At 35.6% G+C, this 136845-nt stretch overlaps 1 protein-coding gene across 1 annotated transcript; it reads left to right on the top strand.

The window, feature by feature from the left end:
* Positions 1-2164: 2164 nt before the first annotated feature.
* On the top strand, positions 2165-118852 carry LOC150086309 (protein DENND6B). The gene is made up of 20 exons (XM_090373825.1): positions 2165-2463; positions 15118-15156; positions 30683-30835; positions 36100-36180; positions 38861-38966; positions 41164-41243; positions 49833-49895; positions 53486-53538; positions 56274-56334; positions 57085-57146; positions 59488-59583; positions 69592-69686; positions 73886-73951; positions 83519-83583; positions 97623-97712; positions 99483-99536; positions 103913-104022; positions 114069-114171; positions 115644-115718; positions 118614-118852. The coding sequence occupies exons 1-20, from the start codon at positions 2341-2343 to the stop codon at positions 118728-118730; spliced, it is 1692 nt and encodes a 563-aa protein (XP_090229951.1). The 5' UTR covers positions 2165-2340; the 3' UTR covers positions 118731-118852.
* Positions 118853-136845: the final 17993 nt, after the last annotated feature.

Consider the following 136845-nt stretch of genomic DNA (forward strand, 5'->3'; position numbering starts at 1 on the left):
TCTTGGTACGAGTACCCTCTTGTTCACTTCACCAATCTCGTTGTTCTTTTCTGCACCTGCTCCAGTAGATCTACATCCTAAAATGCAGCCTCCAGACTTGTATTCAGTACTTAATACGTGGCCTAACCATTGTCCTGGTTAATGGGACAATCACCTCCGTATCATTTCTTATAAAGTTCTTGTATATCATTGATAAAACGCCATGACACAGCTCATCGTCATTTAGAGAACTTCATATCTGACTGCACATTACCTCAGGATTTTTTTTATTTTCCACTACTCTGAGTGTAGTATCACACTGTTGGTACGTTAACTGTGATTACTGCTACTCATATGCACTACTCTGTACATGTCAGTGTTAAACTTCAATTCCCATTTGTCAGTCCATCAGCCTAATTTTTATAGCTCATGTTGCAATCCATACCTGGATTACTGTCATTAACCACTCTGCCAATCTTTGTACCATCTGCAAACTTAGACACGAAGCCTGATATCCCTTTATCATCAATGAATGCAGACAGCAACAGTGGACGAAGAGCAGTGTCCATTAATAAACACTCTCTGTCGTGTGATCTTGTTGTGAATATCAACCATCCCTCTATCCATAACAGTAACTTGCCTTTAATGTCATACTGCCCCAATTTTAGTACATCAACAGTATTAAAAGCTTCATTGAACTCCACGTATGTGATCCAAAATTATTCTTTCAAATCAGGTCCTTTGTTACTGTGTCATAGTGTCCAGTCAGCTTGGTCAGATCACCTTAATTCCACCGTCTGCAAACCCAATGGCAATTACGTTTTCAATCACAAAGAACTTGACCGTTCTTTCAACTTACTTGAAGATGTTTGGGTTAAACCTTAACCCTCAAAATCTGCAATAATGATTTACTCATTGAAACAGCAACCAACAGTAATTCAACTATCAGTGTTGGGTACTCTCATCCCAGTGGTTACCTAACATAAGGACCTCGGTGTCTATTTTGATCTGAAGCTGAAATTTAATGTTCACACAGAATACCCCCGGAAGCGATTTAACACCCTACGCTGGAGAGCGAAGCAACACTTACTTCATTGCAACGATGCCGCAATCACTACCAGATATTTTCGAGCCATCGTTTATCCGGTTATTTTATACGCTGCTGAAATTTGGGCATCTACGTTGTCCTCACTTCAAAAACCGGTGTTCTCGTGTGAATACTGGACCCTGAAATGGGCCACAAATAAGCATCGCTGCCTCCTATGTGCATTAAAAATGTACATAGGAGTCATAAACGCCCCAAACATCTAGGATTTCTGTCAGTGGCACAATCCTCTGCCATCCTTGAGGTCAGCCCCACACTAATCCTCAAATACAACCGATTGAAACTGTATAGTGCCTGGGCAGGTTCCTACCTGCCCAGGCACTCCCCAAAATTCAGGCATTGCTCCGTCTTGGAGTAAACCTACAGAAAATGGCTACCGACCACAAATATCGTCACATACTCCTCGAGTGGACTGCATCTGTTGAACTGGGATAAATCCCTCCAAACTGGGTTACGACGTTCAATTCCTCTTTATATTTTCCTATTAATATAATTTCATTTTTACATGTTTAATTTTGTGTAACTCAATTTCCCATGTAACTGTAATTTTTTACCAATTTAATCACATATATAATGTAAAACTCCTGGCCATGTCGCCGTGATGAGAATTATTGTTCCTAGTACATGTACCGTATTTAGCAGCAATAAAGAAGTTTATTTTAAGATCGCCCCTTAACAATCCGCTTTGTAACTGCATTCCTGTCTAGATGGTCCTGCATTATAAACCGATCGACAGTATGAACAGTGGATCATTATAATTTTTTAATGACGAACAATTGAATCGTTAGGTCAGTAACACAATGGTATTAACTTAGTATGGGTTTGAATTGAATTCTTTAACATGTCCTTCGCTACAATAAAAAAAAAAGTTGTACTATTTCTTTTAAATTGGAACTATGTCGCGCTCTCTAGTCCATTTTATTGTTATTTTTAATAAAGACTGTCCATGAGCTATACAAATTCACTCATCCGTTGGAGGAGTAATTCTTTTATTAGTAATGTTTCTCTTCGCCATCTAGTGGATAGATGTGGAAGTCATTGAATATTGTTTTCTGTCATACGTGCGTGGGAAATGGGACGACTTCTCACCTATATTGATGTTGGGATAACATGAATTTGCTTGGCGATATGGTTGTGTTTATATTCCTCTTTAGAGGAAAATCCCCCCAAAGCACTTTTTCTGTATTGAGGTTCTCTTAAGTATGAAAACCGCAATGAAGTTATAGCTGGTGAAAAGTTAATCTCATTAGTAGACGATGCATTCACCTACATGTTCCAAGGCATTGACACCTTCGGTTTTGCCATGGGATAATTTTTCTCAGTGGGTTTATTGCATTTGTGTAGTAACGTTTGATTTAGAACTTGGACAGGCAATAGAGGTAAGAATATAAACTTATAAAGGTGCCCTCTTTCTAGGCCTGATACATATATTTAAAACGCAATCGGGAATATTTTATTGTCTGAGCTTGTGGCTATAATTGGAGTGGTATTAGTTGAATGTAATAAAAAATAAAAAAAACAAGAAATAAAAAGAGTGACTTTCGTTGTATAGGGAAACAGTTATGTTATTTTTTAATTTAAATTTTATTTTAATAGATTAATTTTAGTAAGTAAGTGTTTACCCTAAATATTGTAAATCAACGTGTAAATGTATGTTCAGTGAAGAATGAATGAATGCTCGAGGCCAGTCGTATCGTCAAGGCCGTTTTGTTATCTGTGAAGGAAAAGTGAGGAATTAGGTTTGGTGTTTACCCCCCACCAACATACATCACCACAAAAAAAAAGTTACTCTTCTTTATCTGTATTTACAGTTGACTGGAAAATGCAAACTATTTGGCCTTGAGTTTTTTACGTTAATTATGAATGTACGAAAGAAGAAAATAAGCGTTAACTTTTTTTTTTTGATTTTTAGGGTTAGTAATAGTTTTAGTCAAAAGTTTGTAGCAGTGGTAATTTTACTGATGAGAGTTTGCTGCCAAGTTAAAAATGAAAAGCAAGTATTCAAGACACTGTATTGCAGTGTAATTCACGTGATACCAGGCCAGATGGCATTACATGTTTTGTTTAAATTTAACATGTGGCTGTGAGACTTTTAATACGTAATCACATCCACCTGTATAGTTCGGGATTTCCTTGTTATCTTTTATCTCAAAGATAAACTTTTGAATCTGATTAACAGTTTTCAGTTAAAAACGGTTTGGTGCCTCATAAGAACACATGAAACTTAAATTGCACATAACTTTGAAGGTTCACTTGTAATTAGAGACTGGAGGATTCCTCCATGGAACTCTTGAGCGGATGCCTTTTCAGACCTAATAATATTAGCTCAGCCATTTTTGATTAGCTAGTTGAGAGACTAGTCTTCATTTAATGTTGTTATATGTGTATATTTCACCTCAAAGAAAAAATTTAGAAATTTAAAAAAGATTCTCAAAGAAGTCCTGTGCATCAAAAAAAAAAAAAAAAAAAACTAGGCTTTCTCTTTCATTCACAGCAGTAATTTTCTCCCAAACAACTGCTAACTGTTTAGAAGAAAATAACTGTGTGCAAATCACAAATCTATCCTATTGTGGAATATTGTTCCCATATCTTGGTTAGTACTACTAGAACTGCACTGAGACTCTCAGATGTTATTCAAAAAAAGAAAGAGAGCAATCACGTGAATTAATGAGTCTTCTTTTGCAAACTTTCTCTGCTCCCTATCACATAGATATTCAATTTTTGCTGCATACCTTTTCTACAGATATTTTCACATTCTTCTGAATTAGTATCTGTAATTCCACCTCTTTCTTCTAAACCAGTTGGAACATCTATTGGACTCTAAATGGGTGTTGACACTCTGACAGCATATATTCACAGTTGAGCTCCATATTGCCGACCGGGCTAGCCGAGTGGGTAAAGTACCTGCCCGGCAACCCAAAGGTCGCGGGTTCGATTCCCGCCTCGGGCTTGGATCAAAGTACTGCAAAAACCTTGGGAGGTGCAATATGGCCACAGAAGCCGATACGCCAACAACTACCAAATCAAAAAAAAAAAAAAAAAAAAAAGCCCCATATTTGCCAAACTAACCTTTATTAAGTAAAAATTCATATGTATTACCTGCATTAAATATTTCCCAAGTATACATCATTATACCTTGGGCTTAGTTCAACTTAGAAACAAATACCATTATCCAAGGTTCTGCCTAAGCTGATAATTTCTTTCTAAATTGCATAGCATCACCTGAAAAGATTAACCCGCTATACATTTAAAACTCGAAGATGCTATTAGAACAACTTCTGAAGCTGACTGGCTTCTCGTCAGATGAAACGTGCTTGTTTTGAAGCCTACTGACTTTTCATCAGCCAGTGGATGGCCTCTGTTAACAAATGTGTGCTGAACTGTGAATAATGTATTTATTTCTTGATTGAACATAAGATCAAATACTTGGCCTTGGTCTTCAGCAGGAACAGACTGTCTCCATGACTGAAATGAAATGCAGCTAACACATACAGTTTTGATTTTATTTCAATTACTGCATTGAAATGCCCTTGCAGCCTATAGCATTGTACTAACCTTTATCTTTATTCTGTTATCTCTCATACTTCTGGTTTTTCAGAGAAACTTTCCTTCCATATGTATTTCCTGAATATTACAATTTATGAAATTCAAGTCAGCCATCAACAAGTATTTTCTGTTCTTAACCCTCAATCCATGTATGGTGCTGTACATTATGACAACGCTTTGTTTGGCATTACCAACACACACCCGCACACACACTGTGATTCAAACAAAGAATTAAACAGTTTCAAAAAATAACAGACATGAAAATTGGCATTTGTTATTGTTGGTTACATTACATACACAAATTGACAGAGAATCTGAGGTTCCTAAGAATCCTGCAGGCTCTCAATATAAGTCCATGAGTCATCCAGCAGATATCAGTTCTGTATCCCATTATTTCTCAAACCTTTGCCAATATGCCAGGGGTAACTGATTATAATTAAACATGCATTTCCTATAAAAAAAAAAAAAAAAAATCTTGATTTCTAGGATCAGTCTCCTAAATTGAGAGGAAACATGACAATATGTAGTTCCTTTGGTACAGAGGAGTGGTCTTACCAAGAAAGGCTTCACTTCTGCAAATTGCAGATCTGGTGACTAGCCACCTGAAAAGTAATCTGATTGAGGTGTTTAAGGCTTTGAATGGTTTGAGCAAGCTCAATGGTGGGATTCTTCCTCTTACTCAGATTATACGCATGAGGGGACGTAAATTCAAGTTGAGAAAGAATGGTTGAAGAACAGGTCTGCAGAAGTTTGCCTTTAGCTGGAGCAAACTTCCATCTGTTTTTGTGGAAGTTGATAGCTTAAATAAATTCAAGGAAGAACTAGACAAAGTATTGGAGGCAATGGGTAGATGAAATTGAAAATTTTTTGGCTGTATAAGCTTGCTTTCTTCCATCATATGCCACTGCTAATGTTCTGTTTCTTTAGTAAACCGTATGGAAGCAGTAATTAATTAGAAAGGTTATGTTTTTGAATTCTGTTGTAAAGAGTAGGCCAAGTGAATGCTAAATAAATATAATTACCATTATTGCTCACCTGCAGATTATTGTTAACCCAAACAGAGATTAAAAAAAATAATAAAAGGAAAATAAAAACACAATATTAAAATGAATACAAGAAAAACAAAAGTTATTAAAATAAAACTTACCACTTTCAACTGAAGGAATCAAAAGTACCATGTTTCCATATGTAGCATTAGACAGAAATGAGCATATCAGAGGGACATTAGCAACATCAACTCAAGGAGAGACTTCTTCTTTACTGTCCCTCTGGTATATGACAATGTCTCATAGATATACAGTAGACGTTGAAATAATGGCACCCAAAATAACGGAACATTCGAGCTAATGTTCCATTATTTTGGGTTCCGTTATCCCCATCTCTTCCATCTCTACCAGACATCTGCAAGGCAATCTGATTGAGGTGTTTAAGGCTTTGAATGGACTTAGTAAGCTCGGTGCTGATGGCATTCTTCCTTTTGCTAACACCACACACTTGATAGGGCATAAATTCAAGTTAGCATTAGCAGTGGCAAATATACAGCATCAGCCAAAAAAAAAAAAAGGAAAATAAATGACACCTTCCATTTCACCTATTCATTTCCTCCAATAGTTTGTCCAGTTCTTCCTTGAATTTATTTAAGCTATCAACTTCCACAACAGATAGAAATTTGTTCCAGCCAATTTGCCTTTAACCCACTGGTTAAAGGCAAACTTCTGCACATCTGTTCTGCAACTATCCTTCCTCAATTTGAATTTGTGATCTCTCATGTGTGTGGTCTGAGCAAGAGGAAGAATCCCATCAGCATTGAGCTTGCTCAATCCATTCAAAGCCTTAAACACCTCAATCAGATCACCTCACAGGTTCTTAGTCTCCAGATGCTACAGTTTGCAGAACTGAGTTGCCTTTCTTGTTAAGAATACTCCTTTGTTCCACTCACCACTCTTGTTGCCCTTCTCTGTACTCTTTCCAGCATCTCTACATCCTTCCTAAAGTGTGATCTGAATATTGCCTTATACAAAGGGATAATCATCTCCTTATCCTGGGTGGGCAGGAGCAACAGTGTGTAGCACACGCTTCTTGATTAGACCGTGGTTCGAGCCCGCGACCACCAAATACGGAGGATGCAGAAAGGTCAGGGAATGACCACCGTATATCCCCGGAGCAATATGGCCTTAGTTGCTAATGCTCCTAAAAACCAAATAACAAAATAACCTTAACCCTACTAGCAAAATTCCTGTATATCATTGACAAAACCCCATGCGCTATCCTGGCAGCCTGTCTGCATTGCTCAGAAAACTTCATATCTGACTGCACAATTACCCCGAGGTATTTTTTATTTACTACTTTCCTGAGTGTTGTAAAAACAGTTGGTATGTTACTCTGGGGTTACTTCTACCATATGCAATAATTTGTATTTATTGATGTTAAATTTCAATTTCCATTTCTCAGCCCATTTGCCTAACTTTTCTAGATCCTGTTACAGTAGCATACTGTCATTAACCACCCTGCCAACCTTTGTATCATCTGCAAAGTTGGACATTAAGCCTGTTATACCTTGATCAATATCATTGATAAATATAGAAAACAACAGTGGGCCCAACACTGAATTCTAGGGGAATCCACTAATAACATTAGAAGAACAATGTCCATTGATTACCACTCTCTGTCTTCTCCCACTCAACCAGCCCTTTATCCACAGCAGGAACTTGCCTTTAAAACCACACTGATCCAATTTGTACAGCAGTCTTTTATGTGCAACAGTATCAAAAGCTTTCCTGAAAATCCAAGTATAAGATATCAAAATTATTTGTTGCATCCAGTTTCCTTGTGACCACATTGTAGTATCCAATCAAATTGGTAAAACAAGATTTCCTCTTAACAAACCCATGCTGTTTCTGAAGTATAATTGCAGCCTTGTATTGATTCTGCATTACTTAATTTACCAGTGACCCCATTATTTTTCCAGGAACAAAAGTTAAACTAACAGGTGTGTAATTATTTGTGTGACCATTAAATCTCCCTTTGTGAATTGGAGATACATTTGGACATTCCAGTTCACAGGGACCTCCCCTGAATCCAAGGATGCTCTTATGATTGTGTTTGAGGGTTGGCTTACTTCCTTTACTGCCTCCGTTAATATAATTGGATAGATCCTATCCACCCCAGGTGCCTTTCTTATAACTTCTTCCATCCCTGGAACAGACTTCCATCCCTTGTCGTGGAAGTTGATAGCCTAAATAAGTTTAAGGCTCAGCTGGACAGGTATTTCAAATGAACAGAGGGGTGAAGTGGAAGTGGTTTTTTTTTTTTTTTGGCTGATGCTGCATAAGCTTGCTTTCTTGCATCAAATGCCTCTACTAATGCTAATGCTAACTTCAAAAATTTCTCTTCCACTTTCCTCTCAGTTATTACAAAATTGTTTAGTTCAATGTTAGAGTTTGATATACTTCAAGCATCCTCTTTCCTAAAGAATTCCTCATGTGTGAATGTACTTGCAAAATACTCATTCAGTTTTTCAGAAACCTGAGCTGGATCATCAACAGCCAAACTATTGGTAATTTAGGAAGGGTGCAGGATTGCTGTGTGGAGGTTTGCCTTCAGCCAGTGGGTGGTTGATTGTTGAATCAAATTTCCAGCAGTTGTTATGGATGCTTGTATTTCGAATAAATTCAAGGAAGAACTAGAAAATTATTGGAGGGGATGGAGACAGGTGATGTTGGAGGTGTTTTTTTTTGGTTGATGCTTTTAAGCTTGCTTTCATGCATCATATGCTACTTATAATAATAATTATTTAAATTGAGTAATGTAACATTGAGCAAGATCTGTACTGTAGTTTTTATTTATACTTGTGATCAAGTAAAATGTTTTGCCTCACATTGTCCATTGTTTTTCAGAAGTATCTATGAATGTAAATTGGATAGTTGCTGTCTATCCATGATAAATTAATATTCAAAAATCAGAGTTGTTAGTGGAATCAGTTTGGCAGCCAAATAAGAAAATCAATTTATTTGGACATTAAAAAAGGGGGAAAAAATTAAGAAATCAAAATTAACCAAACTGTTCAATCCCCATTTTTTTAGATAATTGTTGTACATTGATATAGGACAATTGTTTTACATATATGACAATGATATTGGTTATGTATCAGTACTAGAAAGATTAAAGTTTTATCAGAAAATAATACTTTAAAATATTATGCAAAAAAAAAGAAGAAAAAAAAAAGATGTATTTATTTGAACTGTGGAATGGCCACACAGTGCACCTCTTTTATATATGCAGTGAGGAGAACCTAATAATTTTAATTTGGGGATCAATGATCAAGATATGGTGCTTTATTCAGTATAATACTGAAAACTATCAAAAAATATGAGTGGAAAATAATTTTTTTTTCACAAGTTCATTTTTTAGAATAAAAAAATGCTACTTTTTCTTCTACTATTTAAAAAAAATAATGATATAAGTTTGTATATTTCTATTTAACTAGAATCCTAAATATTGAAAGAAAAAAATTCCAGTGGAAAACTTATTCAAAAACTGCACTCTTATTTCCATAAATTTACATGTGTTATCCATTGTTGCATGCCTGAGTGGCAAATTCATGTAGTACGCCAAGGTGACTTTATATCAGTACAATGGCCTGCATTTGATGTGTTATTGCTTAGTCTCACATTGATCTCATTCAGTGAAAACAGGTTTTTAAATTATCTCCCCCCTGCTTTCTTCAGTTAAGAAATACAATTTCTCAAGTAAGTGGTTAATATTTCTGACTGTCTGTATATACTCTACTACTTTCTATTAAGAAGGCACAGTAGTGTATGTACCTTAAATGTTTGTTGTTATTCTTAGATTGGTAAATGTGTATAAGTTAATAGCATCTGTCATATTATAAGTGTTATAATGCATAAAATGTAATAAGTGAATTTTACACTTTTCATAGCTGATTTCATATCTTCTAATTATGATTTTTAATTTTTTTTTTGTTTGTATACATTTTTTTCTCCTTACAGAAAAATCAAGTGATGCTTATTTATAACAATCATCAATAAATATTTTTTAACATTATATAATGACGTAGTTGACATTTCTTGTTTATGTCATGATATTGCTATAATCTGTTCTAGATATTCATGGAAACAAATGGCTGGTATTTGGCATAATTCTATACAGTTTGAGACATTTTATTGATATTTGTTTTCCCCTACTTCCTTCCAACGGTATAGCATATATGTAGTGAACCGATGCAACACTGGATGCCAAACCAGAGGGGTATCCCCCAACATTTTTATCTTGAACTCATTAAAGAGCACAGACAAAAGTGGGATGCTTCATTTGTCATACTTTCAGAAGGCCCCACTCTGTTTACAACATGCCTTAAGATTCAATTGATTGCTTCAAGTGGGTTTCCCAATATTACTTCACTGTTTGTGTTCCTTATAATCACATTTCTCAGAAAGTCTGTGACTTTGTTTTTTTTTTCCTGGACTACAGAGTTGAAAATTTCATTTGATGGTCTCACAAATGGTTATGAATCTGAAGCCCAGTACAAAACTTGATTTTACACTGGAGCTATGTTACTATGGTTTAGCTGTGCTACTGTTTACCCCCATGTTGTAATTTGTTCTTAAGGATAAAAAGTTTAATATACATGTTATATTTAATCTGCAAAAAGTTCAATCCTTAAAAAAAATTTCTTCAGGTTGGACATCAAACCAGGCTTCCAACAGTTGCCTTTGTCATCTTTAAAATGAGTTCCATGAAGATGAGACTTTGGGTTTCTGAACAAATTGTAGTCACTTGGGAGCCATATCTGGACTCAGTGGGGGTGGCCTTAATTTTTGAAATTCACATTCATGAAGCCTGTTCTTCCTGAGCTTTGTGCACAGGTGCAATGTCATGGAGAAGCAAAACCCAATGACCCAACTTTCCTCATCTTTTTTCCTGAATTGCTGCTTTTAAATTTGGTGTAAAGTTGGCATATTATTTCCCTCTTACTGTAGTTTTAGGTGCAAGGTAATTAATTAACAACACTTCAGGTGATGGTTGGGTTTAAAACTTTTTCGAGGTTGGAGATCCCTTGTGCTTCCACTGCATGCTTTCTAATTTAGATTTAGGATCATAAATATGTAGCCAAGTTTCATCGCCTGTTACTAAATGGGATAAAAATCTATTTGGATTAACAACAATAACTATATTTAACAATATTTAAAACTTTAAGGTTCATTTTATGTATATTTAAGAAGTTTCTGACCACAAAATTCTTCTGTTTTGTATGTATAACTTCATTTTTCTTGTTTTTGCTGCTGCTGATTAAACTGAGGTTTTGGAATTGTTTTTGTATTTTTAGAACTGCACCTAGGCTGGGGGGTGATCTGCTATGGTGGAATCATCTTATTGTTATTACAGATTATCTTAAGATTAAGTAACGTGTTTTAAGTTTATCAAAGTTCATTATATACATATATAGATATAACTGATATTAAGTATAAAATTAAAACATATGCCAATAGTATGGCAAACTGTTCAGTGAAAATTTAAACATAATAGTTAAATTGACATAAAGGTTAAATCAACAGGGAGGGGAAAGCAAAAATAACAAGACTAAAATTGTAGCCAAAAATCTCCGAATAATTTAGAAATTCAATTAAAAATAATTCCATTTAAAATTAAAGCCAATTATATAGAATTTAGTGGTGCCCCCCTGTAAGGTGCCAGTTACAAAATACATGAAATATCACCAATAGAGATTAAACAAACTATGAAAATAAAACAAAGTAACAAAAATAGACTGACCATTATGCCCCATATCAACAGAGGACCACGAGGCCAATAATGGTCATGGAATCGCTGCATTTCAATTGATAGACAAATCAAATCGTCACAAAGGCGAACCGATCGAAGAACCAAACCACCCTTCTATCCTCCATTCGAACCGCCAATGCAGAGGATTTCAATACCAGTGGTCCTTATGCAGCGAAAAATAAACTCCAGAGCAGAGCCACACCACTGACATAACGTAAGCTTAACCAGCTTATATAGACAGAAAAGTAAAAGGATAAAAGGATATAGATGGCGGTATAGGTGCAGCATTAGCACGTCAAACTCACTACTACCACCTGATATACATATATTTGAATAATGACAGTTAAAAAAATTTTATTTTCCTAATTATGTCTTTATTTTCATAATTTTCCTAACTGTGTCATTATTCAGGCACACAAACACGCACACTGGTGTTCAAAGAAAGTGCATCACCTAGGAATTTCACATTTCTAACCCTTTTTTGTGATGGTATATTATATTAATGACTAGCATCACAAATAAACAAAAGATATTTACCTTATTTATTAATAGATAAGGCAAAGTAATAGTTAAGTGCTAAGTAAAATTTGACAGGTGCTCTCAAAATATTCCTCCAAAATGAGCATTTGCAACCTTTTATACAACAGTTTTGACAAACACGACAATTATGGCTGAAATATTATCAAAAGCCCTCAATTTGCTTCAGTTTGAAACAAAATGAAAAGTTCACCAGGTGCAAACTAATATTTAGTTGAACCGCCTCTGGCCCTGATCACGGCAGCACACTATCGAGGCATTGACAAGATCAATTTCTGAAAATAATCAACTGATAGTTCGTGGTTCCAAACATGAATTATGAAGTTCACGAAGGGTCTTTGGTTTCTTAATGGCAACTGCAGATTCCACACGATGCCAACAGTTCTCTATAGAATTCAGGTCTAGGCTGTTTCCTGGCCAGCTAACAGTTGTAATGGACCATTCGTCCAACCATTTTTTCACCTGTAACAAATGTAAACACATTACTATCAAAACTCTAATGCAGAAATGAAGTTAAAGTAACTACAGAAGTGCCTACTTACACTTTTTGCCTGATGACAAGGAGCAGAGTCATCCTGAAAGATGCAGTTACTTGGCAGGTTGAATGATCTCTAATGGTTGGCAGCAATTTGCCTTCTAATATAGCCAGGTATCCATTGGCATTTACGGAACCTTTTATAAACTGCAGGTGACCTACTCCACGATACGAAATGCATCCCCATATCATTTGGCTGGTAGGGGATTGGGGATTTCTTTCTTTTTTTTTTTTTTTTTTTTTATGTAAACCCCAAACACAAAAGGTATTAGAACCTATAGTACTTAGTACTGTGCTTGGGTTGGAGGTTGAGAAGACGACAGAAGATATTTGTTGACATTGGACTTGAACTTCTATAGACTAATTTTCAGGAAATATGTATGAAGGAAGGTTGTTCCAGAAAACGGCAGTTGAATGAATAAATGAGGAAGATGAAAAGTTGGTTCTGTGAGTTTGGAGTTGGACAGTAAATGGATGCTGGCTGGTGGTGGCACGTGTTCGGACTGTAGACACTATTTCACTGTAGACACTATACAGTCTGGATGGTATTCTTTGGAGTTGGACAGTAAATGGATGCTGGCTGGTGGTGGCACGTGTTTGGACTGTAGACACTGTTTTGACACTGTAGAAATTCAACCTGCATGGAGAGCCATGCAGGTTGGATTTCTTCTCATCTGAGAAAATAGCTGACTTCCACTGCTTGGGAATCCATTTGGCATGCTCCTTACACCAAATTAATTGGGCCTTTTTCATATTTTGTGTGGAGGGTCTTCTTCTTAGGATGACGGGCTACAAGTTCATTTCTGAAGAGGCATCTTCTGACTGTTACTGCACTTGCTACCATTCCTGTTTGTTTTTCCCATTCTCTTTTCAGCTCGGACGAAGAAGCTTTACAGTTTTTAAGGCATAAGTGCTTCAAAATGAGGTCCTGTTTTGGTGTAGAGATTTATTTGCATTCAGTTCCCTTTTTCCTATCAGCAGAACCAGTATTCTTCACTTTGAAAAGAAATATACTTACTGTCGACTGATTACAAGACACTCTATAAGCAATATAATGGGAAGACCATCCTTCCTCACGTAAAGCAACAATAGCACTATCTTCGTGGCATCAACTGCATGTAACTAGCCATCCTGCCACAAGCAAGGAATGGGCATCTCCATAGCCAGGTGGGAAGGAGCAGCAGTGCGTAGCGCACGCTTCTTGATTAGACCAGGGTTCGAGCCCGTCACCACCAAATATGGAGGATGCGGAAAGGTCAGGGAATGACTACCGCATATCCCGAAGCAATATGGCCTTAGTTGCTAATGCTCCTAAAAATCAAATAACAAACAAACAAACAAGCAAGCAAGCAAGGAATGAATGACTGGAACTCTTGCAGAGCATGCTTATTTAGCTGAAAGTAACAGTTGATGCAATATTACGTCATCACCTACGCGTGTCAATCTTATCTGATGCAATCTGTTAGAAATATTGCTATATACTTATGTTATTCGGATGAAAATTGCAATTTTAAAGGGTGATGCACTTTCTTTGAACGCCAATGTATATTAGCGGAAAAATATGAGAGAGCTGAATTTTATTATGAGTATAATCAGCAAAACATTTGACCATCACGTATGGGCACGTTAGATTTATTTGACCTGAATTTGCACGTAAATGAAATTGTTAACATTCCTTTTGCCGTGTTGATATGAAAGTATAGTGAGTTTGCGACTTGCTACCCTTTTGGAGAGAAGTTTTGGTTTGAATTCCATTTGAGGCTGGAGGAATTCTTAAAATAGCTCATCATTCTTAAAATAAGGCTGTAGTTAGCTGATCGCAGGTGGAAGGAGCATATTTATCCCACCTCTCCTATGAGTTATTCCAGGTTTTTTAAGCTCACACAACTTGCAAATTATCCTGTGAATGTACATTTATACAAACAATACCAAACACATTTCCTTATTCAATGCACCAAGAAACTTCAACCAACCACAAATCACCATTTTGGCCTTTGGCTGTTACTGAATATAAATAGCAATTAACAGGGGGAAAAACAATTGGAAAGTGTTTTGTTAATGCTGTAATGAGGATTACAGCATCCATCCTTATATTCAGCTAGTGGAAGTGCATTAACCATTATAATGTGGTCTCTTGTTTCCTAAATATGACAGTAATTATGTTATTATTCATAATGACATCTAAAAGTGTATGCATATTGTTATTTAGTTCATAATAAATATAAATAATTTGCATTCTTGATTTCTATTAAGCCCAATAATTTAGCATACTATTAATTTTTAAATAAATGATCTAAAATTAGTATTCTTCTCTTCCTCATTTATTCCTTCAGTTTTTGTTCTTTGGAACAACCTTTCACATGTATTTCTTGTAAATTACAAGCTTATCTACTGGAATTCAAGCAAGCATCTTCTGTCTTCACAATCCTCAACCCATACATGGGTTGAAAGTTGAGATGGAAGATGCCTGTTCATAAAAAAGTGTGTAAAATCTGTATATAAATTTTTAAGGAAAAATTTAATTTTAAAAAAATTGTTACTTATTGCTTAAATTATTCATTTAAAATTGTGTAATTTACAGATATATAGTTTTGTTTTTTCTTTATTTTAATAGATGGTTTATCCTGGTCACATAAGATTGACAGAGAAAGAGGTAAGTTAAAGAAATATGAAATCTAGCAGTATAATTCTTATGATTGTGTAAAAGTACAATATAAAAAAATAATAATAATACTATAAAGTAGATTGCAGATTCTTTTTCCTTGATGTTTATATGAATAATTCAACTAGTTTGTTATGAGCTTGCAAGCTGTATTTTGAACAGACTTAGTCTATCATTTTTGCATAAACAATTTATTTGTTAAATGTCAGATTTTAAAATAAATAAATTTTCTGTTTATACTCTGGGTTTCAGTTTATGCTCCAACCACACAGTCATAGGAGTTCACAAGATCGAAAGAATATGAGAAACAGCACTGTATTTTTATAATATTTAGTTATCAGTTTATTTAATCCATAATTCTTTTCCCTGGAATACCTTTCTCATTTATACAGTATCCATAATATTCTCACTTTATTTCATAATCACTTTTTTTTTGTTTGTTTTTTTATCCTTTTTTGAGTAAAAATTAAGATAAAAACCTTTAAATTCACAGTTGGATTTTATCTCATATCAGGGGCTAGCAACCTTTTGGCACAAAATAAAAAATGCATAGGTATATTTATTATATAGATATAATTGTTACATTTTATTTATCTTGTGATATCAGTTTTATAATTATTTTATTTGTACATGAATGTTGATAGCCATAATATATTTTAGAGACTAGACAGAAAAAAAAAAAAAAAAAAAAAAATGTTGCACTATATTATTAGGAAATGTGTAAATGTGATAAAATCCATTCTGATTCTCAGTTTATTTTTCAAAGGAAAAAAAAACTAATTTCATTCATTTGTATTATTTGATTCTCTGTGTTTTTGCATTTTTGGTTTATCAAAATTCCTAGATGGGTTGCATTTTATCTTATCAGTCAAACACTGTACAGACTACACACAGGCTGCCAGTTGCTGATGCCTGCCATGCTCAAGTGCATCAGTAATATCACGAGCATCATTAAATTCATCTTTGCAATGTGTCATAGTTTATTTCTAAACTGATTGAAACACTCAGTGAGATATATTGCCATCTCATCATATGCATACAAAATTCAAAGTTGGCTAAACTGTTTAAATTAAAAATTTATTTATTTAATGTTGCTTAACATCATGACCTTTGTTTCTTATGAAGCCTTTCAGTTAGATGTCAAGTCCTTTTATAAGATAAGAAAGGTTTTGGTAATGCATAATGGGTTGTATCGTGAATTGTGAGATCTGCCGTTCTGAATATTCATAGAAATCATATGATTTCTTAATTTAGCATTATAAATATTGATTAGGCATATGAAGAATCTGTGAAGTATTGTTTTTTGTTGTTGTCTGCTTAGTTGAGAACTACATAATTAAATTTATGATGAAGGAACTCCAAGGTTTGAAGTATTTTATGCATAGTTGAATATTTAAATTGGAACTTAAGAGAAGAAAACTAAAAATAACATGGAATTTACCTAATGAAACTAAAAATGACTAGTCTGGAGAATAAGTATAGATGTTTGAACCAGATGTCTGGGGAAAAAAATAAAAGAATTTTTTAAAAAAAAAAGCATAAAATCAGTCCAGATGTCAGTCGCATTCATTGTTTTTTATTTTTAACCAGGCAGGAGAAAAAACCTTTAAAGTGTTTCTGTATCATAACAGTAAATAAAGAATATCTCATATTTTTCATGTATTTTGATGGCTATGTTACATACTTTGGATTTTTAAATAAAGATTAATCTTTTAATTCTTACTTTTTTTGTGAGCAGCAGTGCTTTTTTTGGGACAGTACTCAACGGTATGGCGTACCGGCAACTTTATTAACAGTGACGTGTGACATTTGGATGCAATGCACTTCGAAATTTGTAATATTCTGTAAATTTTTTTCACATGTTTACCTACTATTCAAATAAGCTTAAAATTATTTAACTACATTTGCATTTTTTACTGTCTATTTTTAAGATATTTTCTATATAAAACCGTATAGCCATTTTTATAATTCTAAATTACTCAGCCAGGCCTCTGTTTAACGAAAAGTCCTTTTATAGCGAATTATTTTAAATTCCCCTTGGAAGTTACATTTAAAATAGTTTCCATTGAGCGAAGAAAATTTTCGCATTTCTGGCATAAATGCGAAAATTTCGGCCATATTCAAAAAAATTCAAAGTTAGATTTCTTTAGTGTGTTGCATTTCTGTGCTGCTGCACAAATTAAGAGAGCTAAAGCATTGTACAACTTAGTGGTACCTGGTAAAACCTATACGAGCACTTGTCCACATATGGAGGAGTTGCTTTAGTCAAGAGTGAGCAGATCAAGGTGTATTCCCAGTGGGCTCTGGCCCACCTTCCTTCTACTGCAGTGGTGTCCAACGTTTTCCTGTACAGGGGTCATATTCAAAAAAATTCAAAGTTAGATTTCTTTAGTGTGTTACATTTTCCATATCTTGTTGTATGTGAAAGTAAAATTGAAAATATTCAAACTTTTATTAAGTACAATACATGATTACATCTACTGAACAAAACATTTAATGAGAAAATTTTTTTGATAATTAATAAAATTTAAAATGCTGTTTTAGTTCACTTTCCTCGCGGAAAGTGAACTAAAACAACTAAAACTAAAAGTGAACCTTTCAAGAATTAGAAAAGTGATTTTCTTTCTTTACCCCGTCAAATAATCATCTGTTGTTTCGCGGAAGTGCGTTATCCACATTTTTCCGTAAATTTTCCCCATCTCTGTTTACATGGTCACAGTACCTGATTATCCGAATGACACCGATATTTTGGACAATTTCAAAAGAAAAGAAAAAATTCAAATTTTAGAACTAGTGACAATACCGATGATGAGAGAAGGAAAACGAGAACAACGCAGGTATTAATCCTTCTAAATACGAATGTTGGCATTTGGCAAAAGTGAAGTTAGAAAATTAGAATGAAAGACATGCAATTCATGGATTTCAGGGATACCTAATTGATAAGGTTTCGGAAGAATTGAAGCATTTGATGAACGGTTTGAGTACGATACCAATTTCATAAAATGAATGTGAACGAGGGTTTTCACAAATGAATCTGATCACCAGCCCAACCAGTGCTTCATTGATAACAAAAACAGTTTCTTCAGTACTGTTTCTTAAAATTGTAGACCCACTGCTGATCTGCTTCGATCCAGCAAAATATGTTGATTCGTGGCTGCTTCAAAAACATTATTCAGTAACCCAAAGAGGAAGAAAAGAAGTCGGCATAGGACAGAGGTCGGAAACTTATGGCTCGCGAGCCGCATGCAGCTCTTTTAACGTGTAGCTGTAGTTTAACTTTATAGCTCACATGAAGCCAATTTGAAATGGAGTTAGAGGACTTAAAAATCAAGGACATGTGGAGTGCAAGACTAAAATGCCTTAAAACTGAAATTGAGGATTTGGAGAGGCAAAAGGCTGCCCTTGCAATTCTACACAAATGGACAGCGATGGATGAGTTTAAAATACAAGACCAAATTGTGTTCGATGCATGGAGTAGCTTACTGGACACACAAATTTGAAAATATTTGTGTTTGGACTTCTCTCAGTTTTTGGTTCGATGTATTTCTGCAAGCAAATATTTTTGAACATTCACTATGTTAAAAATAAATCAAGAAACTGTCGTCTGAACAATGCAAGCATGTTTAATTACTACATACTGCATGATGTTGAGAGACTCACTCAAGAAGTTCATCAGCAAAAGTCACATTAATTTGTACTTAATTGGATGTTTGTTACGTTTTTTCGGTATTAATAAATAATATTTCAATATATATATATATATATATATATTTTTTTTTTTAAATAAACACCTACCCACTCTATTCCATTTCTTAAAAACTCTTTCCCCCCCCCCAGCTTGAGCTGAGGTGTGGCTCTTTGGATTCTCTCTCTCTTTTTTTAATTAGATCAAAAATGGCTCTTTACTCAAAAAAGGTTGTCCACTTCTGGCATAATGTGTCGGATGAGAACTTAATAAAAATTTGGAAAATTCTACAAAAACTTTATTATGAAATTATTTTTACTTATGTTATTATTTTTTACTTATTTTACTCACATTTTACTTATTTTTTTATATACTTGAATAATAAATTATGCTTAATAAACTGTGTGTTAATATACTTAATTTGTCTAAAAACATTACTACTAAAATAACAATATCAGGGAAAAAAAATTTTCAGGGTACTTTTCATATCCTTTTAAATTTTTCCTGATAGCAAAGAATGAGTACCAGCACCTATTTCTTTACAAAAAAAGCACTGGTGAGCAGTATTAATTAATTTTGCTATTTTTACAAGCTAAACATATGAAATTTTTTCTCCATACCCATAATGAAAAAAAAGTGTCAGAATGCCAAACTTTTCAGTATATAAATAAAAAATACATACATAAATAAATAAGTAAACAGTTTTTAAAATATTGTTTATTATATTTTGTAATTTCATTTTGATGCCTTTTGGTTGGAAGATAGATCTGTGTTGTTTTCTGGATTCTGAAAATTGGCAAGTATGTGGTTATTTGTGTTTTGTGGATGAAATGCTAATCAAACAGGACAGAATTGTAGTACACCTTTAAAATAGAACAAAATATAGTTGAACCAAATCCAGCAGTACATTATTTAGCACCATCTATTTTCTGGCAGTGTTTAAGAAAATAGGTGTCCAGCAAACCACCTGAAAATTAGCAGATTTATTTCTCAGATTTACCAAATTTTTGCAAATTATAGCTGATTGTACAGTGGAGATTTCATCTCATAGCAATAGTTTTTACTGCACTCCAATGATGTTGAAAAATTTGTTAAGAGTTGTCTAATTGCTATTCATGCAGAAGATTAGCAATTTATTGATAATAAGTGATGGATTACTCAATTTATGGGTTTTACGATTCACACACATAGCATTAGACTGAAGCAGCAATATTTACTGTTTGGGGAATGTTTTTAGAACTTCTGTTTTGTTGTTTGTAACCAGTACCAACATAGCAACTTTTATCCATTTGCAGTTGCCACCTCAGAGAAAATTGTGGCCCAGAGAACTGTAGTTTTTCAAAAAGCATACACAAGCCACTATCTATTATGGAAATAATAGATAGTGGATATTTGGAAATAATAGATAATGTATATTGTCAAAAATGCACAGCACTAGGTTTCCAGTGAAGTGCTTGTGGAAAAGTTTTCACTTTTCTTTCCAGAGTATTGTGCACAGTACTGTATATTTTAGCAAAAGCAACATTCATCAACTATGCATGTTGCTTTTGTCTTGAAAAACAGGCTACACATTGTACAAAGTTGCAGTACAAAAATGTAATATTGTTTTCTAGCTTTTTTTTAGTGATTGTAATATGACTATCTGAAATTTGGAAAATTACAAGATCTGGCAGGGATTGAGTCCTGAGGTTGCCAGATTTGAGAGGTCTGATTGCTAATATTGATTTTTTTTTTTTTTTAAATCTCAACATTTTCTGGGTCCTCCCTTTACAAATGTTGAGATTTAAAAAAAAAAAAAAAAAATAGGATATGTTGTATACAAAAAGCTCTCGTAAAGGTATGCAAAAATCTGCCCTGGCAGGTTTTTGCATACCCTGCTATGAATCAAAAATTTTACCCTTAAACTCTGTTTTTAAGTCTTTTGCTATACACTGTTTCAAATAATTTTGAGCCTTCCATAGTATGCTAAGCTATGTGTATGCAACAGATATAATGTGAACATTCCATTGGAAAAATACAAAGAGGTTTACTTTTTAATTTCATTGCTTAATTTAATTGCTTAAAGTAGCATTAATTAATTTTTGACTATTTTACAAACTAAACATACACTGCCCTACCATTAATATCTGAACACCCCCCCTCCTCCATGGATGGGGAAACAGGTCCTAGGCATGCAACACATCACAGAACCTGCTATAAATATGCACACTGGGCTTCGAACAGACAATTGCAAAAGTGGGCATGCAAGATGACATGTTCAACAGAATTAACAGACTTCCAACATGGAATGATAATAGGATGCCACATAAGCAAGTGTACTGTATGAGACATTGCAGTCACTCTGGGGATCCCTAGATCAACGGTTAGTGTAGTCATATCATATGCAAATGGAAGAGAAATGGGACTGAATCTACTAAAAAATGGCCTGGTAAACCCCAAAAACTAACTGAATGGGATGAGAATTCTGCAAAGAACTATACATGCAAATCATAATTTGCCATTGTCTCAAATCACTCAAACCCTCTTTGAGAGTATTGGGACTAATGTCAGCAATAGTACAATATGAAGGACACTCCATGATGTGGGTTACAATGGTTGTGCAGCTGTTCAAAAGCCATTGATCACCTCAACAAATGCTAAACAGCAATTAACATGGTGTAAGGAGCTCAAATCCTGGACTTTAGAGCAGTGGAAAATAGTCTTATAGACAGAGGAGTCGAGGTTTGCACTCTACCAGTCTGATGGCTATCCTGGGTGTGGCGAATGCCAGGGGAACAGTTCCTTCCTTCCTGATTGTATCCTCCCAATAATGAAGTTTGGTGGAGGCAGTGACATGGTATGGAGCTGCTTTTCATGGTTTGGCTTGGGCCCATTAGTCGTTATCGACAAAACCACGAATGCTGTGCAATACCAGGACATCCTGGATTATGCACTTCCAACATTATAGCAATCCTTCAGGGAGAGCCTATACCTGTATCAGCAAGACAACATGCCATGCCATACTGTTCGAGTAATAACAGAGTGGTTTGAGGACATGGGTGTGAAAAGTTGGATTGACCAGCCCAGAGTGTTGATCTAAACCCTATCGAGCATCTTTAGGATGCATTAGATCGTCAGGTAACTGCATGTTGAGATCACCCAAAGAACAAGGCTGAACTGGTGGCTGCATTAAAGGTGGCTGCATACACCTGACATTTATAAAAAGCTGGTTGAGAGTATGCCGCAAAGATTGAAAGCCATCATAAAAGCAAAAGATTTCAGCACGAAATATTAAATGACAGAATAAAAGCTCTTTTTTTTTTTTTTTTTGTCTAAAGGCAGGTGTTCGTATATGAAAAGTAGAACAATGTATGACTGTTGTTTTCTCCAGACCCCAACCCAAAACAAAAAAAAAAGTCTCAGAATGCAATTTACAGTGTATTAAGTTTATGCATTTGGGAGGTTTGAGTTTAGTATTAATTTTTTCTCAACATTCTCATTCTCTATTTCACATGCATACCTACCAGCTGTTCCAATTTAGTCGGAAGTTTTCCGATAATCAAGTGTGCCTTTTGATTTTCTTATAAGTTTACTCTTCTTTTGGTCAGGCTTCTTATTTCAAATATATATATATATATATATATATTTTTTTTTTTTTTTTTATTATTACAACCCTACCAAATCTAATGATATACACCCTAAAGCAGGCATTGTTAGATTACATAGCTCTGCTCATGTTTAGCTTAAGTGTAGTGACTGTGCCAGTCTGAAAAATAGACTGGCACAGTCACTACACAAACAGAAAAACTTGTGCCAGTCTGAAAAACACGGGCTGAAAAACTTGGAATAATTCTGGGAGCTGGGGAAGAACCATACTCCCTCCACATGAGATCAACTAAATATACGTAGTCCCAATTGATGAAACCTTTCGAAATTCCTCTAGTCATCAACCAGATTTTTCCAAATGAGTGACAAGTGGCAAAACCACTATACACTCTTGGAGGACAGCATTAGGTGAAAAAATATATCTGGACTTTGATATCATTTGTTTTGACACATTTGATTTTTGAAATAGAGTTAACTTTTACTATTGTAATTTGGGCCTCCGTAGCCGAGTGGGCAGGAGCGGGAGTGCAGTAGCACACGCCCTTTGAGTAGACCGGGGTTCAAGCCCCGACTGCTGAATACGGTCGATCTGCCAACCCGCATTGGACCAGCGTGGCAGATTATGGTCCATTTCCCTCAGCATGAATTGTTGAGGAGGCTTCCATCCTGCAGTGGGTTGATAATGGCTGCACTTTACTTTTACTTATTGTAATTTGAATACTTTATTATTATTATTCTTTTTTGTAAGTTGTATTAATGACTGAGGTGGAATTTAGTTGCCATCATTATTACATTGTTGGGTAAAGTGACGTATTGTAGTTGTATTTCCCAGATTAGTTATTTTACTTCTCTAAGTTCCATGTTATTGTAGTTTTATTAAATCAAATTAACTAAAATTTTCTGATAAAAGGATTCTGATAAAAGGAGAAATGAACCCAGAAAACCCTAAAATAATTCCAACCCTATAATTTAAATAAAAATTAACCAATTTTTAGATAAAAACCCTTCCAACTCAAGGAGATCAGCTTAGCAGTTGTCTTTAGACCTTACCTTGCTGCTCTGCTCTGCTCTGCTTGAATTAGAAATAAATTATTGAATAACAGGTGCTTCTTTTTGACATATAGGTCAAATAATAATAAACTAAAATAACAAAACATACAGTAATCCCTGTACCCCTTGCTTTTTCCTATTTTTCTTTTGGGTGTTTATTTTAGTTTATTGTTATTTGGCAAAAATGTATATATATATATATATATTGTAGGAATTGCCTTAAAAGGTACCTTTTAAGGTACTTTGTTAATTCCCACAATAAGCAGTTAGATAACATTGCCATTTATTATTTTGACTACACTTAAATTAACATGAAATAGACAAGAAAAAAATTCTATAAACTAGTAATAGGCATTTATTTATATGCATGTATGGGTGGGGGGGAATACTAGTCAGTGAGCCTCATGAGGTAAGTTTCATAGGAGAAAATTAACATAATTTATTTCATAAAAACAAACTAAATTTGTTATTAAATATGACACTGCACTGCATAAAGCAAAAATATTTTTCTGGTGCATTCAGGATTACTGCACATGGTGGCCCTCTTTGTGTGTCTACCACATAGCATGTAAAGTAAGTAAACTAAATTTAAGATGATAGATGCTAGGACAAATGTTAAATTAAATATATATGTTAAAAAAATTACTGAACGGATGGAAGAATGAATCTGATGGAATGATTCATGGCATTTTGAGGAAAATAATTCAAGGATATTTCACTAATCAGCATAATTTGCTAATGAAAGGGCACTTTGAACAGTGACCCTCCCAACTCAAGAGATCTGCTTAGCAATTGTCCTTAGAAAACCAAACTGCCTCTGAACTGTTAGTGATTAACTAAGAATGAAATACAGAACACTCTTCTTTTTCTTCTTTATCTTCGCCTTCTTCCCATGCTTATATGGGGTTGGCATTTCCATCCTTAATTCTTTTCCTCCATTCCTCTCTATCCTGGGCTTCCTCTCTCCTCCATCCTCTCTCTTTTAAATCCTCTGCTACATTGTCCTTCCATCTCAGCTTAGGTCTACTCCCTCTTCCTCTTCCCTGTCACCTCCAACTTTTCACACCTCATCCCCCACATACTTCTCAATTCTTCGTTCCACATGTCCAAGCCACCTCAACCTAGATTCTTGCATTTTTTTACTCAGAGGCCCCACCTTAACTGTATCTCTGATGTAGTCATTTCTTATCCTGTCCTTCCTTGTCACACCACACATCCATCTTAACATCCTCATCTCTGCCATTTCCATTTTGTTCTCCTGGGCCCTTGTAATTGCCTATGTCTCAGCACCATACATCAATGCGGGTCTAACCACAGTTTTATACACTCTTCCCTTCATTCTACAATTTACTTTCTTATCAATTTAATTTCTTACCACTCATCTTTCTCCAGTTCAACCATCCACATTGCACTCTATGCTGTATTTCTGCACTCAATCCTCCATCCCTCTCTATGTTCGATCCCAGATACTTAAATTTCGAAACTGATTGTAGCTTTTCCTCCTGCAGTTTTATAGAACTCTCATCTTCTCCATTCAATACCATATATTCTGTCTTTGTTCTACTTATCCTCATGCCTCTCTCTTCCAACGCTTTCCTCCATTCCTCCAGTATCTTCTCTACCTTTCCTTGGGATGGTTTGCACAGTACGATGTCATCTGTGAACAGCATACTCCATGGTGCTCTACTCTTCACTTCTCTCACCAGCACATCCATTACCAGATCAAACAGATATGGGCTCAGAGCTGATCCCTGGTGCAGTCCAGCTTCTATAGTACTCTTAACCTGAGTCACAGCTCCCTTGTACATTTCCTTCACAAGCCTTACATACTTTTCTGATGCACCCTTCTTCCTCATGCATTTCCATACCTCTTGTCTGGGCACTCTATCATATGCTTTTTACAGATCTATGAACACCATGTGCAACTCTACTTGTATCTTCCTATATCTTTCCATCATATGCCTTAAAGCAAAGACCGCATCTGTTGTTCCTCTTCCCAGCATGAAACCAAACTGTTCCTCTCCTATTTCCATCTCCCGCCTTATCCTTCCTTCCACAATTCTTTCCCAAATCTTCATCGAATGAGACAAATAATTTTATTCCCCTGTAGTTCCCACATTCCCGCACATCACCCTTTCCTTTATACTGTAGATTGGCACAAGTATACTTTCTCTCCACTCATCAGGTATCCTCTCCTGCTGCCACAGTTTTTCCATATAAAGTCCCATAGAATATCGATCCCTTCTTCGCCCAGACTTCTCCATACCTCTACTGGTATCTGATCAACACCTACTGCTTTCCTCCTCTTCATTTTTCTGAGTGTGCTTTCCACTTCTTTCCTGCTTATTCCTTTCACTACTCTTTCAATCGTCTCTCCATCCTCACATAATGCTCTTGGGTTTTCCTCATTTAATAACTTCTTAAAATAGTCTTTCCACCTTTCCTTAACCTTCTTTTTGTCCTGTATAACCACTCTCCTCTCATCTTTTATCTGTTTTATTGATAAGTCCTTTGATGCCTTATCTCTCGCTTTTGGCTATTCTCATCAATTACCTATCTCCATCTTTCCTTTCCAGTTCCCCCTAGCCCTCATCCACTGCCCTTGCTATTGCCACAGCCCTTTTTGCCTCCTTATTTGCTAATTTATATGCTTCTTTATCTTCCTGGCCACCTGTTAAATCCCATCTTTTCTTCATCTCCTTTTGTTTTATCACCGATTACACTTCCTCATTCCACCACCAAGCCTCTTTTCCCTCATGCACCCCCTTTCCTAATGTTTTCCCCAACAACTCTTCTCCAACTTTCCTTATGATACAACTATTTAGCTTCCACCACTCTTGCACATCTTCCGGTAACTTTATTCCTTTTAGCACCTTTTCCCTAAACTCCTTCCTCTTTCAATCTCCACCATTTTATCCTTTTCTTCCTGTCTTGAATATTTTCTGCTTTTGCCTGCTGCAGCCTCCCAATCAACCACAAACAATCTAGTTGTGCAGACACACTTTCTCTGTTTATCACCTTGCTGTTCCTCATTTCCTTTAGATGCCTCCTACGGCACATGATATGGTCAATGTGGCTTGTCCTTTCCCCACTCTTGTATCAGCTGGCTTTCTTTCTTTTCGAAGTAGGTGTTAACTATCGCCAGGTTGAATGCCACTGCGTGTTCTACTGTCCTCTCCCCTTCTCTATTTCTTTCCCCAATACTCCACCTTCCATACACTCTTCCTTCCTCTCTTTTGCTTCTTCCTAAATGTCCATTTAAATCGCCCCCAACAATCAACCTCTCTTTCTCAGGTATTGCCATGACCCCTTGATCCATTTCCATCCAAAAAAACTGACCTTTTCTTCTTTCCCGCATCGTACTTGCGGGGCATACACACATACTATTGTGGTCAAGTGTCTACCCACTTCCAGTTTGATGCTCATAATCCTATCACTCCTGTTAACCTCACACACTCCATCTTTTAACTCCTTATCAACTACAATACCTACTCCATTTCTTCCTCTCTCATCTGCTCCCCTAAAGAACAACTTGTACCCTTCACCGAGCTCTTTTGCTTTATTTCCCTTCCACCTTGTCTCTTGTAGGCATAGGATCTTCACTCTTCTTCTTTGCATCAAATCCACAATCTGTCTACTCTTTCCATTCATCGTCCCAATGTTCCTATTCTAACACTTTTCATCCTCTTCTTCTTCTCTAACTGGACTAACTTCTTTAACCGAACCCGTCCTTTGTTTGGTAGCCCTGACCCTTTTCCCACAGTTTCCGGGTGACGTGACTGCGTGTCACTTATGGGTACGCCCTAGCCATTCCACATCTATTTTCCGTCATTCTATCATTTTATTTTTTTAAAGGTATAGTTTTTTATGGCTGGATGCCCTTCCTGATGCCAACCCTCACCATTTATCCGGGCTTGGGACCGGCACCTGCTGAGACTGGCTTGCCCCCCTCGGTGGCTGGCTTAAATATAGAACACTGCTCTCCTTGAATTATAGATAAAATATTGAATAACAGGTGTAACTGGCGCCTCCGTAGCCAGGTGGGAAGGAGCAGCAGTGCTTAGCACACGCTTCTTGATTAGACCAGGGTTCGAGCCTGTCACCACCAAATACGGAGGATGCAGAAAGGTTAGGGAATGACCACCGCATATCCCGGAGCAATATGGCCTTAGCATTAGCATTTAGCATTAGTAGAGGCATTTGATGCAAGAAAGCAAGCTTATGCAGCATCAGCCAAAAAAAAAAAAAAAAAAAAAAAACCACTTCCACTTCACCCCTCTGTTCGTTCAAAATACCTGTCCAGCTGAGCCTTAAACTTATTTAGGCTGTCAACCTCCACCACAAGGGATGGGAGTCTGTTCCACCAACCAACCACCCGCTGGCTAAAGACAAATTTCCGCACATCTATCCTACATCTGTCTTTCCTCAATTTGAATTTATGCCCTCTCAGGTGATTTTTCTGAGCTAGAGGAAGAATCCCATCAGCATTGAGCATGCTTAAACCATTCAAGGCTTTATACACCTCTATCAGATCACCTCGCTGGTGCCTAGTCTCCAGACACTGTAATTTGCAAAACTTAAGCCTTTTTTCGTAAGAGCACCCCTTTGTTCCATTCACTAATCTTGTTGCCCTTCTCTGTACAACAAGATTAGTTGCCTTAGTTGCTAATGCTCCTAAAAACCAAATAACAAACAAACAAACAAACAACAGGTGTAACGTTTTGACATATAGATGAAATAATAATAAACTAAAATAACAAAACATACAGTTATCTCTGTTCCCCTTGCTTTTTGCTTTCTATTTTGGGCGTTTATTTTAGTTTACTGTTATTTGGCCAAAACAAATTAAAGATAAATTTATTTATTCTTAATTTGTATTGCATTTTTATATTAATCACAAGTTTTAATAGTTTTATGAAAGAACTATTATCTTTACATGTTCATTATTTCAGTATTTGATATATAAAAAAAAAGCAGTTGTTTATGCATGGGTAATGCACTTCCATCATTTCTACTACTCATGTAGTATGCATGCATCATTTAATTATATCTCATATTGTGAATATCTTCAAAATGAGTGGCTGGGGTATTGCACTGCTTTGAATAAGTAACACTTCACCAGTGGAGAAGACTAATGTTACTTATTCTTGGCAGATAGCAACACCAAGACGGTACCGTTTCGAAGCTTTTTGGCTTGCTCATCGATGGATGGACAGGTACCCTGTTGAAATAGTGACAACCTGGTTATGAAGTATAGCTCCACAATATGAGAGATGCTTGATTGTGTATGTGGTTTAATCTAAAAATATTTCTTGACTGAATATCTAAGAGTATGAAAAAGATATGAATATATGTTGAATGATTTTGTTTGCGAAAAGATCATTTAGAAAGTAACTATCAAGGTTTTTTTTTTTTTTTTTTTTTGAGAATATTTAATCCAAAACACAGATTTGTTACACAACTATGTCTAGTAACATTGACATTTCCACATAATTGTCATAATTTAATGTTCCTCTCAAAGAACTCTTGTTTCTGTCCCATAAGGGTTTTGTTTTATGTGCATGACTTTGGCATTCCTTGTAAAATAAAATGTTTCGTGGATATCATTTAAAAGAAATGAATAGATCTGAAAATGCAAGATCTGTTCTATATGAGTTATATTCCAAAATTTCCCATCTGTTTTTCTGGATCCACTCAAGTGATACATAGTTGCCTGCAACTGTGTGTGAAGTCATTTTGGCACACATCAGAATGACACTATCTGTCCAAAGTCCATGGTGTTTTTGGCAAATTGCAGCCTTCCGAGCAACTGTGTGTGAAGTCATTTTGGCATACATCAGAATGACACTATCTGTCCAAAGTCCATGGTGTTTTTGGCAAATTGCAGCCTTCCGATTCTCCAGTGTTTGGCAGTATTGTTCTGTATTAATGGTGGTTCCTTGGTCCACAAAAGCATTCTGATACCATACTGATCCCAAAAAAAAAAAAAAAAAAATGGCCATCATTTGGCTTATTGAAGTAAATAAACATTTTTTTTTTTTTTTTTTTTTTTTGTTTCAGGGAAGTCAGCTGTTTTTACATCATTGATCTGATGCAACCAAGTTTCATTCCTTGTCACATTCTATTCAGCAGTTGGTCACCATCTTCACTTTGGAGTTGGTGTTACTGGCATAATCCCATGCACATTCCCTTGTGATTGTGTAACACCTGTCATAGAATAAAGTTGTAATGTTGCAATTGTTCTGCAATTTCACAAATATTAACACATTTGTTTTCAAATATTCTTTAAAAAAATTTTTTTCAATAAATAATTCTTTGCTTCAGTTTTGCTTGTGCCAATTTTTGCAGCCCTCTTGTTTATCAGCAATGATATTCTGACCATTCCCAAACTCCTGGCACCAAAAAAATCTTGCTGATGTAATCATTTCTTCATGTACTTTTGCAAATGCTGTATTTCAGTGTTTGCCTCATAAAAATTGAATAACAGGGTTCTTCAGTGTTGTATGTCCAACTTTTAGTAGCCATTTTAAGTTGTGTAGTCATTCTGAATGTACATAAATGAATGCAGTACTATTTGTTGTTATTTTATGAACTGTGGATGCATACCTGCATTTGTATAACATTCTTTTCTGAATTCAATCTTTTTTTAGAAAAAAAAAAAAAACTTGAAAGTTACTTTGCCAGATGCCCCTTGTATAATAAAATTATAATTTTAAAAAAGTATATAAAACGTATATATATAAAGTATATGAAGTATATAAAGTATATAAAAAGTACATATATATATAAAGTATGTGAAGAGAGAAATGTCTTACGCTCATCAAGAATATAACCCAGGCTTTTCTGTTATTTTCTATGGAGAACATTATTTCCAATTATTTCCACACTGTATTAATCATGTAACTTGAGGGAGACCTGTGTAATATATTCTTACTAATTAAAAGTATCATCTGTGATGAGTGCAAAGTTATAGTATAGTATTAAAGTAATTTAGAAATGTAGAAGAAATGGTGCTTAAAATTTAAATAATTTTTTATTTAAATTTTAACATACTCAGATTGCTTAAAATAGGTCTCTCTCTCTCTCTCTCTCTCTCTCTCTCTCTCTCTCTCTCTCTCTCTCTCTCTCTCTCACACTCACACTCACAGAATGATTTATAACTAAACTGAATGTTTTCTGTTATTTTTGTCATTACAGAAAACTAGCATTTGTTATTTAGCCTTTCCTGATTCAAATTCAGGATGTATGGGAGATACTCAGTTCCATTTTCGAATCCGTCAGTGTCCAGTGAGAAGATCTTTGTGGCCCATTCATGAAGATTATAATAGGCTGTGTCCTTCTCCTTTGCAAGTATGTAAAAGTAAATAAATAAATAAATTAAAAACACTCCCCCCCACACACACACAGTAAACTCCCATCATAACATTGTTTATAGCACTATTCCATACTTTTAACACCCTTTTCTTCTGGTCTCATGGAGGTTCTCTCACACACACACACACACACACACACACACGCTTGCACGTATGTGCATAGGGAGTTATAAAATTTTGACCTTGTTGGGTTGATAATAGTTTTTCTTTTTCAGATTTGAGTTATATTTCAAAGATCAATGATGCATGTACTCCTCAAGAGAAGGTTGAATTAGTGTTGCTATGTATAGCTGGAATGAGCCATAGAGATTTCTGCCAAATTTCAGAATATATTCAGAAATATCTGTGCTTGACTGAAATTCTTTTGGTAAAATACTAAGCGACTGAAAGAAATTGGTTCTGTTGCAGATCGGAAGTACACTAGTTGATCTGGACTAGTACGGATGATAGCAAGGCTGTCAGCATTCTTACCAACCACACAGCAAATTCTGGTTTTTCCTTATTAAAAGTTGCAGTAGAAATATATTTGGTGTTCCTATATTTGGAAGTTACTATCAGATGACACTTAGAGTCATATTTGATCTGATATTTTTTCATAATATGAACTATTTATGACTAGCCATGTGCCTTTATATTTCCTGCACATGCTGCTCATTGCATTCATGCCAATGGTTTACCATCCCTGGTACGTATAATCAAAAAATATATATACAAACTATGATATTACACATACAGTATATATACGCTCAGTAATCACTGAATTATAATCACCTACCTAATACTGTTATCCATGTCCAACACAGTATTAGGTAGGTGGCCATAATTCAGTGATCACTGAGCATATATATATGTATATACACTATATGTGTAATATCATACTTTGTACGTATATTTTTTGATTATATGTACCGGGGGATGCTAAACCATTGGTATGAATCCATGAGCATCATGCACAGGAAAATATATGGGCATGGCCACCCATAAATAGTTCGTATTAGGAAAAAAATTTTTATTTGAAGACATTTGTTTTACAGTGTTAGCTACATCTGCCATTGAAAAACAACTATAATTATGTGCAGAATTATACAGTAAAGAGTTCTTATTAGAAACTTTCTAAGTTTTATTATCTTTTTTATAATAATAATAAAAATTAGTTATTAATTTTAGTCATTTTTTTTCTATGACATGCGAAAAATTGTTACATTTTTGTTTTGACTTATTTTTGGCATACATAGTGGAAAAGTTTTTTGTTATTGCTGTTATATACAATTAAAGGATGTATTGTAATAGCCACAAGTATAGAATTCATATCTGTGGCTTCTGTATTTGCTGTTCTGTTTATTCCCAGCAACTTCACTTATTTTATATGTTTCATAATCATGGAGTGAATATTTTTGTTTTGTAATCAAGTAGCCATCATGTATCCACAGGTTTTTTACTTACAGCAAATTCTTACTAGCAGGGTTGGATTCTGAATATAGAAATTATAAATTACTTAAATTAATTCTCTTCATAATGAAAATGGGAATTTTTTTTTTTTTACCAATAACTGGTATTTTATTATTTAAAAAAATATTCTCACCAAAATTTATGTACTTGTCAATATATACACCCAATTTTTATACCCCCCCCCCCTTATAAGTCTTTTGGTTGCTCTTGGCACAGTTGATTGGGCCATATGGTCATTCACTGACTGTTTAGAATTGCCTTTCCAGATCATTTTTTCAGTGCTCCAAGAACATTAAAATTACAATGCACCAAGTCCAGATTGTACAAAGAATTTCCAGTCACATTTTCAGTAGTTTCTGGATGGCTGCCATAGCGTGTTGAGGTGTGTGGTTATGCATTTTTGTGTAACAAAATATCAAACATTCAAATGTAAACATCTGGGTTTCATGTTTTTGCTGGCGTGCTGTAGATCAACTTTAAGGATTAGTGCATCATCTTGTAAGTTGATTTTCACCTATATACATAAAATAGCACAGCAAAAGCAGCTCCTGTGCAGAGGTGAAAATTAACTCAGAAATCATTCATTCCCATGGTGAAGAAATTCAAAACTTTCTCACTGCTTTTGAAATTATTCAGTTTACTCAGTTATGGAATGACTGATCTTTTCACTGCATGCTGCCCTGCTTGTTCTCTGGTTTAACATGCCTGCACCATGTCACATCCAGTTACTGTTCAATCCAAGAAGTAGTTCCTTTTTTCTTCATATTGCATTATGTATTGCATACAGTTCCATTTGCAAACATTTTTGTTTATTATTGGGACACTTTTGAATTTGCACTGCACTTGTACTGCAATCTATTATTGATAATGGTGTAGGCAGACCTATTGGGGAGGGTCATCCTTAGCAGTTTCTCTTCCTTTACAGAAACAATTTGCCCATTCATGCAGCCATGAGTATGACATTTGGTTATTGATGTACACCTTTTCCATATGCTGGTAAATTTCTACTAGAAAGACATGTTCTGCTCTAAGAAACTGAGTAGCACTGCATTGGGTTAATTTGGGAAATTTTTCTCATCACTCTTAATTCTATAGTGCTTCTGCTGATACACATCACACCCCACTCATACAGGACATCCAATGTCATTAGGGTAAGGGAATAGCGTGTCTTGCTTGCTTCACTGCTGCTTTTAATGCTTCTGTAGAATGTACTTTGTTCAGTAGAGGCATTTGTACCAATTCCCAAATTTATACCCATGCCAGTGCATTGGCAAGATCCAAAAATTTTTTGCAACGTGATCACTGAGTAACAATTTGTACTAGCTGATGAATTCAACATAAGCTGTTAAGTGACTTTGCCATTGTTCTGTTTCATTTTGACTCTTGCGTATATATTATGTGTGCATGTCATTCTGTATAGGGGACAATATTTTGCATATCTTGTATATCAAGTCACAAAGGAGGTTAGGCAGGCGAAGGCAGATTACAAGAAATCTTTGGCAAAGGATGCAAAGAAAAGCAGCAGAGTTCTTTACTTATGTAAACTCTAAAAGGAAAGGGATGAATCAGATTGGTCCACTTAACATAGATGGTTTGACTATTGATGATCATGCTCAGGTAGCTGATAAACTTAATGAGTATTTTGCATCTACATTCACACCAGGAGTTATTCAAGGAGGGGAATGCTAGAAGTTTATCTAACTCCAACAGGGAACTAAGTGATTTTGTAATAACTGAGAGCAATGTGGAGGAGAAATTGTTGAAGTTAAATATAAGGAAGGCACCTGGGGTGGATGGGATCTATCCAGTTATATTAAAGGAGGCAGCAAAGGAAGTAAACAAATTCTTGGCCATAATTATGAGAGCTTTCTTAGATTCAAGGGAGGTCCCCATGGACTGGAGGTGTGCAAATGTATCCCTAATTCACAAAGGGGGTTCAAAAGGTGACACAAGTAACTATAGACTGTTAGTTTAGCTTGTGTTCCAGGGGAAAATAATGGAGTCATTGGTTAAAGAAGCATTACAGGATCATCTAGACAAGACTGCAGTAGCAGTTAAGATACAGCATGGATTTGTTAAAGCGAGGTCTTGTCTCACCAATTTGATTAGATACTATGATGTGGTCACAAAGGAACTGGATGCAAAAAATAATTTTGATATCATATACTTGGATTTCAGAAAAGCTTTTGATACTGTTGCACGTGGAAGGCTGCTGTACAAATTGGAGTGCTATGGCATTAAGGGCAAGTTGCTACAATAGATAAAAGGATGGTTGAGTGGAGATGACAGAGAGTGGTAATCAGTGGACTAATGTTATTAGTGGAGTTCCCCAGGGTTCGGTGCTGGGTCCATCGTTGTTTTGTGTATTCATCAACGATATTGATGAGGATATATCAGGCTTAATGTCCAAGTTTGCAGATGATACAAAGGTTGGCAGGGTTGTTAAAGACAGTATGCTACTGCAAATGGATCTAGATAAGTTGGGCAAATGGGTTGAGAAGTGGCAATTGAAGTTTAACATTGACAAATGCAAAGTACTGCAAATGGGTAGCAGTAACCCCAGAGAAACGTACCAACTGTGTGGTACTACACTCAGGGAAGTGGAGAGTGAAAAAGACCTGGGGATAATTGTGAAGTTTGCTGAGCAATGTGCTGAAAGGCTGCCAGAGCAGGTCATGGAGTCTTGTCAGAGGTCAGGCCACACCTTTAATGCTGTGTACAGGTCTGGAGGCCTCAATTTAGGAAGGATGTAGAGTTGCTAGAACAAGTACAAAGAAGGGCAGCAAGATTGCTGAGGGGAACAAACGGGTGCTCTTACCAAGATAGACTGAAGTTCTGCAAATTGCAATGACTAGGCACCTGCGAAGTGATCTTATTGAGGTGTATAAAGACTTTTACGGGTTGAAAAAGCTCAATGCTGATGGGATTCTTCTTCTTGCTCAGATTAAGAACCTGAGAGGGCATAGATTCAAACTGGGTAAAGACAGTTGTAGAATAGATGTGTGGAAATTTGCTTTTAGCCAGTGGTAGTTTTTTTTTTTTTTTTTTTATGAAAACCCCAAACACGAAAGGTATCAAAACCTATAGTACTTAGTACCGTGCATGGGTTGAAGGAGAAGTATGGGGGGGAGGGGGATGCCAGAAACTTTGCTCTAGAGACTAAACATGGGTTTCACCACTTCAAGCCTCCAATAAGGAAAGTGGTGGTATTTCACCGGTTGATGAAAGTCATCTACCAGATTGCTGGAACAGACTTCCATCTCTTGTTGTGGAAGTTCATAGCTTAAATAAATTTAAGGCTGAGCTGGATAAGCATTTGGAGTGAATAGATTAGTGAAATGGGATGGGTTTTTTTTTTTTTTTTTTTTTTTTGGCTGATGCTGCATAAGCTTACTTTCTTGCATTGTATGCCTCTGCTAATTATATGGTGGTAAGTAGGTTGGTGCAGAGCAAATCCAACAATGTGGGCATATGCAATTTCTCCTGTATAGGAAATGTTTGCTGAATGAAATTTTTGTCTGCCTGGTGAACTAGGCTAACATTTTTTTTGATCCCTGGGTATGTTACTTTTCTCTTTATGTAGGATAAAATTTACATACTAATGAAGCTACACTATTTTTTATTTACTTGCAGTATGCATAACTATAATAATATGACCAATAAATCTGACAAATTCCAATATGTAAGAAGGATCAATTTGCAAGATTGCCAGTTTAAAGAAATTTAACTGTAATAAGTATATATATGTGGATTACTATACAAATATGAATAATATAATTTTTTTATATACAGATAGATGGTGCTTACTTTCATGGCTTTGTATACTTCAGGCAAGTGAGAGACAGGTCAGTAAGAAGGGGATATTTTCAAAAGGTAGGTTTATTTAATTTTTTTTAAATGAAAAGCTCTTTTTGTTCATTTTATATAATATTATAGATATTGTCTTGTGAAAGCAACTGTTCAGTTTTATTAGGTTCCCAATGTTCATCTTAGGCACTAGTTGGAATGAAATAGCCTGAAATGAAATAGGTTAGAATCTAAAATACTTCTAGACTATTAAAATATTTGAAGTTAAACTATTTTAAATGATATATCAAACATACTCCTATCCTCATAGAATTTATTTGATTATGTAAAAATTTTCTCAACTTTACAGTTTCTCTGAAATTTTTTGTGTGGTTTTTTTTTTTTTATTGGTTTTGAAATCACAAATAAACTACAAGAAAAATTATCTGCAAAAGTTCCTCCATTTTAGTAACTACCTGTCGGGAGATTAGAATTCAAGGTAAATATGACCATAGAACAAAAGAATTGGAAGCAGGGCAAAAAGAGATGGAGATTATTGTTATTCTTATTTTATAATAACTGTTCTTGTGTAATTATTTTTTTAGTTTCATGCTTCTGGCAGTTTTGCTGTAAGGAGTATTTCAGGCTGTTCTTTGTATTTAATTTCTCATTACTCTTTGAAAGTACAGTAAACCTCCACTATTCGTAGGAGTTACGTTCCTGAGAAATGTCGCGAATACCGAAAACACGAATACTGAGTTATGGCTCCCATAGTAATAAAGGGGTTCCGTTCCAAAGTATGAAATATATAAGAAAAACTAGTCTAAAATTTTGTCTATGTACATAGACAGTACATTGTGAAATGCAAGCATATGGCATCGAAATGAAAATAAGAAACAATTTAATATTAAATGTAATATTTATTAGAAATTTCAAACAAATCTTTCAAACCAGTGCCTTTGCTAGCGAAAAAAACTGATCCCGCCAGTGCTATCACCAGTTTCGCTAAAGTGTTGATAAAGGAGTTTTGCCTTTTCATGAATGATGAGTGAACTTAACGGAATTTTATTTTGAGTTCGGTCTTCTATCCACAGATTTAAAGCTTTTTCCATTTTTTCTAATTTAACATCACGAGTTACAGAGCAAATTTTTGAAGCAATTAGCGCGTTTTCACGGACACTAATGGCAGATTTTTTCTTCCAATTTTTTGATTGATTGTACCGTTGACTCATTGATTTTATAATGTTTTGCCACTGAGGAGACACTTTCACCATTAGAAATTTTGTCTAATAACTCAATTTTATTCGCTAATGTCATCACCTTCTTTGATATTTTCACATTTCTCTTGTTATTTGTAGCCATATGTTTGTACGGGTTAGAAAGAACTTGTCCACAATAAAGTCACTTTATTCCGTTAACATGCTCGAAAAAGTCTGTTTTACATTGCAAAACAGTAGATTTATCACTTTTGTAAGCGTATCAATTTATAAATTGATAAATTTATTCAATTTATAAGCATATAAATTAAAAGCAAACGACGAAACCTTCCATGACAAGCGCATAACACATACTGAACAAGGATTAGCGAGAAACATCCACGCTCGCGATTTTGTCACCCCTCTCCCCCCCACCCACTGAGTGCTATTTTGACCGGGAAAGATAATTTTAGCCACGCCCATGTTTTTTTATGGCGAAAAATATTCACGGCGCTTTAAAATTCACATTTTTTTAGGTTTCATTTTATATTAAATCAGCTATCGCGAAACCGCAAATACAGATACCGTTAATAGCGGGGGTTTACTGTAAATAAATTTTAAATTAGAATTTTTATTATTAGTTTCCTTGGTTGATTTAATCCATCAAAAGTTGTGCGAGTAGGAAACCAATCTTTGGGGTGTGGGGGACCCACTGTTGTGCTTCTGTGCTCTCCTATATCTTTCAAGGACATCCTGAAGGATAGGTCAATAGTAGTAAACTTCATTTAGTCTGGACTGAATCATGGTCCACATGATCTCTAAGTAGTTCCGAACCCCATGCTTTTTCTTATGTAATTATTTTGGAAATGAGTTTAGCCATACCATAGTGAAGTAGACTACAGTAATGTGAATCACCTGGAATGGTGAAATGCTCATAAAACCAGAAATTTCACATCTGAATGCAAGAGTAAAGTACTCCTAAACTTTGCTATTAGCAAAATTTTGCTTATGTAATTATTTTGGAAATGAGTTTAGCCATACCATAGTGAAGTAGACTACAGTAATGTGAATCACCTGGAATGGTGAAATGCTCATAAAACCAGAAATTTCACATCTGAATGCAAGAGTAAAGTACTCCTAAACTTTGCTATTAGCAAAATTTATTTTTATCTTGATTTTTGTTAATAGTTAAATTTATTTTTGTCTTCATTTTTGTTAATAGTTAAATTTATTTTTGTCTTCATTTTTGTTTAGTATGTATTTTAGCCATGTATTTATTAAACATTATTGTTTTAGGAAAGTAATATGAGTTAGAAATGACATATACTAGATACCAAAAAGGAAAGGTTTTTTTTCAAAAAGTTACCTATTGTAACTTACTGTGAGCATAAAAATTTATTTTTAAAGTAGTCATAATATTAATAACTACAGAAAATGTAATTTGTTCAGGAATATTCACATGTAGCAGTGTTATAAGTTATAATGTTACAAGCATTTACTTTAGTACTTATCATTTTGCTTAGTTATTTTGTGTTGCATATGTATTTGTATTGAAATTATTTTTTTCACAGTCTGTAGTGTTGCTGACCCGGCTTCCCTTTACTAGTTTGTTTAATGAAGTGTTATCAGTACTGGCACCCCAGTTTTTTGAAAATGGTGAACCATCAGTTGAATCAGGTAATGCATTTTTGGATATATTTTTATGTAGTTTTAGTTAAAGTAACTTCAGCAAGTTGGATGCTCTGCAATAGTAGCAAGGCATACATACATTAAATCTGTTTTGCTTTCTAATTGCAGTGACTGGTAATCTATTCACAGACATTAAATAATTGTCCACTTGACAAAGCGACATTCTTTCACTTTATTTTATTTTCATTTCAACTTTCTAATTAAGCTATACAGTTAAGCGGTGAGTACCATACATATATATACCGGGTGTCCGTAAATGATGTTTCCGAGTTTGATATTTTTTTTATTCAGAATTACTTCAAGCTACACTCATGAAACACGTACCAGCTGAAAGATCAATTGAATTGAATAAGTTTTATGAAGGTACATAAAGTCATTGGTAAAGTTTAATGTGGGCACCATGAGTAAATCAAATGATATCATAGCAATATTCAATCTCCTGCCACACACTGTGCTTCATTTCACGATCAATTTTACCAAAGGCCTCTGTGATCTGTACGTGCCTTCAGCTCCTGCAATGTCGTCGGTAGTGGAGGGATGCGCACATTGTCCTTCACATAACCCCACGAAAAGAAATCCAGATTTTGTTGCATGAAATGCTAACAAACAGAACGCTTTCTCCGGCCCTTTTGCCATTCTGGTGAATGTATCAGTATGTAGTGGGTATAATGCAAAACTGGCAGTTGAGTGCCAATTTAAAAATTATTGAATTGACCTTTCAGCAGATATGTGTTTCATAAGTCTATCTAGAAGTAATTCTGAATTAAAAAATATCAAAATTGGAAACATCATTTACGGACACCCTGTATATATAGAAGCATTTACTGATTTCATATTTCTATTGATATAATTTGCATTTGCTGTTGTAATTCTTTGTGACTGAAACCCATGCTAGTTAACTGCTTTTGAATCTTGGGCAGGTTATTTACTTATTAAATTTGCAATTCATCATCTTGTTTATCACTTTGCATATGGAATGAGCTAGTCAGATTTCTTGAAAAAAAGATGAGAAGATAAGAAAACATTCAGATATTTTAAAATATATTTTTTAAAAATCTAAAAAAAATTCAAATAAATTTTAAAATTTATTTAAAATTTTATTTTATTTTTTACGGTAATCTTGCACTAATGTTTGGCTATAAAGTCAAAATAGGACAAAAATTAATATTTAAAAGAATTTATGTACACGATATTTCAATTTTTACAAACTTCCAAATTCCTTGAAAAAAATTAACTCTAGGTGGGATGCGTGCAGTCCAGAAACCCACCTGTGAAAGTGGGTTTCTGGAATGTATAATATAATAAAATAGTAGAAATAATATTAACATATTCTACTTATTATGGAAGTTATTATTAACATGAATTTGTATTGAAATTCATGCTAATAATAGCAGAGATTGACCAAGGAAACATGCTTATTATAAAAATAAATAAAAGTAGGCTTCTGTTTTTTATTTTATTTTTTTTAAATAAAACCACTTTATTGATCTTTTATCAATTCAAGGGCTTCTTGCTAAATTCTCAGACCACAGGATAAAAAAAGCAGTTCCAGAGTGCCTACCCAAATGAATTTGATGCCATTACTATAACTGATATTAAGGAATTAGTCCTGAACAAAAGGCATCAGTATCACTGAAAAAAAGGACGGTGCATTCAAAGTCTCAGTAGTCTGCATCCAATAAGATTAGGGTTTTAGCCATCACTACCCATCATTTGTTGGAGGTCATGAGAAAATTCAGTAGGTCTCTACAAATCCATGGGATTATTTGAGAATAGTACCACAAGGATATTCGTGTCTACTGCAAGTTCAGGTTTAGCAAATATAAAGCTTACTTGATATTGATTTTCATGCTGGATGCAGATAATTAATATTTAATAAAAAAAATTACTTTTCTTCATTACTTATTCACACAATCCTCAGAATATTTTGGATGATTATAAACTATTTTATTATCAAAATATTTTAAATGCGGAGAGAAGTTTCAGTAAATTGAGAGTATTGGATCAACTTTGTCCTTTCTATTATATTCTAACTAAACTAAAATTTTGATATCAGCACTTGTGTTAAGTGTCTCCCTATTTAAATTAATTTGAACATTTCCCCGTAGTGTCCTTTAGTAATTATTTTTTAATATCATAAAAAATAAATTCAAAAATTAAGCAGATTGGTTATTTTTATTTATAGCTTGTCACAATATTGACCAATGGCCTTCTCCAATGCCTGGTGCAACACTTAGTCTTCCGCTTCTAGGTACAGTGTTTCAGGTAAGTTTATACTCTGGTTTCATTCATTTTGTGTGTATTTAACTGTTTGCGATATATTCTTTTAGTAAAGTGGTGCTTTGGTTGTTTTGGATTTAAGACAAATTAAAAGTATGAATCTATATGTGGTCTGATCAACTAATGATTAATCAAATTCAATTAACACTTCATATTTTTTTACTATATGTAAATTTTCTGCAAACTGCAACAAGTTATGACTGTTGAGGTGCTATGCTGCCTACAAACAAGTTATAATTTTAAAAAAAATAAAATAATGCAAAAAGGAAATTTTTGTATACAGATACTCACCAAAAGAAGCATAGCAGAATACAATCCTGCATCCAATCACAGCTCTCTAACTCAAATGCTAACACCCACTCCAAGATGAAAAACAACACAAAATAAAGTTTGGGAGCCACTTTTTTTTTATTATTATTATTTTTTTTTTTTTATTGTGGAGTATTGGGGAAAGAAACAGAGAAGGGGAGAGGATAGCAGAACACGCAGTGGCATTCGACCTGGCGATAGTTAACACCTACTTCGAAAAGAAAGAAAGCCAGCTGATAACATACAGGAGTGAGGAAAGGACAAGCCAGATTGAATATATCATGTGCCGTAGGGGCATCTAAAGGAAATGAGGAACAGCAAGGTGATAGGCGCCTCCGTAGCCAGGTGGGAAGGAGGAGCAGTGCGTAGCACATGCTTCTTGATTAGACCGGGGTTCGAGCCCATCACCACTAAATACGGAGGATGCGGAAAGGTCAGGGAATGACCACCGCATATCCCGGAGCAATATGTCCTTAGTTGCTAATGCTCCTAAAAACCAAATAACTAACTAACTAGCAAGGTGATAAATGGAGAAAGCATATCTGCACAACATAGATTGCTTGTGGCCGATTGGGAGGTTGCAGTGGACAAAAGTAGGAAATATTCAGGACAGAGGGAGAAAAGAATAAAGTGGTGGAGATTGAAAGAGGAGGGAGTTCAGGGAAAAGGTGCTAAAAGGAATAAAGTTACCGGAAGACGCGCAAGAGTGGTGGAAAACAAATAGTTGTTTCTTAAGGAAAGTTGAAGAGTTGTTGGGGAAAACATCAGGAAAGGGGACGCCGGAGGGAAAGGAGGCTTGGTGGTGGAATGAGGAAATGCAATCAGTGATAAAGCAAAAGATGGGATGTAACAGTTAGCCAGGAAAGATAAAGAAGCATTATACAATAGCAAATAACGAGGCAAAAAGGGCTGTGGCAATAGCAAAGGCAAGGGCAGTGGACGAGGCTTATGGGGAACTGGAAAGGAAAGAGGGAGATAGGTAACTGATGAGAATAGCCAAAGCGAGAGATAAGGCATCGAAGGTATTCTCATCAATAAAACAGATAAAAGATGAGAGGGGAGTGGTTATACAGGACCCAGAGAAGGTTAAGGAAAGGTGGAAAGACTATTTTAAGAAGCTATTAAATGAGGAAAACCCAAGGGCACTATGCGAGGATGGAGAGATGAATGTGAGAGTAGTGGAAGGCATAAGCAGGAAAGAAGTGGAAAGCGCACTCAGAAAAATGAAGAGAGGGAAAGCAGCAGGTGCTGATCAGATACCAGTAGAGGTATGGAGTAGTCTGGAAGAAGAAGGGATCGATATCCTATGGGACTTGATGGAAAAACTGTAGCGGCAGGAGAGGATACCTGATGAGTGGAGGGAAAGTATACTTGTGCCAATCTTTAAAGGAAAGGGTGATGTGCAGGAATGTGGGAACTACAGGGGAATAAAGTTAATGTCTCATTCGATAAAGATCTGGGAAAGAATTGTGGCAGGAGACGGATATAGGAGAGGAACAGTTTGGTTTCATGCCGGGAAGAGGAGCAACAGATGCGGTCTTTGCTTTAAGGCAGGTGATGGAAAGATACAGGGAGATGCAAGTAGAGTTGCACATGGTGTTTATAGACCTGGAAAAAGCATATGATAGAGTGCCCAGACAAGAGGTATGGAGATGTATGGGGGAGAAGGGTACATTGGAAAAGTACGTAAGGTTTGTGAAAGATATGTACGAGGGAGCAGTGACTCAAGTTAAGAGCAGTGTAGGTATGACTGAGGGGTTCTCTGTAGAAGTTGGACAGCACCAGGGATCAGCTCTCAGCCCATATCTGTTTGATCTGGTAATGGATGTGTTGGTGAGAGAAGTGAAGAGTAGAGCACCATGGAGTATGCTGTTCGTGGATGATATTGTACTGTGCGAAACATCCCAAGGAAAGGCAGAGAAGAAATTGGAGGAATGGAGGAAAGCGTTGGAAGAGAGAGGCATGAGGATAAGTAGAACAAAGACAGACTATATGGTATTGAATGGAGAAGTTGAGGGTTCTATAAAATTGCAGGAGGAAAGGCTACCATCTGTTTCGAAATTTAAGTATCTGGGATCGTACGTTGAGAGGGATGGAGGATTGAATGCAGAAATACAGCACAGAGTGCAATGTGGATGGCTGAACTGGAGAAAGATGAGTGGGGTGCTGTGTGATAAGAAAGTTAATTGCAGAATGAAGGGAAGAGTGTATAAAACTGTGGTTAGATCCGCATTGATGTACGGTGCTGAGACATTGGTGATTACAAGGGCTCAGGAGAAGGAGATGGAAGTGGTGGAGATGAGGATGCTAAGATGGATGTGTGGTGTGACGAGGAAGGACAGGTTAAGAAATGACTACATTAGAGGTACAGTTAAGGTGGGCCTCTGAGTAAAAAAATACAGGAATCTAGGTTGAGGTGGCTTGGTCATGTGGAATGAAGAAGTGAGGGGTATGTAGGGAAGAGGTGTGAAAAGCTGGAGGTGATAGGGAAGAGGAAGAGGGGGAGACCTAAGCTGAGGTGGAAGGACAAGGTGGCAGAGGATTTGAAAGAGAGAGGATGGAGGAGAGAGGAAGTCCTGGTTAGAAAAGAATGGAGGAAGAGAATTAAGGAAGGGAATACTGACCTCATGAACGTGGGAAGAAGATTATTTTTTTATTATATTAGGTATTCTCTACCAAAAACTAGCATCCCCCATCATATTATACAATGCAATACTTAAAAATGTAGATACATGAATCCACCTATACAATAAATAAATACATAATATACATGTTCACATAAATACATAAATCGATATATTTAGTACACAGATTCACTTAGTCTGGTCCAGTAGGTAATGTAACCAATGATATTCCAATGAGTCTCAGAGACACTTAGAAACTACAACCCAATTAGATAATGATATTAGTCCATCAGTAATAAAAAAAGTGCACATTGATAAAGTATAGACTTAACGAAGATGCCACCAGAAAGAGGAATCCATGTTAGTTGACTTAAATCAGTGAAGTACAAATGAAGTGTTTGGTTTGGGAACCCAACACTTTAAAAGTGAGGCATCAGCCTGATTTTACAAAGCAGGACATGTACATCAATACAACTGTTTGGGAATTCACAGTAGCCGATGCCTCCCTGTCAAAGTGGTTACAGTGAAGCAGAAGAGAATACAGCATGGCCAGTAGAAGCAGTATCTAACTAAATTTTTGGAGTATCAAACTCCTTCAGTACATACAGAGATGCAAACATGATATAAATCATTAGAAATGGAATAAATCATACTAAATATGCTGTACGTGATCAGATGACTGGAAGAGCACGTGCATGAGTGTGAGTGATCAGTCATTCACTAGGCTAGATCAGGCAATTGTTAGTGTGTGGCGCGCATATGCAGTTTCTGTCAGCATTTGTTGTGTTTCAACACTACTGACTACAAAATTGTGATTTAAAACTTTGTGACACCTGGATATATTTAGGGACTCTAACCACACCAGTGTCGAGATTCATCGATCACCTCACTCTCGTGCCTGGGATTGTCATGATGAGTTGAACAAAAATGTTCTGTGATTGCAGTGTGTCTTCAGAGTCACCCAGGCGGATGGATCTGGCATGTTCCGCAAAGCGGTCTTGAAGACATCTGGAGCTTTCCCCTACATAGCAGCTGCCACAATCGTGGCAAGTAATCCGGTACACAATACTGCTGTGCAGTGGGGGGGCAGTGGGCATTTTTAATCTCGAGACCAGAGATCGTAGATTCCTCCCAGGAAGTTGTGTGCATTTCATGTGGTACTCGTGCAGAATCTTAGAAATCTGGTCTGAGATGCCCAGGTAATACAGAATATAAGCAGTAGGTCCTTGAGGTTGTCACAGACATTCTCACAGATAATCCAGATAAGCTCTACTTGCTACCTGGGAGTCTAAAACACTGATGGAACTGATATTCGGATGACACTCAAGTCAAGTGGACCCAATTTCGGTGAAGTCCAGATGGTCTATGACAGCCAAATCTTCTGCATACACCTTCACGATGGTGGGGCTGTTAGTAATCTTGGGTATAACTGCCATGTGTAAGCACACTGTGGGTTACCACCCAGGTGTGAACCAACGTAAGCAGGGGTCGAGGTGTGGTGCCCACACCACATGGAGGAATGCCGCCCCCTTGTGTTACCAGGCAAATCTAGGTGGTAGGTGACTGATCAACTGGTGCAATTCCACCACTTTGCTTATTGGAGTCTTGAAGTTGTCGAGCCCATGTTTGGTCTCCAGAGTTCTGATCAACCCTTCCCCATTTCTTCCATCATGCAGTATGACTGATGACTTTTGAGGTTATTATGGACATCATGGCGAGATCCAATCTTCCTTACATTTCGGGTTACAGCTCTAAAACTGTGTTTTTTCAGGCTGGCTGCTAGTTAGTACACTGGACCAAACCTATTGGTAACTCTCTAGGATTCTTCCGGATCAGCTAGCATATAATCTTGCTACCTCTACTCTGCCAGATAGTGACTGGAGGGAGTCAGAGTAGTGTGTATGCGGGGAGCATTGTCGAGGCCACGTTATATCAAGGATTTGGGATATATTCTTACCATGTCTACGCTGGCACATTATAGCCTTAGTCACTGATGCGCCAATAAAACACAAAACAACCAACCAACCATGTGTACGCCATATCCAAAAATTTCATTACTTCATATAGCATGTCACCCCACCCACTTTTTCTTACTATCGAATACACCATGAATTGTCAAACTAATAGAGTAAGCTGATCTGCGAAAAGATCTAAACCGCCCAAACACTTCCTAGTTCATTTCACAAATATACGTGGTTTCATTTCTAATCCAAACTATGTCCATTTCCACTTGCAGTCTGCCAAACCCCATGTACTTTTTCTGACAGAATCTCAGTTATCGGGCGATTCAACTACTGCTCATCTCAGTTGCCCAAATTATTCACTGTATGATTCCTTTGGCCTCAAAGGTGGTACTTGTGCATATACCCTGTTAGAGACTTGGTAATTTGGAATGTCCTGTTTTCGATCTTCTCTGGCTTAAAATCTCTATCTCATTCTGTCAAATTCATCTGTTGTCTCTACTGTTCTCCCAACTCCACTAATCACTTTTAGCTCTTTGACTTCCTCTCTTTGCAACTTGACTTTCTCCAGTCCAACTTTCCTAACAGTGAGGTAATTTTCCTTGGTGATTTTAATGTTCACAACTCCAGCTGGCTTCTGTTTTCTAGTCGCACCAACCCAGCTGGTCGAGATGCTGAGGCTTTTGCAATTACTAATGACTTTGCACAGATTGTTCATTTACCTACCAGAATACCAGAAGTCCTAACCATACAGCCAACATGCTTGATCTTTTTCTCACAAACAACCCTTCTAAGTACACGGCTAACGTGAGTGCTCCTTCAGGAACCTCAGATCACAGCTTGGTGATTGTCTCTTCTCCAATGGAGCCTTTATCTCATGGCTTTTCCCAACCTCATATTGTTTGGCATTACAAGGATGCAAAATGGGATGGCCTACAAGATTTCTTTTCTTCTTTTCCTTGGTTGGATTACTGTTTCAAAACGTCTGATGTCAACGTTTGCTCAGATCGTGTCAGTGAAATTATTCTTGTAGGAATGGAATCCTACAAGATTTATTCCACACTCCACTTTAAAATTTCATCATTTATCTAAACCTTCGTTTTCCAATAAATGTGCTAAGGCTGTTCAAGAAAAGAATGTTGCATATTGTAATTGGCTTGTTTCCAATTCTTCAGTTTCATTTTCTATCTACCTCAAAGCTCGCAACAATTGTAAAGCAGTTGTTAATCAGTGCAAACTAGATTTTGAACAGGCTAAGAGTAGAAAACTTGCTTCTTGCCCTAATGGTAGCCAAGCATTCTGGTCTTTTGCCACAACTTTTGCCCATCTCTGCCCCCACCTCTGTCAAAACCAGATGACAGAGTGACTTGTCACTTCAGCCAAGGATAAAGCTGACCTGCTAGAATCCCATTTTCTTCCAACTCATGTATTAATGATCTTGATAAAACATCTCCCACCATTCCAAACAAGCTCCATTCAATGCCTCCTGTGGTCTTCCATCAAAAGGATGTCAGAACAATTTTGATGAATCTTTATGCTAAGATTGCTCCAGGTCCTGATGGTATTTCTCCACTTGTTCTCAAAACCTGTGCTCCTGAACTTACTCCTATTCTTTGCCGCTTTTTTCACTTTCTTATTCGAAAGGTGTTTTTCCTTCTGCTTGGAAATTTGCTCATATCCAGCCAGTTTCTAAAAAGGGTGACAAAATTGCAGGAGTATTTGCAGGCCGTAAAATTGCTGGAGCTGGCAGCCCATAGCATGCAACTGCCAATGGGTCGATGTTGAGATCTTCCTCAATTTGAACCACTCATAAACCAACTTTTTAACCTTTGACTCTTAGTCGCCCCAAGACCTTGATGGGTTGGGTCATGTACAGGTTCGTAGACATTATGGTCAAGCAGGAGGGTGAGAGACTTGTTCAAATATTCTGAATGATCCAATACAACCGTGCGGTGTCCCTTGTCTGCAGAAGGATGACGATGGTGTTGTCTTTCTTAACCTGTGTTTGTCAAGCAGTGTCATCACATTTGGCAGTTCTCTCTACAAACAGATATATGGTTAGGCTATGGGTACCCCTGTCAGCTCTGTCATTGCCAACATTGCAATGGAGGAGTTAGAGGAACACATATTCCTGAACCTGCTGGTGCCAATTCCGGATCAGCAATATTTTCACCGTCATCCCCAAGGTTCAGATGTGCCACTGTTAGACTACCTCAACTCCCTATCGCCCTTCATACAGTTCACTTTGGAATTGGAAGAGAACGGGACACTTCCTTTCCTAGATGTTTTGGTGAGACGAGTGGGCTCTCATCTGGAAACCTCAGTGTACCGGAAACCAATGTGCTCTGGGCAATTCAGGAACTACATGGTCAGCCCATGCCCCTTGTCATCTAAACAGCATGACACACTCTGCTTTCTTGAGCTTGGAGCCATTTCAGCTCAGAGGAAGCCAGGTGCACTGAGGTTTCTAGAGCAAAAGCTGACCTCACCAATTGTGGATACCCAGCCCATGTTAGAAAGGTGCTTACTACAAGCACAAAAGCTTGCAACTCATCCGAGGCCCTTGTCTCCTCGCGACAGTGTACCTACTGCTTATATTCCATATTACCTGGACACCTCAGACCAGATTTCTGAGATCCTGCATGAGTACCACATGAAATGCATACAACTTCCTGGCAGTCTACGACCTCTGGTCTCGAGATTAAAAACGCCCATTGCTCCCCTTTACGCAGAGTTATTGTATACCGGATTACCTGCCACGATTGTGGCAGCTGCTGTGTAGGGGAAAGCTCCAGACGTCTTTAAGACCACTTCAGGGAACATGACAGATCCATCCGCCTGGGTGATTCTGAACATACTGCAATCGCAGAACATTTTTGTTCAACTCATCATGACTTCAACCCCCATGTGCGATAGTGAGGTGATCGATCAATCTCGACACTACTGTCATCGCCTGTGATTAGAGTCCCTAAATATTTCCAGCTGTCACAAAGTTTTAAATCGCAGTAGAGGTACAAGACTACACCCAATTTTGGAGTCAGTAGTATTGAAACATGACAAAACGCTGACAGCAATCCCATATGCACACTGTGCACCAACGACAATCGCCTGATCTGGCCTAGTGAATGACCGATCACTCGTGCTGATATACGTGCTTTTCCATTTCTAATGATTTATATCATGTTTGCATTTCTGTATGTACTTGCTGAAGGAGTTCGTTACTCCGAAAGCTACTCGTTGTATTAAAACTTATTGAATTTAGTTAGTTACTGCTTCTACTGGCCCTGCTGTATTCTCTTCTAAACCATGGAAACCAGTGCCACAGGCCCATTCTCTTTTATTGGTTACAGTGATTCCCCCCAAATTTTTGTCTATGTTATTTTTCATCTTGGAATGAGTGTCTGTATTTGCTTTAAGGATTTGTATTGAGTATGGAATTGGAATTCTTGCATCATTGTGGCTGCCGTTGCACGTGTTTTTGCATTTGTGGTTCTCTGTGTCAGTATTGGCTCTTGCTGGTTAATTTAATTTCCTTTTTTTATTGTGTAGTTTATTAAATTACAGCTTGATTGTATCAGCAGTGTTTAACACACATAATTTGTTGCAGTTAGCAGCAAATTTGCATGTGGCAAAAAAAATGTTAATTTAATTTGGTTAATCATTTTGAATTTGTTCTTCAGGTGTGGATACCTAGCAGAGCAGACAAACTAAATGGATCTTTAAGTGATTTGCCCATAGTTCAGGTAAAGTAAACACATTTATTATTAGAGTTTTAAGTAGTAGATGTGTGAGGAAATTCTATTTGCTTTGATCATTTTTTTTTTTTTTTTTTTAAATCTATAAAACTGCATGTGAACATAGAAATGAGAGTATTATTGTAATCTCTCTCTCTCTCTCTCTTTTTTCTGCTTTAGAGCTATGTAATGTTTAATAACATAACTGATGCAATACGAGCATTTATATGGATAGTATAGGGTGTCCCAAAAAGGTGTAACCAGTTTTAAATGTTTGTAACAAATGTAATTTTAATGATAGAAACACAAAACCTGCACTAAATGTGAGAAAGGTTTTTACTGACATTCAACATGTGCACCACTTGTCACACGAACAATATCTAATCGGTAATAAAGTTCATCCCATGTTTTTTCAAGGATGTCACACTTAATCATGGTAATTGCATTTGTAATCCTGAGCTTTAAGTCTGCGATGTCTGCAACAGGGGTATTGTAGACTGTCTTTGATGAATCCCCATAAGAAGAAATCACAAGGGGGTAAATCTGGTGAACGTGGTGGCCACGCAATGGGACCATCACGCCAAATCCAACGGCCAGGAAACTTGTCATCAAGAGACCTCCTCACACTCAAAGCCCAATGTGGTGGCACTCCATCCTGTGGAAAATAACCCTGTTTGGCAGTTCATCCAATTGAGGATACACATAAAGCTCAAGCATGTCCTGGTAATTATCCGCTCATACAGTCGCTTCTTGGAAGAAAAAGGGTCCAATAACACAATCAGCCATGATGCCACACCACACATTCACCTTTGGGCTATCTCGCTGATACTCCTGCATGCAGTGTGGGTTTTCAGTCCCCCAAATTCTGCCAATCTGCTTATTCACCTTTCCCAAAACATGAAACATGCACTTGTCCGTGAAACAAATCCGTGTCATTACACGTTCATCTTGTTCCATTTTCTCCAACATGTTTGTATTGCTCATTTAAAATTGGTTACACCTTTTTTTCGTGTGACAAGTGGTGCACATGTTGAATGTCAGTAAAAACTTCAACTGTTTTTCTCACATTTAGTGCAGGTTTTGTGTTTCTATCATTAAAATTACATTTGCTACAAACATTTAAAATTGGTTACACCTTTTTGGGACACTGTATAGATACAGTGTTTTGCATGGTCTTAAAGTATAGCATGAAACATTATTCACGAATATGATGCATTAGGAATGCAGATTCCTGTATAAGTGCTATATATACTGCATTTACAAGTGGACGCTGTTTACCATTTGTGGAAACAGCAACCTTAGTATAAGTTAAGGGCATAATGCTTAACTTTAAATTCTATCAGTCTTTTAGTATATCGATAGGATTTACTTATGGCATGTTTAAGAACTTTCATTCATTAAGTTATTAGATTCCTTACTGAAATGTGTACAATTAATATTTAAATAGCAACAAGTTATTCTTCTGTGTATTAATCACTTCCAATAACTTTTACTAAGATTGCTTTTACTACTTAAAGCTGCAATGTATTAGTAATGACTTATTTTATATTTCTAACATTTGTCATCTTGAATAAAATAAAATATTTTATTTATATATATTTATGTATTATAATGTTGGATTGCAATTGTCAGGATGAGTTTAATTTTAAATATAAGCTGACACTAATTTCAGTGGGGCTGCCACATTTTGACCTCTCCTTGTGGGTTCTCTTTAACTATTATTACAGGTACAGGTTCATCAAGGAATGATGATCAAGTTTAAATGTCTTTTTTTTTTTTTGCTGGAATTGATGAGTTTGTCATTATATATAATTTTTTTTTTTTTTTTTTTACTGTTTAGTAATGCATACTGGCAGGAACATTCTGTAAACAAGATGGTATGTACTACTGAATAGCATATTTTTTTGTGAAAAAGATTTTATCATATTGACAGCTTTGTTATAATGCAGCATGAGTTTAAAGTAAGATTTGGTTGCAGAAAATATCCAGAGAGAGATCAAAAGTTCAAAGTTAATAAAGAAGTTTGAACAGTATGGTTCATTAATAGAATAATGAGAATAAAGTTCAATAAGATGCATGTTGTTGACAAAAGAAGTTCATAAAAATGCTTGAAAATATTGCCATGTATAATAGGGAACAATTATTTGTAGTTCAGGGAAATCTGTGAAATTGTTATAACAGCCTGAGTTACTAAGAGCAAAAACAGGGATGCATATACTTGCATAGAGCAAAAACGGGCATGCATATACTTGCATTGTATAATGCTAACTTTAGGAGCATAGTAAGTAAATTTGATGAATTTGAAGCATTTGTTAAGGTCAAATGCAGACATAGAGACACCAGAACCTGGTGCCACTTGATGTAGGGAATGCAGAACTTTAATATGGTGGTTTTAAAGAATATATAGGACAGAAAGAGGGGAGGGAAGGAATCATGCTTATTTGCTAAGAAGTATAGACTCTAGGTCAGTACACACAATTAACATGGCTTGGTAGTGTAATGTTGAGTCAGATTTTATAAGTACTGGTTAATTATACATATTAATAATTCTTAATGTTGAGTCAGTTTAGTATGACATAAGTATTGGGAAAACAAAAGTGAGAGTAAGGGTGCATTATAGGCCAAATGACTATGATAAGAAAAATAAATAAATTGGAAAAGTAAATCAAAATGTCTTATCATGGGGATTTTAAATTTTCAGATTTTGACTGGCAGCTACAGGTCACTCACACAGCAGAAGATTTCTGGATTTACTACTGACTGTTTTCTGTACCAGCATGTTTAGTTTTAAATTCTTTTAAGTAGGACCAACTGATGTCATTTTCAAATGCTAAATTAAAAGTTTTTGGGTGTAATTTTCAAGACTACTAAGCTTTTTATACCAACCAAGAGATATTGTTCATGGTTTAGACCTGATTGGATATCAGATGAACTGAAACTAGTTGCAAAGAAGAAAAATGCATAAGGTTGATGTACAAATTATCAGGGGTCACTGAAGCCTAAATTAAGTATAAACTATTTTGCAATCAAGTTTTAATAATTATTCATGCTAGAAGTTTATGCTAAAGCTTTAGCTAAGAACATAAAGGGGCAAAAAGTAGCAAAGAATTCTTTGCTAATGTCAACACTACAAGGAGAGGGATTAACCACATTGGTCTACTTGATATGATTGGTATAACTATTAATAATCCCTGTTCAAGTTGGTGACAAACTGAATAAATATTTTGTGTATGCATTCATGTACAAAGAAAGTTTTATATATTGAGATACCAGTAGTGGTATCTCCATCTAGGTTAATTTCACATTGATTTGTGAAAGAACCTTTTTTTTCTTGAACTTTTTCCAGATTTATGACATTCTACTGTATTTATAGGTACTAAACTTACTCCTTTCCTAAATGATATGAATATTTATTTTCATTTGTCTTTATCACAAGACAAATGAAAGAATTAATCAGAATTATGAAATAATTATGCAGAAATTGAGTAAACTATGTGACTGCCTAAATTTGTAGTTAGGATAATTAATTAGCAATTTTAAATATTTTCTCTCCTCCTCTTAAGCCTCTTTGACACTAAAGTAAGTGTTTATTTTTGCAGCCTGATGTACAGAATCTCATTCTTCCTTCCGTACATGAAATTGATATGTTCAAGTAAGTTGTATCTTAAATTTTGCTTATTAAATCAGATCACACAAACTTCAATACTTACTAATGCTTTTCTGATGTAGTTTCTGAGGGATATAAAATTTATTAAATCAAGTTATTAAATAAACAAACTTGTTACATTAAGACAGAAGCACTATTTAATAATGCAATGACATGCCATTTAGCTAGAGAAAATGTGCTTTGTGAAAGAGGAGGAAAAGTCGTTTACATGGGGTTTATCACTTCATAAAGAATGGGAAATTATTAATATTTCCAAATAGATGCTTCATTTGTGTTTTTTTTTTTTTTTTTATATATTGAATACCAAGGCTGCTAAGACTATGAGACTGAGAGATCACTATAGTATATTTGTAAATTGTATGCATTCGGTGATCAGTTTGCCTGTTTCACAGGATGAAAACCAGAGGTTCTTGGATGAGAAACCATGCAACCTTTAGATTAACCTCACTTTAGATTAACTAGATCTCCTCCTATCCAGTTGGAGTTCAAACTCAGTCATGCATACATGAATGTTTGTGCAGAATTTTAAAGGATTCTTCCTAAACTATTTCAACTCTATCCCATAGAGTTGTATGATTTTAATTAGCTTCAATAAACTTTACGACTAATCTTTAGTCAGCGGGTGGTTAATTGCTGGAACAAACTTCCATCTGTCGTGGAAGTTGATAGGTTGAATAAATTTAAGGAGGAACTGGACAGGCATTTGGAGGGAATGGTGTGATTTTTTTTTTTTTTTGGCTGATTCTGCATAAGCTCATACATTTGCTTTCTTGCCTCACATGCCACTACTACTACTACTAATGATGCATAAGAACTGAATACGTAGAGCTTATCATACTCTTTAATGCAAAACTTATAATTCTGTGTAAAATAAACATATGTTTAGGACTTTCAAAATAATTTGCTTGTTTTTAATTTGTAAATATACATATGTATCCTCATGTGTATATATTATTATAAATTGTTTACTGTACAGAAAGATTAATTTATCACTTTCCCCTGCACATGTCTCTATGAAGAATACACAATAGAGATAGAGAAATATAAATAAATAAATTTTCTGTTTATACTCTTGGTCAGCCACATAGGGTCAGAGGGGTTACAAGAGAGAGAGAGAGAGAGAGAGAGAGAGAGAGAGAGAGAGAGAGAGAGAGAGAGAGAGAGAGAGAGAGAATACAAGAACACATTACTTTATTTAGTGGACTAGAACCACAACAACTCAAAAACGTATATGCTAAACCCTCATGGCTGTGGTTGCTATTGCTAAGGTCCCAAAAATCACCTGCTTTTTTGTATCTTAGGAAATGCAACTAAGGTGCTTCAGAAGAGGAAGAAATCATGCCTGTTGGCTGTTGCTGTTCAATTTAGATATACAAAAGCTAAAATTATCTGTAATTCAGATTTAAAAATTGATGAACTTTTATTAAATAAAAAATAAATAGACACAGAGAATATTAATGCAGTAAAATAGTAAAGTGATAATAACCAAAAGGGTTTTTTTTTTTACAAATTTTAAAAAATTTCTGATTTGATTTATTTGGCAATAATTTCACTATATAATATTGGAGAATTAGGTAAATATGAGAAAAAAATATTTAAAAGCAGTTTTTTAAATATTTAAAAACCCCTCTACTATTGAAAATTCACTATCAGGGACCCATGCACATGCATTAAACTTATATGTGAAAGGGTTAAAGAAAACTAAACATCAACAGTGATGTTCATAATGTGTCTAGATAAATGGAATACACTACTTACAGCATGTCAAGTGTGGGAGATGGTGAACTGCATGTTATAATTGTAGGAAGTCTGATAGTATCTATTGTCTTTATGAGAGCTTTGGAAGAGGGTGGAGTCTAGACCAAGCATGAGATTGAAATTTATGTAGGTTACTTGTTAATTTCATCTTTCAGTGATGTCATAAATCATTAGATGGGTGTTACAATAATACAACTTATTAAAAACATACCATCAATACTGCAAAAACTAAGGATTTATTAATTAATTATACAGAATATTATAATGATGTCAAATTAATTTGTTTTTAATAAGCCTCCTAGAAGACTGCAATTCTGGTATTACTGTTGAAGAAGTTTCCGAAACAAAAACTGTACAAAGCCAGATGCTGGGTCTAATACAAGAAGGATATTAATGCTGTGATAGATTAACTTTCAAGGACTGGCTTAAGATCTTAATTTAGAGACCTTGAGATCTTGATTTAGAGACCTTGAGTTTTTATTTACAGCTTATATTCAAAAGCCTTTGATGACATCTGAGGGGTCTATCCCTTCTCTCCAATATGAACTTAGTATCATCAAGTTCTCTGATAAATTTCCTCTTCACTACAACCATGACTGCAATATCATTTCAGGTAAATAATAATCATACTTACCATTTTTGTATCTCTCTTTTGGGAGGCTTTATTTGTAATTATTTTCATGTCTAAAATAATATGAGAAATGTTAATTTTATTATTTTTTATGTGCATGTATATAAATGCAATAATTATTAAAATAATAAAATTCAAGTGAATGGAAGATCACGATTCCTACCTCTGTTAAAAATATATCCTTTAACAATCATACCAAAGATACTGATACAACAGTGTTCCTATATGCTAATTGTTTCAAATGATTTTCAATAAATTTACTTGCTGGTAAGTGTGTTACTGGATGTATTTCTTCTTCTTTTCATTTTTCTTTATTTATCTATCTTTTCAGATGCTTTTTGCCTGTCCTTTCTCATGTGCAGTTATTGTGGGAACTAGTAGTTACAAATGAGGTGAGATTTTTTTCTCTTTCAGTTTATTAAAGATGACATTTGACTTGAAATAGCTATATAAGATATATTTTTAAAGAAATACCTCAGAGCATTAGTAACAGAAACTATTTTATTTTATTAAATGCATTTATTTTTAAGATATTTGTAAATCTGTTTCTTCAGTAAATAATAGATATACGAGGTGCTACCCAAAAGTTCCCGAAATGTGTTTATAAAATAAATTAGACTCACCCGTGTCTTATTCGCCACTGTCACCTTCGAAGTAGTCCCCTTGAGAGCATAAACACTGATCCCAGTGCTTCTTCCATAATTTGAATGCGCCCTGAAAGCCCTCCATCATAGTGTTCAGCACTGCCTGTGATTCGGTTTGGATATCCTCTACACTGTCAAATCTTTGACCTTTCAGCTTGATTTCCATTCTTGGGAAGAGGAAGTCAAAGGGTGGGGAACGATTGTAATGTTGATGGATGCTAAAAACTGTGCCATGGCCAAGAGATGTGTGTGCCAGCACGTTGTCACGATGAAGGACCCGATTCTTTGTGCGCTACTTCTCTGGACTTTTCCTCCTGATGCCATATAGCTTAGAGAAATGGCATTCTGATTACATTCTGACAACTGAAGGGAAATTTGGGCATGTTTAATAAAGCATTATATTTGTTGCTGATAGTGTGTTAATATATTTCTTTTTACAAGTATTCTTCATCTGTGTCATATCATTCAGAAACTTTATATTTCTGTATTATTTTATAGCCAATTGTTGTTATGTCCTCAACCCCTACTGTCTGTTCAGAAGTTGTTCAAGCATTAGTAAGGTAAGTGGCAATTAAAAATTCTTGGTTCTTAAAAATTACTTATTCTAAATATTGTTGTGTTTTATTAAATGGAACTTAAATTTAAAAATTTTTCTTGCATACTAGTTGCCTTTAATTTTTAACTAAATGCCAAGATATTTTGTTTCATTGAAATGTTAAAGAAATATTTTCATTGTTTTTACGTGAAAGCATGAGCCCCCTAGGATCAGTTTAGGGACAGGCTCTGTGGTGTAATTTTATTGATGAGATAGAGTTTTTTAAAAATTAAAATTAATAAATTCTTTTAAATAGTAATACATAAATTAGTGCATAAATGTATTCTAAAATATTTTTCTGAATATTAATACATAAATTCTTTGCTGACCGGGCTAGCCAGGTGGGTAAAGTGCCTGCTTGGCAACCCAAAGGTCGCGGTTCGAATCCCACCTCAGGCTTGGATCAGAATAAAATGCAAAAACTTTGGAAGGTGCGTTATGGCCACAGAAGCTGATGTGCCAACAACAAACAAAACAAAAAAAAAAAACATAAATTCCTTTAAATATTAATTATTCTCGTTTTAACTTGATTTTCCAATAAATAGTCAATAAATCAGATCTAGTCTTCCAATCTCTTGGTCACATTTTTATTTTTTTAAAAGTTTGTGTTCTCTTCTGCACTGACCAGGCTGACTGCAGGCATGCATTCAAAGAAACCAAGGAGTACTGATCAACAAACAGTTCTTTAGTCTATTCAGAGCTAAAATCATGTCAAAAACCAAAATCAACAGGAAATCTTAAAAGACCATCCCCGACTTAGTTGCAAATTCTCAAAACCTTCCTCTGTGGAAGGCTTTGAGAATCTGCAAATTACAGTGAAATTGGTCACCATCCCTGAAGAAATCATAGACTAGAAAATTCTCAGCCACACCTGTAACCCTAAGAAGCAGATCAGAGGTTTCTTCATGCCAATTAGTGAATAAACACCAATGGCATATAAAATACAAACTTTTGTTTATTTTATTCAGCCTTAATTTGGTAATTTAAAGTTATGACCATTTCTGTATCATGTCTTCAGAAATAGTATTATGGGTTTAAGTTTCCTTTGTATTCTTATGTTTTTAGACTGTATTTATTTGAAACTTCAGTTCAAATTATAATTATTTATTCCCAGGTTTTTGGTAAAATCAGAATTGTATTTTTTTTGGATTTTACTTATAGTTTTCTCAGGTTATTTGACTCCATTGCCTTCTGTGCAGTTCTAAATTTAGATAGTTACATCATTTGTTTACCTCTCTACCTGCATTTGTTTCCATTTGACAATTCCTCTTCAGTATTATCGGATATTCAGGATGTCTTATCCTTTTCCTCTCATTTTCTCTCTTATTGCTAGTGTTCCTCAGGTTAGGTCTCTTCTATGATCAAGTGATACTCTTAGGAAGTACATACATTTTTTTATCTAATTTAATATATTTATTAGTTATTATGAAGATCTCAATATATTTCATGGCATATAATCAATATTATGGATAATTGATAATTTTTAGTATTATGTTTCTATAAACTTCATCTTAGCAAGTTTTCTCATTAAAATTCAGTTTTTTAATTAGACCTTTGTGGCTTAAATGTTTGTTTTAACATTTAAGTGTAAAAATTCTCCTAAGTGAATTCTCTCTAGTTGGGTGGTTATAGTTTCTGAAGTAATAGCTAGTTCAAAACTTTCATAATTAAATCCTAATTATACATTTTTTTTTTTTTTTTTTAATTTTTCTATAATTTAGTCCAGTATCAACCTGCATTGAATTCTCTTTGTATATACTTCATGTGGTAAAGTGTCTTTTGCTAAATTTAATTGGTTAGAAACAAATATGAGCTGGGAAATACAAGTAGTTTATTTGTTAAATTAATTTATTTTTTGGTTTAGCAAAAGTCTGGGACTTCCTTGCCGAAGTTAACACAGTTTCATATATATATATATATATTATTTTTTTTTTACCTCTGGTGTACAATCTGCCCCAAATGCTGTTTGTCAAAAATCAGTAAATTATAATCACTATACTGTGAAATAACAGTGTGCAGTGGATTGAAAATGGCTGATGATGATGATGATACTGTGAAACAACAACCACAAAAAATAATAATAATAATAAATAAATAAATAAAAAAATAACCCAAAATGCAATAAAAGTCAGGTATATGAAAAATTAATACATTACCACCATAGTTACTGTTGCAGGCTAGATTGTTGCACTTTTCTACAATTTTGCCCCATATCTGTTTATACAATATATTAGCCAGTTGATTTATACATGTATTATAATCTCTATTGTGGGCTTTAATTTAACTTGTTTGCATTTTCCCTTCAGCATGATTTGGCCTTTGAAGTACTGCTGTGATTATAGACCTTTTTTTACTGTTCATGATAGTGAATTTAAGGAATATACAACCAGAGTCCAAGCACCGTGAGTTACTTTCCTTTTATCCTTTTTTTTTTTTTTTTTTGTCTTTTTAATCCTTATTGATATCCATTTAATAACTTCTTAGTGATATATATTGGCTTCTTTATTAGGTACACCTATCCCATTCATTAGAGTGCCCCTTCAGTAACAGCATCAAATGTTTTCACCATGTAATATAAATTAGGCTGGCAGATACTGTAGAGTTACTGTAGATGTGCAGTTCAGTGTGAGATAAAAGATTTAAATGGCTGATTGTTGAAATGCTGGTAGGTGCCGGATGCATCAATGTTGTATATATATCAATATCTTGTAAACTGCAACCCTATTGAATTTTCATGTCTAGTAATCAAATAACATCCAGCCAATGGCAATCCTGTGGTTGGAAACAGTTTGTTGATGCAAGAGGCCAACAGAGGCTGATAGAATTTGTGCAGGGAAGCAGAAAGACTACAATCAGTAAAATAACACCCAACCCAGTGGCAAAAGAGGCATTTCAAAATTTAAAATTTCGTTATACCTTGTATCAGATGGGTTATTGCAGCAACAACCAAACCAGATTCTATTCTTGTCAGAAAAAAATAAGAAGGTATGATTACAACATTCTTTGGAACACTAACACTGGATAGCGAAGAATTTTTAAAATGTTGCCTGGAACAAATCCCAGTTCCTGCTGTTTCACACTGATGGGAGAACCAGAATTTGGTGAAACCAGCACGAATCTATGGAACTGTCCTGCAGCAGTGTAGGCTGGTGGTGGTGGTTTTAATGGTGTGGAGAGTGTTTTCATGGTGCACACATTGAGCTCCTTGATACCAGTGGAGCAATATTTGGATAATCCAGGTTATCTAGAAATTGTTTCTAACCAGGAATATCTCTTCGTGGCTGATGTATATCCATCTTTGAGAGGGATTTTGTATCATGTCACAAGATCAGAATTATGCTGTTTTTGGTTTTTAGGAGCATTAGCAACTAAGGCCATATTGCTCTGGGGATATGCGGTGGTTATTCCCTGACCTTTCCGCATCCTCCGTATTTGGTGCTCACGGGCTCAAACCCCGGTCTAATCAGGAAGCATGTGCTACGCACTGCTGTTCCTTCCCACCTGGCTAAGGAGGCGCCCAGAATTATGCAGAGCTGGTTTCAGAAACATGAGAGTGAATTCAGTCTGCTGCAATGGCCTTTCCAGTAAACATATCTCAGTCCAATTGAGTACATGTGAGTTGAGGTGGAACAAACTCTTCAGGGTAGAGATCCATAACCATTCAATTTGCAACAACTGCAGGGACTCAGCATGGTTCATCATCTCTGTGACATGCTTTTGGCACCTTATTAGGTCCATAACATGAGGAATCCAGGCTGTTCTGAGGACTAAATAGGGAGGAACTACTTGCTATTAAGCAGGTGTTTCCATAATAAAGTATTCACCCAGTGTGTTTTTGAACAAGCTTTAATCATTTGAAAGGCACTCTTAAGATAGTGTTATACGTTAGTTTGAAGCATGTGATAACAATAAAGTTATTTCTTTTTAGTTTATTATTGATATAAACAAGTGGGAGTTGTTTTTGACCATGAAAGCAATCATCTTATATGCTGGAATAACTGAAGAATGCAGTTATTCCATTGCAGTAGCTGAGGTTTAGCTCAGCTAAGATGACTGCATGCTCCCATTTGTTTACATCAGGAATATACTGAAAAAAATTGGCTATATCAGATAATATTTAACAAGCTAGAAATAAAACTTTATTAATGATCAAATAATGTGATTTTTTTTTTTTCAAATATGCTTGTCCTCTCTATGTACCGCGCACGCGTGTGGAAAGCTATCATGGTAATAGATAAAATTAATCGGAATGTTCTTTCAACAAATTATTTTGACTTTATTAGGTGCTTTAACATTACTATTTTTATATTTCTTGGCTAAAACTAAACAGTTGGTTTTAACAGATTTGTAGTTGGTTTACAATGTGATTTCATGCTAATTGGAATTTATACAGGGTAGGATATAATTGTCTAGTGAAGTGAATAACAATGCCTCATTATATAGTTTACTAGACAATTATGTTCCAACCTGAATTTGTGATCTACTGAGAACTAATTCATTCTCTGAAACCACAATATGGTTACTGATAGCTGTACTGTTCTATTTTATTATTGTACAGTTGACCTAGCAGATGAAAAGTAAGGAAAGAAAGTAAACTTTGATAAGGAAATACTTGTAGCTGTGTTTACCCTCATTATTATTGCCATCATCCAGATCTGTTATACTAGCTGTTTGTGTTAGTACAGACCAAACCTTCTAAACGCTGCAGATCTTCTATCGGCGCCTCCGTAGCCAGGTGGGAAGGAGCAACAGTGCGTAGCACACGCTTCTTGATTAGACCAGGGTTCGAGCCTGTCACCACCAAATACTGAGGATGCAGAAAGGTCAGGGAATGACCACTGCATATTCCCGGAGCAGTGTGGCCTTAGTTGTTAATGCTCCTAAAAAAAAAAACCAAACAACATATCTTCTATCCACTAGTTTCTTCCATGCTATGCTCTTTCTTTGTTAGATATTTAGTCATAGCCAGAATAAGCCTTATTTCTTGTAATGTTGCTTACCCCCCACCTCTTCCCCCATTATTCAGTTCCTCTTTGTCTACCTCTAGACCTGTTTGCCTTCGTTTTTGTTTCAAATATTTTTTTAATCTGCCTACTTCCATCCTTTCTACATATTCATACTGGCTTAAGTTTTCTTGACTTGCCTTTGTTTGGATATTTGTTACCAAACAAAGGTAATAAATATCCAAAGAATTTACCCCAGAATTTTTTTTATTACCTCATTTTTAATATGGATTGCCATCTGTTAGTTCCATTTATTTTTCTTAAACTCTCATTTCTGAAGGTTATAATTTTTTGATTAATTCTTTTATTTGTACCCAGCTCTCAGCTCCATAGGTTAAAATAAGCTTAGAAACTGAATCATAAACAGGTAATTTTGTCTTTTTTTTTTGTTAATTTCTCTTTTGTTCCAGACAATTTTAATTGGCATCATATACTTACTGCTTTACTTATTCTATTGTTTATTTCTATGTCTAATCTACTATCTTCATTAAAGACTGTTTCTTGATATTTAAAATTACCATTACCAATTTTTTCCTGTTTTTGATTAAATCTACACTCTAAATTTCCCTTGTCTCTGCCCATTTTTAACTTTTGTGTTTAACTAATTTTCATGCCAGGCTGTCTACAGCCTTTATATGATTTGTTCAGAGATTCTGGAAGATCTTGTAAGCTATTGTTTAACAGCTGAATATCATCTTCACATAAAAATGATCCAATTTTTAGTTAATATTTAGAATATGGTGCTGCATATCATGTGTCTCTGTGACAAGGAGTGGCCTAGTGCCTTCTGCCTGATGGCTTTCCTCGTCGTGATTGGACAGTCTATTCCTAATTTTAAACCAGTTCCAGAGGGTAAAATCATTTTGTCTTCCCCCCCCACACTTGCTGCCCATTTAAAATCAAGAAACAAAGTTATGCAGAGGAATAGATCATCCAATCAGTGTGAGGAAAGATTTAGGTAGAAGAAGCTGGGAAGCCAGCTCTTCACTATTGTTGTAAAGATCCATGGGATGCAGCACCACATTCTAAAGAGTTTTTGGTATGGGAGATGTAAAACCCAATTTTTACATCTCCCATACCAAACTTGGTCGGTAACTTACATTCTTTTATTAAATGGCCCATGAGAAATTGTGAAAAGAAGGGGCAGTAAGGTGCAGCAGCCTTGCCTCACCCCAGAGGGTTCAGAGAGGGGTGACCAGATCGGTGACAAATCGAAAGCAATGCACATATGAAGAATGGCTTACAAGGTGTGGACTGCAAAGCTTGACAAGTAGTTTGACCCTAAACCACTTTCCAAATGTGTATGTCAAATCTTCACTACAGATTTGCCATTTTTCCACAAACTTTTTATTTTCCTTAATAGACTTTCTTAAATTGAGGGAGCAGGCTTCTGGGTTCTTTATTGTATGCTTTTCAAGATAAACAAATCCTAAGTTATCCACCAATTTAATGCTTCTAAATGTAAAGTTATGCATTTGGGGAACAGAAATCGTGAAGTCACATAAGCTAAGAGGAGGAGATGAGAGAAGAGGAGCTAAAAGTGGTTAAAGATGAAAAAGACTTAGGGGTTATGATTCAATCTGCCATGAAATTTTTCCATGCAGTGTAAATGGGCAGCTAGGAAGGCACATGTTCCTTGTCTTTGATTTATAAGGCCCCTTTACTAGTAGGGTGAAGGACATCATTACCCTCCCTTTACAAAGTGATGGTTGGACTGGATTTTGTATATTGTATTCAGGTCTGAAGACCACACCTAAAAAGGGCATAACTTCTGGAAAGGGTTAAGAGAGGTGTTGACCAGATTGGTGACGAATGGAAAGCAATGCACATATGAAGAATGGCTTAGAAGGTGTGGACTGCAAAGTTTGACAACCAGATGTCTAGGGGGAGATCTAATTGCAATGTATAAGGCACTGAAGAGATTAAGTAAAATGAATGAGGATGGTTCATTCTCCCTCATAGGTAAAACATTAGAATAAAATCTCAGGGAATAACACAAGGTTCACCTATGGACAGCAGGTTGTTGAACATTGAAATAAATTGCCTCTCAGCATGGTGAAAGCAGTAAGTCTAAGTTTAAAGCACAATTGGATAATTATTGTCCTATGGGAATGGGAATAGTATAAACATTCTGTTTTAATTGAATTTTTATTATATTATTTATTTTTGGCTGTGCAGTAAAATGTTCACTTCTTTGCATCATTCAGCTCAATGTAATGTGGTTATTCATAATGAATTAAATGTGAATGATACTAATTAAACAACTTGATTTGTTTAGGTGAATTTTATTGTATGAAAAGTATTACGTGAGGTAATTTAAACTCCCACATGATAGAACTATTTAATAATTGCAATGTTTCTGGATTCCATATTGAATCCTGTCATCGGGTCTTATGAGTAAAGATTTGGTGGCTGTTCCTAGGTTTACAGTCATCTACACTGTAAAGTTAGGAACAGTCATCAATTCTTTCTTGATTAGGCTTGATGACAGATCTGGTAAGGAATCTGGAAACATCACTAATTATTAAACAGTTCTATTGTGTGGAATTTTAACTTGCTTTATGTGGTACTCTTTACGTGGTAAAGTCCAATTAAACAAATCAAATAGTTTAATTAGTGTCATTCAAACTTAATCAATTCATTAGGTTTCTTGTTATGTAGCCATTACTTTTCTATAGTAATAACAAATCAAGTGTGACATATTTTTTGACCAACCAAAGGATACCGAGATTACATTGAGCATTTCTTCTAGCTCTTCTCTGAGATACTTGCATAGATTTTACCTTGTACTGTAGAATGAAATTCTTCTGCAATTTTTACATTGTTTTATTTCCCTTTTTATATACTGGTACATTAATACTATGGTCCATTCTTCTGGTATTTATCCTTAAAAAACCAACCTCTGGATAATGTGATTGTAACTATTGTGATACTGTTTTCCTCCACCTTTTAGTATTTCATATCTTATATACATTTGCTGCCTTTCTACTTGACTTTTCTGTAACCTTTCTACATTACTAATAGAGATTGTATCCATGTATCCAAAATTTTTCTCATTTCAATCTTTCCCTTCTTCAGTGATGTCTTCAGTTCCTTTTTTTAGTAAGTCAAAGAATTTACTCCATATATCTAAACTATTTCTGCCCTGTTTTAATTTTGTTATAATTTTTTACTATCTTAGTTATGGTTTTGACACCTGTTCTGAGATTTTTAAATAAAGGCCAAAACATTTTCTCACCTTCCTGGTGTTTGTTTTCTGTATCTTTTTCAAAATTCGCCCAAGATTTTTCTTTAGCCTCTTTCACACATATGAGTCCTCCTGCACTTTTCTTTATATTCAAATAAGGATCCATTAAACTTTTTTTTTTTTGTCTTTTTTCTCTTAACTACCTGTAACTTCCTGGGGTATTCTGAATTTCTTGTCTTTGTAGACTTGGTCCCTAGCTGCCTCTTTTTTGCAAACTTTTCTATAGCCTCTGCTAAAGTTTTCTTAAGTTTTTGCCTTTCTTCATGTAAACTCATATTCACATTATGAATACCATTTAACTTTAGAGAAATGGGTTTGTTTTTTTTATTATTATTTTTATTTCATACTGCTTATTTTTGGCACCAATTACATCTTTAATTTGCTTGTTACCAGATGATATTGCTTCCAGTCTTAAAGCCTCTATACCATAGTGTCCTTCAGCTGGTTGTTTATGATCCTTTTCTATAATGATATGGTTATTTATGCTTTACTTGTTTCTATTATATTGGTTTTCTGTACATTCTAATTTATTATGTTTTGTATAGCTGTATTTCCTTGGACATATTCTGTGAACTCTCTTCTTTATTTTTCATGTATTCCACTATTTCATTATGGAAAGTTCCAGGGACTTGATTTTCTACCAAACTCTTAGCTGCCCTGTTGCTCATCTAAGTATTCGTAGTTTCTCAATTTAGCAAAAAGGTAGTATTTTGTTCTTCCATGGCTGTTATTTTAGCTTTTAAAAAGTTAATTCATTAAATCAGAAAATGAATTCCCATTTTAATTTTATATACCTTTAGTGTAAAACTCAAATTCTCAACATTAAATTATCTCAATACTTGCGGTTTCTATTATTTTGATATCACAAAAGGTAATTACTGTTCATTTACTGAAAACTGCAAAACTTAAAATAATTTTTTATTCAAACCTGTAATAAGGAACCTCTTTATTTTTCAACATAATTTTCTCTTGCAGTATACGTCTTCTGTCAGGAAATTAAAGCCTGGCTTTAAAAAAAAAGTGTATTTTTCTCTAATGGGGCCTCAAAAGTTACTTCAAGCCAGTTTAGAAGAATATGGAGAGCGGGTGTGGTAGCACTTCAAAATGATATCAACATTTGTGCGTACACTGAATATAGATAAATTATTCCATTCCAAATTAAATTAAGTATCTTACAATTCCTGCTTTATGTATTTGTTGTTTATTTCCAGATCTACTCTTCCACCATTAAAGACTTTCCAGAAATACAAATTGCTAAGTTGTTCTAATTTTTGGTTATTTAGTATAAACTTTAAATTTTCCGTGACTACCAATTTTTATAACACTTGTTTTTGTGTAACTAATTTTCATGCCAAATTTTGTGCAACTTTATCTCACTTACTCAGGGATATTTGAAGACCGCAAGCTATATTTCACAGCACAGTATCATCAGCCTAACATGTGGTCTTCATGTTAGAAAATTGTTTAATGATAAAACTTTGGTAAACCTGAACTCAGTATGCTTCATGAAATGCCATCAAAGCTGTCACTGTAAACCTCTTCTGAAATAAGAGGACTCTGTAAACCTCTTCTGAAATAAGAGAAGCTCCTATCAGGTCTCGATTAGATTATGGAGCTGTTGTCTATGACTCGGCTAGGAAAAGTGCACTAACCAGATTGAACACCATCCAACACAGTGCCCTTCGTACTTTGCTAGGAGCCTTTAGAACATCCTCTGTCCAGAGTCTGTATGTAGAGGCATATGAACCTCCACTTCACCTTAGAAGGAAAATGCTGCTCCTTAATTATGCAGCCAAAATTCAAAGCCTTCCAGCCCATCCTGTTTGACCATTTCTTCTCAACCCTGATTGGATCACGTTCTACAACAGCAAAGTTACTGAAAATAGACCCACTGGTATTCGATTAAAAGAATTGATACATGCCTGGGACATAAACTTTGACAATATGCCTCAAGAGAATGATGTACCTGATCCACCCTGGTTTGTAACTCTCCCTCACTGTGATACCTATTTTCTGCAATGGGGGAAAGAAATCCCTGCCAGATGAAAGTATTAAACAGCTACATAAAGGCCAATGCTCAATGCTGTGTAATATATACAGATGGTTTGAAAACAGACTCTTCTGTTGGTGCTGCAGCTGTCTTTTCCTCTTTTACACTTTCTACATCACTACCAGTTGAGTGTAGCAGTTACACTGCAGAATTATACGCAATAAAATTAGCCCTAGAAAATATAAACACTTCCCACAATACTAGCAGTATAAATATACACAGATTCCATGATTGCAGTGTCTGCATTAGACAATAAACTTTCAATATCGCATCCCATCATAAAACAAATTTTTTCCTGCTTAAACCACCTACGAAGTAAGAATCATGCAGTGTTATTTTGCTGGATCCCAGGGCACTCTGGTATCACAGGTAATGAGAGAGCAGATCAGGCAGCCAAACAACCAATCAGTACAATAATACCATCACATTACCAAGTACCATACATAGATTATTTGAAGCGCATTAAAAAAATCTATACAATTCAGTGGTCTGAAATCTGGAGGTCACAAACGAACAACAAATTGCTCGAAATCAGAGGGACCAGCACTATGGAAATCTAGCTTCAGGCAAAACAGACAAGAAGAGGTTGTGCAAGCAAGATTACGCATAGGGCATACACATCCAATCCATATATATCTACTCAAGCAGGATGTTCCACCTCAATGCACGCATTGTACTTTACCACTTACCGTCAAGTATATACTCTTAGATTGTAAGCACTATTCCTATTTCCGAAAAAAATAATTTCCTTTCAATGTCATGACTGAAAGAGCCTATATCACTTGCCCATATCATTGAAAACAATGCGAATTTAAATGAACTATTTATCTTTCTTAAGCAGATACAAATATATGATTTTCTATGATGACAAACTGGAACGAAATTTTACATAAAAACATGTCATAGGAACAGGCACATTTTGGCCCTAGTTGCCCTTGTGCCCAAAAACACAGCAATACCAAATCAAGACCTCGGAAGTTGAAATTTTCGCTGTATAACTAAGTTATTTATCTCTCTAAAATGTCATTTTTAAGGTCACGAGCGTGACCTTAAGGTCATATGAAAGGTCGTGAGCATGGTTTGTAAATTGTATTAGTTACCAATTCAAATCATTAAAATGCACTAAACTTTCATCGTTATCATGTTCTGTTATAAGAATCAATTTTAAATGCCTTTGTGATATTTTTCTAAAGCACATTTCTGGAGGTCACGACCATAAAAACTAAAAATAATTTGCACTTTTCGGTTTATTGGGCTTTTCTGTTACTGCAAGCAATTATAAACAGGTAGTAAACTCAACCTTTTTGCATTTGCGAAAATACCGATATCTGGAATTGCGTGGTTTTTTTACGTTATTATGGTGAAATGTGTTTCCCCTTTACTGAATTCTTCAATCGTATAAAAAACATAAATAAATTTTCAGAATCTTCTCTTCATTCCTTTTTTTTTTTTTTTTTAATCTTCGTAAACTTGTTACTCCACACAAATTGTATTAGTTGCAATTTGTGTGTGGAAAAATGCTTATGCATGCAATTGTGAAATTTATAATTAAAAGAAATTATCTGGAAAAAATGCCTTTTGAAACATTTCTGAAGAAGACGACTCCTTGTGCAACAAACCGAGTGCCACGCCAATAATGAGTGATCAACGAGTGTGCATTTAGTCGATGATGAAGAATAAACATTCTTTAACATTTGTAAGTTGTAAATAATTTCTCTATTATTATAATTTGCTTGATTTTACAGGCTACGTTTTCATTTCTTTGGATAAATCAATCATTGTTTAAACATAAACTAATTAGCTAACTAGTTTCATTGTTGAGAACATAACCCCTATTTTTAACCTTATGTCTATGTGAAATTCCCGCTTTACGAGTTTTCACTTTACGCGCGCTAGGAACAAATTAACTCGTAAAGTCGAGAACTACCTGTTACTGTGAATAAAAATATAACATTATTCTTTTGCATATTTTTAGGTTTTGTTTTACATTATTTTTTAAATAAAACTATGGATTATATATAAACAAATATTTTTTTAACTGTCTCTCTCTCTCTTCTGGTCTGTGCAGTATATAATTTGCTTTTTCTTTCTTTCTTCCCTCCCCCTATAGGCCACCAGTAATACTTGGTGTTACAAATCCGTTTTTTGCCAAAACACTTCAGCACTGGCCACATATTATCAGGATTGGAGATTCACATACAGTTGGTAATATTTTTAACTTTAATTGTCATGACTCAGTGTCAGTGTTTTTTAAGGTGTTCCTTTAGACAGTTTGGTTTAACTGATAATTTTGTCTAGTCATTCAGTGGGAATTATTTTGAACTTGATTTCACAACAGAAATGATAGGAAGTCATAGGTTTGAAAGCAAGATGAGAAAGTAACTCTGACAGATTCCCTGGCATTACTTAGCGCTATTAAAGTAATTAGTACTATGTTTCTGAGACTTTTTTAGTCTATATTTTCAACCAAAAGCTTAGAGAGTAGTAGTATTTAATTGGTTGATGTGCACAACTAGTGAAAGCACCGAAAGAGGTATGTGGAGAGAAAGTCTGTAAATATAGGAAATTTAGAATACTGTGGTGGCCACAGGAAGCTAAGGAAGCAGTTAGAGAAAAGAAAAGAATTCATTGTAGATTTATTAGACAAATAAGTCTAATAAATCTTTATTGAATAAAATGAAAAACTGAAAAGGATTCAGATGTGTGAAGGGGATAAATTCAGAATGAGAGAGTTGAAGGACATTAATAACTGTACATTATGATATTCTAAGTGTCTTGGAACATTATGGATCCTTCTTTCGTGGATAAATAGTGAAAAAGCTTGTTTACATAACTACATAATACAGAATCCCCTGGTTACAGCTTTCCTGAAATATTGATTAGATGTGCAATTATTAATTGATTTATGAAACACTACATTGCACGCAATGCAATTATAGTGCATTTCATTATCAAAAAAGAAGAGAAAGATGAATTGAGGAAATTTGGATATTATTGAATTTGAAAAGGTTGTGCAAAATTGCAAGTATATAAAGGCTAAAATTATACCTGAAATGCTGGAAGGAAAATAGTATCCTAGTGGTTTCATAACATTATCCAGAGGTTGTCTTTTGAAAGACAAGTTCCAGAAGGTTGGGGTAAGGCAGAATTGGAGTACAGAAGAATTTCCTTCATTATTGTTCCATGTAAAATCTATCTTAGAAAAAGGGGTTAGAAGTATTGTTGAATGTAACCTCAAAGAAGAGTCAGGCAGGCCAAACAAGGGTCAAGTAATCACATTAAGACATATTATAGAAAATTCTTGGGAACATAACAAGAACCAATAATTAGAATTGTTGACCTTAAAAAAATTATATGAAAAAATACCTAAAAATCCACTCTTTCAATTTTTTAAAAAATATAGCACCAAAGTAAATTTTTATTCCCTTTAAGAGGTATGAGAAGTTAGTGTTAAAATGGGAAATCTGTAGTGAGGATTTGATGGAAATATTTGAAAGTGGTTCAGGCTTAAATTTGAAGTAAGGCAGATCTACACCTTAATTGACACGTTTTATAATTTTAATCATCATTTAGTAAAAGAATTCAAGTTACTGATAAAGTTTAGAGTAGAACAAATTTAATAAAGGCTATAGTCAATTTGGCACGAAAATTAGTTACACCAAAAAAAAAAAAAAAAAAAAAGTAATGAAAATTGGGAGGCGCAAGGAAAATTTGATTGTAGACTCAATAATCAAAACTTAGAACAAGTTTGGTCATTTTGTGTAACATTCTTTTAAGGTTACAGTAGGCCTTTTTAAGCATATTTTAACCTATTGAACTGAACTGGCTAAGAAATAAAAAAAATTGAAATGAAAATAAGAGATGAAAGCAGTGTCAACACCATATTACAAATAAGGAAATAAGAAAAAATCTTTGGGTAAGAAATATTTGATGAAAGATAAGTGAAACATTTAAGATGGTATGGGCATGTACAAAGTATGAGAGAATGGAGGATTAGCAGATTTTTGAGATTAACTAGATAGAAATTTAGCTAATCTCAAATAGATTTTTCTCTCTGCCCTTGAAAAAAAATATTCAGAAAATTCTGGGATTTTTGAGATTCTACTGTACTTTTATATACTATACAATAAATTTTACAATATATTATGCAATATATTGTATACAGTATATCGGTTATATAGTACTGCATTCATACTCGGATACTTTTTTTTCCACAATTAATGATATGTATATAAATATATAGCACGTCCCCATAGCTGAGTGGTTAGGGGCGGGAGTGCAGTAGCACACTCTCTTTGAGTAGACTGGGGTTCAAGCCCCTGACTGCTGAATACGGTCGATGTGCCAAACTGCACTGGGCCAGCGTGGAAGATTATGATCCATTTTTCCTCAGCATGAATTGTTGAGGAGGCGTCCATCCTGCAGTGGGTTGATAATGGCTGCACTTTTATATAAATATATATGTGCAATATTGTGTGTACAGGCTACCAGTGTATATATTGTATTGTGTATCTTTGTTTACCATTACAGCAGGTGTAAGTTATTATGCATTTGTTGTGTCCCCAGTATTAAATTAAATTAAGATTGTTTTTGCTTGAAAAACATGAAAATGTCTGAAAAATTATTGAAGGGCGCATTAAATTTGTGATTTAATTGAGGTAACTCCAACTGGAAGGTTATGAATTGTTACAACAAATTTATAAGAGGAATCTGCAGTTTGAAGGAAGAAGTTTTCATATGGATGAAATGATTTCTGTCTGAAGAAATAGAAAAAGCACCCATGATGATTATTGATCTTATTGTTTGATAATAAATACTGATGAAAATGTTGAAAAAGTATGGGGGTCTTGTTCGTACAGCAAAGTAATTGATTATCAGAATGATACTGTGACAGTTGGGGATGGATAAAGAGTATTCATCAGATTTTTAGTCATTCTTGAATTGATCAAAAAAAAAAAAAAAAAAAGCTTGTGACCAATGACTGAGGCTAGAACAGGCATGCATTTCAATCAGAGCAAACTTTCTGGATGACATAATCACTTGGGAATATAATATGGATATTTCATTATGACTTTGAGATGAAAACGTAGAGCAAACAGTAGTATGCAGCAAGCTCTCCCGGACTGAAAAAAAGCAAGGATCATACATAAATTAGTATTCAAGGTAAAGCTCACTTTCTTTCATAATAAAAGTAATGTAAAGGAAATGTTCAAGGGAAAAGTTATTTTGCAAAAGGCACAAATTATAGTTGAACAAGTGGGTGTTACATCACTATATTGTACTTGTACACATTGTGCTATTGGTAAGACAATTTTGAATGGGAAAATCAGATTCTTAAGGTGGAATATCTCCCTGCTTCTCCAATTTGGCTTTGTCTGCTTTCTTTCTATTTCCAAGTATTGAGTTTTAAGAAAAAGTCCATCATTGTAAATAGAGAGCATTAAAAGTGATTTACAGTTGCTAACAAGTTCCAGAAGCACTTTTTTTCATGGAAGAAAAGAATGGCATCATGTGTAACTGTCCAAGGGAACTGCTTGGAAGGGGGACAAAACTTTAATATGTGTATACATGTTGGTTAAGGTAAGTTGCTATAAATTTTAGGTTCTAGTCTAGCAGTTTCTAGATGGATATGCATTTAGAGGAATCTTTGGTTTGAATTGTCATTATCTTATTTGGAATGTCAAATAAGATCAGCGTAGGTGACATTTTAAGTACTTCACATTTATCTTTGAAATTTCTGCAATATCTGGATGTTGCAGAACTCTTGGAGATAAATCTGAAGAGATGAGGTTTGAGGATTTGGTTTTTGAAAAGAGAAAGTCTTTCAGGTGTTATGGTTACTTTCCCAAGATGGTGATTTACAATGGATTGCATAGGAACCTTTGGAGAGGGTAGAGCATCTCTAAATTCTAATCTTTTCTACATATGTGCAGATAGGATTTTTTTGTATTGACAAAGTTGAAAGAAGTTCCAAAATATTGTGATCCACAGTTTTTCAATGTTTGTGTGTGTTAAGGCTCCACAGTAAAACTGTCTGTATAAGCAGTTTTGCATCAACATACCATTTGTAGGTTGTGTTCCTCTTGGGAATAACCATGACTCACATAGGTGTATATTACTCAATATATATATGACTTAGGTCATATATATATTGAGTAAAGCAAGATTTATGATGTTGATTGGTTGATATGCTTAGTTTAATGGCACAAAGACTACATAAGGTCAATTGTGCTTGTTTCTTTTCCACATTAATAGATTGTTCTCCTATAAGATTAAGCTTGGAACTTTATAGTGTAATAATATGTGCCTTAATAATGTATTATGTCAACAAGTCAGTGTAGTTGTATAATATTAAGTAATTGTAAGCGATAAATAAATTCCAAGTTTAAACATTTTATTTGTAGACTCAGGGAGCAACAAAACTAAAGTTAAGAAAGCTGGAAACCTCAAAACGTTAGATTCCAAACCAGGTAAGGGATGCCTGAGCTGTTTTATTCTGATAATAACACTCAAAATGTCAACACCAAAAATGTTTCTGGCTTGAAAATAGTCAATTCTTCTTAATTTCAGCATGAGAAAAACGAATATAACATTTAAAACTCTTAGTTAGCTCTTGGTTTCATGATATAGCCCTCTTATGATTTAGGAGAATATTGGTGAATACTAGGAAATTTTGGAGTATAGAGAATAGATAGGCTGGTAACATTGAAATAGGAACCGATATGCCATGTTTTTTTTTTTTTTTTTTAATTTATTTTTTTTTTATTTCTGTGTATCATTTACCTTGCAAGTGATATTATGAGCGATGCTCATTTCTTTTTTTTTTTTTTTTCTGAGGTTTATGGACAAAAATTACATAAAAAGCCAGGATGCCACGTAAATGTGTTAACAGTGTTGACAATTTTTTGTTGTGTGTGGTGATGTGACATTTTCCACTCAAAAACACCAATTGACTCCACTTGTGAAGACAGCCTACTACCATTATTTTGGCTGTAAGGTAGGGGATGAAGACAAACCCTGGGCACCTCATATTTGCTGCAACACGTGCTGTAAATCTCCGTGGATGGTTGAATAACAAAGGACATTCAGTGCCTTTTGCCATCCTAATGATTTGGAGGGAACCTTCAAATCATGCAAATGGCTGTTATTTCTGCATGGTGTCTCCTCTTCAGCTTGGCATGTCAAAAAAAAGGAAGTGGACTGTGGAATACCCCAACATCCCAGCAGCTATCTGACCAGTAGCACATGGGGATGGTCTGCCTGTATCTCACCCTCCAGAAGAGTATACTTTGGAGTCTGATGAAGATGGGGACAGTGTGAGGAATGATGGTCAACCTGGGCCTTCAACATCACAGGATCCTGATTTTGTGCCAGAACCAGAGTCCGAGTGAGTCACAGAATCACTCAAAGTGAACTAAGTGATCTAATTCGAGACCTAGATCTGTTGAAAGATAAATAAAGCTTCTGGGATCAAGGTGTCTGTGTACAGGAGCAGGCAGAATGCTTTGACTCCATATTTTAAAAATGAAAACAGCCTTGTTGCCTGCTGTGATGTCAGTGGTTTGATGACAGCTTTGAATGTGGAGCACAATCCACAGGACTGATCAAAGCTAAGTTTAAAAGCTGTTTTGTTCCACAATGGCAATGCTTTTCCTTCAATTCCTCTAGGCCATGCTGTCCACATGAAGGAGACGTGAGAATATGAAAGTACAAAGACCACCAATGGCAGATCTGTGGAGACCTGAAGGTGATTGCAATACTGCTGGGCATGCAGTTGGGATACACGAAATACTGCTGCTTCCTGTGTTAGTGGGATAGTCAAGCTAGGTCCTCATACTACAAGAGAAAAGTCTGGCCTATAAGGGAAAATCTGCGCCCTGGGGAAAAAAAATATCCAGCACAATCTTCTGGTTGATCGAAGCAAAATTCTTCTGCTCCCTTTACACATCAAACTGGGACTCATGAAGAACTTTGTTAAGGGGATGAACCAGGATGGAGAAGCTTTCAAGTACCTGAGAGGACAATTTCCACCGTTGAGTGATGCTAAGGTTAAGGAAGGATCTTTCTTGGTCCGCAAATTCATGAACTTTTAAAGGATGAAAACTTTGAGCGAGTCCTACAGGGTAATGAGAATGCAGCTTGGGAAGCCTTTAAATGTGTTGTGCATGATTTCCTGGGAAACCGAAGAGCTGGAAACTATGTTGAGACTGAACAACCTTCTAGAAAAGTATCATCAATTAGGCGGCAACATGTCACTGAAAATCCAATTTCTCGACTGTCATTAGCATTAGTAGAGGCATATGATGCAAGAAAGCAAGCTTATGCAGCACCAGCCAAAAAAAAAACCCGCTCCCATTTCACCCCTCTGTTCGTTCCAAATGTCCAGCTCAGCCTTAAATTTATTTAGGCTATCAACTTCCACAACAGAGGATGGAAGTCTGTTCCACCAACCAACTACCCGCTGGCTAAAGGCAAACTTCCGCATATCTATCCTACAACTGTCTTTCCTCAATTTGAATTTATGCCCTCTCAGGTGATTATTCTGAGAAAGAGGAAGAATCCCATTAGCATTGAGCATGCTTTATACCATTCAAGGCTTTATACACCTCAATCAGATCACCTTACAGGTGCCTAGTCTCCAGACCCTGTAATCTGCAAAACTTAAATATGCCTTTCTTTGTAAGGGCCTTTGTTCCATTCACTAATCTTGTTGCTCTTCTCTGAACTCATTTCAACAGCTCTACATCCTTCTTAAAATGAGGCCTCCAGACCTGTATACAGTACTCAAGGTGTGGCCTGACCATTGCCTTATACAGGGGGATAATCACCTCCTTATCCTGCTAGAAAAATTCCTCTATATCATTGACAAGACACCATGAGCTACTCTTGCTTTCTGAGCAGTGCAGACTGTCTGCACTGCTCAGAAAACTTCATATCTGCCTGCACAATTACCCCCATGTCCTTTTCATTCTCTACCACTGTCAGTGTAGTACCACACAGTTGATATGTTACTCTGGGGTTATTGCTTCCCATATGTAGTACTTTACATTTACATTTGTCAGTGTTAAACTTCATTTGCCACCTCTCATCCCATCTGCTCAACTTTTCTAGATCCTGTTGCAGCAGCAGCGCACTGTCATTAGAGTCCTTAACAACTCTGCCAACCTTCGTATCATCTACAAACTTGGACATTAAGCTTGATATACCATCATCAGTATCATTTATAAATACAGAAAACAACAATGGACCCAATACTGAACCCTGAGGGACTCCACTAATAACATTAGTCCACGCTGAGCAGTGTCCATTGATTACCACTCTGTTTTCTCCCACTCAACCATCCCTCTATTCATAGCAGCAGTTTGCCTCCAGTGCCACACTGCTCCAATTTGTGCAGTAGTCTTCCATGTGCAACAGTGTCAAAAGCCTTTCTAAGATCCAAATATATGATATCAAAGTTATTCCCTGCATCCTTCCTTTGTGACCACATCATAGTATCCAATCAAATTGGTCAGGCAAGACTTTCCAAAACCATGCTGTCTGAGCTATAACTGAAGTCTTGTCTAGATGATCCTGCAGTGAGTCTTTAACCAGTGCTCCCATTAATTTTTCTGGAACAGAAGTTAAACTAACAGGTCTATAATTACTTATGTTGCCCTTTGATCCTCTTTTGTGAATTGGGGTCACAATTGCACAGCTTGAGTCAATGGGTACCTCCCCTGAGTCCAAGGAAGCTCTCATAATTATGGTTAAGGGTTTTCTTACTTCCTTTGCTGCCTCCTTTAATATAACTGGATAGATCCCATCCACCCCGAGTGCCTTTTTTATGTTTATCTTCAGCATTTCTCCTCCACTTTCCTATCAGTTATTACCAAATCAACTAGCTCACTGCCAGAGTTTAATTCACCTCTGGCATTCCCCTCCCTGAATAACTCCTCATGTGTGAATGTAGCTGCAAAATACTCATTTAGTTTGTTAGCCACCTGAGCAGGATCATCAACAGTTGAACCATCAATATCCAGTGGACCAATCTGATTCACCCCTTTTCTTCAAGAGTTTACATAGGTAAAGAACTCTTTGCTGTTTTTCTTTGCATCCTTTGCCAAAGATTTCTCATAATCTGCCTTTGCCTGCCTAATTTCCTTTGTGACTTGGTTACAGACCAGCTTATATCTAATATAGGCTTCTGTGTCACCTTTTAATCTATATTCAATGCATTTTTCTTCTCTGCCACATGTCTCATTAGTTCATCTGACATCCATTTAGGCCTAAACCTTGAACAATATTTCTTAGTTGGTATGTAAAGCCTAGTAGATAAATTCCAAGATAAATTCTTTGAATGCCTCCCATTTTGAATTTGCTGTTGGTAACATCATCGGTTGGTCCCACCGTATAGAATTTAAATACTGTCTCAGACCACTGTAGTTGCCTTTATGAAAGCAAAAACCCTTCCCTTTACCCCTAATGGTAGTTACCTCTTTGAGTAAATCCCACTTCAGCACGCTGTGATCACTGCCACCTAGTGGTTCCTTTATCTGCAGATTCTTAAGGAATGAGGAATCACTACTGATAATCAGATCAAGAGTATTACTCCCTCTAGTTGCCTCCCGAACATGCTGATGTAGAAAACAATCATCCAATAAATCAAGAAAAGCCTTGCTAGTGTGTGAGTGACCAAACCACAAATTTCAGTCAAAATCGGGAAATTAAAATCCCCCATTATAAGAATCTCTGATTTACTGGCCCACTCTATTTGCCTGTACAGTTTCTTATTACTCATCAGAGTCATTAGGCCTATAACACACTCCTACTCTCAGTTTTCATCTCCCAATGCTTATGTCACACCAAACTGACTCTACACTGCACTGTCCAGTGATGTCGACTGGCTTCACTTCCTTGAATTTTGTGTTTCTTAACTAATGGCATAACCCCTCCTCCCTTCCTATCCTGTCTATCCTTCCTGTACACACTGTACTCCCCAAATTCCAGTTCTGCATTCCTTATATCTGTGTGACACCATATCTCTGATATCCCAACAATCTGGAATTCTTCCCTGACAACTGTGGTGCAATGAGTGACAAGCATGGTGAGCAATTCCACCAAGACATTTCAATAGTGGAAAAAAGATATCAGGGTAGGTGGAACACTTCTGTGCTTGCTGATTACTGTTGGACAGTAACAAGAGATGCCATGGAAGTGGAATACAAGTGATAAGCGAAAAGAAGGTGCTGTCATGAATAGGCCACATTTTGAGAAAGTACTTTCAGTTCCTGTGCAGTTTTCTTAGTGAATTGGTAATCGTGTGGAGAGCAGCTCCCATGATCCTGATGTGTTATTTTAGGATGCACCTTCACTATAAACTTCTGTTGACAAAGGAGGTGGTTTTCTTTGAAAGCTTTGTTGTTGTTTTATCATTTTCAACTCCATAATTTTATTTTATACTAAATATACAGTTTTATCCTATCATAGAATATATGGCATGTTTGGTAAATAATGACTATCATTTTCTTAACAAGCATTATTGATTTATTTTTACGTTTTAATTGAAAACAACTGTGATTTATATTTTATCAAGGAAATGTAAATATGAGTGTTTTAATATTACTTTTCACTCCAAGTACTACTGAAATTACTATATTCTTAGACAATAGTGAAAGTACTGTATCTCAAAAACTAGAGCTAATAAAAAATTTCTGAAGTCATATTCGTTTTTCTCGACCCAAAATTAGTTTTAAAGTTTGCCTATTTTAAAAAAGGAAACAAATTGAAAGAATTTTTTTGTTGAACAGTGTAATTGTCTCCTAAATTTGGTTTTTTAGAAATTGTAATCATTAAACTTAGTGAATTGGAGTCCTGTGGAGGGCAGCTCCCATGATCCTGATGTGTTATTTTAGGATGCACCTTCACTATAAACTTCTGTTGACAAAGGAGGTGGTTGCCTTTGAAAGCTTTGTTGTTGTTTTATCATTTTCAACTCCATAATTTTATTTTATACTAAATATACAATTTTATCCTATCATAGAATATATGGCATGTTTGGTAAATAATGACTATCATTTTCTTAAGGAGCATTATTAATTTATTTAAGGAGATGCTGCATTAATCTGTCATACCTCTATACTCTCCACCATGACTTATGGAAGTGAAACTTGGGCACTCACCAGAAGAATAAGAGAAGCTGAGAACTACACAGCGAAGAATGGATGGAACGGATTATACTGGGAATCAGACTGTTAGATAAGAAGAGAAATGCCGACCGGGCTAGCCAGGTAGGTAAAGTGCATGCCTGGCAACCCAAAGGTCACGGGTTCGATTCCCGCCTCTGGCTTGGATCACAGTAAAATGCAAAAACTTTGGGAGGTGCATTATGGCCGTAGAAGCTGATGCGCCAACAACTAACAAGAAAAAATAAATAAATAATAAGAAGAGAAACACATGGATTTGACAGCAAACTCAAGTAAAGGACATTCTTATCAAAACTAAAGAACTAAAATGGTCCTGGGCAGGACACATAGCTCAAAGACATGATGACAGATGGACTAAGGAAATAACAGAATGGTACCCAAGAGGAGCTAGAAGAAAACCTGGAAGACAATGGCGGAGATGGATAGATGAAATTCATGAGTTTGTGGGTAGTAAATGGATGGCCATTGCACAAAACAGAAGGAACTGGAAAGTTGCTGGAGAGGTCTTCATCTTGCAGTGGATTGAAAATGGCTGATGATGATGATGACCTCTAATATGAATATTCAACAAAAAAAAAAAAAAAGAAAAAAAAAGTAACATAAAACACATTTTAACATGTATAGACTTTCCTTGCTTTACAGTAAGAGAAACAAATGTATAAGAATCAGTTTATCTTGTGAACAGTTTAGCATAGTGTTGAATCAAAAACAGCAGAGAAGTCAGTTTGAAACAGTACATACTAACATGGTTAGGCCTTATATAAATTTGTAAAGTATAAGTTGCCACTGAAAAAGAAAAACTTATCAATTCAAAATCAGTATGTAATTAGTATTCCCTTCACCTGATTGTACCTTGTAATGTAATTTTAATTGTAACTTATTATTTAAAACATAATTGTCACTTTTCTATTTTCACCTATCTAGTTGTTTTGACGGAGTGCTGCTTGGCACTGATTGCTAATCACTCTCCAATTATCATTTGAAAATTTTGACATATGCTGTCTGTTCCCTTCATCAATGTTTTTTTAAGAAAATCAGAAACAGCAGTGGTCCCAGAACCAATCCCTGGAGGAGCCCACTTCTGATGTTAGCCCAACCTGAAAATCATTAATAACAACCCACTGCCCTCCTGCCCTACAGCCACATACAATTAACTTTAGAATCTTACCTGCGATTCCAATATGTTCAAGCTTATACAGTATCCCCTAGCTAGGGACTGAGTCAAATATTTTGATAAAATCCAAATAATATGGTAATTACTATCTCCTCTTAGAGCATACTTTGTGTCAAAATAGCTAACCAGGTTGGTTAAACATGATTTTCCTTAACAAAATCATGTTGTATATTCAAAATTCCATTTCTAAATAAATGCCCCTGTATTGCATTCTTTATCGTTGCCTCCATGATTTTCCCTACCACTGAACAGTCTGTAGTTGCCCACTCACTCTTAAAAACATCTTCATGTATAGGTGATACACTGGCATTTCTCCAATCAAAATTTCTAATGTCTCTCATTTCTAATGATGCCCTCATAATAAATCTTAAAGGTTTAATGCACTGTTTCATCTACCCACTCAAAATTACTGGATATATGCAAACTTACTTGTTTGCGTATATCCAGTAATATACCCAGGAGCCTTACTTGCCTTTAGGCTTTAAAGTTTTCAATAATCTGCAGTTTCACTATCATTGATTTCATCTATTCAGCCTCACACTGCCTGCTCTTGTTATGAAGTGCTTTCATCTAAGAGAGTACCGAGGTCTCTACGTCATTCTTTACAATGTAAAGAATGACTTAAAGTATCTGTTCAATTCATCAGCAACTTACTCAATTAATTGAGACTATTTCCCATTACATAAGGGTCCATTATGATTTTTTTCCTTCTTTGTACTGGGCAGGACACATAGGTTACATAAAACTCCCAGTCCCTATTTCTTGTTCTCTTGGCCAGCAATTTCTTATACTCAGCCTTCGCTTTCCTAACCTTTTCTGTGGTACTTTTACAGATCAGCATATAGCGGTTATAGCGTTCAGCACTTTTCATTGCTCATAACTTTCCATTGCAATCTTTTTTTGCACTCTTTGATAAAATCCAAATAAAAGACCAGGCTATATTCATCCATCTCAGCATCCTCCTTGTGTTATATTTTGTGAACTATTGCTTTAAAGATATTCCATATTTCTAATATATTCACTCCCTGTGCTAACTGACCGGTTGATAGAGGCCATGTAGCATCTTGTTTGCTCTCAGAATTCTCTTAACATGCTGATACAAATTGTAATCATAGTTTGTTAAAAATTTTGTACTCCATTATGAGTTCCCCTTCCACTTGTCCCAATAAGGGATAAATTGAAATTGTCATTATTAATACATTCACACTTGCTTACCCATTCTTGTGATAACAGCTTCTGCATGTAGAAACTGTAATCATACTCTTCAAAATCTTTTAGTCTGCAGCATACCCCTTACACTCTTTGCTCTCCATTTATCTCATGCACTACAGATTCTATGCTGGTATGTGTAAATTTGGAAATACCATAGTGAAAGTTATCATCTCCTTGTTTCTATTAGCCTTATGTGCTTTAATTGCCTTAAGCAGGAGTTCTAATTCAGTTATTTTATTGACAAATCTGACATTATCAAATATTCCTTCTATCTACAAGTGCTATTAAAAAATTTTCACCTTCCCCCCCTCCACCTTGCAAAGTCCCTAAAATCTTGAGTGAATCCATAAGGCTTTCAGCATATAGTTTCTTCCTCTTGTCATGTCTATGTAGAACTACAGATACATACACATTCTGATCTAACTTGCAGCATTTTTTCAGTGTGGTCCTGTATTTATCCAACAAATCATATTCATGTGTATGTGTAATATTCTTAGTCATATTCATGTGTGTGTAATATTCTATGTGAATAATTAAACTATTTTTAACCCCCCCTCCCCAAAATCTAATATTTTTTGCTCTTGACAGGCACATCCTGGTTCTAATTCATCTATTCTTATTGCAAAAATGTTTCCTTGACAATTGAATCACCTATAAAACTGTCCTTTTGAACCAGAGCAGTCGGACTTGATCATTCTCTTGATGCCCAAGGCCTGCGTCATGAGTGCATCATATGGCTGGTCACTGGATACTTGAGGCTCTGATAAGTTCCCAGTTTAATTTATCTCTAGGACATCAACTGCTTTCTTCAGTGACTTAAATTCATCTAGTAATGCACATTGTTTTAGTTTGAGATTGGTATCTTCCTTATTGAGAACAAAGAAAAGAATCATCAGTTGAACTCAGATTGTCTAGCAGATTTTGATTTATCTACTTGATTAGGATTATGTACTGGATCACCTTTGTAATACATGTCACAGAGCATACAAGCAATGAACTCGTGATTCATGGGAATTTCCTGTGGCCATTTCTGAGTTATGATATCCTCAGAGAACAATGTATTCAAAATAGATATTGTAGCAACCATTATTAAGAAATAACTGACAAAATATTACAGACTTAACTTTTCAAAATGTTACAGTAATGAAGCAGTTACCAAAAGTTTATTTACTATTGAATTTAATAATTTAAGCTTATGTGATAGCACAAATAATGTAACTTAGCAGAATTAGCTTTACAAAAGGTAAGAATTAAATTTTAAAGGTATAAACAAATTAAGGAAGGATAAAAATTTATATAATAAACTTAACTGAAACCGTTGTTAATCTTCTTGAATATAATCCAACAGAGCTGTTCATCACAATTCCTCATCTTGATGCTCAACTCCAGTATAAATTATTAATGAAATTCTTATTGCTTGTGTGTGTGTAGTTATTGAACTTTGTCTTGTATCTCCCTCTCTTTAGGACTGTACACACGGTATAAGTCATTTCTACATAAGGATAAACCAGTTTTGAAAAAGCTAATAAAGGTAAGATTTATGATTTTTCTAAATTAATTTGAAGTGGTTTAATGTACTAATGACTTATCATACTGATGGTTATATTAAATTTTGCTTATTAATAAATACCTGAAAAGTACTTGTTTAAAATGTTACTTATTGTTGGTCATTGTGATATGTTTTTGATTATTTTTAATGCTTACTCAACTTCCTTTACAAATGCTGACATTATTTTTTTTTAAGTGCAGTTATTGTTGATCTGTATTTCTCTGACAGATTGAGAATAGGCATTATTGGAAAGCAGAATCACCCCTTTTGTTTTCTTTTCCAAGTGTGTTTTTGGGTATCTCTAGTTATGTGTCATTTTGAAATATGTGACATCAGGAAGCATTTGCCATTGCTGTATCAGGTTACACAATGCATGAAAATGAAGCCTTCTATAACAAATTCAAAATAATTTTTACAATGGATGCTTGTGCTTTAAACTTCAATTCTGCTGGTGAATTCAGGTAGTTTTATCACATGGACGACCTGTTAGATTAGTTCGTCCAAAATGATGGATCCAGGTTTCATCACATGCCCTTAAGAAATTCTCCTTTGTTTTCCTCAATAGTCACTTATTAACTCTTCAAATTTTACCCAGTCTTTTTGAAATTAAACTTTTCCATAGTGCTTTTGCTGGGAGGCAACATATTCTTCACTGAACTTTTAAGCTAGTTGATGTATTTTTACTTATTTCAGTCTTTCAAAATGAATTTTTGATTATCCATCCAGAGAAGTAAACATCCACTGACTCATACTTTCATTATTCCATATTGAATTTCTGTACTTAAAATTCTGATTACAAATGCATTCTATAATCCTAGGTGGTAGATGACTCTCATCAACCGGTGAAATACCACCACTTTGCTTATTGGAGGCTTGAAGTGGTGGAACCCATGTTTAGTCTCTAGAGCTAAGTTCCGGCCAACCCTTCCCTATCTCTTCCATCATGCAGTATGATTGATGATTTTTGAGGTTATGATGAATGTCGTGGCGAGATCCAATATTCCTTACATTTCGAGGGTACAGCTCTAAAACGGTGTTCGCAGGCCGGCCGCTAGTTAGTACACCGGACTGAACCTATTGGTAACTCTCTAGGAAGCTTCCGGATCAGCTAGTGTATAATCTTGCTACCTCTACTCTGCCAGATAGTGACTGGAGGGAGTCCGAGTAGTGCGTATGCGGGGAGCATTGTCGAGGCCACGTTATGTCAAGGATCTGGGTATATTCTTACCACATGTACGCCATATCCAAAAATTTCATTACTTCATACAGCATGTCCCACCCACTTTTTCTTACTATTGAATACACCATGAATTGTCAAAATAATAGAGCAAGCTTATCTGCGAAAAGATCTAAACCTCCCAAGGACTTCCTAATTCATTTCACAAATATACGTGGTCTCAATTCTAATCTCAACGATATCCATTTCCACTTGCAGTCTTCCAAACCCCATGTACTTTTTCTGACTGAATCTCAGTTATCAGTTGATTCAACTACTGCTTATCTCAGGTGTCCAAATTATTTGCTGTATGATTCCTTTCGCCTCAAAGGTGGTACTTGTGCATATGTCCGTTCTGATATTCCCTGTCAGAGACTTGGCAATTTGGAATCTCCTCTCTTTGATCTTCTCTGGCTTAAAATCTCTCTACCTCATTGTGTAAAATTCATCTGTTGTCTCTACCGTTCTCCCAACTCCACTAATCACTTGAGCTCTTTGACTTCCTCTCTTTGCAACTTGACTTTCTCCAGTCCAACTTTCCTAACAGTGAGGTAATTTTCCTTGGTGATTTTAACGTTCACAACTCCAGCTGGCTTCCGTTTTCTAGTCACACTGACCCAGCAGGTCGAGATGCTGAGGCTTTTGCAATTACTAATGACCTAGCACAGATTGTTCATTTACCTACAAGAATACCGGACAATCCTAATCATACAGCCAATACGCTTGATCTTTTTCTCACAAACAACCCTTCTAAGTACAAGGTTGAAGTGAGAGGTCCTTTAGGCACTTCAGATCACAACTTGGTGATTGCCTCTTCTCCAATGGAACTTTTATCTCATGGCTATTCCCAACCTCGTATTGTTTGGCATTACAAGAATGCAAAATGGGATGACCTGCGAGACTTCTTTTCTTCTTTTCCTTGGTCTGATTACTGTTTCAAAACTTCTGATGTCAACGTTTGCTCAGATCGTGTCGGTGAAATTATTCTTGCAGGAATGGAATCCTTTATCCCACACTCCACTTTAAAATCTTGTCCTTTATCTAAACCTTGGTTTTCCAATAAATGTGCTAAGGCTGTCCAAGAGAAGAACGTTGCCTATCGTAATTGGCTTGTTTCTAATTCTTCAGTTTCATTTTCTGCCTACACCAAAGCCCGCAACAATTGTAAAGCAGTTATTAATCAGTCCAAACTAGAGTTTGAACAGGCTAAGAGTAGAAAACTTGCTTCTTGCCCTAATGGTAGCCGAGCATTCTGGTCTCTTGCCAAAGCTATTGGCCGCAACTTTTGCCCATCTCTGCTCCCACCTCTGTCCAAACCAGATGGTTCTGTTGTCACTTCAGCCAAGGATAAAGCTGACCTGCTAGCATCCCATTTTTCTTTGAGCTCATATATTAATGATCTTGGTAAAACACCTCCCACCATTCCTAACACGCTCCATTCAATGCCTCCTGTGGTCTTCCGTCAAAAGGATATCAGAAGGATTTTGATGAATCTTGATGCTAAGAAAGCTCCAGGTCCTGATGGTATTTCTCCACTTGTTCTCAAAACCTGTGCTCCTGAACTTACTCCTATTCTTTGCCGCCTTTTTTCACTTTCTTATTCCAAAGGTGTTTTTCCTTCTGCTTGGAAATTTGCTCATATCCAGCCAGTTCCTAAAAAGGGTGACAAATCCCTCCCATCCAATTATCGTCCCATTGCAATTACTTCTACTCTTTCTAAAGTAATGGAGAAATCAATTAACCACCAACTCTTAAACTACCTAGAAACCTTCCGTCTGATCAACGATCGCCAGTATGGATTCCGTCAGTGTCGATCCACTGGTGATATTCTGGCTTATGTTACCCATTTATGGACTAATTCAATGGAAAGGTTCGGTGAAACACAAGTAGTTGCTCTTGACATCTCAAAGGCTTTTTATCGTGTTTGGCATAAAGGTCTTCTAAACAAGCTTCCATCTTATGGTTTGCCAACTGTTTTTAGTAATTGGTTATCCAGTTTTCTCTCTGATCGCTCACTGAGGGTGATGGTAGATGGCTCTCTGTCTTCTAACTTCTCCACTAATGCCGGTGTCCCCCAAGGTTCAGTTCTTTCCCCCACTCTTTTCCTCTTGTATATCAATGACCTTCTTCCATTGACTGGAAATCCTATCCATAGTTTTGCCGATGATAGCACATTGCATTCAACTTTCCATTTTGAGAAACCTTGTCCAGCTCAATCAGCTTCAAGTTCTCGAAAATCTGCTGCCAATTCCTTAAATGCCGATCTTCAGGTAATTCTCCAGTGGGGCAAAGACAACTTAGTTGATTTCAACCCTTCTAAAACTCAATTTTGTCTTATATCTCGCAAAAAGGATTCTTCTGCTCCTATGCTTATCTTTAGTGACACTCCGATTTCTAGGCAAAATGATATATCTCTTTTGGGGATTACCCTGACTTCTAATCTCTCTTGGCACAAGCACATTACAAATATTGCTTCCTCTGCATCTAAAAAACTTGGTTTTCTCTTTCGCTCTCGGCGTTACTTTTCTCCCAAACAGCTGCTCACTCTGTATAAATCGCAAATCCGCCCTGCCATGGAATATTGTTCCCACATCTGGGGTGGTGCCCCCAAAACCTCTCTCAGGCTTCTTGATTCCATTCAGAAGAGGGCAGTTAGGTTAATTAATGATTCATCTCTAACAGAGTCTCTCCACTCGCTGTCTCATAGACGCACTGTTTCTGCTGCATGCCTCTTCTACAGATACTTCCATGGGCACTGTTCTTCTGAATTGGCTTCTATAATTCCCGCTCTCTCTTTCAAAACAGTCCGAACACGTGCCGCCACCAGCCAACATCCATTTACTGTCCAACTTCAAACCCACAGAACCAACTTTTCATCTTCCTCATTTATTCATTCAACTGCCGTTTTCTGGAACAACCTTCCTTCATACGTATTTCCTGAAAATTACAATCTACAGAAGTTCAAGTCCAATATCAACAAATATCTTCTTTCGTCTTCTCAACCTCCAACCCAAGCACGGTACTAAGTACTATAGGTTATAATACCTCTCGTGTTTGGGGTTCTCATAAAAAAAAAAAAAAAAAAAAAAAATCAGTAGGGCAGATATGCTTGTTCCTTTAGCAGGGATTCCAAATGTCTGAATTGAAATACTCTAATCCTGAAACAAAAAATGCCACTCTAGGTCCACCTAGAGTGGCATTTTCACATTTGTGTCTTTACTTGCTGAACAGCCTCATATCCAGTGAGTTTTTATTTGCACGATAGTGGCAATAGTATTCTACTTACTTTGAAAGGGTTCAGGTTTGATACTCTTGGGTGAAACAGACATATTGTGACGTCTTCAAAGGACCAAATGAACCAGTCTCAGGTGGAGCTGCTGGGATTTTCCCTTAGGTTTTTGTTTTTCTTGTAAGTTTAAGAACACACCAGTTTACAACACGACATAAAATTGTTTGGAACGTGTATTTTGAATTATATCATGTAGATCTGATATATTGAATATAAGGGTTATTTTAATAATTGCATATTCCAGTAAGGAGATTGCAATGTTAAATTAATTAATAAGTAACTTGTGCTTTGTTGTGATGTAATTGGTGTTAACATTTCCTATACTTTGTTAAAACAAGTTCTAATAGTTTACTATTATTTTTAAGTCATGACCCACACAAAACATTGCATTGAGTGCAATCTGAGTGTAAACCAAACAGTAAAATTCTTCTCAGTTGTCAGAATGACTTCAACAGTAATAATATTAGCAGTAACTGTTTCAACACATCAGTTGCAAGCCCTTGCAGATCCCGCTTATACAGTACCTGTCATTGAAAAAAAGAAATTTCCACACACTTGCAGTATACTACAGTTCAACACAGATAAACTTCATTCAAAAGTTTCAACAATAAAATTCAAAATTTTAAAAAAAAATTAAAAATAAGTATTCTCTAAGTATTGTAAGTACTGCTCTGTAGTTAATTTCTAATCCAGTGGTTTTCAACTGGGGTAGCACAACAACATTCCAGAGGTGCCACATAATTTGGGTTTAAGTTACTTAAACTTATTATTTTTTAATTTATGTTTATTTCATTATAAAAAGGTGTACAGTATCTTTTTAATTTTGTTGTGATCTATAATTGATGTTTACTTAGTACCGCTATATAAAGAATAAAATTATATACTGTATATATATATATATAACTTGTATTATGAAATGTGATTTTTATAATTATATTATTGTAATAAATATCATATATTTTCTAATATTAGAGAGAGAGAATCAGATCTAACAGGGAGAAAATTGATTAGCGGTGCCATTATTAAAAAAAAGTTAAAAATCACTGTTCTAATCTCTAAATTAAATTGCTAGAACATGGTTACATTGTTTCTAAAGCAAGGGTCACACATTTGAATAAGAGTCCTCTAATACAAATTTGTGACCCTCAGCATGTGATAGAACATGAACACTAATGCATCAGAATACTTGCAAATATGTTATCTGCAACACAAATCCCACAATAAAAACACTTCATTAAAGATTACACATGCACATATTTTGCTGTCATGATTGCTAAGATTTGGGCACACTAGGCTGGTTCTACAGTGAAAAATGAAAAGTAGCTTTCACTATAGAACTGTTCAGGTGAGCAAGGGAAATATCAGTGATGATATAAAAATATCATTAAACAACACATGCATCAAGTTGTCATCCAGACTCAATCCATCTGTTCTGATGGTGATCTGTAGCCTTTTTACAACTCTAGTAGTGGAAGGGAATGCAGACTCCTTGGTTAGCATCAGCGCACAGCACAAAATGCCTAAAGTTGCCATTCAGTACCTTTGCAAATCTCATATGCAGATAAACAAGTCAAATCCATTCAATTAAAAATACTATAAATTTCATGAAATATAGCATTATTCAGAGAATTATAAATATACACCTCAAACTTGACGTAACAGCCTATAAGAAAAGAAATGTGGCTTAAAAATAATATTAGAAATGCCAAATAGGCAGTTACTCTCATTGTCACAAAATAAGCAAGTGCTATCAATGAGCTTATTCAAATTCCTCTTAGCACTGTGGTGACAAATCATATCAATCCTAGATGATAACCTTAATCCATGGAGGATATCTGACAATGAATGCCAGATATCCTGCTTTTTTTTTTTATGAAAACCCCAGACACGATAGATATTAAAACCTATAGTACTTAGTAATGTGCATGGGTTGGAGGTTGAGAAGAAGAAAGAAGATACTTGTTGACATTAGACTTAAACGAGTATCTGCTTATTTTGACTTTTAAGAAATAAGCAGATACTCGTTTAAGTCTAATGTCAACAAGTATCGTGTATTGTTAATTAAGGATTTATTAAAATTGATTTCATTCGATTTGGTGCTTGAGGCAAAGCCTATTCCTTGGGGCTGATAGTATCTTCAGGTAGTGTCAAACTAATTTTAGACATTTACAAATAATGCAAGTTAGAAATTAATGCAGGTGTGTGTGTATGTGTATGTGTGCGTGTGTGCACGTGTGTGTGAGAGAGAGAGTTTATTACAAAATGTTTGCAATTATATTATTTATAGTGTAATCCATCATGGCCAGATGGCTAGTTGTTGTAGCACCCCAACATATAAACTAATTCTCCAAGCATATTGCTGAGTTTTTTTGCCCCTTGTTGGGAAGTCCTGTTATGCTCTAACTGTAGTACTCATTTCTTGCAAATTACACTGGTCAACACATAAGAAGTTATAAAAATGAAAATATCCAATCTTAACTAATTTTATGCTGTTGAATTCGAAAATCACTTTAAAATTTGTTGGTTGGCTCTTGTTTTCGAATTTGGAGTCTATTAGTGAGTTGCTCTACATTATCAACTATTGGCAAAACACATGGCAACCCTGCAGTTTCAGTATCACCACACTCTTATCACGTGATCGGCAACTGTCGCCTCAAATTCATCTTCAACTTTCTTGCAGTAATCCTCGAATATTAGTATTAGTAATGGCCGCATGATTGCAAGAAAGCCTATGGCTTATGCCGCACCAGCCAAAAAAAAAACGAATAAATCAATGATAAAAAAAATTAATTAATTAATTTTAAAAAAATAATAATAAATAATAATAATTAATAAAAGAAAAGGAAATTAAACCTATCATCCTGTGTGCTTCCCTCACCTGAAGATACTATCCAGATGACCTTTGAATTTCCCCAAACTGTCAGCCTCTACCACCCATGTAGGCAACTTATTTCAGTAATTTGTAACTCGCTGGCTAAAATAAAACTTCCTGCAGTCCAACTAAACATTTTCCCCCGTAACTTGAATTTATGTCCCCTAGTTCTAGTATCATTTATAATCTTGAAAATTTCATCCTCATTCATTTTACTGATCCCTCTCAGAGCCTTAAACACCTCAATCAAATCTCCTCTAAGGTGTCTAGTTTCCAAACTCTGCAACCCACATATTCGAAGTCTTTCTTCATAAGGTGCTGTCTTTGCACCCTTTCAAAAACTCGGTCTTTCTTTAGATGTGGTCTCCATACATGAACACAGTATTCCCAAGTGTGGTCTAACAAAAGCCTTATATAATTGGATTATCACGTCCCTATCTCTACTTGCAAAAGTTCGATAGATCATCGATAGGACACCATGGGCCTTCCTTGCAACCGTTTACAATGCTCAGAGAATTTCATATCTGACCATATTGTAACATCTAAATCCCTTTCCTCCAGTACTGGGTTTAGTTGAACTCCACCAAGTGAATAAGTTATTTTGGGATTACTGTTTCCCAGGTGTAATACCTTACACTTTGTTGGATTAAAGCACAGCTGCCATTTTTCTGACCATTCCCGAAGTCTATCTAGGTCTCTCTGAAGAAGCTCAGCTTGACAGTGATCATTAACTACTCTACCAATTTTAACATCATCTGCAAATTTAGACATCATGCCCTCTATCCCTTCATCGATGTCGTTTATGAAAATTAAAAACAACAGTGATCCTAATACTGATCCTTGGCGAACCCCACTTCTTACATCAACCCAATCTGAGGAATAGCCATTTATCACAACCCTCTGCCTCCTGCCCTGAAGCCATCCTGCTATCCATCTAAGGATTTTCCCAGTGATTCCAACTTGTTCCAGCTTATAAAGCAACCGCTCATGTGGGACTGAGTCAAAAGCTTTGCTGAAATCTAAATAAACAATGTCGAAATTATTCCCTAAATCCAGCTCGTGAGTGACCCTTTCAAAATAGCGAACCAGATTTGTTAAACATGATTTACCCTTTACAAAACCATTCTGAGTATCCTTGAGAATTTCAATTTGATCAAAATGATCCTGAATTCCACCCATGATCATTGCCTCCATGATTTTCCCTACTATTGAAGTCAGACTGACAGGTTGATAATTTCCCACTTCACTCTTAGAGCCACCCTTATGTATGGGAGATACATTGGCACTTTTCCAATCCAAGAGAATCTCCCCAGAGTCTAGTGATGCTCGCATAATTAGCCTCAATGGTTCAATGCACTCATTTGCCACCTCCCTTACGATTATAGGGTATATTCCATCAACTCCAGGAGCCTTACTGGCCTGTAGACTCGAAAGGTTTTTCATTAAATAATCTTGCGAAATTTCAATATCATTAATTACATATTTTTCAACTTTGCTCCCACAATTTCCCATTGCCACAAAAGGTTTTTCATTTGTAAATATCGATGCAAAATAACTGTTGGGTTCATCTGCAATTGCAGCTGGTGTATTTAATACTATCCCCTTTCCCTTACGTAAAAGTCCGATGTGGTTTGTCCTGCTCTTCTTGGCATTTATATATGTGAAGAATTCCTTATCCCCTCTTTGCTCTGTTTGCTAGTGATTTCTCATAAACTGCCTTTGCCTTTGCCTTTGCCTGTCGAACCTTTTCTGTGGCTCTATTACAGATCATCTTGTAGCTGTTATAGGCTTCAGTACATTTTATTGCTCTGTAACCTTTCCATGCCATCTTTTTCTGCTCAAGTAATGTGGCAACTTCACTATTCATCCAACTTGGAACCCTCCTCGTGAAGTATTTTTTTAATGATATATACGCATTCAAGGCATCTGTGATTAATGTTTTAAAAGCATACCACAGTTCGATTGTATTCATTCTCTGTGTGATATCTACCCAGTTAATAGAGGCCATGTAGTACCTTAAGGCATCGTGATTTCCTTTTCTGAAATTAAAACCCATTCCTTTGCCTTTTACTGCTGCTATCTCTCTCATCATCTACCATAGAACTCCGTGATCACTTCCTGCTACTGGTTCCTCTACTGTCAGCTCTGTTATGTCATCTGATTCATGGGTGATGATGAGGTCTACGATATTCTTTTCTCTAGTACTTTCCCTGATATGTTGATACAAGCTGTAGGTAGTAGATAACTTTCATCAACCGGTGAAATACCACCACTTTGCTTATTGGAGGCTTGAAGTGGTGAAACCCATGTTTAGTCTCTAGAGAAAGGTTTCCGACATCCCCCTCCCCCCCTCACTTCTCCTTCAACCCATGCATGGTGCTAAGTACTATAGGTTTTGATACCTTTCGTGTTTGGGGTTTTCATAAAAAAAATAATAATAAAAAATAACAGTCATCTAGTTGATTTAAAAATTTTGTTCCCCGTGTTGAGTTTCCTTCCCATTTACTCCAATCAATTAGAGGCAAATTGAAATCACCCATAATAAGACATTGACACTTACTTGCCCATTCCATTAGCTTGTAGAGGCTTTCGTCATAATCTTCACAATTACCTGGTCTGTAGATTACTCCTACTCGCATTATACCTTCGTTTGCAACTATCTCACACCATACAGATTCTATACTAGCATGTCTGAATCTGGGAAAGCTATCATCACACTCAGTCTGCTTCTGATAAGAAGCATTACCCCACCACCCCTTCTATGTACCCTATCCTTCCTAAATACATTATACAAGCCGTACTGAAACTCATCATCCCCAATTTCCAGGTGGCACCATGTCTCCGTAAACTCTATTATGTTCGCGTTACTTGTTTTAACCAGCAGTTCGAATTTGCTCCTTTTATTGACGACACTTCTAACATTACTATATAAACAATTAAGACTTACTGTTCTTGTATATTTAACTACCCTAACACAACCCTTGAAGTTTTTTATGCTCTCTTCCCTGGCATTAGCTACCCGCTCACTTGAAACGTTTCTGCCCCCAGAACACCTATATAATATGTCCAGTTAGGGTAACAGACCAATATTATCAGATAAATGCGTGTCAGTATATCCACATCCCCCCTAACTAGCAGTTTCCCTGAACCTTTAAGGTATCCTCAATAATACTGGCAAAAACTTTTGCACCACCTTTGTTTAAGTGTATCCCATCTCTACAAAACAAATTCCTTCTACCTACAAGTGTGGGCCAAGCTGATAGAAATTTTCCTCCTAAAGCCTTGCAGAGTCCTTCAAGTCTTGAGTTAATCCACAAGGCTTTTTCCTCAGCATGGTCCTGTATTTTTCCAACAAATTGTTAGATCGTGTACGTTTAATGTCATTAGTCCCCACATGAATAATAATATTCTCTTTACCCCCCTTAAAATCTGACAATCTGTTGGTGACATCATTAATAGTTGCTCCCAGCAGACATACCCTGGTTCTACTCCACCTATCCGTATTACAAAAAATATTCCCTGTTTCCCTGACGATGGAGTCTCCTAATAAAACGATGTCCTTTTTAACCAGAGTGTTTGCACTTGGTTTTTCTGTTTTGAGGCCCGAATCGGGTGTGCATCACTTGGTAGATTGCTGGAGTCTTGAGTCCCTGACGAGCTCCCAGATACATTATTCTCAAGGGCAAGCACCCGTTTTTTTCAATGACTCAAATTGTTCCATCAATGCACCAAATTGTAATTTAAGATCGGTGCACTCCTTACATCGATCACAAAGAAAAGAATCCCCAGGTGAGCTATGATTAGTCACCAGGTCGACCTTTGAAAACATTCCACAGGTTCCACAACGAATTAAATCATGATTCACCCGTAAATCACCATCGGATATTTCCGTGTGAGTCACGATGCCCTGTGACATGTTTAAGGCAGATCGCGTAACTACCATTGTAAAATTAGCTAAATATCAATGAAAATTAACTTTAAAAAATTATATCTATAATATTATAAAAATCAAACTGTTACAGGAAAACCTATAACAAAATAATCCAACAATATCTAAATAAATCAAATATTTAAAAGCGCTAATCAACAGTAATCCAATCCACTTAACTGTGGATCCCTGACGAAGCGCATCCGCTCACCTCGAATGCCAACCTGAACAAATCACCCAGTACCTATGGCTAGGTACTGGGTGATTTGTTCTCAGTTAACGGTGGTTCTCTATGAGATTCTTACTTTTTGCATAGTATTTGTGTTGGTTAAGATTAATATGCCCCATAATTGTGTGAATAGTCCAGATGACTTCTGTTGTGTGTGTGTGTGTGTGTGTGTGTGTGTGTGTGTGTGTGTGTGTGTGTGTGTGTGTGTGTGTGTGTGTGTGTGAGAAGTCATGTTAGCTTCAAGAAATCGTCCCTTAACTCAAGCCATAAAAAAGGCCTACTTCTTGTACTTTGAGTGTAAAGTAGGCAACCATAACAAAAATTGGACTCCACACTTATGCTGCACTACCTGTTCATCAAGACTCAATGTGTGGGTGAATCAAAAGGGATGTTTATGCCTTTTGCAGTGCCCATGATTTGGAGGGAGCCAACAAACTGTTAATTCTGTTATCACACACTGTTAATTCTGTATGGTGCCTCCTATTAGAAAAGGGATGACAATGAAGAAAAAGTGGACAGTGACGTACTCAAATATACCATCTGCAATTCGTTCTATGCCTCATGGTGAAGTACTACCTATTCCTGAACCACCCAGCCATTTTTCTGTATGATGAAGACACTAATTAACTTGATATACTTGAAGTATAGCAGCCGTTTATGTCAAGGGATTCACCATTTTATCCAAAGCTTTATCCTTCTGAACAACAGAAAGTGAGCTTAATCAGGGATCTTGAACTGCCAACGAATAAGGCAGAGTTTTTAGCCCCGAGTCTACAACAGTGGAATCTTCTAGATCATTCTGTGAAAGGGACAACATTTCATACTCAAAATAAAGATTATGATAAATTCTGTCAAACAGAAGGTGAACGCACTGTTTGCAAGGATGTTGATGGTTTAATGGCAGCAATGAACATAGGCATGTTCCCGAAGAATGGCGACTATTTATAGACGCTTCTGGGCTTAGCCTTAAGGCTGTGTTATTACGCAATGGAAATATGCTGCCTTCAATACCTCTTGCGTATGCTGTCCACAAAAAGAAACATACACAAACACGGAGAACATCCTCTTAGCTATACACTATCAGAAGTATAAGTGGTGATTTAAAAGGTAATCACCATTTTATTAGGACTACAAAAGGGTTACACAGTATTGTTGCTTTCTCTGTGAGTGAGATAGTTATGCCAAGGATATGCGCACTACAAGAAGAGGAGTTAGCCTCAACGAAAATCATTAACACCTGAAATGAAGAATGTAGCATTTGAACCTCTGATAGATCCAAATAAAGTTTTGCTTCCACCACTCCACATTAAACTGGGGTGCATGAAAAATTTCATGAAGGCTTTGGAAGCAAACGGTCCTGCATTCACATACTTGTAAGAGAAATTCCCAAGATTTAGTACAGAGAAGATTAATGCAGATGTTTTCATTAGTCCACGAATAAGGCAACTTTTCAAAGGCAAATCGTTCAAATGTGTCCTTAGTGAAAGTGAGAAATCAGTGTGGAAAGCCTTTCAAAATGTTTCAACTGGTTGTCTAGGAAATGTTAAAGCCGGCAACTAAAGGCAGCTTGTGGAAGATCTCATTACTTCTTACGAAAAACTGGGGTGTAGAAATGCATCTTCAATGACACCCCAGTTTTTCTTACGAAAAACTGGGGTGTCATTGAAGATGCATTTCTTGCACTCATGCCTAGATTTCTTCCTGCCAAACTGTGATGCAGTCAGCAATGAACATGGTGAGTTGTTGATTGTTGTTGGATGGTGAAAAGGGATGCTTCCAAAGCTGAATACAAGTGGAAGGCGAAAGGGTCCCATGTTTGATACAGATATGCTCGTAGCTACATCTTACTGCCCTATAAATAAAAAATACCATGTATAAATATAAAAACTACTTTTTTTGAAGAGCCAACCTGCCATTTTAAATGGCAGATTGGCTCTTCTATACTTCAAGTTCTCCATGTTATTGTTGTTGTTATTTGGTTTTTTAGGAGCATTAGCAACTAAGGCCATATTGGGCGCCTCCATAGCCAGGTGGGAAGGAGCAGCAGTGCGTAGCACACACTTCTTGATTAGACCGGGGTTCGAGCCCGTCACCACCAAATACGGAGGATGCGGAAAGGTCAGGGAATGACCACCGCATATCCCGGAGCAATATGGCCTTAGTTGCTAATGCTTCTAAAAACCAAATAACAAGCAATAAGGCCATATTGCTCCAGGGATATGCGGTGGTCATTCCCTGACCTTTCCGCTTCCTCCGTATTTGGTGGCCACGGGTTCGAACCTCGGTCTAATCAAGAAGCGTGTGCTACGCACTGCTGCTCCTGCCCACCTGGCTACAGAGACGCCACTATTTCCATGTTTAGCACCCCAAAATCTATGTGGCGCAATGTTATTGGGATTTGCAGTGTTATTTAAGAATCAAAAACAACAATTAATTTAATAATTGAATTATTGGTTGCTTTCTATATAAATTTTAACTGTTTGGTAGGGTATTCAGTCCAGTCGTCCTGTAGAAGTGCAGAATGCCTTATTGAGGCGCTACCTCCTTGAACTGACTCAGAGCTTTATGATTCCACTGGTGAGTGTGGTCATAATGTTTTTCTATTATTTAAATATTTAATCCATAATTTAATTACAGAAACTTTCAGCAAATACCTTTAACTTTGGACATCCTGTGCTACTAGCTATTACAATACCAATATTTTACACTTAGAAGACAAACTTTCATAGGGCAATATCTTCAGTGGCAAGCAAGTTGCCAGAATTGACCTTTCATCTAACTGTTATCAGCACAGAACTAAGACTTTCCTAAAATAGCTCTTTTTGAAAATGTTTTCTTTGATTTCTTCACTGAAACTTCCAAAAATTTCAGGAATTTTTAGTGGAATTTTAATTATCACATAGGAAAAACTCATGAATTGTTAAACCTAATTATATGCACATGTTGATTGGCATCTGTAATGTATAGTTATTGATAGCAAATTGGCTTTCCTGCAATCAGTAATGCTCTCTGGCTTCGTGACATTGAAGCATCATCTGGAATTAAACTGTTGACACATTCTTCATGTTTCATTCAGCAGGTAAACCTGTTATTGATAGGCTGGCATCCAATTCCACACATTTGTTGAAGCATGAGGATTTTCATTTACATTTCGCTTACCTACAGATCAAAGGGAGTTTTAATTTAAAAAATTAATTAAAAATATGTTTTTAATATAAAACATGGATTTTTCACAGTTGTGTTCAAAAAAGATTGGTGGCATCAAAAAAGTGAAAAAAAGTTTGAATTATTTTTCTGAATTTTCAAATTACCACATGCATATAGGAATTTCAATTTTTGGTGTGACTGTTTGTGGGTTAAGGAATCAGTAGTATATATTCGAGCATCCTTAGATGCTTGAATCATTTTGCAGATTTTGCACATCTGCAAAATGACTTTATCTTCATGCTTCGTTTTCTTATATACTAAAGTCAAGTAATGATGTGTGTGAATTACTGTATAGTTGTACTGAACCTTTACTGTATGCCAAAACAAAGTTTTCAAATGAATGAATCTGGTGGGTCTCTTCAATAGAAAAATAATTGCACTAATTTTCATGTAAAGGCTGCCTAAAAGGGGAATGAACTCCATTTCTAGAGAGAGATCAATGAGTTTTAAGTAATTTTTCACCCCTTTTTAACTGATGCTAAAACTGTCAGGATTGTTGAAGGCATAATGAAATTTCTGTTTTTGTTATTTTTTTATCTTTATACATCTTCAATATCATGGCAATCCAAACATTAATTTAATTGATGTTTGAATTGCCATGACATTGTTGATTTATGAAGTCTTTTTTTTTAAAATGAGCTTCATTATGTTAAAACAAAGTTCTAAATATCTTTGTTATAACATTTTTGAAATGAAAAAAAAAAAAAAAAGAAAGAAAAAAAAAGTATATTTTAAATTTTGAATATTTTTAAACTAAGAACTCAGTATGGCATATTATACCATTAAGAAAAAACTGTATAGACATCTAATAATTTTATAATATTTATTTTGTGATATACCAAACTAATGTATTATATATAAAATGCAGAAAAGCAATAGAAATTCTCTATGTAACATCTCTGTGTGCAAGAAATATTAAGATTTCTTTCTAGGATTTAAGATATTTTAGATTTTCAGATTCAGTTTCTCAATGCCAATTAGTAATAATGTTTATTATTTTTAATATAGCCAGTAAATCATTTTAATTTTGCCATTTTTAGTTTGATGCAAGTAGTTTAATGTTAATATGATGCATACAAATTGACTTATACTTACTGAACTTTCTGTTTATAATTAATTTTTTTTTAAATTCAATTTTAGGAGAGGTATATGGCAAGTTTAATGCCATTACAGAGGAATATTTCTCCACATAAGGTAAGACTGAAGTGTACAAAGGAAATATGTCTTTTTTTTTTTTTTTTTTTTTTTGTCAGTTTGAGAAAACAAGAGGTTGAATTCTTTAATTTTGACATTTTTGGTTTAAAAAAAAAGACACTATTTTATTTGTATATTGGAATTGATTTTCAATTAATGTTCTTACTTTAACTAATTCTTATAATCTGCATTTGCTCTACTATCAGACTAGAATTTTGCAAGTTTTTTAATATCATGTGAAAATTATTCAGAAACAGTATCTCAGGTTACTACTACACTTGATATCAGAAGACTGGCAACATTTTTTCCCTGGAATATTACCATAAATCATATACACCAATGAGCTAAAACATTATGACCAGCGAGTCATTATGCAAATCGAAGCAACTGCGGGTGAACTACGGTGTGTGCATGGCTCGGGACATGGTATAAAAAACACCTGATACTGAGCTCCGTTAATCAGTGTTTCTGATTAACGGAGCTCATTTTCTGTTTCTGCTGTTTCCCATCAGATGGGAAAGGCAGCAGACTTAAGTGAGTTTGACAAAGGCCAAATTGTAATGGCCAGATGACTGGGTCAAAGCAAATTCGAAACGGCACGGCTGGTGGGATGCTCACGGTCAGTAATTTTTAGTACCTACCGAAAGTGGTCCAAGGAGGGGAAACCCACGAATTGCTGGCGAGGTGTTGGACGACCACAGCTCATCGGTGCTCGAGGTGAGTGAAGGCTCTCCTGGATGGTAAGTGGCAACAGAAGGGCAACTGTAGCGCAACTCGCCGGTAATTGGAATGCTGGTGACCAGAGTAATGTGTCACAACACACAGTACATCTAACCCTGCTGAAAATGGGGCTGCGTAGCCGCAAGGCACTCCGAGTGCCCATGCTAACCACAGTTCACCGGTGACAGTGCCTACAATGGGCATGCGAACATTGAAACTGGACCTTGAGTGATTGGAAGAAGGTCGTCTGGTCCGATGAATCACGTTTCCTGTTGCACCATGTGGACAGCCCAGTACGTGTGCGTCGTTTACCTGGGGAAGTGATAGTACCTGGATGCACCATGGGATGAATACAAGCCGGTGGAGGCGGTGTCATGCTTTGGGCGATGTTCTGCTGGGATATCCATGTGCCAGGCACTCTAACATCTATCCCCTACCTAAACACCGTTGCTGGCCAGGTACACCCTTTCATGGCAACAGTCTTCCCCTCTGGTGATTCTGGGACCGTCTTTCAACAGGATAATTGCCATGTCATACCACCCAGATTGTTCAAGACTGGTTTGTGGAACATGAGGAGGACTTCAGGGTACTGCCCTGGCCTCCAAATTCCCCAGAGATCAATCCCATCGAGCATCCGTGGTTTGTGTTGGAACGGCAACTCCGATCTGCGGGGTCTCAAACACGGACCTTACAGGAGTTAAAGGTATAAGCTGTTTTGACTGCATGTGGAGGACCAACATCATATTAGGTAGGTGGTCATAATGTTTTGGCTCATCGGTGTATATTTTGTGACAGAAAGTTACTTTTCTTTTGGATTTCAGTGAAGGTTGTGTTTATATTTTTTCAAATACAGACCTACCTACTGAATTTATTGATATGGGTAAAAGCTGCCATTAGGTGACTATGGCTCTGCTCATACTTATTGCAGAGAATAGTATAAACTGAGTATGTAATCTTGGAAGATCAATTGTACAGTCTATTAAAATTGTGTGCTCATTTAGTTTTGGTTTCATTTTATCTAAGGATAGCATCAGCATCCAATGTTTTCTACTATTTGTATACTTCTATTTTCTTTCTATACCCCTGTATACTTTTTCCCTGTATACTTTTTTTTCTTTCTAAAATCATTTTAGAAAGACACTAATTTGATTAATTCTCCTAAATGCTTTTGAAAAGTACACTCGGTGATCAGTGAATTAGGACCACCTACTGTATACCGTGTTAGGCCTCCATTTTCATTATTTCCACTAGATGTCTGAAAGCATTCATAGGGATCTGCAGCCATGCTGCCTGCAAGGCTTGTCACAGTATCAGAATAGATGACAGTTACACATCCATACACCTCTCTTCCCATTTCAAAATCTCACAGGTGTTTTTACCGTGTACCTCAAACCACTTGTGCACAGTGCGAGCCCAATAACACAGTGCATTATTGTCTTGTCAAATCCTGTTTCTTTCTGGGAAAAAATGCAACATGGCATGCTGCACATGGTCTCCTAAGAGCTGCTGGTAGACTTCACCAGTGAAACGTTGGTCCATACTCACCAGGGAGCCTAGTTCTCTAGTTCTCAGCAGCAAAACATTCCCCATATTAAGTAACCACTGCTACCTGCCTGGATAGTGGGCATCAACCACATTGGGTATATGAACTTGTGTTGCTTGCACCATACACACAAAGGCATCCATCAGCATGTTGCACCAGGTATTTGAACTTATCCAACCAGCACACTTGTTTCCAGTCCAACAGTGTCCAACTAGCATGTTGTTGGCACCACAGCATTTGCCATTGTTGATGATCAGTAGTGATGAGAGGGCATCTCTTGGGTCTCCATATCCTTGGGTCTGTGGAACTCCATATGTCTGAGTGTGTTTGGCACATTATCATTTGGAATATTGTTCTTGCACTCCCCCATATTGTATTGTAGTGTCAACTGTTGCACAGTGGACTGCCATATAGCCTGTACAATATGCTGCACCCTTCACTCACCACGAACATCCACCTTTCACAATCCTTTACTGTTCTGTTGGCTAGGAGGTGGTTTGATCTGTTCAACACCCACAGTGTTGAACAGATCAAACAGACCAATTACTCACAGTGGGCTGTGAGCAATTGGCAAGACATACTGTTTCCAATATGGAAGCACCTGATGCACTGTCTCACATAGTCATGCTCCTTTGACTTTGAAACTCTGTGATATCTTTACCATGTCCCATAACTGCTACTTTATCACTTTAACTTCCATGGCCTAATGCAAATTACAACTGCTGTAGCATACAAAGCTGTTCGGCTTTTTATACTGCAAGCTATGTGGCATAGTCCATAACAGATTGGGTGGTCATAATTCAGTGATCACTGCATGGGAGCTCAAGATTATTGGAGAATTGGTGAGATTTTCTGTGAGTAGTTTCTGCCAGATACCTGATGGGGAAGAAAAAAGTTATGTTCCATAGTTGGGAAAAGAAACTCAGATCATTCGCATCATAAAAAATATAGGAGATTATTTTGGCTTTGTTGTACATTTCTTGAAATAAAGTGAAGAATAGTAACTATTGTAGCTGTCAACTCTCCAGGTTTATGATGGGGAATCAAGTCTTTTTTTTTTTTTTTTTTTTATTCAAATTGATCCCTTCTCCATCTCACCATCATAATGTAATTAATAATATAGTTTTTTCCATTTTCATTTGCTACAGGTGGCAGTAATCAAAGTGATTCCAATCTATATCACATTGTGGTGACTTCTTATAATTAAAAAAAAAAAAAAATCAAATTGAAAGTAGCTTGCTCTCAATGCCTGCATTGGTAAGCAACTCTGCAAGGTTTGACATTAGGCATCTTCTTCTGAATAATTTGAACGTATGGTGGGATTCCTGCATAAAATTGACTGGCACTTAGTGTTGATGATATGTTTGTTATGGTAGCCTCCTCCCCTTCAAATTGGAGTATTAAGGGGTATTAAAAGAGGAGATTAAGCACTTGGTTGTAATGGGCTATCCGTGTCATCCCATTAATTTGTGTATTGAAAGTGGAGGTGGATCTGAATGCCTTCCTGAAAAAGTGGATGAATGCTTGATGGACATTTACTACTATAAAAAAAAAGTGATAAAAAGAAAGGTAGATTTAAACAGTTTCAACTAACATGCCACTGAGTAAAAAAGATTTTGAAGTATGTCTGTGTGCAATGATTGTCTTTGGGAAAATATTTCTATAGTGGCAGAACACTGACAGCCTCTACAGGTCTTTTTTTTAAAGAAGAGGTTTAAAGTGGTGAGAAAAAACATGAGCACTTATCAGAGTTACTGAGGTGAAAAGTACATGCAAGCACTAGAGATTGCTTTCTGTTCTAGTGAGTGGCACTGGCTCATCTCAAAATCAAGTTCATGATCCAGAACTTTTGAAAGAATTCAAAGTAATTAGCTCCTCAAGGAAAATCTTCTGAATCGCAGACTTTTGTGAAAGCAAGGTGATAATTCTAAGAATATTATCTTCATTTGGTATGTGTTCGTGCAGAAAGTGTTTGTTTTTAAGGAATTAAGAATACTTAGTTGTTTGAAATGTTCATACATTAGCTTCATTCACCAAAAAAAACAGACCAACTGTTTTATTATTAAGTATTCTGCATGTAAAATTTTAAAACTTACTATTTTTATTGTTTTAGGGTACACCAATTCCCAGTCCATTCAATCCAGATGACTTTTTAAGGTCTGTAGAACATGCTGGTCCTCAGCTTACTACTGGCATTAAAGGCAACTGGGCAGGAATATACAGGTAAAAGCAACAGTGCCTATTTGCATGTATAAACATTTAAAAATGAAATCTGTCCTCTCCCAAAATGCATTTGTGTAATATCTATTAGCTGTTGTATATTTGCTGGTAACTATTAGCTGTTGTATATAATAAGTTTGGTAATTTCCTCTGTATTTTTACCTATTAAACTTTTAAGGAGTAAAGTAATCTCTTCCTCCATTTTAATCATTTCTGAAAATCAAACACTGTGGTGTGCATTTGAATTTTTGGCTGGCAAAACTGTTATCAAAAATATCTGTAAATATTTATTATTACAGCCACTCACTGCCTTCTGGAATATACAGTTTACGGAAATTCGACCTTACGTAAGTTTCTGCCGGCCGGTGCAAACTTTAAAAAAAATCTTGGAAATGTATTTTGAACCCCATAGGAATAAATGGAGGTATCGTGAAAATATCGTAATGCGAGCCGAATAACACATTTTTTTTTTTTTCCTTTTCTGGTAATTCGTTCCAAGAACTCGGAAGTTGAAATTTTCACTATATAACTAAGCTATTTATCTCTCTTAAAGATCATTTTTATAACAGCAATTGCACTACACTTTCATTGTTGTTATATGTTCCATTATAAGAATCAATTTTGAACTCCTTTGTGATATTTTTCTAAAACACATTTCTGGAGGTCACTACCATAAAACAAATAAAAACATTTTGCACTTTCTGGTTTTTTGGGCTTTTCTGTTAGCGCAATCTATTATAAACAGGTAGTAAACTCATTAATTACAGTGTCTGGAGACTAGGCACCGGCGAGGTGATGTGATAGAGGTGTATAAAGCCTTGAATGGTTTGAGCATGCTCAATGCCAATGGGATTCTTCCTCTTGCTCAGAATAATCACCTGATAGGGCATAAATTCAGATGTAGGATAGATGTGCGGAAATTTGCCTTTAGCCAGCGGGTAGTTGGTTGGTGGAACAGACTTCCATCCCTTGTTGTGGAAGTTGATAGCCTAAATAAATTTGAGGCTCAGCTGGACAGGTATTTCGAACGATTGGAGGGGTGAAATGGAAGTGTGTTTTTTTTTTTTTTTTTTTTGGCTGATGCTGCATAAGCTTGCTTTCTTGCATCATATGCCTCTACTAATGCTAAACTTGATCTTATTGCATTTGCGATAAGACCGATAACTGGAATTCTGTTGGTTTTTACGTTACGGTATTGTGGTGAAATGAGTTCCCTTTCACTGAAATCTTCAACATATAAGAAATATAAATAAATTTTCAGAATCTTCTCTTCATTTCTATTTTCTTATTACAATGGTGAAGGGAAAGGGACCAACGGAAAGTGCTAGTGCTAGGAAATGAAACAAAATTGATTTAGAAATGAAGATGATTAAGAAGTATGAAGCAGGACAAAGTTTGTCATTTATTGCATAGAATCAGGTCTTGCTACTTCAACATTGAACACTATTTTAAGGGACAGTGCACGTATAAAAGAACATGCTAAAGGATCAATGCATTTAAAATCAATAGTGATCACAAAACAGCTTTCAGGTGCTATATCGAAGATGGAAAAGCTATTAATAATATGATTGGAAAATCAGATTCAGAAGCAAGTGCCCCTCTGTGTCCAATGGCCATTCAAGCAAAAGCAACAAGTATTTATGAAGATATTAAGGATAAGTATGGTGAACCCCAAGCCAAGTTCGGGGCAAGCAATGGGTGGTTTAATAGGTTCAAGCATCGTACTGGTTTCTAAAACATTAAAGTATGCAGTGAAGTCGCCAGTGCTGATTCTGCAGCTGCAGAGAAATTTTGTGATGTGATGGAAAAAAACTCCTTCTAAATCTCTGCAGCCCTCAACTTCCGCAGCGCCTGCTTATCAGCTGGAAAGTTAATTCTGGCAACGATGCTCGAAAGGTAAAACTTACTGACATTATGCCTGTCTCCTCTCTCTTTTTGTAATTTTAAAATTTTTCTAATTTTGTACACTTTTGTAATTTATTTTTTTGTCGTGTGATGTGAGCAATACATGAAGGAACCAGTTTCTTTTTGCTTCCTTCATGTATCATGGCTGTGAGGTCCAACCGGAGAGCACGGTACCATCGTAATATCCAGGCCCGAGGCGGGATTCAAACCCGCCACCTTTGGGTTGCCAGGCAGGCACTTTACCCACCTGGCTAGCCCGGTCGGCACTTTTGTAATTTTTTCTGTGCATGAGATAAAAAAAATTGAATAAATAATTCTATTTGCATGTTCGTTGAACATTTCTTTTTTGCTTCAATCAAATTTGGGAGTGCTGCATTTAGGGAAATTCCGACTTATGTAGAGTTCCACGGAATGCAACTCTTACGTAAGTTGGGGAGTGGCTGTATATATATTTTTTACTATATGTAATTAATTCATTACTGAAACAAATATATATTATAGTCACGTTCACTCACGGCTGTATGTGGCCTGTGGGTGTATCATCTGTGGGCCTTTTCTGCTGATTGTAGTAATTTCATATACAACCTTTGTGCCCTCTTATTCATCTCACTTGCAAGTTTGGACTTTTTTTGCAGTGTGTTACAGGTTTGGATCTCTATGGTTTCCTCCAGCATATGACACACATTGTAATGCCTTTCACCCAGAGACTACTAAAGGGCTATAGAACCCATTAATTTTTGCTGAAGTTGTGCATGGTATTAGTATTAGCCATATAGTTGCTGCAATAGCAAAAAAAAACATAATAAAAATTAAAATAAGCAACCTATGTGTTTCATTCCTCACGCAGGTAACTATTAGCTGACATTGGAATATCAGTTCCAGTTAATATTTTCTGCTCCTGAGAAATATCACAGAGATTGAGTATACCTCGGGGGGTGTTTTTACATTCTCCAGGCTGTTCTCTGAAAAAAAAAAAAAAAAAAAGGCATTAAACATCTAGAACAGGTCTGGAGAAGGGCATCTATACTGGTAAAGAGTTCAGAAAGGCGCTCCTATGAGGAAAAGATTCCAGAGATTGTTTTTCAGAGATTGGCATAAAATATTTCCAGAATAATAATTTATTGATACAACTGCTCAACAAACATAACTTATGTTGTGCTTATGTTTTCAGGGATTTCTGCTTTACTCTTCTAATGTATATATAACAATTCCTTGTATATCTTACATTATGCTCAGGGATAATATATGTATTGAAATTGTTGAAGATACACAGAAGTACACATGAATATATGGAAAACTCTCCCCATGGCCAGGTATTTGGCAGGGAATAAAATATTTCCAGAATAATTAAGTTAATAGTTATAGATTAAATATACACAACAATACAAATTCCATGTAACTTTTGTAGTATTTTTCATTAGTGTTTCTCATCCTTTTTTTTTTTTTTTTTTTTTTTTACCCCATTCTCTATTGTGCTTTATTTAGTATTTCTTAGATGAGGTAATAGTGCTAATTTTAATTGTACATAATCAGTTTTATCAATTTTATTAAGGTGTTTTGATTCTCCCACTCACCCACAATGGTATTTGGTAGTATAATTTGTGCTGCTTTGAGTAATCAAATAAGGTTAGCTTGCTACTGAATATAGTTAGGAAATAATATTAGTTTGTCATTTTGTTACAAATAAAAATTTTTCTGTTTTTATTTTCTAAGAGCCAGTTTAGTAAAATGTGAAATAGCCTTCCTCATTATGGCAGGCCTAAAATCTTTCATCCTTTTAAAAATTATTTTATATAAAAAATAAATATTAATCCATAATTAATTGGAAATATATAACTTGGACATGTTCAATAAAGCTTTAAAAAAATTACCAGCATCAATGAAACAATTCTTTCCCCAACTGATGAAAATAATGCGCAGAACAGTTTTTTTTTTCTGGGTTAGTATTTATATTTTTTGACTGCTAGTAGTGCATCTCAAAGTGTCCACCTTTAGATTCTCTTTCGCTCACTTTTTTTTAATCATCTCTCTCTCTCACCCCATCCTTCCTCACAACACCCCATTTTTCCAATCCATGTTATGTTGTTGTTGTTATTTTGGTTTTTAGGAGCATTAGCAACTAAGGTCATATTGCTCCGGGAATATGCGGTGGTCATTCCCTGACCTTTCCGCATCCTCCGTATTTGGTGCCAATCCATGTTATTTTTTGTGTTCCATTGTTAGGAACATAAAAGTAGAATTGTGTAATTAGTGAATATTGGGAATGTTTTATATGCACAGGATATATAAGTCTGAAAAATGCCTTGTATTTCAGGCTTGAATATTTATTGTGAGGATCCTGGTAGTCCTTGGACATCCAGTTTGTATTTTCTCGCTTTCTTTGATATATTGGATGTCTGTCCAACATTGGCAAATTTGTTTTCTTCATGTCTTAAGTGGGTGCTTGTCTTGTATATATTTTAGTATTTATTGTGATTGTGGGAAAATTAAATGATCCATGTTGGTTTGTGAGGGGTTAACGTTTTTAGTTAGTGTTATAGTTCTTAATATGAAAAATTTTCATATAAGAAAACTGATATATCAGTGAACACTCAGTCTTGCATATTTACTTGATTTAAGAAATACTTTCCTGCCCTTTGTGCAGTGGTGGGAACCAAATTTAAGTGTTTAGTCCTATAAGATAATATTTAATATCTTTAAATATATAAAAGAAAAAATGAAGTGTGTGGATCACAATGCAGTTTCCATAAACTATCAGGTACTACTTGAGGTATGTGACTCTATGAGGGTTAAGTAAAACAAATGAGTGGAGCATATTCTTCCTGGTAATGGAGACAAGAACAAGAGGTATAAACTGAAGAGAAGTACCACTATGTTGATCTTGGGAAGTTTAACTAGTGACCACTGGAATAAATTACTTGCTGTAATTGTAGTTGCTGTAGTTATCATTGAATTGAGAACTTGGTGTAGTTCCAGGAGGTATTAGACTGGAGAAAGTATGATGATAGGAAAAGAAGAGTTGGTTTTGTGTGTGCAGCAAAAGCTTAACCTGTCTGCATCAGTCTATCACTAATAATTTGCATAGCCTTGCATGGTTTAAGACTAATAGAAGAGTGTTCCTAATTTCTGCAAGAACAGATAAGCTTTAATATTCTAGCTTTCTTCAGCATTTGAAACAAAAAAGAGAGCTTAAAAGTGAAATACCTAAAAAAAAAAAAAAAAAAAGATTGAGACAGGGACCACATAGCATTGCAAGGTGATTTTGAATGCCTGTGATTGTGTACGAATCTAAATGTTATTTGTTTTATAGTGTGTACTGTATATATTCATTATAAGGTGACTCTATTAATCCTGTTAAAAAACAGGACAAACCAGTGTTTATTATAGAAGTAGGCCTGTATAATTATTATTGATTAATTATACAGATTATAATCTGTATAATTAATCAATAAGATTAATTATAATTATTATTGATTAATTATACAGACCCACCATTGTGTATAAAGTGGAATAGCTACGCCTTGAAGTATTTATGTGAAAATAAATTTTAAAGCAAGTGAAGTGAATGATAGCCGTGAGTCTGTTTACACCATAAAGAATGAGTTTCTGCACATGTCTAAGATAGCAACCTGATGGGCTGCTATCTTAGAAAAAAGCTCCACAGGAAGAGTGTTCTGCACAATTAGCATTAGTAGAGGCATATGATGCAATAAAGCAAGCTTATACAGCATCAGCAAAAAAAAAAAAAAAAACTTCCCGTTTCACCCATCCATTTGCTTCAAAGGTTTGTACACTTCTTCCTTGAATTTATTTAAGCTAACAACTTCCGTGACTGATGGAAGTTTGTTCAGCAATCAACCAAACGCTGGCTGAAGGCAAATTTCCACACATCTATTCGACAACTGTTTTTCCTCACTTTCAGTTTATGCCCCCTTAGGTTTGTAATCTGAGCAAAAGAAAGAATCCCATCAGCATTGAGCTTGCTCAAACCATTCAAGGCCTTATACACCTCAATCAGATCACATCGCAGGTGCCTAGTCTCCAGACGCTGCAATTTGCAGAACTTACGACTTTCTTCATAAGAGCACCCCTTTGTTTTCCTCACCAGTCTTGTTGCCCTTCTCTGTGCTTGTTCTAGCAACTCTGCATCCTTCCTGAAATGAGACTTCCAGATCTGTACACAGTACTAAAGGTGTGGCCTGACCATTGCCTTATACAAGGGGATAATCACCTTCTTATTCCTGTATATCAGGAATAATACTGATATTCACCTCTTAGCAAAATTCCTGTATATCATTGACAAGACATGACCTGCTCTGGCAGCTTGTCTGCACTGCTCAGAAAATTTCATATCTGACTGCACAATTACACCCAGGTCTCTTTCATTTTCCACCACCCTGAGTGTAACACCACACAGTTGGTACATTTCTCTGACATTACTGCTACCCATATGCAGTATTTTGCATTTGTCAATGTTAAACTTCACTAAAAAAAGGCCTCTGTGGTCAGGGATCATCATCATCATCGGCCATTTTCAATCCACGGCAGGATGATGGCCTCTCCAGCAACTTTCCAGTTCCTTCTGTTTTGTGCAATGGCCATCCATTTACTACCCACAAACTCACGAATTTCATCTATCCATCTCCACCGTTGTCTTCCAGGTTTTATTCTAGCTCCTCTTGGATACCATTCTGTTATTTCTTAGTCTATCTGTCATCATGTCTTCGAGCTATGTGTCCTGCCCAAGACTATTTTAGTTTGCTATAATATTTGCTGTAATATTTGTGTTATATGTATTTATCCGAAGTCTAGTCATCACTCAGTACAGTGTTAGGTAATGGACAGTTCACTTGAACATTTTATAATAATTAATGCAACGCAATTACATTTTTGAAGTGAATAATGGCAGATAAGAATTAAAAAGCAACAAGGTCTGGACGTGGTACAAAGAGCTTACTAAGGTAAGAAAAAGACTGAATTTGAAAATTAAATTATACGTTTTGAAGCGAATCAATTCCGTTCAACACCAAGTGGATGTGTGCAATCATTTAGGACAGATGGCAGATTCAACTGTAAGAACAGTTATAAAAAATAAAGAATTAATTTTAGCAGTGGGAAAGACAGCTGTTCCACTGCAAGCAACTAAATTTGTTATGGCTAGGCCAACTATTATAATTGAAATGGAGAGACTTCTAAATAATTTTATTGAAGATAATATCCAATGCACAATTCTGTTAAGTTAAATATTATTAAATAAAAAGCAGTTAGCCTATATGATGATCTGAAGAAACCACCTTAAAAAAAAAAAAAAAAAAAAATTTGGAACCATTTAAAGTTAGTAAGGGCTGGTTCAATAGATTTAAAATTCAGGGAGAAGCCATAAATGCAGATCAAGAAGGAGCCAAAACTTTCAAAAAAGAACTTAAAATTATTGAAGAGGAGCATTATACTTCTCAACAAGTTTTTAACATAGATGAAACAGGACTTTATTGGAAATGAATGCCTAAAAGAAGTTTCATATTGAAAGAAGGAAAAAAGCATGCCAGGTTTCAAAGCGGCAAAGGATCGGTTGACTTTATTGTTGAGTGGTAATGCTGCGGGGAATTTAAAGTAAAACCCCTTTTAGTTTACTAGGAAGAGGACCAAATCACAACCCCAAAATTGACTAAAAATACGAAAACGCGATGGCCCAGGGCCATCAGATTAATAGATTCATGATTTTAATTGGTATTTTAAGTTTAATTTTGATGATGTGATGTAGTTACTTACCACATAATTATATACATATGTAAAGGAGAATATTTTATATGTACAGAATTTTAATATTAAATATTTTGATGTCTTTTCACTACCACTTATTATTTGTGAGACTCGGTGGTATAGACCGCAACTCACAAATACATATGTTACCTTACAGGAATATGGTGCTCACTTAGCATTCTGTTTTTCCGGAACAAATTATCAGCATTAAGCGGGGGTCATGCAGTCTTCCATGTGCAACAATATCAAAAGCTTTCCTGAAATCCAAGTGTATGATATTAAAATTATTTTTGCATCCAGCTCCTTTGTGACAACGTCATAGTATCCAATCAAATTTTTCAGACAAGACTTCCCCTTAACAAACCTATGCTGTCTGAATTATTACTGCATTCTTGTCTAGATGATCCTGCAATGCTTTAATCAGTTACTCCATTATTTTTCCTGGAACAGAAGTTAAACTAGCAGGTCTGTAATTACTCGTGGTACCCTTTAATCCCCCTTTGTGAGTTGGAGGTACATTTGCACATCTCTAGTCCGTGGGGGGTCCCTTGAGTCCAGTGATGCTCTCATAATTTGGCTGGCTGGGTTTGCTTACATCATTTAACTCCCTGTTAGAGTTCGATAAACATCTGGCCTTCCCCTCTGTGAATAACTCCTCATTTGTGGATGTAGATGCAAAATACTCATTTAATTTGACTGCTATCTGAGAATGATCATCTACAGTCAAATCATTGATATCAAGTGGACCAATCTGATTCATCCTCTTTCTTTTAGAATTTATATAAGTAAAGAAGTCTTTGCTATTTTTCTTTACCTCCTTTGCAAATATTTCTCATCTGCCTTTTTGTGCCAGTAAAATCAAAATCAAATCAATCAATTCACTTGCCTAACCTCCTTTGTGACTTGATTGCAGACTAGCTTAAGTCTATCTTAGGCTTCAGTGTCACCAGATAATTTATATGCATCCCATGCATTTTTCTTAGTTGGAACAAAAAGCCTAGTAGCTTCCAAGATTAATTCCTTGAATGCTTCCCATTTAGAATTTGCTATTGGTAACATCATCATCAGGTGGTCCCACTATATAGAATTTAAAAACAGTCTGAGATCACTGTAGTTACCTTTACGAGCGCAAAAACCCTTCCCTTTCCCCTTGATGGTAGTTACATCTTTAAATAAATCCTACATCAGTACACTATGATCACTGTCACCTAGTGGTTCCTTTATCTGCAAATTCTTAATGCATGAATAATCACCACTGATAATCAGATCAAGTGTATTACTCCCTCTGGTTGCCCCTCGAACGTGTTGCTGTAGAAAACAATCCTCCAATAAATCCATAAAAGTCTTGCTAGCGTGGGATCCTACAAGTTCCAGTCAATATCTGGAAAGTTAAGAGAGACTATTAAGTTTAAGAGACATAGAAAACTATCCAAAGGTGTCTTTCTCCTTGCTGACAATGTTCCTGCTCACAAGGGTGCTTTCACAGTGTACTCTGCACTTAAGTGTAGCTTTGGGGCGCTTCCGTAGCCAGGTGGGCAGGAGCAGCAGTGTGTAGCACATGCTTCTTGATCAGACCGGGGTTCGAGCCCGTGACCACCAAATACGGAGGATGCGGAAAGGTCAGAGAATGACCACCTCATATCCCCGGAGCAATATGGCCTTAGTTGCTAATGCTCCTAAAAACCAAATAACAACAACAACAACAACAACGTGTAGCTTTTACAGATCTGTAGCACCTAGTTTATTTTTCTGACATTTAGACTTCTTCCTCTTCCCTAAAGTGAAGAAACCATTATGAGGGCCATATATTTCAGACTTATTAGGAAGTAATTAATGGATTGGAAGCCTGGTTTTCTGCTCAAAGTGAGGAGTTCTATTCAAGGAGCCTGAAACCATAGATGAGAAAAATGTATAGCTCTAGAAGGTAGCTGCATAGAGAAGGATGAAATTGCCAGACAAGTTTCAAATCCCTAACTCAAATATTTTTAGGTGAGAGTCAATACTTGTTGACTGTCTCTCATAGTTATGTATTCATTATCTTTTCCTTTCTTTCTTTTCCTTTAATTTTGTCTTGGATTGAATCTAAAATATAAACAGTAGTACAATATTATTTAGTATTTTGAATGTGGCCTGTTGGTAGGAATAGTTGCAATAATTTCTACTTTTGGGAGTCACTAAGCCATTAAAATTGCAAAACCTCTTTGGAGTCAGTGGTTTTGCAATATTTGTTTAATTTTTCCAAAATCGTAATGTCTGATATGTGTGTGAAATCTTTTCTTTATTGCTTTACAAATTATTTATTTTTATATTAAATTTTTAGGTTGATTTATATATATATACTATAATTTACAAAAATTATATATATTGTGTAATTTCATTTTTAGGAGATTCTTTAGGTCAGCCAATTTTTCAGACTGGTACAATGCAAGGTACAAAGATTTAGCTCAGAAATTGCAGACCTTACATATAGAAGCCATATCTGATGCTGTGAGTATATTGATTTATTTTTGAAATAGTGAACACAGTGAAATGTTGGTATAAGTTTTTCTGTGAACAAAATATATTTTTATACTGAAATTTTGTTATAGTAAAACAATAAAAATATCAGAACAGTAGTCACATATTACAAAATATTACCATGACTTAGTGCTCACCTTCTTTAAAAAAAATCTGTAATTTTTTTGTGTTATTAAAAAATGGTGAAGATTTCACACTGTATTGGATGTATCCGAAAAGGAATTATAACATTATCATCACCATCCTTTGTACCTCTCCATCAGTAATTCAGATATAGTGTGTCCTCACTCACTTCCTGAACAACAATATATTCTGCCAATGTATTAATTGTGACACTCATGAAAGAACATTTAACATTTAAATAAATTTTGCATTGTTCACCGTATATAAATCAGTCATTTCCACTCTCACGTTCTTCTGTGTTTTGTAAAAACAGTTCCTAATAGTAGCTACATTTAACATTTCAGTAGCCTCAAAATATTGGCTAACATTCACCTCACTAGCTGTGACCTGTAGTGTTCCTTTGCAACATGGATTATTGCTGATACAGAGTCTGCAAAGTGGATGTGCAGTTAGACAGAAAGAACCTAACTTTAATGTGTTATTAATAATCCTTTGGTTAAAAGAGAAATTTCTTATATTCTGTCTGCAGCTATCCTTTAAATACATATCCTCTGGTTTATGCCACCCACCTGCAAAAGGGAAAAAATCCATATTATTTAATGTACTAAAGCGTTTCAAATCTTTATAACTTGAAGTTACCAAGCAAACATATGTATGCATCATAACTTATATATATATATATATATATATACGGTAACATGTATGTACATAACGTACATACATACATTCCCTTCCTATTAGTACTCACATGTGTCTGACTTCCTGAATCTCAGGCTTGATAAATATTAAACATGTTTATAAATATATATATATATTAGTGAATCAGATGAAGCTCATATTTTAATATGAGTTACTTGTAATATAAAACCATAAAGTAAGTTAATATAATATTTAATGAGTCAGCAAAGTTTAAAAAGTTTATTTGCTGACCCATACATCATGTTTCTCAAAATGCTTTCTGTAGGCAGCTGTACAGGCCTTGTGAGAAATAAAGCCACATCCTACATGTGAATGAGCTTCATTTTTTTATGGTGACTCTTGGTCTTCCTGGTATACAGTAGCCTACCCCTTCATTCCTAACAGGAAAATTTGGCGTTTTGATTGTATTTGCTATTAATCTTCTTAAGTGTTTATAACTTGCAACTATTGAAAAGGAAAAAAGATCCTTGGGTCTGACTTTGGATTTTATTGAATATCATTGGGTGAGAGGCTTGTTTTATTAAATGCATGTGTGTACTTATTCAAAAGTAACACTAATTTTTACATCTGCAATTATTTGTTAATTCTTGAATTTTTGTTAAGTCAGTTTTTATTTATAGAACCTAATAGAATGGATTCAAGACAAGCAAGAAGTTGAAGTTGTGGATTTAATTTTAAAGCTGAAGGAGAAATTAGTAAGTGTGCATTTAGCAGTTATTCAAATATTTTAAAATACTTAATAGTAATCAACTAATCACAAGGTTTAGGAACTTCCTTATGTGCTGTGGTATAATGACTAATGTATTAAGATAGGCTTAATTTTCAGCACTCACCTCATGAATGATCCGCTTGGATGTGATGTGATGTGATTATAGAAACACATGGTTAATGTGTAAGAATCTTATTTGTACATAATCATAACTATAAATGCGATTACAATTTAGAATTTCATTAAGGATTTAAAATCATTAAGATGGGAATAGTTCTGAATGGGTTAATATTAATAAACAAGCTAATAGTTGCGCACGAGCAACTTTTCGATTTACGTCCTCAGTTAGCACTGTATGAAGAGAAAATGCGAATGGTTTAATAAAAAGAAAAGTCGATTCGTGAAATGCAATTCAGTGCATATGGAAACTTTGTGTGTTAAATTCCAAATGGGGGAAAGGTTGATTGGGAGTTTTGTGTTTAGTACGTTAAATGACGTATGTTGCCGAAACCATTCAGTAACTAGTGCTTCATTTTGGAGAATTTTGTAATTAGACTCCAATTTAATTATTGTGATAGCTGAATCTATTAGTGGGTTATGATTGTAGGAATGGACATGTTGTAAACATCTCCATACAATCGTTTTCAACCACAGAATTATCCAGTTTAGAATATGGCTTTAATTTTGCTCTAAGTGATTGGGTTGTATCTCAATTATCAATAATTGAGATACAAACCAACTTGATAACCATCCAGCCAGAAATCGGATTATTCATAAAACTAATGCCATTTTCAACTCTCAATTAACTAACAAGTCTAATATTAGTCAACATCCAGTTGATATATCTACATTAATGAAGAATCCCAACATCATAATACAGAAAAGCAGATAAAAGGGGACACCATTGTAATAATTTATAAAAGCACATATATAGATAAAATTATGCATATTCTTTCAGATGCAACGACATATAGAATAATATAAGCAACAATGTTCTTCCTCACATTTTCGGTATTGTTAAATTGCATAAACAGGATTATCCTTTATGTTCCATTGTATCGTTCAAACATTCCACATATATGCAGATTTATCAACATTTCTTGTAAAAATTATCTCCCTCTTATGAGGTGTTCCAGGTTTTGGGTATATAACACTAAACAAGCACATAAACACATCACCTCCTTTATCACTTCAGATAGTGATATTCTTGCATTGCATCCTTTGATGTCATTTCCTTATACATGAACGTACATATAGAAGCTACAATACAAGCCTTAAAAGAATTATTAACTGCGGATGACACTTTGATAAAATGCACTAATCTGAGCATTAATAGTATTTTAGTACTTACATCATTCTTACTTAAAGCAAAGCAATTTCAGTTTCAAGACAAAGTTTATGAATAGATATATGGCCTCCCTATGGGTCTGGGTATATCAGCCCCATTGTCAGAGATTTATTTAGGTTCTATTGAACAGAAAGTACTTCAACCTTTTCCCTCTAACATCAAATTATATATGAGATATGTGGACAACATACTTTTAATACGTAATGAGAATTCCATCGATATACTACTCAACACACTTAACACAATACACGAACCACTTAAATTCATCCTTGAAATGGAAATAGATAAACAATTAATTTTTTGAACCTTATTATTTATTTATAAAGTTGGTACAGGGTTAAGTACCAAGATTTATAAGAAGAAAACACATATGAGTAAATTTCTATATTTATATTCACATCATCCTTTATACATTAAAGAAGCAGTTCTTTTTAACCAAATTCACAATTCCATTAAATATAGCTATACATAAAATCTATAGAACTAAAATTCCTTACAGAAAAATTCATAGCAGAAAATATTCATTACAGTTAATGAAACAGACCATTTCTAGAGTTGAAAACAGAATTAATAACTCACATCACAACAATCATCATAATAATGAACAAGGAACCCAAATTGTCCTCCCTTATCACAGACAATACGCAAAACAACTCTGACAGATTTTTACAAACACAAACATAACCATAATTTTTTCCTCATACAATAAATTAGGCTCCATTAATTCATATAGAACAACACACAAATACACCACACAGGATTACAATAATATATCTTTAATTCAATGCCAATGCTACGACAAAATTTGGTACTTCTAAAAATCTCTAATATGCACGCATATTACCATTTTAATAGTTTTAAATCTAACCTATCTAATACAGAGTTAACACAACATGTCCATTCCTACAATCATAACCCACTAATAGATTCAGCTATCATGATAATTAAATTGGAGGCTAATTACAAAATTCTCCAAAATGAAGCACTATTGGGTTTTGGCGACATATGTCATTTACGTACTAAACACAAAACTCGCAATCAACCTTTCCCCTATTTGGAATTTAACACACATAAAGTTTCCACATGTACTGAATTGCATTTCGGGAATCGACTTTACTTCTTATTAAATGTTTTCTCTTCACTCATTGCTAACTGAGGACGTAAATTGAAAGTTGCCGCTATTCGTGCGCAACTATTAGCTTGTTTATTAATATTAATCCATTCAGAACTATTCCCTCCTCGCACATATTTTAATGGTTTTAATTAAGATTACGGTATAGTTTAGGGCTAAAGCCTCAGGTTACATAAATAGTTTAACTAATGTACAAGTTAGTACATTTGCATCATTTGTGCAGGTATTCACAATATACTTAATGATGCCAATTCTTAACTACTTGTGTAGTTGGCTGTGTACGGAAATTATGCAAATGCACTAACTTGTACATTAGTTAAACTATTTACTTAACTCAAGTTAAAAGTTATGTGAATATTTTTGCAAATTCTGATAACTGATTTATTATTACTTTATTGCAGAATACTGCTGAAAGTGAAAGTTTACCAGTTTCACCAAGAACTGTTGAAAAGCTACAGTCACATATAAATGGTATTATGGGAACTCTACCTGAGGATTTGAGAAAAGTGCTAAAGTGATGTGCATATTTTTACTTATCTGCAAGAAGTTATATTATGGTTGTGAGATCTGCCAAAGCAATCAAGCAGAAGTTAGTTTCTGCTGAGGAAGAAGAAAATTTTATATAATGTGAGAAAAACTCCATCCTGAAATTTTTTGTAATACTCATCATTGGAAGAGAAAGAGAAAGTTGTTACTCTTCCAATAGTTTGTAATCATACGATATCACATGAATTATTATTATTTTTTCCCTGTCATCAAAGTTAACAGGCGGGCTTGTATATAATCATATCATTCGAACGACCTTCCACAATGACACTGGTATGTCACTCATCGTATTTAGTATTTAAGTATATTCTAAAAAAGAATTTGTATTTTTACACATCCATTAGTTTATCACAGAATAAGGTAAAGGTCTCTGCATTGAACTTTTTACTGAAAACCATGAGAATGGAGTTATTTTGCATTCAGAATAATTGAAAGTACCTTTAAGTGAAACTATTATTTTCTGTATAGTTTAACTATATAAAATTTTAGTTTGTAGTTTCTGAGGTTTCATTATACTACTTAAACCCACTGCTTTTAGTTTTATTATTTGTTTTATCTAGGAATGCTATGAAAATGGGTTTAACATTAAACCTGGCTTTTATTACTGTTGTGTTTACGAATTCAAGATCTGCATGTGATATTACTGTTAACAAATATAACCAACCAGTTGGTTTCCTGATCACTGCAGGTCTAGAAAGGATGAGAAGTCTAAAATTGTTTAATATATACTTCTCTTTCCGGTTTTATTTTTTTTCATTCATTGTTGTATGAATAATGTTTCTAATCTGATTGTTTGACTTTTATTCAGTCAGTTTATTATTATTACTATTTTGCTAGTTTTATTAGCCAAAGAATAACAGTCGATCTTTTCTATAAGTTATATTTATGGAATTTCTTTAGAAATAATAATTACAGATTGAATTTTGTTTATATCACTGTAGAATATGAACTTAGATGTATCATAGTAGAGTGATCACAATTTTTATAGTTGATTAGCATTTCACTGTGGTTTCTAAAGAAACGTAAGTTAAAACTATCATGAGGTGTTGTTAGTGATTGTGAAAGATATGTAAATCTACAATGATTGGACCAAGAAATGGAAACAACTGCTATCTGTTAATAAATGCTGCCTTAAGTTGGAAAAATGGACAGAATTTTTGAGTTCATCTTTTGGATCAGTAACTGATGGAGAGAGGTAAATGCTTTCAAGAATTGAATTACATAGTACCAGATGAACCCATTGCCTAAAATTTTAACCATGTAATGATTTTGGAGTAACGGCACACCACATCCAAATGTAACTAATTAGAAAACCACAAAGGTTCCTTCGATTATCTTTTCTGATCTTCCCAGTCACCAACTCAGTCCGTTCAAATTAATACAAAAAATAAATGGTGGGAGTACTTATTTGGGAAGTGATCTCTTGTGTGTTAAGTTCCAGCACATCCCCACGCATTTGCTGCTACATGACATCCATGCCGTCCTGTATGCTATTGTTAGAAATGCCCCATCACTCCATATTAATTTTCATTTAGATGTTTCCATTCTTGTGTTCAACCTTTGTAGATAACTGGAAATTGAGAGATATCGGTCTCAATTTTTCCACAATGTGGTTACCTTTTAAAACAAATATGTACAGCTGTGTATATAAAAACCCCGTCTAGTTGGTACAATCAGGTATTCTTCAAAAGAACTTTTTTAATTAATGAATAAAATAGAGATATAAAAGTATTGTTTTTTTTTATTTGTTACATGAAAAAATGTATGGTATTCACTTTCTCATATAAACCTTGCATATGTGTCTTACTTGTGTATATAATACACTAATTTAAAAATGCAGTCTAGTCCTTTGTGACAGTTTAGCAATTTTGACTGGAGAGACCTGGGTTTAAATCCTATTAGTGACTGGCGGAATCCTTAGAAAGACTTCTTCCATCAGAGTTGTAGTTAACTGGTTTCAGGGAGAAATAGTATTTTTCCCCTGTGAATTATTTGGATTTTTCAAGTCTGCACAATGTGCAGATTGTCTGTTGGTTCGTATGATTTTTTTTATATCCATGAAAGCATGTTCAGAATACTGTAAGAACTGGTGAACTATGGTCTGAGTAACTTGTGCACCAAAAAGTTCTCAAGGCCAAGGTTGGTTGGCACCTGTGTAAATATAAAATTCATATTTTGTATTCATATTAACACAAATCACATTTTCTAGATTGAAAACTCAAGTTTTCTCCCATAACTAATAAACTTCTGTATAAGTACAGTAAAAGCTTTGTTGTCCATCATGCATGGGAATTAGGCTGTTTAGTAATCTGTGCTTCCTATCAACATAGAAAAATTAATGAATAAGAATGGTAAAACTGAAACTTTGATATTTACTTATAAATATCCAAACTCAAAAAAACCATATTATAATCAGAAAAGGTGTGTATAGGAAACAACAATTGCATCATTATTTAAAAATAATTATTTTCTAATCAGTCATGCATAATATTACTGATTCAGGGTATGATCGGGTATTCTGAATCCAAATCTACCGTTTTTTTTTTTTTTTTCACATTCTGTAATAGCAAGTGTTTTTACTTAATAATAAGTAAGGTTTCCATAGGATTTAAATCCTATAGAAAATGTATGGCACTGTTTGAATGGAAAGTAAAAACACAACAGCATTCCACAAAAGCTGAATGAATTCCCAGCTCAATTGTTTTTAGAATGACCTAATGTTGATATAACAAAATAATATAATGTTATACTTTTATTTTATGCCAAAAAAAAAAAAAAAAAAAATCAGTATCTGGAATGTTTCATTTTTTCTAATATGGACCATGAAGAATAGACTACTATAATTGGCTGACACGTGTTCTAGAATATAAATATGCTGGCTAATTGAGGTTTCTAGTTATTGAATTGGCAGATAACAAAACTTGCTGAACTTTTTTTTGTTATAATCATTGCCAAGTATTCAAACTCCCACCAGGTTAATGTAAAAATATATTGTACTGATGATTCTCTCCCATAGCACTTATATTTTGGCCTTTTATCTGCAAAGTTTTGAACTTTTGCAACAAATTCCTCAATTTATTTAACTATACTTTTGACATTAGTGTAAAAACATCCCAATCAGATCTCTCCATAGCTGCATCTGGAAGCTAGTGGCTGTGAGCTCTGATTGACATGTTTAAGTCTCTGAATAGGCCAAGTAATATTGATTGCATCCTTACTCTTGACAACATGCAAATTTAAATCGAAAGTTAGTTCCAGGATATATTTTAGTTGCACATATATTTGCTTTCAGCCAGAGGGTAGTTGAATGACAGAACAAAATACTGTTGTGGTATTGGGTAGTTTGAATAAATTTAAGGAAGAACTAGACAGAGGGATGGGACAGGTGATATGTTTTTTTTTTTAATTGATGCTGTATAAGCTTTGCATCATTTGCCAGTACTAATAATATATGTGCAACTGTTTTTGCTCCTGGTAACACCAACGCATCCTATGTAATTTCTTTTCCCACAAGGCGCATCAGCAGGCCTTGTAATCCCCAGCTGCTGTGTGTTCCAGTAGAACAAGGATCATATTTCCATCTGCTTGCAATTACCATCCTTCATTCTGGTTATCCCCCCAGGCTAGCAGTTTCCTGTTTGTCTGATGCTGTTGAGACAGGAAACTGCCTCAATAGCATCAGCAAATATTCTTGCACCTCTCTTTATTTTTTTTTTATGAAAACCCCAAACACGAAAGGTATCAAAACCTATAGTACTTAGTACTGTGCATGGGTTGAAGGAGAAGTATGGGGGGAAGGGGGATGCCGGAAACTTTGCTCTAGAGATTAAACATGGGTTTCACCACTTCAAGCCTCCAATAAGCAAAGTGGTGGTATTTCACCGGTTGAAGTGTATACCATCGCTGTAAAAGCAGTCTGTCCAGGACAATTGATTGATAAGTCTCTCATCATGTACTTCATCCTATCTTGTCTGGGCAGAATTGCAGATGCTTTCAAATTATTCTTGTAAATTTTTCTCAACATTGCCCTATACCTGGTAAATACAGTTTAAGATCTATTCCTATCATTAATACCACCATTTACAATATCACCTATCATGTCCTTGAGAGACGATAGCCACTTTGTAATTTTTTTTGCTCCTGGCAAACATATTCTGGTTATTTTTATGCAGTACATTTGCTGTTTCCCCTGACAATATTTAGTGACAACAGTGATTTCATGTGGTGTGATCGGAGCTTTCTGCCATTGAGGATGTCATTGTTTTGTCTGATGCACAAATGTTCTGACATGGGAAACAATATCAAAACACTTAAATTGTTTTGTCTTTAATTGTTTTAATTTGCTTTCCTACTTCTAATTGGAAGGCATGATTTTTATTTCTATTAATTTAATTTGAGAATAACACACTAAGAGATACCGAACTGCAATAATCGCACTACAGCAAATTCACAGGTTACATATTGTGTTGTGCAGTTACATTTGTAATGTTTATAAACTTAGGCTTGCGCTAAGTTTATAAACAGTTTATAATAGTTTAGCCTACTAATATTAATTATATTCCTGTGGCACTACAAAAATGAATATGAAATATCAATGCAATTAACACTAACAATAGTGCAGAATTCCCTCTGACTCATTTTTAAGCAATTCTGGAAGCTGATGAGAAACAAATTTGCCTACTTTATCAATGCTACTACTAATTTTAAATAATAATAAAAAAAAAAGTGAAATTCTTAAGTCACGATACATCTACTTAGCAAAGTTTAATTAATGGTCCCCACTCAGTTGCGATTTACAGGTATATCAGCTATGACTGAAGAAGCAAGGGTTTCCATCATAAAAAGATACTAATGAGTGGCAAAAAAAAAAGTAATAATATTTGGCAAGGCTAAAGAGCATCTTGTTCAAGAAGTTGCCGAACTTGCTGGTAAAGAAGAACAGCAATGAGTTTAAGGAATGGTGCAAGTTGAAATCAATTAGATATCAGACTGTGGTTGAAAGTCTGCTAATTGATCCTGATCAGTGATGAATAGTCTAGTAAACAAAAAAAACAATTAACCTCAATTTCTGGGAGAGTACTGCAAACAGAATTGGACAACATGGGTATCTGGAATAAATTCCCTGAAAAAGATCAATGTTAACCACTGAACATTAAAAAGCCCAGTTCCATGGTTTTTGACCTTTTTTTAATGGTACCCTTAATTATTTTATTTTGTGCCTGTAGATCTGATAATATTAAAAAAATGTTATATGATAGTTATTATAATATAAGGATGTGCTCTTTTATAATGAAATAAATACTTAAATTTAAAAAAAAAAATTTAACTTAAACCCAAATTACGTGGCATCCCTGGAATGTTTTTTCAGGACCCCAGTTGAAAACCAACCACTGGCCTAGCTGATATGGGGTAAAAAAAAAAAAAAAAAAAAGGTATAAAAACTGGACTCGATTATTTGAAAGCTGTGATGTGGTGAGAAATTGTCTATTCTCTAATTATGCCATGTACCAAGTTCACAAAGGCAATGAGGTATTTCCTTCAGGTTTGTACAAGCTGGTGATAGGTCAGTGATGCTTTGGGGATGTTTCTCCTATTATGAAGTGGGCTTCCTGCTTGGAATACCAACTGGGATGAATCAAGCTGGGTATACAAATTATTCTGGATGAGCACATGCCTTTTGCTGAACATTTCTGGACACTCATTCCGGATGTGAACTGCTCAGTTCACAGAGCCCTACTAAATTTAAACTGGTACAAGGAAATGGTAGGACATTTAAATTGGCCAGCCAAGTCACCTGTTTTAAATCCTATAGAAAATGTATGGAACTGTCTTAAATAGAAAGTAAAAACATCTTGTTGCTAAAAATTAAGGGGTCTTCCACTTTGTTACTAGCTGAATCCACCAATGAGAATTCATTTAGTGATTAATAAAGTTGAGGTTACAAGTGACTAATTTTTTGTCCAGTGTGTATACTGAGTGGATAGAAATCACTGGTAATGGGTGGCCCACCCTTTACCAGTGAATTCTTGCAACAATGCAGCATGTATTTCCATCCATGCTTGCTGCACTGTTGTCCATAATTCTGTTGCGTTCCTGGGTGGAGGATCCAAAGCTTGAACAGACCTTTCCACAGAATTCCAAAGATGCTCCACAGAGTTCATGTCCAGTGAACAGGGAAACCATTTTAAGGGTGGTAAAATCTGCAGAATGCTCTTCAAACCACATTCTAGTCACCATGGCTCTGTGGGGAGACACATTGACCTGTGAGTGCATGATGACCACAAAGGGATGCAGATGGTCTGTAAGGATGGACAGATGACTGTTCAGAGATGCATCTAGATGCACCAGAGGTCCCAACATGTGCCAGTTGAACATTTTAGACCATCTACCTGCCTGAATAGTTTTGTGCAGTTTCTGCCAAATATGCACCCTCCAGTCCACTCAAAATAACCAGAAATGGGACTCAGGAGACCCATCTCCAATCATCCAAAGTCCTGTGCCAATGTTATTTTGCCCAGCTGAAGCGTAGAATCCAGTGTCATGGTTTCTGGTGGGTCGGCAGTTCCCATAACCTGCAACTAATGATTGCATGATGGTCTTGGTGGACACCTCCCTTGTTGAAGTCAGTGGTGATTTGTGCAATTCACTCTCCAGTTGGTTAAAACAATGCGAGACATGTTGAAAGCCACGTTCATCCACCACCTTAGCCCACCGCTCTCCACAAGATGTTATTCCAGAAATGCTGTATTCCGATACACCCTTGATACTGTTGAACTGGAACAGTGCAATTTCTGTACAACAGTGATAACTGCAATAGTAACCCATGCGTTGGTGACTCCCACTCTCATACCTCTTTCAAAGTTACGACATTTAACTCACGACATTTATCCATGCTGACATCGAATTACTGTCTTCATGAATGCAGTATACCTACACTGATGAGCCAAAACATGACCAGCGAGTCGTTATGAAAATTGAAGCAACTGCAGGTGAACTGCGGCACATGTGCCGGTCATGACACAGTATAAAAAAAACCTGGTACTGAGCTCCGTTAATTGGTGTTACCCTTGTTCAGATGGGAAAGGCAGTGGACTTAAGTGAGTTTGACAAAGGTCAACTTGTAATGGCCAGACAACTGGGTCAAAGCATAACCAAAAGCTGGCGGGGTGCTCATGGTCAGCCATGGTTAATTCCTGCTGAAAGTGGCCCAAAGAGGGAAAACCCACGAACCGCCGGCAAGGTGTTGGACAACCACGGCTCGAGGTGAGCAAAGGCTTTCCCAGATGGTAAGTGACAACAGAAGGGCAACTTGCCGGTAATTGGAATTATGGTGACCGAATTAATGTGTCACAACACAGTACATCAAACCCTACTGAAAATGGGGTTGCATAGTCACAGGCTGTTCCGAGTGCCCATGCTAACCACAGTCACCGTGACAGTGCCTACAATGGACATGCGAGCATTGAAACCGAACCTTGAGTGATTGGTTGTCTGGTCTGATGAATCATGTTTCCTGTTGCACCATGTGGATGGCCGGTACGATGTTTACCTGGATAAGTGATGCCACCTGGATGCACCGTGGGAAGAAAACAAGGTGGTGCCATGTTTTGGGCGATGTTCTGCTGGGATACCTTGGGTCCAGTAATCCATGTGCCAGGCATGCTGACCTCTATAACCTACCTAAACATCATTGCTGACCAGGTATACCCTTTCATGGTAAGGGGGTCTTCCCCTCTGGTGGTGCTGTCTTTCAGCAGGATAACGCACCATGCCCAAGACTGGTTCACGGAACACGAGGAAAACTTCCAAGTATTGCCCTGGCTTCCAAATTCACCAGAGAACAATCCCATTGAGCATCTGTGGTGTCTGAACCATAGACGTTACAGGATCTACTGGTTACATGTTAGTACCAGATACCACAAGACATTTAGAAATCTTGTAGCGTCCATGCCTCACCGGGTACCAGTTGTTTTGGCTGCACATGGAGGACCAACATCATATTAGGCATGTTTTGGCTCATTGGAGTATATACCTGCCAAGTGGTGTTTTTCCATCTATTTGTCTACTAGTGAGAGGGGCGAGTGCTGCATTGCCCAGGAACCAGGTATCCTTTCAGTGTATATTATGTCTGTAAATTGCATGTGTCCTTTGGTTGGTTTGCCTCTTTGCAAGATGAACAATGAGTTTCTGGGGGTGGGGGAAGAGAAAACTTTCTATCCTTGTATGATATTAACTAACTCAGCCACAAAGTGGAAAAACAAAAAAAAAAAAAAAAACTGTTCTGATATAGCTGTCTGGTGGCACAGGGAGTCTCTCCAACTCCACATAGTAGCTGTATCTGTATACAGTACACTGTAAAGGCCAGAACGTGTGAGTGTAATGTTAGCTGCAGCCCCGTGTTGACTGTCACTACCTTGGCGAGGTAGGCCATGTAGTAGAGGGCTTAAGACTGGCTGGATGATAGTCTCCTGAGCTTTCTATGTCAGGCCCAGAAAAAAAAAATATATAAATAAACAGTTGAATGAGAGCATAGGGGGAGAGAGAGGAGAAAATAGTCAAAAAGGGACAGTCAGTGAAGGTAGCTGCCCGAAGTGACCAGAGGTCAGATGAAAATGGGTATAAGGTATGTTCGTGTCAGTGGCACCTGGGATTTCTCCCATCTCCGCATATGTTCGCTGTATCGAGGACAGTACACTGTCAAGCCAGAGACTTGAAAGTGTGTGGGCCATGTCTGTGCAGTGTGACGTGCTGTGCCCATTGTTTGTCCAGCTTATTGGCTGGCAGGCCCAACATTACCCATACCTCGCCACGTGGAGGCTAGCCGGGTGTCCAGTATCACAAGTTGCTCTGGCAAGTCTTGCCACCTAGTTTCCTGTGATTTCAGTGGCTAGGACCTAAAAAAAAAAAAATTTATGCATTTGACATTATTGCTTTATGGGATTGCTGTTAGGAAATCGCTGGTTGGGGTTGAACACTATAGAGAGAGGTGTTAAAAGGCCTAATAAGTTGGGCAAAATTTTGATGTTATTAAATTTAGACATGTAAGGCTATATGCTAGATAAAAGATAATAGTTAGTTGTCTTAAGAGATTTTCACGAAACCGGTAGAATTTAGACGATTAGAATTTGACAGCACTGTTAAGGGGTGTACTTGGTTGAAATGGGTAGAAGGAGGAACAGGACACCAAGAGTGAGATAGTCGTAGGCAAACAGATTGCCCTGAGGTGGCCAATGGCATCCTTTGCTGAGTTGGCACTAGCGATTCCACATCATCCAAGGATGTTGGCAAGAGTACACAATGTGTCCACATCACAGTGCAATGTCATTTGTCATTTCTGAGAGTCTAAAGTCCATTAATAGATTGGATAATTGTATGGTGAGTGTTGTAATCAGTTCCAGGGAGAGTCCATGTTCAGAGGGAATCAAAGGCTGGCATCCATATTTGCATTGTCATTTCTAATTAGTATCCTTCGACCGAGAAAGCTATCTTTTTTTCCACGATTGTAGTTGGGTTTTAGGAGCATCAGCAACTAAGACTATATTGTTCCATTTATACTGATTTTAAATTGCACATGTTTTGTGGTAAATTATTTTTTTGGATGAAAAACCCAAATTTCCAGGAGATAAAACCATGATACCGTCACCTGAGACTAACTCAGCCATTGTGAAAATTTTTTTAAAGTTCCTCACATCAACAATGGGATTTGAATGCAGATCTTTTCCATTGTATTGGAGGACTGCAATACTACCAACTGTTCTACATGAGGGCACAAAGGAAGCTGCCTGAGCAAAGTGGGAGAGGACATTGTAGTGCTCCTGTTCATATGTTCTGTGCCAATAGGCAGGCCACATACCATTGTGATGAGATTGGCCATCCTCATAGTGTGTGCTCCCAATTGTCCAGTCCAGTCCACTGAAGGAGCAGTAGGATCATCTTTAATAATCCAGTTGAGTGAGTTTGAAGCTGAGGGAATCATGTCCCATCAGCAGAAATGTGATTTAAAGACCCAGCATGAACCAGGTAGGATTTGGGATAGTTATGCAACCTAGGGAAGAAATCTTTTGGTGGTTGTGCCTTTGGGAGTATTTTCCTATCTAGTCTGCCAGATACAGTGGATGCTGATATCTTTTATCTCCAGCTTGATGTTGTTTACTATATTTATAGTAATATCTAAGATGGTAGTGGGTATTCCTTTGTGCACTTCCCTGGAATCCATGGAAAAATGACTTGCAGGTCCAAGTGTCTAAGATTGCCTATGATTATATGCCAGATACAGTGGTGGCACAACCAGCACCACCACTGTATCTGGCAGACTAGATGGGAAAATACTCCCAAAGGCACAACCACCAAAAGATTTCTTCCCTAGGTAAGGGAAACTGCTTCTGAACATAATCTAATCTGAAAAATGTGGAGTATACACATTCAACATCAGGGAAAAGAATTTTGTTAGTGATTGTTGGTTAGTTATCACAAAACTACTAACTTTCGCATCATTGAGCAAGGTAGTCCTACTGCAGCCCAGTGTGTGTGGTAAGAGGATATATCATTCTGGAGTGGCCCATTCTGATCTCCATCACTGGATCTGATTGAGCATGTCTGAGATTCTTGAGGAAAATTAATTAGTATGTTTACCTCTTTCTAGCTCTCCATGAATCTATACTCTACTTTTATAGAGGAATGGAATTTATATATTTCATGTTGTTAACGAGGCAGTCATTTGGCTTGTTACAACGTGAAAGTTGTTTTGCTGTCAGTGAAATTGCACTCCCTCCCCACATTAACTGTTTGCATTATGCAGGGCAGGCCTCTTAATTTTGGGCTGACATGAGATCATGACTGTTATACTGTAAGATTCAATATAACTAATCTTGCAATGATAGAATTCAATGAAGTACATAAAAAAGCTGTTTGAAAAGTATCATTTGTGAACAGACATTTTAATCAATTGTCACAAGTCATGCACATTCCAATTCAATCAGGTTTCAGAGCACCATTTAACGTAGTCATCACCAGCAGTGTTTTCTTTTCAAATGCCTGAAAAAGAAGAGGAAAGCAGGCACCTCTACTATTCTGTAGATGATAGTATTCAACTTGTTTTTTTAGACAAATATTGAACCATACACAGTTCACAGTTGCTGAGGAACACCGTCTTTTCCACACAGAAGTTGGATAACTACATCCTGTAACGAGAAAAATGGGAATGCAGTTTCTGCAAAAAAAAAAAATCTGTTATCTTACTTTTCAATTGACTTGCCAGATTTTATGGTCTTAATTTTTGGACACCAATGAAATCTAAAAACACATGGATATTATTAATATTGATTAATCACAAATCGACTAGTCCAAGGCTGCTTTCTTATAACATTTTCAAAAAAAAAAAAATACCCTTTTCTAATGTCATATTAATAAATTTTAAAAAAAAGCACATATTTCAATTAAAAGTTGTTCAACGTTGTATTTTCTAAATTACAAAGTGAAGCAGTAAAAATTTTCTAAGAATGAAAAATTTAAAACCACATATGTTATCAGTTATTCTTTTAAGCTAATTTCAAGCAATGTTCATTTATAATGATGAAGATAGCAATAATTTCTCTGAAAATGAATTGAAACAACAGCTTTATACTTCTTTTATTCGCATAATTACAATTATTTTCATATTTCAAGAGAGTTCTACAAAATTCCTTACAGGACTGCATTAGCCAACAACCAAGACTGGTTGCCCCATTCATTTAGCAAATAATCTCATTTTAAATATTTTTACACAAATCTTAATGGAAGACCACTACTGTTACAAAGTGAGCGAAGATGTGGAAATATCAAAGGAAATTTTTTTTCTTTGCTTTTTTTTTTTTTTTTTTTATACAAAATGCTTAACAGTATCCAAAATAATGTAAAAATCTGACATTAAAACAGCATCTCCAGAGTTTCTGTAATGGATGAAAGGGCAGAATGCTACAATTTATTTACAAAACAAACAAGTAAGATATGCATAGGCACATGAATAACTGTAATCTATCTACTGAATAACACTATACATTGTCTCGAACTTTTTTTTTTAACTTACAAAACATAATAGGAGTATTATATACCTCTTTTGGCACTTTTGACAACAATCGTGACACCCCCCCTCCTCTTATAATTTAAATATTTTCATTTCCTGCAAAATTTTCATTCATCTAAAATAAAGCCTGAATAATTTTTAAATAAACCTGAAAAATTTCTGCTCTTCTTGGAAAATGTGCTAAAAACCTCTAATTTTTTTTTTTTTTTTTTTAAGACAAAAGGCACTTAAGTGTCCCCCCCCCCCAATCTAAGAACATAATGGGGTCCAAATAATGTGGAAAGTTGGTATGGTGACAAACTATTTGTCACAGTACCATACAACTGATTCACCCCAATTTTGAAGTAAATAAAAATTGTGTAACAAATTTGCTTTTAAATATTCCAATCAAAACTGATAACTGATTTATGAATTGTAAATGTAAAATAAATTACAATTTGGCTTAAAAAAATTTTTCATAGTGATTCATGCAACTGTTGCAAAATAAAGGTAAATCCCAAAATGAAGCATTGCTATTGAGATTATCTCCTGATACTGAATCAGGACCACAAAGTTAAAAATTGAAACTTTCTCACAGTAGGAATAAAGAGTGAAATATAATCACATCAATAAGAAAACAGACAAGATGCATATTAAAAAAATGTGTAAATAATAACTTCTTAACGACATGTTCCTCAAAATAACATGTTCATGAATTATTATGCAATGAAATACAAATTGGGGTTAAAATTAAATGGTAACAAGTAGACAGGTGGGTTCTGGTGAAGCCTCCACAATGATAAACCATTTCCTATTCAAAAGATCAAACTTTTAATCAATATTCTGAAGTCATAGCTGAGGAGTAGGGGTACAAAACAAAGTGTCCAAGATATCACCAGATCCACTCCATGATTCTAAATATTAACATTCAAAATGCAAGGCTAATCAATGCTGGATGCTCAGCAACTTTCATACAATTAATTTGATGCTTAAAAGTTCTTCCTCTAGAGGTGAGCAGGATGAAGGAATGTCCTTAAGGTTGGATCTGATGCTGACACTCCACAAGTGAAAGTCTGTTTTCTATATTTTCATGTTCTTTTAAGTTTTAATATTTCACCTATAATATGTAAGACCCATTGTCACTAACTTAAGTTTTTAAGGTGAGGATTTGAAAGATTCTTGACTAAAGGCAATTAAGTTTAGGCAAAATATCAAAAAAAAAAAAAACAGAAATATTTCTATATGGTCACTTTACAATCTTTAAAAGACTAGCATATATGAATATTTAAAACCTATTTAAATTATTTTCAGTTAAAGAAAGTTTTTTCTTTATAGTTTCAGTTTAAAGAATTTAATCAAGAGTGCTGCCAATAATTCCAGAATCCTTAATTAAACAACACCCTAATCAAAAACCCTTAACACAAACAAAACTTTCTAAAATATCAGGTGCACTTTTTTAAAAATTGTTTGAGGAATACAAATCGAACTGACCTTGGGATAAGGTCATAGGAATCTAAATTGGCCTTTAAACCTTGTTAAAGTTTTCTTTTTTTTAAATATTTCATCCCAAATTTAGTATTTAGAATACTAAAAATTTGAAACTCCCTAGTTAAAGAGGAGTGTGCATCACATGTATATCTTTATTTATTATCAAGTTAAATAGAATTTTTTTTATTGATCTATAACCAATCACAAAAAAATTCATAATTAAAGAAAAATTTTGAAAAGAATAGAAATAAATATGATATATATATATATATATATATATATATATACAGGGTGATTCAAAAAGGACTTTACAACTTCGTAAGTGTACAGAAATTTATTGAACTGTCATATTGTAGCAAAAAACATCAAGTTTTATGGACGTAGTACCGAATTCCGTCACCAAGCGCTAGCAGCTTGCATTTCAAAAATGGCTACTTTCACAGGAGCGGAGCGTGCTCTGTGTGTTTTGGTTTGAAGAAACGAAGTCTGCGACAATGATGCAATGGAATTTTTGCACCAAATATGGAAAGGAGACTCCCAGTAGACCTACAATGTACTCATCATGGCACAACAATTTTGTTGAGACAGGTTGTTCTGTTTGCCATGACAAATCTCCAGGACACCCACATGTTTCTGATGCTGTCGTGGAAAGGTGAGGGAGAGGTTTGTTCAGAGTCCTGTGAAATCAATGCAACATGCATCCCGTGAGACTGGCATTCCACAACCGACCGTTAGGTGTGTGTTACGAAGAGGTTTACACTTGCAGCCATACTGGTTTACCATGGTGCAACAAATTACTCACTTAGATAAGGCTGCTCGTCAGAAATTCTGTGCAGACAGAATACATCGGATAGAGGAAGAGGAGACATTACTGGACAACAATCTTTAGTGATGAGTCAACATTTCATGTTAGTGGTAAGGTTAACACCCACAACTGCCAACTGCAGGATTTGGGTAGGCAAAAACCCGTGTGCACGTCTGGAACATGTTTGTGACATCCCAAAGGTGAATGTCTTTTGTGCCCTCAGCAAAGTAAAAGTTTACAGACCCATCTTTTTCCATTAGACAACCATCGACAGTATTGCGTATCTGGATATGCTGGAAAATTTTCCCATTCCACAGTTCAACAAAGACGACCATGGAGGACACTTTTACTTTCAGCAAGACAGAGCACCTCCTCACTACCTGATGGAGGTAAGGGAATTCCTCAATAACTGCTTCCCAGGTTGGTGGATTGGTCAAAGCAGGGCCGTTAGCATGGCCACCTCGTTCCCCAGATTTGACACCTCTAGACTTTTTTTTTCTATGGGGTTTCATTAAAGATCAAGTGTTTGTTCCATCCTTACCAATCCTTACCTACCAATCTTGCCATCCTTACCTTCCATCCTTACCTACCAATCTTGCCGAGCTCAAAACTAAAATCACAGCTGCAGTTATGTTGCATTTGGGGGGAAATTGATGGGATGTCTGCCGTATCACTAATGGCAGTCACATTGAACCAAAATGACTGTTCTAGTTAAAACTTGATGTTTTTTGCTACAATATGACAGTTCAATAAATTATAATTATATATAAGTCTCCTAAATAAATTTCTATACACTTATGAAGTTGTAAAGTCCTTTTTGAATCGCCCTGTATATATGAACAATATATAACAGTAATACCATTTTAACGTGATGATATGACTGTTTTTATATATATATATATATATATATATATATATATATATATATTTAAATAATGACTTAAAAGTTAGAATGTAATAACATAAAATAAGAAAATAAATAAATAAAGCTTGCTAAGCTTACATTATGTCAGAGGTGTGGCTCTGCTCTAGAGTGCTGTCTTTTCTATAATTTATTTTTCGCTGCATAAGGACCACTGCTATGCAAATCCTCTACATTTGTGGCTCGATCGGAGGAAGAAGGGGTAGTTTGGTCCTTTGATCTTTCGCCTTTCCGATGATTTGTATAGTGATTGAAATGCAGCAATTCCATGACCATTATTGGCCTCGTGGCCTTCTGTTGACATGGGACATAATAGTCAGTCTGTATTTTGTTTTCTTTTAGTAGTTCTTTTTAGTCCCTTTTTGGTGATATTTCACCTTTTTTTGGAACTGGTACCTGGGGGGGGGGGGGGTACTGCTAAATTATTATATAATTGGCATTATTTTAAATTGGATTTAGTATTATTAATTGGATTTAAAGCTCTAACTTATTTGGGAACTTTCGGCTACAGTTTCTGTCTTGTTACCTTTACTTCCCCTTCCCTGTTGGTTTAATTTTATGTTAACTTTCGCTCTACTGTTTTTTGCCATACTACTGGCTTATGTTTTATTTTTATATGAATTATCGGTTTTATATATATATATATATTTTTTTTTTTTTTTTGATAAATACCAATATATTAATATGGTATTTTAAAGACTAGCTTGAAAATAGAAATTAAGTGAGATCAAAATGGCATCCGAATGAACATTTTAGCATTTTTTTTAGTTGAGACATGATCACACAGCGTGTTCATATTTCATCCCACATTTTTTTTCCCTCCCCTTATATTGATAAAATAAAATTGACACCTAGCAAGGTACTTTCAGAGAAGATTATAACCAAAGGCAACTCCATGTAAGTTCCATGGTTTTAACTACTTTAATGACTAACTCACTGTGAATATGTTTAAAAATCTATCCAATAAAAAAAGTGCACATGGTTCATGATTTAACTTTAAAATATAAAAGATTTTTGAGGGCTCTCAACAAAAAAATAATTTATTTCACAGTAAGGTATAAAGTAATGACTGAAAACTAAATACTGGATGTGATATGAGTGCATGAAGGACAGATATGGGAGGAGTTATTGCTTTTAATTGCCAAGCATGATTCAAGACAAGTATATCCAGTATACGAGTATAACTATATTGAGTCAGTCTGGTGTGACAACCGCAATGAAAATTTTTAAGATTAATATATTGGGCCAGCAAATCGGAATCTACTATGGTGGGTCTAACTTTCCAGATATTGACTGGAATTTGTTGACTAACCACTCATCTAATTCTGGCTTTACTGGATGACTTATTTCTACATTAGCATGCTAGGGATTATTATTATTAGTCATATGGTGTAATGAAGAATCTTCCAATAAACATACCACTGCCAAATAGTGATTAGTTGTTATTGTTATTTTTGTTTTTAGGAGCATTAGCAACTAAGGCCATATTGCTCTGGGGATATGCAGTGGGTCATTCCCTAACCTTTCCGCACCCTCCGTATTTGGTGGTCATGGGCTCGAACCCCGGTCTAATCAAGAAGTGTGTGCTACGCGCTGCTGCTCCTGCCCACCTGGCTACAGAGGCGCCATAGTGATTAGTGTATTAATTCAAAGAACTAACCATTGTCAAAGGAATGATTATTATTATATTCTTGTCAATTTTCCTGTTTGTTGGAAGAAAAAAAAAAAAAAAAAAAAAAAAAAAACCCAGTTTCCAGGAGATAAAACCATGCAAATCCTTGCCCAAGATTAATTTGGCTAGAGTGGAGAGGGCATAAAATTGTTCCTATCTCAATGGAATTTAAACCCAAGCCTTTTTTCCAGTGTGGAAGAATAGTGCTAGTTCCCTTACTGCTTCTAATGTTTATTAATGATTACTGATATATTTAATCCAAATTTAATATGTATGTTTGTTGATGATACTAAAGTGGACATATTTATGACAGTTATCAAGAAATGGCAGCTGAGGTATAACACTGGAAAATGCAAGGTCCTGCATTTAGGCAGCAGTAATCCTAGGGTAAAATACCACTCAAGTAAAACCAAACTCAAGGCAGTCGCTAATTTAAAGGACTTAGAAGTAATTATAATCTGACAGGAAAGTCATTATGGTCATGTTCAGTGTAGATAGGCTGCTGAGACAACTCAATGTATTCTGTAAGTGACATATGGGAACTTTGCCAGTAGAAACAAAGGATGAAAGGTGGTGGTTTATTATTATTAGTAGTGGCATGTGATGCAAGAAAGCACCAGTTCCTCCTTAAATTAATTTAACCTATCAATTTCCACAATGACAGATGGAAGTTTGTTCCAGCAATTAACCACCTGCTGGCTAAAGGCAAATTTCTGCACATCTATTCTACATCTGTCTTTTCTTAATTTAGATTTATGCCCCCTTAGGTTCGTAATCTAAACAAGTGGAAGGATCCCATCAGAATTCAGCATGCTCAACCCATTTAAGGCCTTATACACCTCAATCAGATCACTGCACAGGTACCTAGTCTCCAGCCACTGCAATTTGCAGAACTTAAGCCTCTCTTGTTAAGAGAGGCTTATTCCACCTTTGTCTCTACTGGCAAAGTACAGCAGACTTTTTTATGAAGCATTTGCCATTTTTCAGGCACTATTAGGGCCTTTTCTTTGTTTTCAATACTAATAATCTTACATATCAATCTATTTTTTCTAATTTTTTAAAATCTTTTCCCTTGAAATAATGCATAGTTTTTATAAGGAGAAAAAAATACAAAGAGTTTATAAAAAACTTTCATCCAACTAAAATCAGCACTTTTCTGC

Source organism: Mastigoproctus giganteus, chromosome 5 (assembly GCF_048544385.1).
Source record: "Mastigoproctus giganteus isolate SK-2022 chromosome 5, ASM4854438v1, whole genome shotgun sequence".
NCBI classification, from domain to species: domain Eukaryota; kingdom Metazoa; phylum Arthropoda; class Arachnida; order Uropygi; family Thelyphonidae; genus Mastigoproctus; species Mastigoproctus giganteus.

Excerpts from the sequence above, each read along its gene's own strand:
- LOC150086309 (XM_090373825.1), top strand. The coding sequence starts at position 2,341 with ATGCATTCACCTACATGTTCCAAGGCATTGACACCTTCGGTTTTGCCA. Across the intron at positions 53,539-56,273 it reads CATGAAATTGATATGTTCAA|ATGCTTTTTGCCTGTCCTTT; the intron begins GTAAGTTGTATC and ends CTATCTTTTCAG. Across the intron at positions 99,537-103,912 it reads GGAATATTTCTCCACATAAG|GGTACACCAATTCCCAGTCC; the intron begins GTAAGACTGAAG and ends TTATTGTTTTAG.